Source organism: Lotus japonicus, chromosome 1 (genome assembly GCF_012489685.1).
Source record: "Lotus japonicus ecotype B-129 chromosome 1, LjGifu_v1.2".
Lineage (NCBI taxonomy): Eukaryota > Viridiplantae > Streptophyta > Magnoliopsida > Fabales > Fabaceae > Lotus > Lotus japonicus.
The window spans coordinates 37,171,343-37,315,521 of NC_080041.1; the positions used below are offsets into that span (position 1 = coordinate 37,171,343).

General features: G+C 38.3%; 7 protein-coding genes, 1 long non-coding RNA gene and 1 pseudogene across 17 annotated transcripts; 3 read left to right on the top strand and 6 right to left on the bottom strand.

Moving 5' to 3' along the window:
• Positions 1–5,424: 5,424 nt before the first annotated feature.
• Positions 5,425–7,249, bottom strand: LOC130731828 (serpin-ZX-like). Its single transcript, XM_057584038.1, has 2 exons — positions 6,851–7,249; positions 5,425–6,742 (listed from the first exon to the last, which is right to left on the bottom strand). Exons 1-2 carry the CDS (start codon positions 7,211–7,213, stop codon positions 6,422–6,424), a joined length of 684 nt encoding a protein of 227 aa, XP_057440021.1. The 5' UTR covers positions 7,214–7,249; the 3' UTR covers positions 5,425–6,421.
• On the bottom strand, positions 5,948–6,409 carry LOC130734478 (serpin-ZXA-like). Its single transcript, XM_057586923.1, has one exon. The coding sequence runs from the start codon at positions 6,407–6,409 to the stop codon at positions 5,948–5,950; it is 462 nt and encodes a 153-aa protein (XP_057442906.1).
• A 17,342-nt stretch (positions 7,250–24,591) lies between the features above and the next one.
• Positions 24,592–25,147, bottom strand: LOC130734486 (uncharacterized protein At4g04775-like). Its single transcript, XM_057586935.1, has 2 exons — positions 24,992–25,147; positions 24,592–24,900 (listed from the first exon to the last, which is right to left on the bottom strand). The coding sequence occupies exons 1-2, from the start codon at positions 25,145–25,147 to the stop codon at positions 24,592–24,594; spliced, it is 465 nt and encodes a 154-aa protein (XP_057442918.1).
• Positions 25,148–26,404: 1,257 nt separating this feature from the next.
• Positions 26,405–31,599, top strand: LOC130734604 (pentatricopeptide repeat-containing protein At4g18975, chloroplastic). 3 transcript variants are annotated; one of them, XM_057587092.1, is made up of 8 exons: positions 26,405–26,856; positions 29,220–29,399; positions 29,484–29,558; positions 29,641–29,717; positions 29,815–29,911; positions 30,138–30,281; positions 30,948–31,160; positions 31,277–31,599. In XM_057587092.1, the coding sequence occupies exons 2-8, from the start codon at positions 29,340–29,342 to the stop codon at positions 31,481–31,483; spliced, it is 873 nt and encodes a 290-aa protein (XP_057443075.1). In that variant the 5' UTR covers positions 26,405–26,856; positions 29,220–29,339; the 3' UTR covers positions 31,484–31,599. The 3 variants fall into 3 exon arrangements, with proteins under 3 accessions (XP_057443075.1, XP_057443074.1, XP_057443076.1); XM_057587091.1 differs by lacking the exon at positions 26,405–26,856 and adding an exon at positions 28,266–28,398; XM_057587093.1 differs by lacking the exon at positions 26,405–26,856 and adding an exon at positions 28,266–28,398 and having other exon boundaries at positions 29,644–29,717.
• A 6,998-nt stretch (positions 31,600–38,597) lies between these two features.
• On the bottom strand, positions 38,598–41,909 carry LOC130734605 (putative pentatricopeptide repeat-containing protein At1g12700, mitochondrial; annotated as a pseudogene).
• A 2,125-nt stretch (positions 41,910–44,034) lies between these two features.
• Positions 44,035–51,259, bottom strand: LOC130734606 (protein LEO1 homolog). Of its 2 annotated transcripts, none has more exons than XM_057587095.1 (12): positions 50,971–51,259; positions 50,491–50,861; positions 49,114–49,255; positions 48,848–49,033; positions 48,263–48,439; positions 46,108–46,239; positions 45,854–46,033; positions 45,632–45,763; positions 45,400–45,504; positions 45,068–45,307; positions 44,495–44,644; positions 44,035–44,302 (listed from the first exon to the last, which is right to left on the bottom strand). In XM_057587095.1, the coding sequence occupies exons 1-11, from the start codon at positions 51,070–51,072 to the stop codon at positions 44,519–44,521; spliced, it is 1,893 nt and encodes a 630-aa protein (XP_057443078.1). In that variant the 5' UTR covers positions 51,073–51,259; the 3' UTR covers positions 44,035–44,302; positions 44,495–44,518. The 2 variants fall into 2 exon arrangements, with proteins under 2 accessions (XP_057443078.1, XP_057443077.1); XM_057587094.1 differs by having other exon boundaries at positions 45,068–45,313; positions 50,971–51,258.
• Positions 51,260–72,787: 21,528 nt separating this feature from the next.
• Positions 72,788–84,673, top strand: LOC130734607 (uncharacterized). 2 transcript variants are annotated; one of them, XM_057587096.1, is made up of 9 exons: positions 72,791–73,041; positions 75,346–75,718; positions 75,900–78,511; positions 78,636–78,757; positions 79,139–80,896; positions 81,133–81,181; positions 81,263–81,510; positions 81,621–81,722; positions 83,986–84,673. In XM_057587096.1, the coding sequence occupies exons 2-9, from the start codon at positions 75,529–75,531 to the stop codon at positions 84,215–84,217; spliced, it is 5,313 nt and encodes a 1,770-aa protein (XP_057443079.1). In that variant the 5' UTR covers positions 72,791–73,041; positions 75,346–75,528; the 3' UTR covers positions 84,218–84,673. The 2 variants fall into 2 exon arrangements, with proteins under 2 accessions (XP_057443080.1, XP_057443079.1); XM_057587097.1 differs by lacking the exons at positions 81,621–81,722; positions 83,986–84,673 and having other exon boundaries at positions 72,788–73,041; positions 79,139–80,948; positions 81,263–81,326.
• Positions 84,674–104,828: 20,155 nt separating this feature from the next.
• On the top strand, positions 104,829–106,193 carry LOC130734502 (probable FBD-associated F-box protein At1g32375). The gene is made up of 3 exons (XM_057586953.1): positions 104,829–105,557; positions 105,648–105,815; positions 105,897–106,193. Exons 1-3 carry the CDS (start codon positions 104,829–104,831, stop codon positions 106,191–106,193), a joined length of 1,194 nt encoding a protein of 397 aa, XP_057442936.1.
• Positions 106,194–136,124: 29,931 nt separating this feature from the next.
• Positions 136,125–140,115, bottom strand: LOC130734608 (uncharacterized). Of its 6 annotated transcripts, none has more exons than XR_009018014.1 (8): positions 139,844–140,115; positions 138,482–138,599; positions 138,287–138,338; positions 138,003–138,171; positions 137,538–137,711; positions 137,249–137,295; positions 136,924–136,986; positions 136,125–136,350 (listed from the first exon to the last, which is right to left on the bottom strand). It is a non-coding gene; the product is annotated as an uncharacterized LOC130734608 (long non-coding RNA). The 6 variants fall into 6 exon arrangements; XR_009018013.1 differs by having other exon boundaries at positions 138,482–138,912; XR_009018011.1 differs by having other exon boundaries at positions 138,482–139,507.
• Between the last annotated feature and the right edge of the window lie 4,064 nt (positions 140,116–144,179).

A 144,179-nucleotide genomic window follows, 5' to 3' on the forward strand; every position in this document is an offset into this window, starting at 1 on the left:
CTTTTCCTTACCTCTGATCGTAAATTCTATCGCTTTTCTCTATGTCTTTCTGTGCTCAAAGTTTTGAGCTTTTTGTAAAACTGTCCGAATAACTTGATTTCTCTGTCTAAACTTATTCCCTGCATGACCAAGAGCATGTTTAGCGGAATACATTTCGCCGAATCTCGCCGAATCGCCGCAGAACTTCAATTCTGCTAAAATACCCATTTTATGCTGAGGTTCCGCTTTTTGAATCAAAAACTCTCGACTGAGCTTAGCGTCAGTATGATTAGTTGTCATAAACGTCGTGGGTATCGACCTCATCCAATTTATTTTTCGAAATTCCGACTTTGAGTTTCTGAGCTAAAAATCTTGACCAAAATACCCCTAGTCGCATTTCGAATTCTAAAATTTTTCTGAAAGTTTCCCTGGCCTAGATATCGCCTAAGAATACCTAGGAATTAATTTAGATCGAAGAAAAAGTTCGGAAAACCCTATTTTGAGAAGTGGCCGAAACTTAGTGTTATGGTACCTTGTCCAAAAATAATTTTTGGGTCTGTATGGCCTGAGCTATAGCATAGCTCTTTCGATTGTCGAAATTTTGGCTTTGGTTTCGTGTCATTCCGAGTTCTGTAGCTCAAGTTATGTGCGTTTTAGCAAACGAAGTTCTGTTGTCAATTCGTGCCTAAATAGGAACTCTGAATCTTTAAAAGCTTTCTTTCCGGTTTCGATTAGTGTTATTAGATAGTGTTGTTTCTAGTGGGGCTTGTGTTGACGATTGTGTTTTCTTATTCTAGGTTCGCAATTTCCATGTACAACTTCTACTCACGAAGGTAAGGGTAACTCAGTTTTAGAGCGTCCTTGAGTCTTGCTTGCTTTTATCGCACTGCATGTGTTTGAGATGAAGATGTTTGAATTTGATTGGCATTTGATTTTGATTATTGTGCTGAACTTAGAAAATGTTTTCTGGAGGCTTCGACGGAGTGAACTTATTGAGACGGGTATCTCTGTTTTCTGAGAGGCTTCGGCTGTTTCTGGTTTCTGTCATTACTGCTTTCTAGTGGATTGGACATGGTTATGTTTTACAGCACTGAATTATTGTTACATCGCTCAGTAGAGCTTGATGTGTTTGTGCGAATGTTGTGATTATGAATAACATGTGGTTACTCTGAATTGACTATTGGATTGGGAGTTGTTGTCTGACTTGGCATATAAGGCTTAAGGTGAAAGTGGCGATGAAGAGGTGTGGTCCTATCATTGTCCCGCCTTGTGTGGCGATATAAGAGGCGATGAGGAGGTGTGGTCCTATCATTGTCTCGTCCATTGTGACGCTAAGTGGCGATCAGGAGGTGTGGTCCTATGATTGTCCCGTCTTGTGAGACGCTATAAGTGGCGATCAGGAGGTGTGGTCCTATGATTGTCCCGTCTTGTGAGACGCTATAAGAGGCGATGAGGAGGTGTGGTCCTATCATTGTCCCGTCTTGAGAGACGATATTGATCGATCCATTTTGATAGCAGCATATAGTTGCATTCTAGAGCACTAACATTTAATCTTGTCGATATTGATCTGACTTGTTGAGGTTATTGTTATCTGTTTTAAATCTATGTTATTACGCTGTTGATATCTGATTAAGTTTAAGTTGTTGGTATTTGATTTGATGTTATATAGTTGAGGTTCTTGATATCTGATTTGATTTCATGTTGTTGGATATATGTCGTCACCTATCTTGAAATAAGTTGCTAGTTTAGGTGCCATGATATGCACTTAAATTTGAATAGCATGTTTTTCCCTTTTATACGTGGTAATGACATGGAGTTAACCCTTTCTGCTTGCTACTTGTTGTTTGGGCGCTTAACGCTATTAGGCGATGGAGATCCTTCCGCCGAAGCTTAGCTGCTCGAGTGGAGATCGGGTTGTAGGCGGTGGAGTAGAGGTGTAAGAAGCAGCTTTGCTTCTCTTCTTGTGGACTATGTTTGAGTCTCATTTTCTATATGAGAACTCTGTTATTAAGGCCTTGTTTCTGCCACTGTTAAAGTGCGCATGCTTATTCTGAACCTTACTTATGGTATTGTAAACTATTATTACAGTATATCGGGAAACAAGTTATTTAAATAAAGTCATGATATGTTTCCAACCCTTTAGCTGAAGTGTTTAGTTGTTTTCAAAAAAAAGATATATCATGTTTTCTTTAGGATTGCAAAATAGTCCTTATACTTTGTTAGGTTACTAATGTGATTCCTCAGTTGAAAAATTGGGGCGTTACAAATAACTTTGCAATTTCAATGACCAAAACGTTATTTAAGCCAATATTAGATATTATTTCGACTAATGAGACTAATTCCGCAAAGATAAAGCATGTTAGTTAGTCACATTTATATTAGACATAAAAGAAATCTATAAATATTATGTGGTTTTTACACAGGGTAAGTAATTTTTATATACCATGAATTTCATATTATCTTGCACATGTTAAATATTTGTAAAGTAGATGATAGCGAAATTTAATGATCCCATTCCATGTGTAAATATTGAATGCACTGGTAGAATCAGCGAAAGAAAGAACAAGGAGGGTCAAGAAAGTCGGCAAGAAACATGTGGCCAACGGAGACATTGGACTAATAGACGGTAGACACGTATGTTCAGATTTGAAGAGGTTTGGTTGCAGGATAGCAACGAATGTGCAGAGATTGTGGCCGAAATATGGTCAGGAGAGCAAAGTGATCTTACCAACAAGATGGCAAGTGTGGGCACAGCTCTACACTCTTGGGGAAGAGAGAAATATGGCGCAATCTCGAAGAAGGTGTCAGATATGAAGGTTCATCTACAGAATCTCCAACAGAGCGTTCAGACTGAAGAAGTGGTGACTGAGACGCGCACTACAGAATTAGAGCTGGAAAGATTGTTAAAGCAAGAGGAGATCCTATGGAGTCAGCGCTCTAGAGCCTCTTGGTTGAAGCATGGGGATCGGAACACAAAATTTTTTCATCAAAAGGCGACCCAACGGAAAAAGAGGAATTCTATAGATGAGCTTTTTGATGATGATGGCAGGAAATGGTCTGATAGAGTTAATATTGGCAGGGTGTTGACAGGCTACGTCTCTCATTTTTTTAGCACGTCAAACCCTTCCGGCATTGAGGCAGCCACGAGTCTAGTGGCCAATCGCCTCTCTAAGGGCCATTTAGCCATTTTGAATACTCCCTTTGGAAGGGAAGAGGTCGAGGATGCTATTTTTCATATGCACCCGACAAAAGCCCCAGGCCTTGATGGCCTTCCGACGCTATTTTTCCAAAAGTTTTGGCACATAATTGGAGAAGAAGTCTCTAACTTTTGCCTTGAAGTGTTGCAGGGCAGAATATCCCCAGGTATGATTAATCGCACTCTTATTGTCTTAATTCCCAAAATTAAGAAATCGGTACATGCAACCCATTTTAGACCTATTAGCTTGTGTAACGTTCTTTTTAAAATTATTACAAAAACAATTGCTAATAGACTCAAGATTATTTTATCTGATATCATTACTGGCCCACAAAGTGCTTTCGTCCCGGGTCGTTTGATAACTGACAATGCACTGGTGGCATATGAATGTTTTCATCTGATGAAGAAAAAGATGTCGGGTCGTAATGGCATGATGGCTCTAAAGCTTGATATGTCCAAGGCTTATGATAGGGTCGAATGGCCGTTTCTAGAGAGTGTCCTTGTGCACATGGGGTTTCCTCCTACTTGGATATCTCTCATTATGGATTGTGTTACCTCAGTCCAATTTCAGGTGATGCTGAATGGCAATCCCCAGGTCCCCTTTGATCCGGGTCGAGGCTTGAGACAAGGAGATCCTTTGTCTCCTTATTTGTTTATTCTTTGTGGAGAGGTTTTCTCTGCATTGATCCAAAAAGAGATTGAAGCATCATCTCTTCATGGCATTAAAATTGCTCGTTCCTCATATGCACCTGTCATCTCACATCTTCTTTTTGCAGATGATAGTGTGGTCTTTGCAAGAGCCACGGTGGAAGAAGCTCAAGCGGTCCTGAGGGTCCTTGCTTCCTATGCAAGAGTTTCTGGTCAGGTCATTAATTTTGACAAATCAATGCTATCTTGTAGCCGAAATGTGCCTAGTCCCCGTTTCAATGAGCTAAAGATGCTTTTGGGTGTTAAGGCAGTAGATAGCTATGACAAATATTTGGGGATTTCTACCATTATTGGTAAGTCCAAGACCCAAATATTCCAATTTTTCAAAGAACGAGTTTGGAAGAAACTCAAAGGTTGGAAGGAAAAAACTCTCTCCCGGGCGGGTACAGAGGTCCTCATTAAAGCTGTTGCTCAAGCTATTCCTGCTTACATTATGTCATGTTTTCTCTTACCTGATGGTTTATATGCAGATATTGAGCGCATGATTAGCAAGTTCTATTGGAGTGGTGATGCCTCTCTTCGAGGGATTCATTGGCTAAAATGGGACTCGTTGTGTCGATCGAAATTCGATGGTGGCGTGGGCTTTAGAGATTTCAAAGCGTTCAATATGGCTCTTGTTGCGAAAACTTGGTGGCGTATTCAAAAGCAACCTGAGTCCCTGTTGGGTCGTGTGTTTAAGGCAGTGTATTACCCTCATGTTCCTCTAGGTGATGCGAAGAAGCATGCACGTCCACAATGCCCTTACACACAAAAAAAGTTATGTCAGAACTCAGAACACAAGATGCATACACACTGCACACAAAACCCTTACACCTACATAGTTTAACAGGGGCTTCTATAATCAACTCATAGAAGAAAAAAAGTGAGCAAACTATAGAAATATAGGGTTTAGTGTTTAGTGTTTCAGATGTAAGAGATTTGAAATGTATGACAAAGTTTGTTGTTGTGAAATTTTACTAAGGGTAATTTTGTCAACAAAAATTTAGGAAACAACTTCCCGAAAAGCTGACAAAATAAGCTCGCTGACCCGGCTTTTCTAAAAGCTCTCTAAAAAAAGCTTTTTAATAAGTTAAAATTAATTACCCAAACATAATGTTTAAATAAGCTGTGGCTTTTTCTAGTAAAAAAAGCTATAATAAGTGCTCATTTGAGGTATCCTGACATAACTTTGCAATGCTAGGTATAATTAAAAACTCTGTAATATTCATACTTGAAAATAAGAATATACATTGTAAATCAGCTTAGGATGTGCTTCCTTTGATACAACTAAACTACAAGCACTTCCTTTGATGTGTTAACACTTGATTGTAGGCATATCCATCTCTACCATTACTGATTATAGTTGCTTTCATTATAGTTGTAGCTTAGATGATCCTCTGCTTAATAATAATAACACACAATGCAGGGTTGATGCACATGCTTTATGAGAACCATGAAATTTGAGACCCTGATAAAAATTTCTAACTGAATTGAATGATAATAAAAAACAATAATAAGTTAATAACACATGCATGGAAGCAAAAACAAAACTAAATCTTGGAACAAACAAACTGCAATATATCATGACAGCCACCTAAGTTGTGACATTTACACCAAAATCTCACATGTCCGCACAAAATCCATTTCTGATTCATCACAAACACTTGTCAGCACTCTGATACACCAAGAATCATAGTCAAGCATGTCTCTTTCTCTAATGAAATCTTTTCTATTAATGCATTCTTTAAAGTTTGAACAACATGTGTATTTTTTCTTAAGCTGAGAGTGTAGTATTCATGTGCAAGGTAGAGATGACATTATTTTGCTGAACAGAGAACAACCCACACTGGCTTCTGGAAGCAAAACACTTGAACAATATAGCAGCTAAGATTTATCTACAAGCCTTGTAATTTTTATCAACTGGGTGGAAGGGTTACCCTAGCACAAAGTTCAATCAGATATTGATCTGGAAAATACCTAATCTTTTCTTGTGTTTCTTACTTCCTAGTTTCTGAGACTTCCTAGTTCCTATTAAATGGCAGTTTTGTGTTGATATTGCTAGCATTGTCCAGTGTGGCTGCTCCATTAAGTAGCATCAAGAGGATGGAGCAGCTGCCCAATAAACAGAATTGTTCCTGTCAAATCTTCTCTGATCAAAAAGAGAAAATGGTGATCAGCTACAAAGTCGATACCAGTCGGACTTGTATCACCCCGCATAGCAAAACTCACAGTGGCCGCTGCTGCGGCTTCAGTGCCTTCATCGTTAACCTCGATGAAAGCTTTCTGAAACATGCTTTCAATGTATAGTCGATTGAAAGGAGAGTCCACCATTTTTCCAAAATCAGCATCACCTTGAGAGAACGGTGAAACCACTCCCAGCACCTTAGAAGCTTCAAGCGTAAAAGAAATCCTGAATTTTGGAATCCTGAAGTCATTCACTTTCACTTTCCGCCGAGGAAGCTTGCCTTCCAAGAACCCAGATTCTGAAGCCGCCCTTTCAATTAAAGCTGGCAGTCCATCTTTCGCATCAGGAAGAAAAATGTACATGGAGAACTAACGCTATTTATCACGACTCCCTTGTTTATAAGAAAGACGAACGACTTTGAAACCATCGAAAACGCTAATAAACCTTTCCTTCTCATGATGCTTTCTTCTCATCATGAAGGGAACCTTGACTTTGGTTCCATCAAGGAGATGAAAATTATAGTTGTATGTTATATCAGCATCAAACTTGTGTTTCCACTCACCCATGAAGTACAATGCATTTGCCAAGATAAGCCTGGTTAAGCTGGATACTGACTGGGGAGGAAGAAGCTCTGTAACAAGCCCATTTGTCACCTTTTCAACCCATGAATTCACTTCATCGCGCACTTCACCACCCTTCAAAACCACACCAAAATCAACATTTTCTTCATCATAAAATTTTCAATAGAATGGTTTCTTGAATGAATTTATCAATTTAAGAAAATCAAGATAGTGAAAGTATACCTTGGTTTGAAAATCAAGTGAACCCAGAGTGGCCTTGAAATGAGTACTCACAAGGTGTTTGAAGGAATGCGTGAGAGAAGGGGAATTATCAGCCAACACTCCATTGACGAAAGACAAGCGAGGTGAAGCAGCGGTGGCGTTGGAGAGTACGGCGAAGATGAGGTGGTCGGTGGAGGAGTTGAGGTGGTCGACGGAGTTTGATCGGAGGAAGGAGTGGAGCCGTGTGAACCGGCGGCGATGATGGTGAGTGCAGCGTGGAGGGAAAATGGAGAAAAGATGAGGTTCTTGTTGTTTTGAGAATAAGTGGTTTGTGATGAAGAGTGCAATGTCGGTTTGGATTCTCACTGATTCTTGGAGCTCCATTGTTGTTCTGTCAAGTTTTGATTTCCGTTTTTCTGCTGAGAGAGGGAGAACAAATGGTTTTAGCAATACTTATAGGACGCACCCTATCATTTGAAGTGTAACTCAAGAACTATAAAATTAAAATTAATCAAAATTTGAAATTGTTGAGCTGCACTTTTGATGACATTTAGGGCATGTTTGGTTTGAGAAAACATTTTCTATTTTCATTTCCAGCTTTCATTTTCTGAAAATAGTTTTCATTTTCAATTTTTTAACATTTAGAAAATGTGTTTGGTTTAATTTCATATTTTCCATTTTCTGAAAATGAAAATAATGAAAGTGTGTTTGATTCAACTATTTTCAATGAAATTATTTTGAGTAAAATACACTCACTAAGGTGTGTCATAATTTATAATATATTTTATATCTACAATACTTATTATATTTTCAAATATAATAATTGGTATATTTTGTTATATAACTATCATTAAAAAATAAATATTATTCAAGTGTTAAATACAACTGTCACACCAATAAGTATCCTTGGTCTTAAAAATAAAATTTATACAATTCTCCCTAAGGTCTATGACAATTTTCACACATTTGATCTGCAATAGTTTTTCGAACAGCGGCTTGATTAACATCTATATCGACACCTTGTTGGTCTACCTCTAAACCTTGTACATCCATAATTAACTCTTTCTATTTTGTATTTTGACGAAATGAAAATATTGGAAATGCGTTTAATTTGACAACCCTAATTATTTTTGTAATATCTTTGTAGATATAATAATTTAAAAATTATTTTCCACCAATTAATTAATGATACATTCATATTTTGATCAATGAAGTTATAAAACAAATATTGAAAAAAGACATGCATAAAAAAATTGATGATCAAACATAAGCATCAGTTTTAAAATTCATATAGATTATATGTAATGTATATTTATATTTTCTTTTATTTTCAAATTATTTTTTTTTTAATTATTTTAAAATTAGTTGAATGATAGATTTAGCTTCATGTATACCATCACTCTAATTTATATGAATTTCAAATTTTTAATTGATTATTCAGAAATTAGTTTTAACATTTTTTATTAATATATATATTTAACATTTTTCATCTCTGATATTTACTAGATGATATATAGTTTTTTTATAAGAGTATATCTATTTAGTCCAAATTATAATCTATGATATATATTTATATATTTTATAAGCATCTATTTATTATACTTTTGTTCATATTTTTTGCACAAAAAGAAAAATATGATGATGTTTGTGATAAGATACTTTTCCTAATACTTTATTTTATATATGCCACCAATCGGAGTAGAACCTGTGACCTGTGTTTTTTTTTTTGAAAAGGCTAAATTTCATTGATGCTGCACCAGAGGTGCCAAATGCTGTACAGGGAACATCATAGAGGAAATAAATGAAAAACCAGCAAGGGATTAAAATACAAAGATCCCCCCAACAGTTCCTACATAAAAGGACCCAGCAGTTCAAGGCTTATAATTTCCTGAGACATTCTCCTGGGTCATTAACCCATTCGAAGAAAGAATTGCAAAACTCTTTCACAAGTACAGATAACCAACTAAAGGAACGACGCTGTATCATGACAACAACGGACTCCACATCAGCTTGATCCCCGCGGAAGGTTGATTCGTTCCGATGAAGCCAAATTGACCAAATAATAGCACACCAAACAGCCCAAGCCCCTGCCCTCTGTTTAGAATTCGAACATCCATTTGTGTGCTGCAGAAAATGAGACCTGCTATCTACAGTCAAATCAAGTGTCAAGCCCAACCAAGTGTAACAGACATTCCAAACTGATGAAGAAAATGGACAAGAGAAGAATAAATGAGATAAATTCTCCTCTTCCAAAGCACAGAAGGAACACAAAACAGCATTGCCCTCAAGTGGTATACCCCTTCTCCTAAGATTGCCTTTAGTTTGTAATCTATCCTAGAAAAATCTCCAAGTGAATGCTTTGATATTTGAAGGAATAGGGAGCTTCCAAATTATGTTAAAGACCATATCAGGTTCTGAGAAATCCCACCTGCGACATGTGTGTGAAAAAAGAATGTATTTTCAAGTATTTACAAAACTGCCATCGTGTACTAGTAGTTGTTTTCATTTTCCAGAATTTCAGCATGAAACAGTGGAAACAGTGAAAACGAGATTTTCACGTTTTCAGATTTAGGCTCATTTTGGAAAATATTTTCTGAGAGAAAACATTTTCAAAAACTCAAGCAAACATATTTTCTTTATTATTTTCCGTTTTCAATGAAAATGAAAACAGAAAATGGGCAAAACCAAACAGGCGCTTAACATTTACTACACTGAATTAGAAGTGCTGGGAAATTTAACACACCAAAATAAGTATTTGAGTTGTTACTAATAAGGTATTGAATTAGTAGTAGGTAAGTTAAATCATCATAACAATGAGAATACGAAGTGACAAGAATGAAAAATAAATATTGTCCGCCGATACTTTATTTGACACTATATTTGTTATATTTTTATAAAAAAAATAGGGCTAAAGCCAAGAGGACACAACTCAAGGAACCAATCTGAGAATTGAAATCTCATTACTTAGTCTCGCAGGAAAGGAAAAAGAGAAGCAGGAACTATATTTGTTACGATCTTTCTTTAATTGGTTGAAATTCATATAGAGACCTTGACTCCTGGAGTAAGTTAAAAAAGTAACTCCACATCCTGACCCTAGATTTTATTAGAAATTAAAGGGTGGGATTAAAATTTAGGGTTAAACCTGAAAACCGTCCTTGAACTTTAGGTGAGATTTGATTTCCGTCCCTCGCCGGAAAATCTTCCTAGCGCCACCCTCAGACTACCTTTTTTTTTTGGAATCCATCCTTGCCGGGCTTTTCCTCCGGCCGCCATGCTCAACCGTCTTATGTGTCCATGCCACGTCATTTTCATTAAATGACGTGTCATTTAAATTTAAAAAAATTAAATAAAAAGTTAAATAATTTTTTTTAATTTATAATCAAGCCCAGAATTAAAATGAATTAATCAACCCTAAAATCTAAGTATCTAACTGAGCCTTACCCTTGTTCATTCACCCCTCCTGAAACCCACCCTCGATACCTATCTTCTATGCGAAGAGGCTAGAACGAGAAAGGCGACGACGAGAACGAGAAAGGCGACTGCAATCGACGACGAGGTTAGTGTATTTTGGGTTGGGTTTGGGTTCCTCCTCTGTCTATGTCACTCTTTGGGTCTACATTATTTTGTGGGTTGTTTTGTTTCCAAAAAATAGGGTTGTTTTCCAAGTTGTTTATGGCCATGGTTATGAATTTGGAATGTGTTAGGATAGAACCCTAACTCTATTTTGTGAAAATTGCTTGATTGATTTTAACCTTTCTATTTCTAGGTTTTCGTCATTTTAGTAACATGCATTCTTGGTAGGTTTTGGTTCATATTACATGTAATTAATCTCTATGTTGTTGCTTAATGTAGGATGACTTTCAAACTCGTTGTTCACCACTTGGGGTTGTTTGTTGAGGAGCCAAGACTGCACTACTTAGATGTCAAAGTTACTACACTGGAACTTGACATTGAGAGGTGGGGTTTTTTTGAGTGCATTGATGAGGTTGCTGATTTGGGGCATACCAAGGGGAAGTTCAAGCTATTTTGGATGACGGATGAGGATTTTGAAACTCACAATTTTAGGCCTTTGTTGACTGATAATGAGGCAATGGTGATGGCTACTTATGTTATTAACAACAAGGGGGAAGTGCATGTGTTTGTCAAGCATGATGTTGAAGAGCTGCCAGCTACTCCTCTTGATTTTCTCAGGGTCCTTGATAAAGGTCAACCAAAAGATCCAAAACAAGGAAAGAGCAAGGTGAAGCAAGTTGAGGAACAGCTACAAATAACAAAGGCAAGGAAGTACAAGCGCAACTAAAAGAACCAAAGAACATGGGGAAAAAAGTTGTGGTGGAGGCTCCAAATAACAAAGGCAAGGAAGTGCAAGTGCAACCAAAAGAACCTCCAAAGAAGCAAGTGGTGGTGGAGGCTCCAAAGAAGAAAAACAAGTCATTTAAACCTCCAAAGAAGCAAGTAGTTGAACCAAAAGATCCTGCTCTGGTTAATTTCCAGTTGGAGAAGTTTTCTCCAACAAAGAGGCTTGCATCCTCCAAGCTGCCAGTAAGGAGGTCTTATAGGGTGAGAAGCTTTGTTGCCCCATCAAAGAACAACAATCACAGGCCTGTATTATTGCTTCTAGATAGTGATGAAGAACATGAAACTGGAACTGAGCATGTGGATGTTGATGCTTCTGTGAATGTGGATGGTTCTGTGCATGTGAATGGTAATGTTGATGCTACTGTGAATATGGAGCATGTGGATGGTTCTGTGCATGTGAATGCTAATGTTGATGCCACTGTGAATATGGAGCATGTGAATGTTGATAACACTACCAAGCAAGCCACTGCCAAGAAAGCCACTGCCAAGCAAGCCGCTGAAGGTGTGAAAAACGACTAGAAGGGGGGGTTGAATAGCGTTTTGAATATAAAAACTTTCCCCTTAAGATTTAAAGTAAATCTTTTCGGTTTCTCTACGATAGATGGTGCAGCGGATAAAGATAGAGAGAAGAGAGAAGCACACAAGTATTTTATCCTGGTTCACTTGATAAATCCCTCAAGCTAATCCAGTCCACCCGTTAAGGTGATTTCTTCCTTCTTAGAATGAAGGCAATCCACTAATCAGATAATTGTTACAACTGCACTTGAAACCTACAAGTGACTAACAATACACTGACTTAGCTCTCACTAAGATTCACTCTCTTAGTCTTCTCTAGGATCCGATCAACCTTGATCTCCTAAAGGAATCACCACTAAGATTCACTCTCTTAGTCTTCTTAAGGATACTGACCTACCCGGTCCCTTAAGGAAAATCAAACAACTGTTTGAGGTTGGTGTTTACAAAGGTTTGCTTCTAAATAAGCTGAGTGTAAACTAAATAAGAACAGATGAAGAAAGTAGAGGCTTGAATCTTTTCTTGTATTGCAGCTCTTGGTTTTTCTCTCTTAGTTTTCTTCTTTTTCTTCAGCCTTTTATAGTCCAAGGTGCAAAGGATATTTCTGTTGAGAGAATATGACCGTTGGAGGGCATTTCTGGAACTTCCAGAACCTGCTGTGGCTGAACCTTGGTAGGTAGGTTTTTCAGAATAGTACACTGCTCTTGTACTTCTTGATAGAGACATTTGCCTTTAACCAATGACTTCTGATCAGAGTTATGCTTCGTGTTGGAACTTGTGAAGCTTGGTGATCAGAGTCAGAGGGAAGCTTGGATCCTCTGACCTTCGTAACTTCTGCTTCTGGACCTTCAGAGCTTCTGAACCTTCAGAGCCTCTGGTCCCTCAGAGCTTCTGGTCTTCAGATCTTCTGATCCTCAGATCTTCTGATCCTCTGATCTTCAGATCCTCTGATCTTCTGATCCTCTGATCTTCAGATCCTCTGATCCTTCTGATCCTCTGATCCTCAGATCTTCTGACGAATATATCTTCTGGTGTCAGAATCAGAACCTGTTTGTCAAAACACTCAAGACAAACATTAGAGTATCATAGTTGTTCATCCACAAATAAATACTTGTTATCATCAAAACATAGAGTTGTACCACATGACCAGATCTTGATCTTACAATCTCCCCCTTTTTGATGATGACAAAACTATGTATTTTGATGAACAACTCTAAACAATTAAACTGAATACACTCAGAGTATAAGGTATCAGAGTTAAAACTTATCCTGATGTGTATAGTTTATCTTGCTCCTTCTGAATCCAAGACTCGTGCTTGATTCTGAGCTAAGCTCCCCCTGAATCTAGTACTTAATATCAACGTTAGTAATATCTAGATTCTGAGCTAAATAATATAGGAGTTGTCAAGATACTATAAGTTCTCCCCCTTTTTGTCATAAGCAAAAAGAATGAAGGTGGAAAAAAAATAGTAAGAGCATAAGACGAAATACTCCCCCTCAGAAGGAATACCAAGGGATACTTGGCTTCTGATTAGCATATCTTCTGATGAGAGCAGAAGTGTGGTTCTGGTGACATCTCCGTTCTGGACAGAATTTCATCTTTAGATACTTCAGAATGAGAAGCTAGGAACCTACTCTTCTTCTGATGACGCAAGTCAGAAGTTGTAGTAGCATCTTCTGATGTTGTTGCTTCTGGTTCGACAAGTTCTGAGTCTTTGTTTCTTTCTGAAACGGTCATGCTCATCTCTGCAAGCTTTTTCAGCTAGCTTTGACTTGTCAGAGTCAAGCTTATCATTAATTCTAACATGAATAGCGTTCAGAATATCAACAGAGGGGTTCATATCAAAAACCAATGATTCCTTGACCAAATCTTGCTCTACTGATGCCTCCAAGATCAACTTCACCTTCAGGTTCAAGTTTTGGATCTTGGGACATATGCCTTTCTCCCGTCATGTGTTGCTTGCATCCACTGTCCAGGTTCCACGGTTGGAGTTTCGATGGACCTATTGAAGATATCTGCAACATATATAATCTTATCCCTAGGTACCCACTTTCTGGGTCCTTTCTTGTTAGTTAGCCCAGAAGTTCTGACAACTTTGGGTCTTTCAACAGGATAATATAAAGGAATTTTAGCATGATATTTTGACATAGAGAAAGTTCCTTTTATAAGAGGAGGTTTAGCAGCTTCAGCAGGTACAGGGTCAGGCAATATGGTACTAGAGGGAACAAAGCATTCATACAAAGATTTAGCTTTAGGCACAGAGTTAGAATTGATCAAAGCATGATTATCATTTTTCAAATCATAAATAATTTTCTCATGTTCAACAGAAGTTTCAGAGGCAGTAGAGAAATTCTTTTTCAACCTTTTATGCTTAGTCAAGAGAGAGTTATATTTATCCATAATTTCAGACAAAGCATCTTTAAGTTCAGAAGTTGAGAAAGAATCAAATACCTCATTTTCATCGTCAGAGTCTGGATCTCCTTCTGATTCTGAGTCAGAGTCAACAGCTTCCTTTGACTCTGCTCCTTTGTCTTTGACAATGGCCATGAGTCCTTGGACTTCACCATCAGAGTTAACATCCTCTGACTCTGATTCATCAAAAGTCACCATCAGACTCTTCTTGGTCTTGAAGTGCTTCTTTGACTTTTTGTCCTTTGATGAGCCTTTGAATTTGCTCTGCCTGTGCTTCCAGATGCAGTTGAGCTTTCTGGATATCAGAGTCAGCTCATCTTCATCAGAATCTTCAGAGGCTTCTTCGGATTCTTCTGCTTCTGCTTGGAGAGCCTTAGCCTTTTCAGATTTGGATTTCAAGGCTATAGACTTCTTCTTCTGATCCTGATGTTCAGCACGCTTTAGTTCATGACACTTCAGTATGCTTATGAGTTCTTCCAAACTCATCTGCTCAACATCTCTAGTTAGCTCCAAGGAAGTTATCAAAGGCATCCAGCTTTCAGGAAGACCTCTAAGGATCCTCATGACATGATCCGCAGTGGTGTAGCTATTGTTGAGGGGTCTTATTCCAGCAATAATCAACTGGAATCTGGAAAACATATCCTCAATGGATTCGTCAGGTTCCATTTGGAAGGATTCATATTTCTGGATCAAAGACAGTGTCTTTGATTCTTTCACTTTCTTGTTTCCTTCATGAGACATCTTCAAGGATTCAAAGATGCCCTTGGCGGAATCACGATCAGTAATTTTCTCATATTCTTCATATGAAATGGCACTTTGCAGAATAGCTCTTGATCGGTGATGATCTCTGAACTCCTTCTTTTGATCTTCACTCATCTTCTTCCTTGGGATCTTTACACCATGTACATCAACAGGAGGGGTGTAGCCATCAACAACAAAATCCCAAAGATCAGGATCAAAGCCAAGAAAGAAGCTTTTGATTCTGTCTTTCCAGAAATCAAATCTCTGACCATCAAAGATAGGTGGTCTTGCACTGTATTGATATTTGCTTGTAGTAGTGGTGGAATCCATGAGTTTTTCACACTGGCCCGGATCTACTGAACACTGTTAAGTGTGGTAATCAGAACTTGCGCTCTGATACCAATTGAAGGTGTGAAAAACGACTAGAAGGGGGGGTTGAATAGCGTTTTGAATATAAAAACTTTCCCCTTAAGATTTAAAGTAAATCTTTTCGGTTTCTCTACGATAGATGGTGCAGCGGATAAAGATAGAGAGAAGAGAGAAGCACACAAGTATTTTATCCTGGTTCACTTGATAAATCCCTCAAGCTAATCCAGTCCACCCGTTAAGGTGATTTCTTCCTTCTTAGAATGAAGGCAATCCACTAATCAGATAATTGTTACAACTGCACTTGAAACCTACAAGTGACTAACAATACACTGACTTAGCTCTCACTAAGATTCACTCTCTTAGTCTTCTCTAGGATCCGATCAACCTTGATCTCCTAAAGGAATCACCACTAAGATTCACTCTCTTAGTCTTCTTAAGGATACTGACCTACCCGGTCCCTTAAGGAAAATCAAACAACTGTTTGAGGTTGGTGTTTACAAAGGTTTGCTTCTAAATAAGCTGAGTGTAAACTAAATAAGAACAGATGAAGAAAGTAGAGGCTTGAATCTTTTCTTGTATTGCAGCTCTTGGTTTTTCTCTCTTAGTTTTCTTCTTTTTCTTCAGCCTTTTATAGTCCAAGGTGCAAAGGATATTTCTGTTGAGAGAATATGACCGTTGGAGGGCATTTCTGGAACTTCCAGAACCTGCTGTGGCTGAACCTTGGTAGGTAGGTTTTTCAGAATAGTACACTGCTCTTGTACTTCTTGATAGAGACATTTGCCTTTAACCAATGACTTCTGATCAGAGTTATGCTTCGTGTTGGAACTTGTGAAGCTTGGTGATCAGAGTCAGAGGGAAGCTTGGATCCTCTGACCTTCGTAACTTCTGCTTCTGGACCTTCAGAGCTTCTGAACCTTCAGAGCCTCTGGTCCCTCAGAGCTTCTGGTCTTCAGATCTTCTGATCCTCAGATCTTCTGATCCTCTGATCTTCAGATCCTCTGATCTTCTGATCCTCTGATCTTCAGATCCTCTGATCCTTCTGATCCTCTGATCCTCAGATCTTCTGACGAATATATCTTCTGGTGTCAGAATCAGAACTTGTTTGTCAAAACACTCAAGACAAACATTAGAGTATCATAGTTGTTCATCCACAAATAAATACTTGTTATCATCAAAACATAGAGTTGTACCACATGACCAGATCTTGATCTTACAGCCGCTTCTAATGCTAATGTGATTGCTACTGTGAATATGAAGCATGTTATTGTTGATAACACTGCCAATCAAACCACTGCCAAGAAAGCCACTGCCAAGAAAGTCACTGCCAAGCAAGCCGCTTCTAATGCTAATGTGGATGCTACTGTGAATATGGAGCATGTGAATGTTGATAACACTGCCAATCATGCCAAGCAAGCCACTAGCAAGCAAGCCACTTCCAAGAGTGCCACTGCCAATCAACCCACTGCTAATGCTAATGTGGCCATTGGAAAACAACTCAGATTCAATGATGTCTATGATGAAGATGAATCCTACATTCCATCAAGTGACAGTGATGAAGATTCCATTGGTTCAGTTCATTTCAGTGACAGTGAAGAGGAAAGAGCTGCAAGGGTTAATGAAGATGGTTTTGAATTCAACACAATTGTTGTGGCTGAAGCATTGTTAAATGAACATATGAGGAAAATGGTGGAAGGTACCTATGAAGTAGATGGTGAGGACACTGTCAAACTTCAAGATGATGATGCATTTAATGGTGACCATGAAATGGAAGGTAGTTGGGAAAGTGAAGAATTAGATAGCATGTCTGAAGATGATGTCATTGTGAGAAACAAGAGTATGTGGTTCCATCCTGAGGATATGAGGGCAGAATTTAACTTCAAAGTGGGTATCAAGTTTACTTCATTGCAACAGTTTAAGGATGCTGCTAAGGACCACTCAGTTCTGACTGGAAGGGAGATTTATTTCCCCAAAAATGATACAACAAGGGTTAGGACTGAGTGCAAAAGGGAATGTCCTTGGGTTATGTTGTGCAGCAAGGTTGGAGGGACAAGAACATTTGCTATTAAAACTTTGAGGGACCCTCATACTTGTGCTAGAGTGTTTAACAACAAGAATGCTACTTCCAAATTTGTTGCTAAGAAGCTGGTAGGAAAACTGAGGGGTTCAAGGAGAATGAGGCTCAATGATGTTGTTGATGAGATGAGGTTGGGTTTTTCCACTGGCATCACAAGGTACAGAGCCTGGAGTGGAAGACAGATAGCTATGCAAGAGGTTGAGGGAGATGCAAGCAAACTGTTGTAAATAAGGAATTAATATAAGAATTATTATTAGAAGACTATATTCAGTATTAGGAGATTTATTCTCTTATTAGGAGATTGTGTACATAATTAGTTATTTCCTTATTTAGGATTAGTCTTCTTCTATATAATGTAATTACCCTTTGTATTCTGATTAAGAAGTAATAATACAATTTCTCCTACTTTCAAGTTGGTATCAGAGCTCCCGATCTTGGGAGTTCTGCTTCTGCGGAAAAAACCCTAGCCGTCTTATTACGGCCCAATTATCTGGTAACGTTTCCTGTTTTGCCACTATTGGCTTATACCATTTGGAGGCCTGTGCTCTTCATCACCGGCCTGCCAACCTCTGTTCATTACTCCGATTGCACAGAGAAGGTTCCCCGTGCCTTTTGGTCTTGTTCTGAGGGTCGTTTCCTCACTTTGTTGGTGTTTTTTCTTGAGAAGCCTTTGGTTCCTCCATTCAAGGAGAGTGCAATCTTCTCTGTTTCTGTTATTTTTCCTCTTGTTTTCCTTCTACAGTAACATCTCTCAGTATGTCTGGAGATGAGATTCCCATACCTAAGGAGAAACTCACTTCTGGAGTGAAAGTGGTCTCTCTTCCACCTTTGACCCACAAAGATCTCCTGGTATTACAAGGTTCCTTTCGCTTGGATGGGCGCAACTACCTCCAATGGTCTGAGCTCATCCGTCACACTCTCATAAGTCGCAAGAAAATCAGTTATATTGAAGAAAAAGCCCCTGTTGAAACTGATCCACAATATGACACATGGCGTGAAGAGAATTCTCTTATTATGACATGGTTTTGGTACTCCATGATTCCGGAAATTAGCCAGAATTATATGTTTTTCCCTATTGCTAAGGAGATTTGGAATAATCCGGCACAAGCATATTCTAAGAAACAAGATCTCTCAGCTTGTTATGAATTGGAAAATAAATTTTTCAATTCCAAGCAAGGAACTCTCTCCGTGACAGATTACTATGGGACCTTGAATGGTCTATGGATTGAATTAGATCAGTATCAAAATCTGAAGATGAAGTGTGATGCTGACTCCACAACATTGAATAAATTTATTGAAAAAGCGCGAATCTTTAAGTTTCTCTCTGGGCTTAACTCTGAATTTGATCCGATTCGGGTCCAAATTTTGGGTAAAGAGCAACTCCCTTCTCTCTCAGAGGTGTTCTTTATAGTTCGTGGTGAAGAAACTAGGAGGACAGTGATGGTGGAAGACAAATCAGTTGATGGTTCAGCCTTAGCCTCTGGAAAGGGTCCCATAAAAGGATCCACCTCTTCCGGACACCCTAACCATGATATTCGCCCCAACCGTGATGATCGCTTCAACCGTGATGATCTCTTCAACCGTGATGATTGTTGCACTTACTGTAAGAGGTCTGGTCACACCAAAGAGTACTGTTTCAAACTTTATGGAAGGGAAAACGTCCTTAGACGTATGAGGGGGTCCAAAGGTGCTCCGCAGAGGCGCGCAAATCACACAACTTCTGACATGGAAAATAATGGTGAAGTCCCACCTGTACCACCAGCAGAATATGTCCCTAGCCTTAGCAAAGCATAATTGGAGCATCTGAGAGCTTTTATGGACTCATTGAGTAAGCCCTCTGGTTCTTGTTCTCTCACAATGATTGGTAAGAGTTCTACCTTCTTATCTCTTAATGCTTTGAGTACTGAAAATGACTGGATTATTGACTCTGGTGCTACAGATCATATGACACCCACCCCTCACATTTATCTTCTTATTCCACTTACCCTGAAAAACACTATATCACTAAAGCATGTGCTTCATGTCCCAAAGCTTTCTAACAATCTTTTGTCCATCCATAAACTCACTCGAGACTTGAACTGTGTTGTAACCTTTTTCCACTCACATGGTGTTTTTCAGGATCTTGCCACGGGACAGATAATTGGGATTGCTAAGGAACAGGACGGGTTATACTGTCTGCGGCACGAGGAAAGCAAGTGTCATTAGACTTGGGCATCCTCCTTTTAGTATTCTTAGGACCATGTTTCCCCATTTATTTTCAAAAGTGTCAGTCGAATCTTTTCATTGTGATGTTTGTCAGTTTTCTAAGCATCATCGTTCAACTTTTCTTCCTAGTAATAATAAATGTGCTCAACCTTTTGATCTTGTTCACTCTGATGTGTGGGGACCTTCGTCCATTTCTAATGTTTCTGGTGCAAAATGGTTTGTTACTTTTATTGATGATTGTACTCGGATTACATGGGTTTTTCTTATGAAAGATAAGTATGAGGTGTTTCAATTATTTGTTAACTTTTTCCACATGATTAGAACACAGTTTGGGAAACCTATTAAGAGGTTAAGGTCAGACAATGCGAAAGAGTATGTTAACAAGAATTTTTCTGAATTTCTTACAAAAAATGGTGTGGTTCGTGAGTTGACTTGTGTTGACACCCCACAAAAAAATGGGGTTGCTGAAAGGAAAAATCGTCATCTTCTTGAAATCACTCGAGCTTTACTCTTTCAAATGAATGTTCCTAAGTTTTATTGGGGGGAAGCTGTCTTGACTGCTGCTTATTTAATCAATAGGTTACCTTCTAGGGTTTTATCTAGTGTTAGTCATGTGCAGGTTATGACTAGCTTCTTTCCGTCTGTGCCCATTAAGTCAGGTCTTCAAAGTCGTGTATTTGGTTGTTCCGCCTTTGTCCATGTTCACGGTCATCATCGGGGTAAGTTAGATCCTCGGGCTATTAAGTGCATCTTTATAGGATATGCCTCAGATAAAAAGGGCTACAAGTGTTATCATCCTCCTAGTTCTATATATCCATGTATGTTACTTTTCAAGAATCAGAGTCTTTTTATCCCAATCCTCAGCTTCAGGGGGGGAATACTCAGGAAGCTGAGTCTCAAGAATTGTCTGTTATTCCTCTTCTACAGGATCCCTTGATGCCTTCCTCCATTCCTATCACTGAGGACAGTGATGATGATGACAATGGTCCTAAACTAGTACCAAATCAGAATGATGACAATGGTCCTGAACTAGTACCAAATGAGAATGATGACAATGGTCCTGAAGTAGTACCAGATCAGAATAATGTTGACATGTTCAGGATAAAGTACCAGCGGAAAGTAAAACCTGTCCTGATCCAACAACAAGTCCAATCGTCTGATCCTGAGGTAAGTGTTCCGAACCTTGAGCCTAGTAATTCCTATGAGCATAACCTTGATGACTTACCTATTGCCTTACGAAAAGGAAAACGTTCTTGTGCCAAGTACCTTATATCCCAGTTTGTGTCTACTCAAAATCTTTCTGTGCAGCATCAGAGTTTTATTTCAGCTATTGACTCTATTAGAGTCCCTACATCAGTACAAGAAGCATTAAAAGATAAGAACTGGATTCAAGCCATGAATGAAGAGATGCATGCACTGGACAAAAATGGAACTTGGGAGATTGTTGAGAAGCCAAATAACAAGAGGACAGTAGGTTGCAGGTGGATATATACCGTGAAGTACCGATCTGATGGCACACTTGAAAGGTATAAGGCGAGGCTAGTTGCAGAGGGATACACCCAGACCTACGGAATTGATTATGAAGAGACATTTGCTCCGGTAGCAAAAATGAACACTATAAGAATCATTCTTTCCTTAGCAGCTCATTTTGATTGGGAGTTGCAACAGTTTGATGTTAAAAATTCTTTCTTGCATGGAGATTTGGAGGAAGAGGTGTATATGGAGATTCCACCGGGGTATGACCCTACTTCAGGAAGAAATAAGGTGTGCAAACTGAAGAAGGCCCTATATGGGCTCAAACAGTCACCCCGAGCTTGGTTTGGGAGATTCACTAATGCTATGGTGTCTCTGGGTTATAAAAAAAACCAAGGTGATCATACCCTCTTTATCAAACATACTCAAAATGGTAAACTCACTCTTCTGTTAGTCTATGTAGACGATATGATCATTGCAGGTAATGATGAACTTGAGAAGCAGAATCTGAGGAAACAGTTGGCAGCCCAATTTGAAATGAAGGATCTTGGAAAACTGAAATATTTCTTAGGTATGGAGGTGGCATACTCGAAGCAAGGAATTTTCATATCTCAAAGAAAGTATGTCCTTGATCTTCTCAAAGAGTCTGGCAAATTGGGTTGTAAGCCCATTGGAGTGCCTATAGAGCAAAACCAGAATGTAGTTGCCAGATCAAGCGCAGAGGCAGAGTTTAGAGCCATGGCTCAAGGAGTTTGTGAACTGTTGTGGATGAAGATCATACTGGATGATTTGAAAATAAAGTATGAAGCTCCCATGAGACTCTTCTGTGATAATAAATCTGCCATTAGTATTGCTCATAATCCAGTCCAACACGACAGAACAAAGCACATAGAGATAGACCCGCACTTCATCAAAGAGAAATTGGATAGTGGTCTAATATCTACACAGTATGTCCCCTCAGGACTTTAGTTGCCTGATGTGCTCACCAAAGGACTTCCCTTGGAGCGGTTTCGAGAGCTTACTTGCAAGCTGGGAATGATAGATATTCATTCACCAGCTTGAGATGGGGTGTTGTAAATAACGAATTAATATAAGAATTATTATTAGAAGATTATATTCAGTATTAGGAGATTTATTCTCTTATTAGGAGATTGTGTACATAATTAGTTATTTCCTTATTTAGGATTAGTCTTCTTTTATATAATGTAATTACCCTTTGTATTCTGATTAAGAAGTAATAATACAATTTCTCCTACTTTCATGTCAAACAATACACCTTTCTCTACAAATTCAGTGCTGAACTCAGGAGGACTTCTCCAGGCAATACATGTAAAATGCATTTGGAGAACCTTGCTGGATCTATACAACCTAGGTTTGGTAGGTTCTATATGTGTCTTGAAGGTTGTAAGAGGGGATTTCTTCAGGGTTGTAGACCTTTTATTGGATTAGATGGCTGTCATCTGAAGACAATGTATGGAGGTATTCTCTTATGTGCTGTAGCAAGGGATCCTAATGACCAAAACTTCTCATTGGCTTTTGCTGTAGTGGAGTCAGAGTGCAAGGACAGCTGGCATTGGTTCCTTGATCTGCTACTCCTTGATATTGGTCCAGATAGAAGATGGATCTTCATATCTGACCAACAGAAGGTAAACTAATTTTTTTTTATCATCTTCATACATATTATACCATCATTTTAGGTATACTGATTGTATGCATGCTAATAAGGTCTGCTGAGCTGTTTGGAGGGATTTGAACACAGGTTCTGCTTGAGGCATCTTTATGCCAACTTCAAGAAGAAGTTTGGAGGTGGTGTTGTGATTAGAAATCTTATGATGGCAGCAGCAAAGGCAACTTATCGCCAACTGTGGGAAGAGAGAATGTTGGAGCTGAGGGGAGAAAATCAAGCAGCATGGGAGTGGTTGATGGCAATACCTACCAGGTATTGGTGTAAGCATGACTTCACCTTCTACCCAATGTGTGATGTCCTCATGAACAATTTGTCAGAATCATTCAATTCAACAATTCTATTGGCAAGGGACAAGCCAATTCTGACCATGATGGACTAGATCAGGACATATTTAATGGGTAGGTTTGCAACCTTGAGAGAGAAGTTTCACAAATTTAGAGGGGATGTAATGCCTAAGCCTTTGAAGCGGCTGGCATGGGAGACTGAGAAGGCTTCTCACTGGTTTCCAACAATGTCCTCAGAGTGGAGGTTTGAAGTGAAACACATAGTTTCAGGTATGAATTAAAACAAAACTATAAACACACCTTTTATTTTGATGCTTTATGGTGACCTAATGCTGCCATGTGATTCAAACAGGTGAGGGATTTGTTGTGGAATTGACCAAACATGAGTGCTCATGCAATCTGTTCCAGTTGGTTGGCATACCATGCAGACATGATGTGGCTTCCATAGCATGTAAACGTCTCAGGCCACAGGATTTTGTGCATCAATACTACAAGAGAGCTGCATATGAAGCCACATATGGGCATGAGATCACTCCAATTAATGGGCCAAAACTGTGGCGGCCTACAAATGACCCTGAGATCCTTCCTCCCATAAAGAAGAGAGGGCTTGGAAGGCCTAAGAAGCTAAGAAGAAGGGATCCCCTTGAAGAAACAGGCACCACAATACTGAGCAGGACAGTGGCTAGACACAGATGCAACAGGTGTGGTCAGCATGGCCATAACACAAGGAGATGCCCCAATCCAGTAGAGAGTCAGGTTCCAAAAGCAGGTCAAGGGTCTGAGGCAGGTCAAGAGCCAGGTCAAACAGTAGGAGAAGAGGCATCTCAAGTCATCAATGCAACACAAAATGTAAGTAAGCAAGCTTATTGTGGCTACAAATTTATGTAAATTTTTCATAAAAAATACTTAATATTCACCCTATTCATATTGAACAATATCAGATCCAGATCGAACATGATGACATACCAGCCATGTTAAGGGAGCAATGACAATGGGATGCCATGGCAAGATACAACACTGTTGAAGCAGGGCCATCCAATGTTGCTGGTGGAAGTGCAGGACCTGATGTAGTAAATGGAAATGGAACTGGAGTTGTTCAAGAAAGTTGATGGTTGTTGTGGTTGTGGAGCAATAATGGAGGGCAGAAAGATATTTAATGTGAACAGACCAAGTGGGACAATTTTGTGGTTTGTTTACATTACTTTGACAGCACATGCGCGCACATTTTGATATAGTTTAGGCTGCACATGGGTTGCAGTGCTTTATGTTGTTTTTTGATGTAATTTGGACCACTAAAGCATGATGCTTTGTTTGCTTAGGACCTTTTTTTAATCTGAATGTGTGGATGTGTGGACCACTTTGACATTGAATTATGAAGGTTTGATGTTGTTGGAATTACATTAGTCAAAGATTCTCTCTTTCACTTTACTTTATGTGTCTTGTAGTTCTTTTTACCTTTCAATTACCAGTGCTTACAAATGCTTCATTATATAGATCAAAACATGCATACAAAAAGAAACAATTCCATTGCCATTTCTTCTGAATTCAGAAACTTGTTACAACAAACAACTCCAATTCAGGAACTTGTTACAACCAACAACTCTAAAAATTAAACCTTACAATAACTTTCATTCCCTTCTCATATTACATTTTTCCATAAATGAAGCAAAAGCTAACAACCCAAGCTAACACAACAATCAATATGGCTACAAAGGCCATATTCTTATTCAGCATCTCACAGTCAAGCTTCCAAATCTTGTTCTTGCTTTCCTCAAGTTTCCCCTTTGTATCCTCCAATTTCATTTTTGTATCCTCCAATTTCATCTTCAATTCATCCAGTTTCTTCTTCGATTCTTCCAACTCTGTCCTCAACATATCAACAACACCTTCTCTTCCTGAACTTTGGACTACAACTTCATCATCCCATAAGAAGAATCCACAATCCTTAGGTGTCTACAACAAGAGTGAAAATGGGAACGGATTTATAAATGGAAATTTACCTTCAAATCACAATAAAAATGGCAGAATGTGGGAGAGAAATTACCTTGAAATTCCTGCATCTCCAGAAATGTCTTCCTGGGTTTTCAGAAGTGTGGGATGTCAGGTAAACAATTAGTTCCCCACAAGCACATATTCCACCAGCAGGCATGGAATAAGTGGCTGAAGATGCACACGAGCCAGATGAACAAGGCCTTCTCATGGTTGAGTTGTGAAGAAATCGAACCAGGAAATCCGTGAAGTACAAAGGACGGGAAATCGAGAGAAAGAAGAGAGAAATCGATGGAAGGGAACGAATAAGGGGAAGAAATCGAAAGGGAGGAGGAGGCGGTTCGATGGAGGAGGTGATTCGATGGAGGAGAAGAGAAGAAGGGAAGAAGGAGATGTCGAAGAACCCTAATTTTGATTTGGGAATTGAGGTTTTTAAGGAGAAAGGTGAGAGTTAAGAGGGTTCAGAGGGTTGATTAATTCATTTTAGGATTTAGGTTAATTGGTTTTAAATATGGGGCTTCATTATAAATTTAAAAAATTTATTTAACTTTTTTTTAATTTTTTTTTTAAATTTAAATGACACGTCATTTAATGAAAATGACGTGGCATGGACACATTGGACGGTTGAGCACGGCGGCCGGAGGAAAAGCCCGTCAAGGATGGATTCCAAAAAAAAAAGGTAGTCTGAGGGTGGCGCTAGGAAAATTTTTCAGCGAGGGACGGAAATCAAATCTCGCCTAAAGTTCAAGGACGGTTTTCTGGTTTAACCCTAAAATTTAAAAACTGTCACGTGATCCTCTCCCTGATTCTTACATTCTTCTTCACAAAGCCTTTTTTTTTGGAAGAACACACAAAGCCAATTTGAAAACACAGGAAATTGCACAAAACACCATGTCCTCCAAAACGACATGTCACGGTGTGGGGCTGCAAAGATTATGATTTCTTCGATTGATGTAAATTTCTTGATAGATATAGGGGATCCATATCTTGTTATTGGGTTAGAACTGCAAACAGATGGAAGCATGTTAGACAGACAGGGGAAATGGACCATTGGCTTGGAAAGATTATATCAGAACAAGAGAGAAAAGGAATTAATGGTATTTCTTTTGTCATGAAAAACCTTTCTGCAGTAGCAAAAAATAGTTTTTGTTTAGAGTAAATTACACTCAACTACCCTGAAGTTTCTCAGTAAAACACTAAACTCCAAAGTTGCTAAAATATTACACTCCACCCCATCTATTACAGAATATTCTCTTTAACCTTAGTTAACTAATTGGTTAACACTAAATAATAAAAATATATCATAAACTGATCAAATTTTAATCTCATTTTACAATTTAACATTTTTTTTCTTATTCTTTTGCCTTTTAACGTTATCCATCTCACTGCAAAAAAAAAACGTTATCCTTCCATATTTTTTTTCTCCTTGTTGATTCCTCATTCACATAAGCTGAGACACGTTAAAAATTCCCCCGTCCACATGTATACGGATTGCTTGATCCATCAAGCTGAGACACATTAAAATTGATTCTCCAATTTATATAGCCAAACAACAATTTCCCAAAACTTGTGAATTTGAATAAGGAACGCAAGACCCAGTAGTAGAAACAGGTACCCATCACTTGAAACTTGAAAGAGAGCCTAGAAGTAGAAGTATGATAATCGATTCAGATTCTACATCTCCATGAACTAATAAGCCACCCCACTAAAACCCTAGCTGATGCCCCTAAACCCCAAATTTCAGTTAGCAAAGGGAGAAGAAAAACCAAAAATCTCAAAATGAAGGGTAGGAGATAAAGGATGCAGCTCCAGGAAGGGAGGAACAACAGTCATGGCGGTGAGCGAACGACAAACAAGACGAGAGAACAAGGAACAGGATGAACTGGCCGCAACCACGACGAGGTCTTGTGGCGTCACATGGTGAGATGTTGCTCGGCCTCTTTGTCTCTCTAACCTTCCAAGATTTTTCTTAACTTTCTACCATGGTCTGTTTTTTTTACTTTTAACTTGGGTTAAGTAACTTTATTCTGTTTAATTAAAAAAAATTGAAATAGTATACTAAACAAACGACGTCAAAAAGAACAGTAGTGGCAACTTAAAAAAAGGGGTAGGGTGTAATTTTTATTCAACTTGGGAGTTTAGTGTTATATTAATAAACCTCTAGTTGGGTGTAATTTACTCTTTTGTTTAAATACTTTTCAAAATGTTCAAATATTTGGGCATATTGCCAAGTGGGTTGATCACGTATATGTAAGCAACAAGAATAGATGTGTTGTTTTACTAGGTTGGGTGAGGGGATAATCAGGTGCGGCGACTCCAAGTTGAGGAGCAATTAAGAATCCGATGAAAATAAATTGAGGGTTTTTGAGTTTTCACTTTCCAGGTTTCCTCTCAAATTTTCATGAAAAGAAAAACAAGGGAAAGAGGGGTCACGTGACAATTTTGAAGTTTCAATCTTAGCCTTGAATTTCTAATAAAATTAGGGTCAGAACTTACTCCTGGAGTCAAGATATTCCTCCTCTTAAATTATATGGATCTTATTTGTTATAAGAATATCCTTGAAGGATAGCTCAAGTGGTAAGAGCTAAGTACATAAGGGTTGGATGGGATGAAGGGTGAAGGGTCCCGGGTTCGAACCCGGAGGAGGAATTAATTTACTAATAAATCTAACAACTAACATTGGCCTATAAAAAAAATTGTTATAAGAATTTTAAGGGTGAAGGGTCCCGGGTTCGAACCCGGAGGAGGAATTAATTTACTAATAAATCTAACAACTAACATTGGCCTATAAAAAAAATTGTTATAAGAATTTTAACTAAAGGTGTTGGATAGTGCTCCTCATTAAGTTATTTTAAAACAATCATTGTACACTTTGTTTGGTAGAGGGAGGTTTGGATAGAGAGAGATGGAGAAGAGAGAGTTAGGGGGAAGTATGTGTGTTTGGTAGGTGAGAGGAGGGAGATAGAGGGGAGAAAAAGTGGTGGGTCCCACCACTTTTTTGGTCTCTCCAAATTGAAGAGAGATTGAAGAGAGATGAGTGAAGCTTGATTTACACTATGTTTGGGGTCTCTCTCTTCTCTATCTCTCTTCTCTTTAAATCTACTCTATTTCTCACCTATTTCTCTCTACTCAACTTCTCTCTTCTCTACTCTCTCTTTTCTATCTCTCTCTTCTCTACCAAACAATTCAACGGGTGTAAGTCACAATGGAGAACTCGATTTTCTTAGAAAAACATTAGACCTTCACCGCATCCGGTTTGAATTGTGAGAAAAATTTTAAATCATTACATTTTTTTTTTGACACCAGCTGTTATTATTATTAAACTCCAGGATTGGATATAAAAAAAGAAAAGAAAACAGTCCTGGAGTAGATTAATCCGAAATTGAAAATCGTTCTTCTGCCTTGGGTTCGGTATTGCGGATTTCTCCCTCATCTCATCTCGTCCGTTCTTCACTCCCTACTGTGAGCGCTCTCCCTGTTCTCTCTCGTGCTTTCTGAAAATGTAGCCTGTGCTGTTTTACTTATATGCCATTTCTACTCGCATCGCATGCTTAAATTATTTTTATTCAATTCAATTCCTTTCCTTTGAATGTTCAAGTTAAACAAGGGATTTCCATAACCTTTGAGGAAGGAGGGTATTGAATATTGATAGGCATATATATACATAAACCTGCTATTAGAAATGTGTATTATGTTCGTTCGGCACAATAATAAGAATTAAGAAGGAAGTAGCATAACGTAACTGACTTTTAGTGAACTGAATGTAACTAACTTTTAGTTGGGTACTTACTTGCCAGTTATAAATAGAGGAGTCATAGCCTCTCTGCTAGGGAACTTTTGGAAATTAGGAATTGGTGTGGGCTAGTTTATTCGGTACAAGAATTCTGTACTGTCATTCTTGAGAAATAAAACATTTCTATCTCTCATTCCTGAATTATATCTATCGTTCCACTCAATTAGGCTTTTGACATGGCCTGATGCTTATCAACATTTTATACATGTATTGAATGATGCCAATACATGTGTTCTTAGTTCTTATACTTCTTATTTTACTCCAGTATATAATCATGACCTACTGATGGAATAAGAATCATGGATACCTTGTAATAATTGTCATATCAACATGTCAAATTGCATATAGAATGTCATTACTGAATAATTTTAACTTGCACTTCAAACTTATTTTCAAATTGTTTACATATTGATTTATTATTAAATTTAATTTATTCATCTAAGTACAATTTCAACATATTTTTATGCTAACATGTGTTGGACAATGACAGTGAAAGGTTCAAAGCTTGTGAAAATGGAGGAGGACAGGGCCCAATAGTCACTGAGTTTCACCATCGTCCTCACTCCGTCCAACACAAACGGCAACAGCATCTCCAAGTTTGATTTGCACGATGCTCATAACATTTGAAAGATCAATCCTGTTCCCACTTCTCCCATCACGGACATGCCAGGTAATGTTTATTTCATCAGCAAAAATATATGAAGCCATTAAAGTACAATTCATATCATCATTATCTTCTTTTGTTTTGATTTAGGCTAACACGGATACAAAAACAGCTCTCCTGTGGGGTACTAAATTCTCGACAGCCACAATAACCATCTCACCCAAGGTAACAACAGCTTTGAAAAATAAAAAATAATTACATTTCTTCTATTTACGTTTGAAGAATTCAAACATTTTTCTTTTCATAGCAGACACGTTGTATCTATTGCATGTTTGTCCAATCGAAATTGAGCCAAAATGTTGGTGATCCTGTGGAGAAGGAGAAGTAGGTTATTGATTCCATTTTCTCTGTCATTTGCTATGTGCTTCATCGTTTAATGGGAGCTTGGATTTGTGAATGATTACTCTTACCTGGGGTGCAGAAAAGGGATGAAGAAAGCGGGAAAGGTAGAGCACCACTTGTGGAAGAAACGAGATTCAGCTCAGTCTGGCCAAAAGGCACTCGCTCTTGTCAGAACTGTATGTTGTCCTACCCCTTGATTTTATGATTTTCTCTTGGTTCAGTATATTCGTTTTGTCCAGGCCACCCCATGGATGAAATGAACCATTTATTAAGTGCTAACAAAGTAATTTAATACAACAGCAGAATTTTGTGTTGTTTTGTTTATTTTTATTTTATTTAATTTTTTGAACTTGTTGTATTGTGTTGACTTATGGTTGTGGATTGTTAATCTTGTAATGGCAGGTGTCTGAACTCCCTAATGAGAAAGAGGCTGTTTATGGGGCATTAGATAAATGGACGGCTTGGGAAACAGAGTTCCCATTAATTGCAGTAGTTAAGGCTTTGAAAATCTTAAGGAGAAAGCGTCAGTGGGTTCGTGTAATTCAAGTACGGAGACTGCTACTTTAGAGAATTATTGTTGCACTTGTTGCCAAGCGCTTTGTCAGCCTTTATGAATTTCAAGAGAATATATTGCAACTAATGATGTTCAGTTTGTTTGATGACTGATAAATTTTGTTTCCATAACATGTGCTAGAGCTTAAATGTCTTTATTTATATCTCTCTGGACATTAAAATTGCTTACTGGTGAAAGGAGTGAGTTTTTAGTTTTAAGGAATACTGACATTGCTCAATCATGCTTTAAGTTTAGCATATAGTTTGAGGTAATGGTTAAATGTTGTATGGTCTTTTAGCTCATCCAAATTTTCCCTCGCTTTTGAAGGTTGTATTTGTATTCAAGTTGCTTAAAGATATGAATCTTAGATATATGCACATATATTTCATATCAGTACGTTTTCATTCATTTCTGTTTTCTTCATAATAATGTTTAGTCCCTCAATATTGACATTGTTTAATCCTTCTTGAGAATGCCAGAGAATTTTTCTTTAGGTCCACATAAATATGCAAGAACTCTGTCTGCATTTATGAGTGGCATCTCAAGATTGGCAAATTAAGCTCATGCATCTTCGAATTACATGAATTTATGGTGTGCCCTGGTCACTTTTAAGGAGTGGAGAAGAATCTAACTGGTTATCAATCCTTGGTACTTCTCAGGTAGCAAAGTGGATGTTAAGCAAAGGTCAAGGAGCAACAATGGGAACATATGACACCCTTCTTCTCGCATTTGATATGGACCAGAGGGTGGATGAGGCAGAATCATTGTGGAATATGATTATACATGCACACATGCGCTCTGTCTCGAAGAGATTGTTTTCTAGGATGATTTCAGTGTATGATCATCATAATATGCCTGATAAGATTGTAGAGGTATCTTTTGCAGTACCATTAATCTCACTACACTACACCTCATCTTAAATTTATCTTGCAATTCTGAATCTACTCTATTATGCCTTAACGTATTGATTTTTCGTCTGTATGTTCAGGTATTTGCCGACATGGAAGAGTTGCAGGTAAAACCTGATGAAGATACAGTTAGGAAAGTGGCAAGTGCCTTTAGAAATCTAGGCCAGGAAGAGAAACGGAAATTGGTTATAAAACGATATGGACTTAAATGGAAGTACATTCACTTCAATGGTGAACGGGTGAGAGTTAGAAGAGAAACATGGGAAGATGATGAATCAACAAATTGAAATATGTAAATGTGAATGAGGACCACACCTGTTGCTGAGTATAATGCATGACAGGATAACAATTTTTTTTTTCTAAAGCAGAACTTTATGTGATGAAAATAATAATTATGGAGCAACCCTCTCATATGAGTAAACTGTACAGCAAAATAGGCACACCTAAACCATACCAAAATAAACCAAAAGAGGCAACCGACAAAACCTATACCCATTTCAATCGAAGGAAAAACAACAACGAAACGAAAAATGAAAAAAATACAACATAAACCACAAATAAATCACATACACCTCAAGGAGCCCCATACCTGTCAAATTGAGTACGTTTGAAATGATTCACGCATCCTTCAATGACCTCCTTGTCAATTCCATCCCAACGAAGACTCGACATCTTAGGAGTTCGCACAAACACAATCCTGAGGCTGCGAGCTCGTGAAATGTGGGTGGTTGATAAAGAATTGGGTCTTCGTTGGGATGGAACTGATGAAGAGACCATTGAAGGCTATGTGAATCATCTCAAGCGTACTCATCCCGATAGGTATAAGGCTCCTTGAGGTGCACTTCTTTTGTGGTTTAAGTTATGTTTTTTTTTCGTGTTTCGTTTTGTTGTTGTTTTCCTTCGATAGGAGTGGGTATAAGTTCTTTTGGTATGGTTTAGGTGTTGCCTATTTTGCTGCACAGTTTATCCATTTGAGAGGGTTGGTCTCATAATTATTATTTTCATGATAAAAAGTTCTGCTTTGGAAAAAAAATGAAAAAGTTTCATCTTGTCATGCATGACACTTAGCATGAGGATTGTGTGAGCTTGTGAGATGTGAGTGGTTTGTAAAGAGTTGGGGCTTCGTTGGGATGGAACTGACGAGGAGGTCATTGAGGGGTGTGTGAATCACCTCAAACGTACTCATCTCGATAGGTATTGTGCTCCTTGAGGTGTAGTTCAAGGAGTGAGCAATAATAAAAATTAATCAAATTTTTACAAATTTATTAAAAGATATTATTCTTTCAAAATAATTTATATTTACATTATCAATTATAATTATATAAGTAGAGAAATAATTTTAAATAATACCATATGATAATATAAATTATTCTATATTTACTATTACAAATTAATATTTATATATATGTGAGTAGCTTATTTTATTGTTAGTGAAGAATTATTGTGTATTTTTATTATAACATCAATAACGAAAAATATTGTTAACTAAGTAGTAGTAAGTGATAATGAAAATGTATTTATTTTATATGAGTAAATCCAATTTTATCACCATTTATAAAGCAATTTAATTTTAAATTAAATTTATTAGTAACTAAATAATTTTAACTTAACAATAACAATTAGTAATTGATAAGTAATAAAATTAATATTATTATAAATTATATAAAATATAAATATTGAAATTAATTTTGGGTTATGGTAATAAATAAATAAATAAAATGGATATTCTATCTTATCAGGATAAATTCTATCCTAGCTCCCCCCTCAGGATAACTTTTGCACATGATAGACAGATATGATAAGGGACAGAATAGTGTTATACTATCTTGCTGACGCAACAAACAACATATTACAATAGGATAGGATTACTGCTATCCTATCCTGTCAGCTTATCTTATCCACCAGACGAGTATTTAGTGAAAATCTTGGTGAAAGTCAAGGCCTGAACGTAGCCTGCTGATATTGGGTGAACCAGGATAAAAATCTCATGTATTATTTTTGCTTACTATTTTTATTCTTCGGTTAAAATTGCTCAAAACAATCCGTTGCACAAAACTCTTTCAAAATGTTTTAAGAACCTACATTTTTGTAAGCTAATATTTTAAAAAGTTTGGTTTCTTTAAGATACAATTCAACCAGCCCCCTTCTTGTGTCACTCGTATTTGTATCACTTTCAATAATAAATTAAGTATTCTTAACATGATACTTCATTTTCTTTGTAAATTCAAAAACATAAAATTGTAAAGTAAATTAATTTAAAGATTAAAAATATCACCTTCCTTCCCATGAAGAAAAAAAAAGATTAAAAATATAATTTTAAAATAAAAAATATAAGAGAAAAGAAAACTGATAAAAATGTGATTAACATGGAAATCTTTCATTTGGAAAGCATTAGCAAGTAGCAACAACTATAAGATCTAGAGGAGATATTCTTTTAACGGTTTGCTTCAATTTAAATTGGAGTTTTACTCATAGTTTTCAATTTATTCATATAATAAAAGAGAAGTTTCTACAACTTTGAGGGTACGATGGTAACTTAATAAATCTATGCATGAGAGAATATTGTATCATGAGCATATATGTAAATTTATGAAGTATTCATTATGAAATCAATCTTGACCGTTCATTGCTAATAATCCTAATTGTGCATCATTTTCTTACGAACCCTTAGTATGGCCTTTTCACATTCTTGACTGTTTTCTTTGTTGCTTTTGTAACTTTTGATTGTGCTTACAAGAATCAGCAAGAGAGTCCTTTCCCCCATATACAAACATTCTTTCCATTCCCCTTTTAAATTATTTTCATTTCTTCCATCTTGATCTCTCGCACCTCCACTTCTGTGTAAGAAATCTCTCCCGTATGGATTCTCCAACAGTATCATTCCTGCACAAGAAGATCTTCCATCAAGTTAGAAAAAATTATTCACCATTGTCACTTCTTCTTCATCACTTTTTATTCTCAGGCGTCGACGTTCTTCTCCATCATCATCTTCCATCTGGTAAGGGCCCTTCTTTTATCTCCTTCTTTCTCCCTTTTGATTTATCTATTCTAATTTCACCATCATTTCTTCTTTGCATTTTTTCTCTTGGCTACGTTGTTCTCAATCAGTCTTCTTTCCCCATTCATTCTTCTCGCTTCCTCATCTTCCTTTCCAGTAAGATTCAGTCTTTATTCGTAATATGCATTTTGTTATCGTTGATTCAATCGTGAAAGTTACCCATTTTATTTTACTTTCTTCATTGATGCTCGTTTTGTTCTTCACTGTTGATCATTAACATCATTATGATCTTTTCGTAACTTCTATTCCGTTTTAAAATACTTTTTATTCACTTCCAATTGTAACTTTAAACGATTAAAACTATCTCCTTTATCATTTCTCTAGCTGTGTTTCATTGTTTTTCTTGCACAATTTTATGATGTGATCAATGTAAGTTTCTTGTTTGTTTTTCATTTTCATTGTTTTATCATCAACTAACCTACCAAATTATAGTCTTTTCTTCTAATTCAGTACAATGAAGCCTTTGTTCTCCTTTTAACTTTCACTAATTTCGTTTGAATTTTTTCTTCTTTCAGATTTTTTCCACTGTTGTTTTGCATTCTTCAAATGTACTATCTTGAAAACATGTAAGTTTCTTTCATTTTTCACAATTTCTTTTTGTTTCATTATGAACTTAGTCCACTAAATGAGAGTCATCTTTATTCTATTTCACAACTTGGTGTGGTGTTGTCATCTTCATCGTTGTTCTTCTCTTCTAATATGTTAAGTTTATTTCAATTTATATCATTTTTAGGTTCCCTTTACATTATGAATGTGGTCACTGATTTTACTTTTTTTTTTTCAATTTTTGGTTTTGTAATGTCTTCTTATTCCTTTTATCTATCAACTATATTTGGTGAATTTATTCACTTTATTTTACTTTCCTATTGAAATCGAATCATTAATTTTTTTCTGAAATAATTTAAAGGATTAATGACATTCAAGTTAAATTTTTTCAATCTAATTTTTTTATTCAATAACTCAATCATAAGACAAATAATTAAATGTTATTTAAATACTTACTTTCAATTTCAATTCAAATTCATTTATCCACCATTACAGTTTTAATAGCTTTAAAAATCAAACCTCATTATTTCTTATAGTGATTATTGTATTTTGAAGTTTCAGTTTCAATTTAAACATTTTTCTTTCGTTTCTTTTTGAATGAATTTAAACATAAATTTTAGGGTTAATCGTTTACTTGGCCCCTGTCTTTGTCTCATCGTCTGAAATTAGTCCCTCCCCGGAAAATTTGCAAATCTGGGTCCTCTCGTTTGCAATTTGTATGAAGCAAGTCCTCGCCGGAGTCTGGAGCTCCGGCGAGAGGTGATTTGGCTTGCTGACTAGTTTAAAAATGCTTACGTGGATTTAAAAAATAAAAATAAATTACACATCATAAAATTTAATTTACTTAACAAAATTAAAAACAATTAAAAAATTAATTCTCCCAAAAAACAATCATAGTAAAGTTAAACCCAGAAAATCAAAACATTTTCATCTCCTTCATAATCATCTTCATCAACTCACAAAGATCTTCATCTTCTCCATCCCATCATCTTCATCCCATTTTTCAAAGCTCAAATTAAAACAAATTAACCCAACAAATTAATACCCCAAATCAAAATAAACCCCAAAATAAACCTTCAAATCCCTAAATCAGAACTGTTCCAGCTTCTTCTTCCTCATCACCTCTTCGACTTCAACTTCTTCTTCCTGTTCCAGCTCCTTCACCCAGCAAGCAAGACCAAACCCAGCAACACCACCCATACCCAGCAACCAAAACCAAACATGTTTCTCAATCCAAGTCTCACCACACTAACGGCGAAGCTGCTCAATTGCAGGAGAGGAAGAAACACGTGAACCAGAGCAATAAAGAGAAAGGGATACAACTTTAGGGAGAATCAGAACCAAACTGGGAGAAGAACTCCACTGTTTTGCAGTAATTTCAGAGAGAGAAACCCTAATCCCAAACTCTGACACATGAATTGGGTTGAAGGTGAAAGAACGAACCCAGAAGCGTGAATCTGCATCGAAACCTAACGAACCCAGAAGCGCCCGGTGGCACGCCTCGCCGGCGAAGCTCGTCCTCTGATCCAGCGTCTTCTCCGCGGTGGCCTTGATCTTCGTTTTCTGGTCGATTTGGGTTTGTTGCTTTTCACGTTCTTGGTTTTCTGGTCGATTTGAGTTTGTTGCTTTTCACGTCCTCTGATTTGGGTTTTTTGCTTTTCACGTTCTTGCTTTTCACAGATCTTGGTTTTTGACGTTCTTTTCTTCTGTGTTTCTGGGTGTTTTTCTTCTCATCTTTTTCAAGTTCACCGTTTTCTTCACTTTCATACCACCAACCACACTAGCATCAAGGGGGAAAGGTGAACAAGTGGCGATGGTGGGGTGAAGAAGTGGTGGGGTGGAGAAGAAAGGAGAAGCAGCGGCGGTGGTGGGCTGAAGAAGTGGTGGGCGGCTTGTTAGGATGGAGAAGATTGGGAAAATTTGTTTCCCTTATTTTAGGGTTTAGGATTAGTTTGTTTTTTTTTTTAAACTGAGTTAGTTTGTTAATTGTTTTTATTAATTACATTAGAATCAGTTTTTTATTTATTTGAAAGTTAGGATTAGTTTTGTTAATTTAATCAAAACTGATTTGTATTTTTATTTTATTTTTTATTTTTCTTTTCCTTGACACGTCAGCCTCATTTATCCAGTCAGCATGCTTATTCATCACTCGCCGGAGCTTCGGGCTCCGACGAGGACCTGCTCGAGACTTATTGCAAACGAGAGGACCCAAATTTGTAAATTTTCCGGGGAGAGACTAATTTCAGACGGCAAGACAAAGACAGGGGTCAAGTAGACGATTAACCCTAAATTTTATTATTCTTTGAATGGTAATATGCAGTTATTATAAGACAATAAGTAAGCATGAACTATTTTATGTCTAAAAAAATAAAAGAAAATTTAAAGATGTTTTTAAGCACATTATGATCTAAGCTATTTGTATAAAAGTTTCACTTAATTTTTTTATTTACTTGAGTAATTAAAGTATAAATTCAAGTTTTAAATTTTTATTTTAGAAACATTGAAAGATTAATGACATTCAAGTAAAATTATTTCAAGCTTATTTTGTTATTTGTTTCATTAATTATAAGATAAACAGAATAAATGGTATTGAAACATTTTCAGTTTGAATGAAATTCATTTTTCCACTGTTACAATTTTAGTAGCTTTAAACATCAAGCTTGAGCCCTTTTATTATTCTTTGCTTTCAGTTATTTTCGTATAAAATAAAATCCTTAATTTTTTTAAAGATTGAAGGACTTATTAGGAACATTCTACAACTGTTAGGAGTATTTACTTAATTTCAGATTTTTGTGATTTAAGCTGGAGTACTAGAATGCCAAAGGATTGTGTTTTGAAGGGTGAGTGGCTTAATTTGTTATAGTAAATGAATTAGGATATGTGAGCAAACTCAGGTGAGGAGAAAGAAGACAGATCCAACTGTGGGTTTCAACAAGAGAAGGATCAAAAGTCACATGCATAAAAAGCATCCCTGACCAACCGGTAAACATCGAGGCCCACAATACGCTAATAGGTTTCGAAGAAAAAATCCCGAAAACCATCGGGACTACAAACTTTGAGAGGCTACATGGAATCCAAGGCACCATGAGAGGGTGGGCGGCAAGCATAAGACTGAAGAAGCCGAGGATTAACCTATCCCCTAATAAAAATTACCTCCTTAAAAATACATTATTTCCCTCTTAAGAAAATCATTTCATCGCACCAAAACCACCCGAACACTTGAGGAAGACAATGTTATTCTTCTTACGGCGAACAACAGTCTGCATATAGAAATACTTCAAGTTGCAGACTTGCAGTACTCGCTTGCAATTGCAAAGATAAAAATATATCACAAAAGTTCTCATATACTCCCAAGCAATCCGTTGGTTCTATACCTTTTTAGAATGGTCAAAATCATTTAGTATAGGCAAGTATCATCACTCTTAAAAGAATAGCCAGTCAGCCAGTGAGATATGGTCAAGGATTGACAGCCTATTTCCATTAAAATTTCTAGCAGTATAGTTCAGTTATCAGTTTGCATTTCAAAGAAAACAACAGTGATCATGAATATCAAAAAAAATGAAAAAATTCCAAACAAAGAATGTCACAGCTATGCAATCAACCATCTGTGTTATACATTATACATGCAGGTAAAGGTAAATTAGGGACTGATATGAAGCTGTATTCATCCCTCGAATCTTAATAAAACAAAGGCTGGTTGCATATCGAACATCAAAGTCATACTTAGTTAAAATCGAAGGACATAGGCACAATGGCAGATCATATGTCATGGTTTACATCTCAATCATCTTGGTCACTTATTGCACACAAATTTAATCTCTCTCAAGACCATATTTATCTTTAAAAAACACAATAGACTATTACATGTATGTTTGGGAAAATATTAAAACGAAGTTAATACAGGTTCCAAAAAAGGTTTAACGGAAGAATAACAGTTCTCAAGAGAAAAAGTGAATGGAGCAAATGTAATGCTTAAATTAAAAGGACTTTCACATTTTGGAAAACAGCAATACAGAACTCCCTACAGCAATCACCTGTAAAACATCTCAATTGTTTATAACAAGGGCCACAGGACGAACATTAACCCTCTGATTCTCATGAAGAACTTGCTGAAGTACTGTCATGAAGTCACCATCAGTGTGCTTTGTACTTTGTAGTGCCCATAGTTAATTCGGGGTCAGGGCATGGTGGATAGTATTACCCATAATAGAAAACTGACTCAGCGCAGTCCGCTTCTTTATGATCAAAAGGATCAAGGCCAAAAGCTTCTGACAATAGCTCAAAGATTGTAACACCCAACACCATTAGTTTCATTGAATATTCCCTCAAAATGTCCCTAAAAATATACAAATAACCATTTCTTCAATTAGAAAAGAAAGGTCTAAATATATACAATAACCATTTTATCAATTAAAAATATTCCACACAAGTGACTAGTTGAGGAATCCTGCTGTCATCTGCCTTGTTTGATTGCAGTGATCATGAATGGCTTGTAAAAAAGAAAGTAAACAAAGATGTCCCTTAATAGGCAACAAAGATAATATAAATTTCTTCAGTTGATGAGTTTCAAATGTGTACATCAAAATCAAATATCCATTTTGTCTAAATTTCTTTTTGTGCTTCTAATATTGCTTCCTAGCAAAAACATAGCTTTAGATTACTGTTAGAACCAGTAATATCAAATATCAACAGAAGAAAGTAGAGGAAGAAGAACAAGTACCCAAACCCAGAATTGTAGAGGTAGTACTAGTAATATTTTATTTCTCAGGTATACAAATGTATAAGACTCTAGTTCTCAATATATCACCCCAACCAATTCCTAATCTTCAAAAGATTCCTAACTTAGGCTATGACTTCGATCTCTATTTATAGTGAATAACTAACTGCATTAAAGTTAGTTTAGTTACATTCATTTACTTCCTTTCTATTAAAGTCAGTTACATTCAGTTAATTCTCTCCTATGATTATGCTTAACATACACTTGTCTAATGCACACATATCAAATGAGGAAAATTGTCACGAATGTCTAGTGCTAGTTCCCACCTTAGACACTTGAAGCACTTTCTTGGAATAGAAATGGCAAGGAGTAAGAAAGGTATTTTCATTTCAAAGGAAATATACCTTGATACACTAAAAGAGTCAAGAAAATTTGAGTGTAAGGATGCAGAAAGAACCACTGCTCTAAGGAAGAACAAACCACTGTTAAGAATAGGATTACAATATTAAATGAACCTAGTACCATATGACTTTTTATACATGTAAAGTGATAGAGAGTCCATTGTGTAGTCCATATTCCTTTTTGTGCATAGCCATAAAAATAAATCATTATAAAAATTACAAATAACATAATGTGTAACTACTAACTAGAAAGCATCTTACCTAGCTTTACTTTTCCAGTAGACCTCTTGCCATCATTTCACGTAGAAGTTTCTCTGCCTTAAAATTCTCACCTTTCTCTAAGAGAGCACCAATGATTGTTGAAAAAGTTATAACATTAGGAATGCAACCCTTGTCTTCCATTTTAGACAGTAATGACAATGCTTCATCAAATAAACCCTCTCTACAAAGCCCACTGATCATAGTATTATATGTTGCGATCGTTACAAGATAGCCTTTAGTTAAAAGATCTTGGAAAACCTCTTGTGCATTTTTAAGTCTTCCTTCTTTGCACAGTCCAAGCATAAGTATATTGTATGTGCGCACATCAGGCTGAATGCCCTGGTCTCTAATTTTCTTGATTAAAGCAATTGCCTTGTCAACATGATGACTTTTGCATAAAGCATCCAACAAAGAATTGTAGGTGATTATATCAGCTGGTTGGCCTTTAACGTGCATCTCATTAACAAGCTCCCAAGCATGAGAGATTCTCCCTGATTTGCATAATCCATCAATAAGAGAACTGTATGTTACTGTATTAGGAACAATGTTTTTGCAGTCCATTTCTGCAAGGAGAGGAGAGTCAAAGCTTCATCCACCATTTTTATCTTGCATAATCCATTAATGATGACAGTGTAGCACTGGACATCAGGAGTCACTCCACTTTGGGCCATGGAGTTCAATATGTCTTTGGCCTTGTTTACTTCACCAACTAGGCAATACCCATCCATCAAGGAATTATAAGTAACAACATTCGGTTTCACACCTTGTTTCATCATCACAGCTAACACCTTTCCTTCCTTACACAAACCATCGAGCAGTATATTAAAAGTATAAGCATTAGGGTCAATGTTTTTCATTATCATTTCATCCAACAAACTAATTGCTTCTTTCAACAGACCCACAATGCAAAAGCCATATATTAAAGAATTGAAAGTGAAAACATTAGGTAAAATTCTCTTTGCAAGCATTTCAGAATATAAATCGAACGCATCACTAACAAGTTTATCTTTGCAGAAGCTACCAATGATGGTGGAGTACATTACCACATTAGGCATAACCAATTTCCCTTCAATCTTTCTCAGTAACTGCAGTGAAGCTCTTGTCTGTCCCATCTGACATAGTCCCTTGATCAATGTCCCATAACTAACTTGATTCAAGTGAAATCCCCGTGCCACCACATGATCATGAAATTCCAGTGCTCTCTGAATCTGACCATTAAGACACAGACCTTTGATAAGTGTAGTGAAGGTGAAGGTATCTTGAGAATTTTACCGAGTACAGAAAAAGCGGAAGTGATTCGAGCTAGGTGACTGTAACAATTGATCAAGATGTTGAAAGTGACAATGTCAAGAGTAATTCCCTTAGATTCCATTTGGTGTGAAAGGGATAGGACGGTGGAGTAATGCTTTGTCTTCACAAGAGAAGCTAAAAATCTTGTTAAATTCGATGATGGGTGGGGAAACACGCACTAGGAGCAAGCGATTGAAGAAGGAGATGGCATCATCAGCATTATTGTGAGAGTGAGAATGGAGGCAAGAGGTTGATGGAAGAAAATGAAGAGGCACAACTTGCGGCGGAAAGTTCCTCAATCTTAAAAATGACATTTTAAGCGGCGGCGACAGAGGAGGACTTGCAACCTAAATAAGTTACTCTCATTGTGGATATGATCTAAAGTCACTTTATTTACCCTAAGCACAAGAAATTGTAATGCTAAAAAAGAGTTTAAGATTTAGTTTCTCGCCTGCCTGTTGAGCTTTTAGCCCCTTATGACATACCAAAAAGGAGATTATAATGCAAATGTACATTTTTTTACATTCCTTGTCTCCTTTCTAAGAAGTTGATATTACCGGCCAACAACTCAATTTTAACTTCCTTTCAAAGTAGTATTTCATGGGAATCTCATATGCTTCATTAAAGAGAAACTAATAGATGTGATGATTGATATGATTTAAAGAGAAGAGATAAATAAAAAGTGATGTGTTTCCATGATTTCAAGATATGCTACACATTGTTTAGGAGAAGATGCTTTACATCTCTTTCTGTTAACCTTAACGTAGAACATTCAGTTGACAGAGTACATGATTAGCTATATTCTGAGTTATGTTTACATTTTTTATGAGTAGAAGTGGATAATTCAATCCATGCTTTGATTGTTATCATTTTTTGCCCCATTGGACATGATAGTTCTGAGACTATTCTTAGAACTCTTCATCTCGGTGTTAATGTAAAGACGATTACTTGTGCAAAGACGCTTAAAGTAAATACAAACCGTGTAAAGTTCCATATGAATGAGATCTAATTGAGTCCATACTATGTGAACTTCAAGCAAATATGAGGGAAACTAGGATTGGTTTACATGATGATAAAAGAAAATGTAAGTCTTTATTGCTAATATTTCAAATTGCTCACAAGAAGAGCCCCACATATTTGAAGATGATTACAAAATGAAAGAAGTTTTTTCAGGTTATAGGGAAGGTTAAACTTGCTACAGTTTTTCAAGAAGTTTTTTGTGGTGTATGCATTTTAGGTGAGGTGAGAAAGTGGAAGGAGTTTTAGTGGACTATCATTGTCAAGAACTTGCTACAGTTCTAGTGGACTATCATTGTTTTGGTGAGTTTTCACTTTTGATTTTAGCAGATGTACTATGGATTTTCTTGAAAGGTTGTCCTCAAGATTTTTATCTATTAATATATATTAGTTTTACTTTTGAAAAAAAATGAATCATAGGAAGGCAATCATTCTTTTTATGAACTCAAGCCTTCAAGGTGTAGTTAGTGAGGAGGATGAAGTGAGGAGAATGAGAGAGATAAAGGGGAAGGAGATGATGAATGGGTTGAACGATGGTGGAGATGAGAAAATGGATGATTAAAGTATGAGAGGCGTAATTTTGTAAAAAATGAAAAGTTGGGATGATACAAAAATGCAAGGAAATGGCATTAAAATCAATGCCCCAATATGGTGGTACATGCTATAAGCCGCCGATAAATGAAGGAATGTTTTACTTGTGTCATGCTATTTTAGAGCCTGTACTTATACAAAATTTAACATGCACCTTTCTATTTAAAACATTATTCTGTAACTACAGAATTTCCAGAAAGAAACTTTGGTCATTGCTTTTGAAAATAAGCATATGAGAACATGGTAGTCAGTATCGCACGATACGTATCCCGATGCGATACGAAAATCAACCAAACGATACGTATCCCATGTATGTATCTTTTTGTGTTCGTATCGTGACCTGTATCGCACATATCGCATGAGTATCGCACGATACGTATCCCGATACGATACAAAAACAGTTTTTCAAATGCCGTTTCATCTTACTCCCCTAGAAAAATTAGGGAGTGGGCATTTAATTTCATTAAAAATTAGTAAATTGCTCTAAAAAGTGATGTTTTCTTTGATTCTTTCACCCTTTCACGTTCAACTTCACTTCAGCAGCCCTTTCATGTTTCACGTTCAACTTCAGCAGCCCTTTAATGACTTGGAATTAGGGAGTGGGCATTTAATTTCATCTCTTTGATGTTTAGTACTTTAGTTTGGCTTATGGCTTGGAATTAGGTTGAACTTGAACTTTGTGAGACTATTTTTCTACTTATGACTTGGATCTTTGATTATTTTGAACTATATTTAGATGATATATTAGTATATTATTTAATTTATGACTTAATTTTTTTTGTGTCTGTATCTTACGATACACATTACGATACGATACGCGACACGGAATTAGGGTCTAGCGATACACGATACGTATCTCGATTTGACTACCTTGTATGAGAACTTTTGCTTTTCGTTCTCTTTTAAGGAAATGGATTTTTAATGTTGGTCAATTTATTTTTTGTAGCCCAAAACAAATAGTAAATGTTCCGAATTGAAAATACAGAAATCAAACTTATGTACACTGATCTTCTGATCACAATTAGCAAGACAGTTAAGTTAACAACAGAGATTCTGACCTCAGAATAAAACTACATCCGTGTGCCTGGCTCATAGTTAAGAATAAGGATGAACCAATTTATGTTTTATCTTATATAAGAAAAACCAAGGGGAAAAAGACAAAAAGATCCATCTCAGCTTATGATGTATCCAAATGTTGGGCATATCCAATTCCAGTTGCAACATCCTGAATTTTAAAAACAAAAACAAAAGAGCAATCAAAACTCGAATCAATTCCCCCGAACAACACAGTAAATTTTATACTGAAATCCTACTCTTCAGAGGTCAAGTAAACCTTACAACAGTAAAATACGATGCTGAGAGGAGGACATAAAAAAAAACATACTCATGTATTAAATTCAAGGTTACTGCTACTCACTATGAAAATCTGGCCTAAGGAAATTCATTCATCATCACTGTCATATACAACTGCCATACGCCGATGGGCTGTTGTTTTCCTTGGAGGAGAGTCCTCATCAGATTCAAATCCCTTCCTTTTGACACTGCCTTTACTCTTTTGCTTTGGCTCCTGCAAGAAAATACCAAATAAGCCACAGAAATTGATCATATTATCATCCTTATTTTCAACCTTTATATTCTACAATCACCGCAGGTCTATAGGTTGCAACCCAACAGACATCTACAACTACTCAGTGCAGAAATCACCACAAGAAAACCCAAAATAGAAAAAAGAAAAAACACAATACTCAACACATTGATGCAACATCAATGATTAACTAATCCAAACTAGTATTTTCCTTCAAAGTTCCTATAAAAATTAAGAGTCAAAGACGCACAAAGTATCCAAATCTCTGTTGAAGAATCTCAAGCTTGCAAACAAAGGCCAATAACACGTAAATAAGCATTCAGAAATTTATTAGAAATAATCTATTGATCTATGGCCAAAGTTAGAGACAGGTATTTTTTCATAGCATAATCAGTAGTTCAGTACCTCTTCTTCCTCCTCATCTGATGCATCATTAACTTGTGCCCTTTCTTCATAGGGTTCTTCGTCCTCATCCTCATACTCTGGCTCAGTATCCTCGTCCCTCTTATGGGGAAGAGGCCTCTCGTCTTCCTCGTCATCAGTTTCGTACTCAGACTCCTCTCTCTCGTCATCTGGATAACTCATTGGGTGCCTGGAGGATTTAGCTGGTGGGAAGGATGACTTACGAGGGATATCTTTGGATACCTGAGACTTAATTCCAGAAAATAGCCCTCATTGATGATGCATGCAAACATAATCAACAAATGTCCAAATTTCTATAGACTGAATAATAATACCTTTTTAGCATTCATAATTCGTTTCTCTGCTCGGGCTTCCTCTTCCAAATCTTCCTCAAAGCGGCGTTGTGAAGGACGAGAATCATAATAATCTGCTTCATCATCCTGAAGAAAGGGAACATTATTGAAGAAGGGATCAGTTTAAGTATGCATATTGCTTACATAAGGTTGCAACACTTAAGCAATTAGGGACAACAATGTCATGAAGAGGAAACAAATCCTAAAATCATACCTCATCCAAAGCATCCTCCAAAAATCCAGGAGAAAGTTGACGTCTCCTCTCAACTGCTGGAGTATATTTCCGGCTCAACTTTTCACGCTTACGGTTAAGAATTACGTTAGCCCTGATTGTTTGACTTTCAGCCTGTAAAAACAATTCAGAAATTGGATAATGCATAATGGTATTCAAGAGACGCAATACAAGCACATGACTACTTTCCATGATTGATTATACCTTCTCTTTTTCCTCTTTTTCCCTCTCAGGATCAATGTCAGTAATGCAGTTTTTGACCTTGTAAACCTTCTTATGCCTTGAGTCAACAAGAGCAGTCAACAGCCGATGAGAATTTGATGTCAAGGAAGATGGCATAAACCTCATTTTCCTCAATAGTCTTCCTTGTGATTGGAGGACTCCCTGTAAAGATGTACACACAGTCCATTGAGGAAACAATAATTCATTGAGGTAGCTATGAGAGCAACAAAATTCACCTTTCCGTGTCTAAGGAAAAGATGAGCTTGATCATGCTGTGCATCTTGCACTGATATGTCAAGAACTTCATTCCCAATTAATAACTGCACACTTCCATCAGACCACCTCACAAAGCGAGCATTGCTTTCAACCTAATCATGAATAATATTTTTTTACTTAACAATTAGTGATGTAGCTCAATGAAATTATTTTGGCTGTAAAAGGTTAAAGTACAGTTACAATGCATAAGAACATATGCAGCCATGCTGTCCACACTCTTTCAGTAATGTAAAAAGATTCCATATAACACTTTCAAAAGACAATCTTTCTGTACCATTTTAGCAGCAATACATGCTAGATTCAATTTCATGCTTAAGCTACTTGTAAGTTCACCTTCATTAAGAAAAATATTATTCGACTCTGCAAATGCACAAGAAAATAGAGAACAAGCATATTTTGTCACCATAATATTAAATCAAATCAATATTATTTTTTATCAAATCAATATATGATTTAGGGCCCGAAAACATTTGAAACCAATATAGTGAAAGGATTCATATAGCCAACCCACCTAGTGGAAATCGATTTGGTTGTTGTGTATGCTATAGAGTGAAAGGATGTATGTAAAAAGAGGACCATTTTATTCCTAGTTATTGCAAACAACTTCATTGGTTTGTCCTATTCAGTTTGGACTTTGTTACAGTATTTTCACATACTCAAATCTCACTGGATTATACAACACCTAGTCCCATAGGTATGGTTTAAAAATCAGTGATCTCATAGAATTGTATGTGCCTAAAATGATGGAGCGACCCCAAGGCAAGCCCCGCAACAACCTCATTTTGCTGGACTGTGATGGAACCACATTTCAGTCTGTAGAATCAGTAGGATCATGCAGTTAAGGATTCTACCTGATCTACCAGATAGCACCCCAGTAAAACCCAGAAGTAACCCACCCAAAACTTACAAAAAAAAAAATCTGTTTACTCTACTGTGAAAATTTATAAAACTGCCCAGGAAAAATATAATCCTTTGACTGCTGTGACTGAACCTAACTCAGTAAAATCTCTTGAAGTGCCTTCTTCTTGGGCTGCTTTTGTCATTCATCCAGGTCCGTGGTAAAAGAAAAATCATTCAGTTCCAAAACTCAAGGCTTAGTATTGGATAGAAGCTCTAACAAAGAGGACAGCAGGTTAAACTGCAACTTGCAAACACCCATTCTACTGAACTTTGCCTCCAGGCTACCCCCATGGGCTGAAGGGTGAGAGATAAAAAAAACTGAGTGATAAGATGATAGAACTCAACCAAGAGCTTACATTATTTCTATGAAAGAACCCGAATTCCCAATTTGACAGAAAATAAAAAAACTAAGTCTCAATCATCTCATGAGAAAGGTAAAAATACAAATAACACAAACATATTATGTATTTTAAAATAGAATTTAATTGAATTTTACTCGCTACTTCAAAGGTATTGTTATTGCTGGTGTTATTATATACATATAAATTTTGAAATATAAATGTATACGTGGAGGAAGGATCTTCTGTCCTGTGTTACAATCATACATTTTACTTTTCTACCTTTCATGTCCTATTCTAGTAATGATTTATGTGGTTCATAACCTTGTCCACAGAAGACTTGCCAGTTGTCACTAAACAATCAAACATCAATCATTTTAACTTCACCTATTCATTTGGTAAAGTATAATATCTCAATTAGTCATAATCGAAACCACCAACATCACTGGGAGAATCTCAGCAAATAAGGAAAGAACTATGAAGGCCAAATTTCACCAAATCCTTAAAATATCATAAACTTCATTAAGAAAATTTCAACCAAATACAATGCATAAAAACCTTGTCCATCCATATGCATCAAAACTAAATCAAATGGCGTGAAGCATGTACAAAATTTAAGCCATACATACAAAAGAAACTGTAAACTCCAAACTCTTCAGATACATTTGGCCTAATTATCTTGAATTCATCTGAGCATGAAGCTTGATATTCAAAATAATTTTTTTTATAACATAACTAAAATTGTACAGGTAATAGAAAAGGATACCATGGATGAGAAGAAGGTAAAATGAAGGCATGCATAAGAATATAATGTCCTTCACCCCAATCGGTGATCATGGTAGCATGCCAAAGAAATTACAATAACACAATTACTTACTGATTTTGTGCCGTCAGGATTTCTAACATCCCTCCAGCGCACAATATTGTTCTCCAAGCGAATACGTTTCTTGGCTCCAGATTCATCAGTAACAAAGGTATCCTCTTCCACATATGTCTTGGGATCAAATGGTTTTGGGTCAACGCCCATAATATTGGAAACTTTTATCATGTTCATCTGCCACAAAAAGAGAGATAGCAAGTGTAATTGAATATTGAAATTCAACATATCTTACCAGAATGGACATCATACAGTAAAAGGTGTTTCATTTGTAGATAAGATCCTCTGAAGCAATACCACATATTAAAATGTATTTATTGTAACCTTGTTATCATAATCCAAGATTGTTAAATTCCTATCACATTAGCAACATCTCACAAACCAAGACATCAGGAAATTAATCAAGAAGTTGCCCTAAAAGATATGCTCCTTTAAACATTTCAAAATCCAGAAATTCATTCTGCACCCACCAACTTCTTGATTGTAAAGATGTAAACTATACAAGCAGAAGAATAGTAACTAAATGTATTTGACAGCAACTGTGTTCAACAAAATTTGAAGATATAATACAAAACGCAGGCAGACCTTTTCTGGAAGAGCTGGAGGGGGTTGTAGTGGAATCTCTAATTCCAATGGGGGGCCAAGTGGCCTCTCTTTGGTTTTCATCTCAGTGTTTTCTTCCTCTGATTCATATCGATGATCTTCATCAGCAAGTATATCCTCTGGTCTTAGGCTCTTTCCATAACTTCCTTCTTCCTCCACAGGATATCTCTAAGGAGGGAATCACTTACATAAAATTTGGGCAATTTAAAGATAAATGAAATATGTCACTGCTGATGCATGACACTCACATTTGAATCTTGTTCAATGTCTTTCTGAGCTGCATACCCCATATCCTCCTCTTCATCATCATCAAAATCACCAAATACATCACGAATTTCAGGGGCAGAATGCAAATCATGTGTCTGATCTTTGTCATCCCTGGGAGACGCACTACATTTTTTCAAAGAAAAAAAGGGATAATATCTCGGTCTCAATGTCATGGAACAGTTACAAAAATTATGCACACTAAAGCTTAGGTCATCAGTAATTCTCTGTTCAAGTTGATCCTCTATTTTAAGGTACAACAATGTAAAACATGACATGCACTGATAAGCTAATGAAAACAATCATGACATGCTCATTTAAATTCATTGGTAAAATAATGAAATTTTAAATGTACAAACAGAACCTTAGCCTTTCCGTTTAGTCTGTTTGCTTCTCAAATACTCAGACAGTGTAGCATCATTAATCAAGAGTATTAACATAGATTGGCAGATGAAGCAGAAGAAAGGTGAATATCATGAATTCTAAAGGTGGGAAAGCAAAGAGGACCCATTTCCTTTACAAACAAAAACAACCAACCCCCCCCCCACCCCCCCCAAAAAAAACCCATGCCATATCCAAATAGAACTTCCCTATAGTGGCACTTGTAATTCAATGTTATAAAATAGTTATGAAATCAAGCGCAGATGCAATTAATTTGAAGGCACTTTTGAATGCACTCTCTGCACAAGGCAAATATGCATAGACAGCAACGCACCCTGCCTTACAAGCATACAGAGGGCTTCTTTGACTTCTAAAATGAAATTATGAATATTTCATGGACTGAGATGAGAGTAAAGCACATTAACCCAGAAACCAGTATTCCAATAAGCCAGGGTAACTTGATCATAAAAAGATAGAGCAACTAGAGATCTCAAGCTCCCACTAAGGCGAAGTCCAATGAGAGTAGGACTCATTGCGGGTCTATTTACCTTGCATTTTCAAGAGGCTGATTTCACAACTTGTATACAACAACAACAACAAAAGCTGTATCCCACTAAGTGAGGTCGGCTATCTGGATCACATCACACTACGCCATTGAGCTCAATCAAAAACTAAATTATGAGGGATACTATTGATAATGGGATCACAACTTGTACAATCAAATCAAACAATTTCACATCCCAGCTTAAAGTTGCAACAGCCCTGTCCCCGACTGATAGCTCAAGTGGTAAGAGCTAGGGGATATGTGGGTAGGGATCAATCCCTGAAGGGTGCAATTTATCTTTCGGATGTACCAGAAAAAAGTTGCAACAGCCCTAAGATACCAAAATAGTTACCCTAGACCAAAGAAATTAAGCACTACACTAGCAAAAAGCATCAAAATTGAGAAACACAATGGTGGGCATATATAATAAATATACCTGTGGCTTCTAGCGACTACGTCGACTTCCTCATCATCATTCTCAGGGTAATGATTCTCCTCCGATCCACTTTCAACCACATCCCTACGCTTGCTCGTAACAACTCGCTGACTATAGTCATCATCTTTGGCATCACTATCTGTATCCCTTCCCTCACTCTCTTGTTCCCTCTGATTCCCAACCTCCTCCTCTTCCTCCTCCTCCTCCACCTCCACCTCTTGCGAACTCTGCTCCCTCTCACCTTCACTCTCTCCAGGGTCACCGCCATCACGAACATCCTCCCCTTCGCTCTCCATTACATCCACCTCTCCCTGACCCTCCACCTCACCTTCTCCTTCACCTTCCTGCCCCACCCCTCCCTCCCCCTCATCCTGAAAATCCAAAAACAACGAAAAATTAAGCATGAAAAACTCGAAAAATCGAGCAACAATTGAAAATTCGCTAGGGCAGGAAAAATTGGGATCGAGAAATCGATCGTACGAGTTGGGGGTTCGATTCGTGTTCGGAATCGAGTTCTTCCTCTTCCTCTGATTGGTCGCCGAAGAGATTCTGCATCATCTGGTGCCGCTTCTCTTCCCCCATCGTTTTGATCTCTCTGTGTGTGCGTGTGCGTGTGCGTGTGAATTGAAGAATGAAACGTAGCACGGTGGAGAGTATGAAAAGCTTGTTCACCGGCACCGGTTAAACAGAAAACCTGAGTTTGATTTTGATATTTTATTTTGTCTAGTTGATATTTTTTTGTGTAGAAAACTTGCGTTTGTTTCCCACTGGGAGCCAGCCACGGAGTGATATTATTTTGGCTTAAATAGGTTTTTTTCCCTAAAATATACCTTATTTATACTCCTTGTCCTTGCAAAAAAATATTTGTGTTTCCGACGGGAAAATCTAATATGCACAAAAATAACTTTGTGCAACTTCTTCACCCACTATTAGAGGTTTCTAGGTTATTTTCATTTTATGATTAATTAAATTAATTTTTTTTTTACTTTTTCCATTTTGACAAAAAAAAAAAACTTATCCATCTTTCAGAAACCACCTGAGCTCTCTCCTCTACCCAATCCAGCACCGTTGCCGCCACCGCCACATCCTCTCCTCTTCCCTCACCACTCTCCACAAAGTTGGAAGCTCCTCAAATTTGGTTTCCATGTTGCCTTGGTTGACCTCTCTGAAGTAGTTTCCATCAAAGATGCACCCACCCGTAGTAATTTTGTCACTTCAAATCCCATGAACCCCAATAACACAGACGCGGCTCTTCCAATAATTGTTGTGTAGGCCTCAAGAACCTTGATTCATTCATGCTTGTACGAGTAAAGGGAACGAGTCAGAGCAAGAAGAAGAAAGTTTCTCGTTCCCAAAATTGAAAGACATAAAGAAAGGAATGAATCATAACAAAATGAAGTTTCGATCTTAAAGATGTTAGGAATAATGCAAATATGGTAGGGTTTGTTAGTTAGTAAATGTTAGGGATTAGTAGCTATAAATAGCTATTAGTGTATTCAATGTAATCAGTTGACAATTAATAAGAAATTCATTCCCTCACTTTCTCTCTCTTGAGTTAATGTTTTCTCACTTTCTGTGTTCATGCTCTAACAAACTGGTATCAAGAGGAAAAAAAAAATTCCTTCGCCTGTGAACGTGTTCTTGTGCTAGTCGCCCACTTCGATCACTCCATCACCATCTCCGCTGTGGTGGCCTCTGAAGATCGACGGTGATTGTTGTTCCTGCGGTGGCCGGTGGTTGTTGTTCCAGCGGTGGCTTCTGAAGATCTGCGCTGTTCGTTGCCCCTGATTTCCCACTCCGGCCTGGTTCTTTCCTCTTTCTGACCTAGATCGATTCTTTTCCTTTCCTTTTCTGCCATGGGTTCTACTGGAACGAGTGTGAATGCCACAGTCCCAACAAATCTCCATGTTCTCAATGGCAAAAATTGGAATCGGTGGAGTGTCCAGATCAAAGCAATCATGGGGTTTCAAGAAGTCCTTGACATTGTGGAAGCGGATTTCCTAGCCATTGATGCAGGTTCAACTGAAGCAGCTAGAACCACCCACAAAGAAAACAAGAAGAAGGATTTCAAGGCACTCTACATCTTGCATCAATGTGTTGATGATGCCTATTTTGAGAAGATTTCATCTACAAAATCGGCACATCAAGCATGGCAAATTCTTGAGACTTGCAATGAAGGTGCAGAACAGGTCAAGAAGGTACGGTTGAACACTCTGAAACGACAATTTGAGCTGTTGCAAATGGAGACCAATGAGAGGATTGCTACATATTTCAATCGCATTGTGGTACTCACAAACTCCATGAAGGCTAATGGAGAAACCTTGACAGATCAGTCAATCTATGAGAAGGTATTACGCACTCTTACTCCTAGTTTTGATTATGTTGTGGCTGCCATTGAGGAAGCCAGGAATCTGGACACCTTGAAAGTGGAGGACCTACAAGGTTCCCTCGAAGCACATGAACAAAGAATCATGGAGAGGTCCACACAAAGACCTATAGATCAGGCCTTGAAAGCTGAAACCTTCAAGAGAGGAGGTTCATCATCAAGAGGTGGATACAAGGGTTCTGACAAGAATAAGGAGTACAAGGGTGGTAATTCAAAAGGTTCTCAGGAAAATGCATAAGATAAATCAGATCATGAACAATCAGAGGGTTCCTGGAAGAGAGGAGGAAACAAGAATTGGCGTGGTGGGAAGAGAAAGTTTGACAGAAAGAAGCTTAAGTGCTTCAATTGTGGAAAGATTGGTCATTTCTCTGTTGAGTGCAAGGCTCCACCAAACCATAATGATGGTCGAGGGAAACAACAGGATGAAGTCAATCTGCCTAATGCAGACAAATAGGTATATTCTGAAATTCCACTCTCTCTAATGATGCTCACTAATCTAGACTCACATGCTAAGGATAAATGGTATATGGATTCTGGTTGCTCCAATCATATGACTGGACACAGAAATTGGTTAGTCAATTTTGATCCCAACAAAAAGAGTAGTGTCAAATTTGCTGATGATGGAATTCTGAAAGTTGAAGGAACTGGTGATGTGATGATTAGGGGTAAACAAGGTCAGCAGAGTAGAACAATCTGAGGTTCTTTATGTTCCTAGCTTGACCACTAATCTGATTAGCTTAGGTCAATTGATAGAAAAGAAATTTTCAATTGTCATGGAACATGGTTATATGGATGTCTTTGATCCATTAAAAGGAAAGCTGCTCAGAACTCCTCTTACAAATAATAGAACCTTTCGAGTTGATCTTCAAGCTGTAAAATCCCAGTGTTTTAGTGCTAAAACTCTAACTGATGATTCATGGCTTTGGCATTGGAGATTAGGCCATCTGAATTTTAGAGATTTAAGCATGTTAAGAACTCAAGGACTTGTCACTGGTTTACCTCTAATTCAAGTTCCACTTAAACTTTGTGATAGTTGCTTGATCAGTAAGCAACCGAGGAACTCATTTAGCATATTCACACCATCAAAAGCTAAGGATCAACTGCATGTGGTCTACTTTGATGTATGTGGTCCATTTGAGGTTCCATCCTTGGGAGGCAACAAGTACTTTGTTACATTTGTTGATGACTTCACAAGGAAGATTTGGCTGTACTTGATCAAACTCAAGAGTGAAGTCTTTGGTGTCTTCAAGGAGTGCAAAAGTCTGGTGCAAAAGCAATCAGGCAAGCACATTAGAGTGTTAAGGACTGATGGGGGAGGAGAACTTACCTCTAGAGAGTTTGATAACTTCTGCAAAGATCAAGGTATACTGCATGAAGTTACTGCTCCAGACACCCCTCAGCATAATGGAATCGCTGAGAGGAGGAATATAACTCTCTTGAACATGATTAGAAGTATGTTGAGAAGCAATGAACTTCCACATAGCTTTTAGGGAGAGGCAGCAGCTACTGCAACCTACTTGTTAAATAGATGTCCTACAAAAAGTCAACAAGGTCAAGTTCCAGAAGAAGCTTGGTCTAGAATTAAACCTTCTGTGAAGCATTTCAGGATCTTTCTTTGTGTTTTAGACACATTCCTGATCAATGAAGATGTAACGCCCCAATTTCTCAACTGAGGAATCACATTAAGTAACCTAACAAAGTCTAAGGATTATTCTGCAATCCCTAAAAAACCAAGGGTATATTTTTTTGAAAATGACTAAATACCATAGGGTTGGAAACATTACATAACTTTATTTAAATAACCTGTTTCCCGACATAATAATGTACATAACATAGAGTAGTTCACAACACCATAAACGGGGTTCCAAAATAAGTACACTCACTTAGACAAGTGGCGAAGATAAGGTTTAAACAACAGAGTTTTCAGATGGAGAAAGAAACTCAGACATAGTCCACCAAAAAGGGAGAAGCAGCTGCTTCATCCACCTTTACTCGACCGCCCACAGTCACGGTCTCCAGCTCGAACAGCTAAGCTTCAGCGGAAGGCTCTCCATCGCCTAATAGCGTTAAGCGCCCAAACAACAAGTAGCAAATAGAAAGGGTTAACTCCATGCAATTACCACATAATAAAGAGAAAAGCATGTTATTCAAATCTAATACATGCCATGGTAAGTAAGCTACCAATTTAATTCAGGATAGATGACAACTCATCCTATCGATCATGAAATCGAATCATATATTTAACAGAATTAAACATATCAGCAAAATCAACGATATGGTTTTAAAACAGATACCAACAAAACTTAACAACATAAACTAACTCAGGAATCAATGACTTAACAGCATAGGTTAATTCAGATAATAATAACTTCAACAATATCACATCAAATCAGATATCAACAATCCTCAACAATATAACGACAAATCAAATATCAATAATCCTCAACAATATAACAACAAATCAGATATCAATAATCCTCAACAATATAACATCAAATCAGATATCAATAATTCTCAACAATATAACATCAAATCAGGTATCAATAATCCTAAAAAATATAACAACAAATCAGATATCAATAATCCTCAACAATATAACATCAAATCAGGTATCGACAATCCTCAACAATATCAATAAAACAATAACGTCTCGCAAGACGGGACAGTCCTGTGAAAATATCCACTCCACTGTCACTAAGTAACGCCTCGAAGGACGGGATAGTCATGTGAAAATATCCACTCCACTACCACTTGATAACGCCTCGAAGGACGGGACAGTCATGTGAAAACATCTACTCCACTGCCACTTGATAACGTCTCGCAAGACGGGACAGTCATGTGAAAACATCCACTCCACTGCCACTTGATAACGTCTCGCAAGACGGGACAGTCCTGTGAAAATATCCACTCCACTGCCACTTCAAGCAAATCAAAACATCTCATCCAACTCAGTAGTCACTCAAACAACAATCTCAAATTCAATAATCAAAACAGGATAACCACATGTTATTCATATTATCAACCAACATAAATCAATTCAATTACATACCAACTCAGTTCAATGACAGAAACCAGTAAACGGCCGAAGCCTCTCAGAAATCGGAGACACACGTCTCAATAAGTTCACTCGGCCGAAGCCTCCAGAAAACATTTGGCACAAGCCTCAGAAAAAGTCAACATAATCAAGCATACAACATTGCAAGCATACCAACATTTTAATCAATTGTCAATCAAGTTTAAACAACTTCATCTCAAACGCATGCAGTGCGATAAAAGCATGCAAGACTCAAAGACGCGCTAAAACTGAGTTACCCTTACCTTCGTGAGTAGAAGTTGTGCATGGAAGTTGCGAACCTAGAACAAGGAAACACAATCATCAACACAAGACCTACTAGAAGTAATCAATCTAATAACACTAATCAAAACCGGAAAGAAAGCTTTTAAAGCTTCAGAGTTCCTATTTAGGCACGAATTGACAACAGAACTTCATTTGCTAAAACGCGCATAACTTGAGCTACAGAACTCGGAATGACACGAAACCAAAGCCAAAATTTCGACAATCGAAAGAGCTACGCTATAGCTCAGGCCATACATTCCCAAAAATTATTTTTGGACACGTTACCCTAACAAACAGGTTTCGGCCACTTTAGAAAATAGGGTTTCTGAACTTTTCTTCGATCTAAATCAATTCCTAGGTATTCTTAGGCGATATATAGGCCAGAGAAACTCTCAGAAAAATTATCGGATCGAAAACTAGAACAGGGGTATTTTGGTCAAGATTTTTAGCTCGGAAACTCAAAGTCGGAATTTCGAAAAATAAATTGGATGAGGTCGATACCCACGACGTTTATGACAACTAATCCTACTGACGCTAAGCTCAGTCGAGAGTTTTTGATTCAAAAAGCAGAACCTCAGCATAAAATGGGTATTTTGAGCAGAATTGAAGTTCTGCGGCGATTCGACGAGATTCAGCGAAATGTAATCCGCTAAACATGCTCTTGGGCATGCAGGGAATAAGTTTAGACAGAGAAATCAGGTTATTTGGACAGTTTTACAAAAAGCTCGAAACTTTGAGCACAAAAAGACATAGAGAAAAGCGACAAAATTTACGATCAGAGGTAAGGAAAAGCATCAGTACCTCGAGGCCTACGCGTAGCAACGAACAGAGCGACGATCAGACAAGAATCGGCGAAAATCACTTCTCCCCCTCTCTTCCTCCTTGCTCTCGGCCGTGTGTGTGTGTTGGTGGTGATGATATTTTTTTTATTTTTCAAGCTATTTATAGAAAATGGAAAACGCGGGAAAATGAATATTTCGCGATTCCGATTTTTCCTGCACATTCCTCTGTGAATTATAAGATAGAATCCGACGACAGAATTTCAGAACTCGAAACAGGTTTCTTGGAATTTAAGCAAACGACTCGCTAACGGTGTTAATCGATTTAACCCGAAAAGTTACTTTTTGTAGTTGATGTCGGATGACAAAACTTCCTTCTGAAGAAAGATTGGAAACATCGAAAGAAATGGGTGATGCGTGTGGAATCTTCATTTGAAGCTTCGAATAGAAAAAGTCTTCATCGATTGTTTACTTAAAGGTTCTTGAGCTATCAGGGATTCAGTTTCGGCAAACTTCCGAGAATTGAAATCGGTCGTTCGTACAGTCCAGGGTTTCGTGTTGAAACACTTGTCAAGGAAAGGAATAAGAGAAATTCTTATATTCCTCTGAATATTTTTGAATATCGTTTCTACAGTGCTTTAAGAGCAGATTAGCCATTTACTAACGTTTTTGCCCTAAGGCGGAAGTGAATAAGACTCGTGTTATAACCTATAGCGACTATAGAACTATTCTTAGTCATTCCCTGAACTTTCTTTCTTATTATACTAATCCGAACATCAAACATAAGTCGAGTTCCTCTCACGCTTAAACAGAATCCTATGCGTGAGGTGGAAATTAATTAATTTATTTTAATTCTAAAATACTGGGTCTTACAGAAGACATAAGCTAGATGGCGAAGGTGAAGCCATAATCTTTGTTGGGTATGACTCCACCGGATCATATAAATTGTATAATCCTTTGACCAAACAGATGATGTTTAGTAGGGATGTATATTTTGATGAATCAAGCTCCTAGAAAGAGTACAAAGCTATTGTTCCTTCCTCATTAACTCAAGTCTTGCTTGACTGAGAAACTAGTGAGTTTCCAACTGTTGTAACTGATGCTGCATCTCAACAATATCCTGCACCTCTAGATAACATGCCTAGGACACCTCCATGTCTGAACAACAGACCTTCCAGATTGAAGAACTTACCTGCTCATCTCAGAGATTTTCAGATATTCTCTAATGATGCAATTGATGAAGCTGGAGACATTGTTCAACATATGGTCCTACTGGCAGAATCTGAACCAGTTAGTTTAGAAGAGGCTATTTCTAGTAAGATTTGGAGAGATGCAATGACTGAAGAATTGCATTCTATTGAGAAGAATGACATTTGGCAATTAGTGTCCTTACTTGTGAATAAAGCTCAAATTATTGTCAAATGGGTCTTTAAGACTAAGCTTAAACTTGATGGTACTATCTCTAAGTACAAAGCCAGATTAGTGGCTAAGGGGTTCATGCAGAGAGAGGGTCTTGATTACTCTGAAGTTTTTGCCCCAGTGGCCAGGTTGGAGACAGTTAGACTTCTTATTGCTTTAGCCAGCTGTAATCATTGGACATTGAGTCAACTTGATGTCAAATCAACTTTCCTCAATGCTCCATTGGAAGAAGAGGTATTTGTTGAACAACCTCCTGGTTTTGTCCTCAAGGGTAGTGAGGAGAAGGTATACAAACTAAGAAAAGCTCTCTATGGCTTGAAACAAGCTCCTCGAGCTTGGAACAAGAGGATTGATTCCTTTCTCACTCACTCATGTTTCCAGAAGTGTTCAGTGGAACATGATCTTTATGTGAAGCGTTTAAGTACCACAGAAGTTCTATACATTTGCCTCTATGTTGATGTTCTTCTAATTACTGGAAGTAGTTTGCAAGGCATTGAAGATCTGAAGAAACTACTCAAGAGTGAGTTTGAGATGTCTGATTTGGGTTTGCTGGCCTATTCCCTTGGTTTGGAGTTTCAACAAACTAAGAAAAGTGTCTTTATGAATCAAAGGAAATATGTTTCTGAGGTATTGAAGAAGTTCAATATGTGGAACTGCAATGAGTCAGAAAATCCAGCTGAAGCTGATCTGAATTTAGATAAATGTGAGCAAGAGTCTTCAATAAATGGCACTGAATTTAGACAGCTGGTAGGAAGTCTGAGATTCATTTGTCACTCTAGGCCTGAAATCTCATGGATAGTTGGATTAATTAGCAGATTCATGAATGCACCTAAGCATTCACATCTTATTTCTGCCAAAAGAGTGCTAAGGTATCTCAAGGGTACACTTGATTTTGGTATTATATTTCCACATCATGAAGAGAGATCCAAACTCCAGCTTGTGGCTTATTCAGATTCTGATTGGTGTGGTGACTTAGTAGACAGGAAGAGCACCATGGGATATGTGTTCCCTTTTACAGGAGCACCAATATCATGGTCCTCTAAGAAGCAATCAGTAGTTGCTCTATCCACTTGTGAAGCCGAATATATTTCAGCTTGTGTTGCTGCTTGTCAAGCACTTTGGTTCCATTCTCTGCTTGCATGTTGATGTTGGAAATGCAATTGAGTTGTTTGTGGATAATAGATCAGCTATTGATCTTTCTAAGAATTCAATAGCACACGGGCACAGTAAACACATAGAAACTAAGTTTCACTTCCTAAGAGATCAAGTTTCAAAGGGGAAAATCCTGATAAAGCATTGCAGTACTGAGCTGCAGCTTGCGGATATTTTGACTAAACCACTGAGAGTTGTGAGGTTTAAGGAGTTAAGGAAGTTGATTGGAGTGTTATCTGCTGCTGAAATAGTTTGAAGTCATTGGAGAAAGAATGTAAGGAAGACACAAAGGAACTGCGACAGCTGTAGACAATTTTTTTGCTGCACTATATGATGTTGTTTAGGCTAAGTATAGTGCTGATTTTTCTTGTTTGAATCTGTGAACAGTGTTTGGATTATGGGGGAATGTTAGGAATAATGCAAATTTGTTAGGGTTTGTTAGTTAGTGAATGTTAGGGATTAGTAGCTATAAATAGCTATTAGTGTGTTCAATGTAATCAGTTGACAATTAATAAGAAATTCATTCCCTCACTTTCTCTCTCTTGAGTTAATGTTCTCTCAGTTTCTGTGTTCATGCTCAAACAAAAGAACCTCTTTTTACAGCCCATATCTTCAGTCGTTGCACCACCACGAACAAACCTCTGATCCTCTTCGATTCTCCCTTTCTTTCCCTTCTTTCTCTCTTGCTTCGTCTCTCTTCTCACCTTATCGTAAAACGACGAATGGACGGACACCTTCACGGTGTCACAATTGCAAATCACAGAACGGGGAGGTGTTGCGAAGACGGTGAAGATTGAAGAGGAAAAAAAAACCGCAAGAGGAGGAGAGGAGATGGGCTGAGGAGAAGAGTTTGTTGCCGGTGACCGTTCCTTTGCCAACAACCCAACTTTCCAAGGTTCATGTTTTCTTTCCAACAACCCCACCCCAGATCGAGAAAGCAAAATCCAGATCCAGCACGATTGGAAGGAAGGGAAAGGGATGGCGATGCAACAGCTCTAGATCTCCAGATCTGGAGGTGGTGGTGGCAGTTATGGCGGAAGAGAGAGCAGGTGGAGGAAGAGAAGTGGTGGAAATATCATTTTTTATTTTCAGAAAATGAAAATAAAATATTATTCTATTTTTTAAAAATAGGAAAATACCTGCTACCTGTTTAGCCCACTCTTGGGCAAGGTTACACAATTTTTTCTTTTCCCATATTAGATGCCTCCGTTTTCAACCTCTAAAATTAACAGTTTTGTTTTCAATCCTTAACGTTCAACTTCAATGGAAGTCCACATGGACCTGTAATGTGACATTTCTTTTAGGCTTAAATACATTTTTGGTTCTTGTAAAATTTTCTATGTTTTTCGTCCCTCCAAAATTAACAAGTTTATTTATAGTTCTTGACGTTAAATTTGCATGATAATGAGATAGAAGTACAACTAAAACTAAGTAAGACATGTGGCTTAATTTTTTAAAAAAATTATTCCACCTAAGCACGACATATCATATTATCCATTTTTCCCACGCATCCCACCCACTTCCCACCCCATCTCCCCCAATCCCCCCACCCTGCCCTTTTCTATTTTCCCAAAAACCAACTAGTATTTTAGCACCATCCTAACAACTTCAATTGGAGCATTGATCTTTAAATTGGGCAAAATCAATGGCGAACCTTTTTTTGCCTGAGGGCGTTGTTGTACCATGAATCCAACCTCAACCACCATACTGAGATTCGTCACATTGTCAACTAGATCGAGACTCATCATCAAAATTTCAGGAATGAGAGCCTAGTGACCCCCAGCAACCATGAATTTAACCTCAACCACCACAAACATCATTCGAACAACCACTCAAAGAAAGTATGAAAACAGAAAAATGATGACACCTTCCACCCCACTTTATCTCGACCATCCATCATCGATCACTACTCTCCAACCACCATGTGAACCACCAAAGTACATAAAATTTCACCCGACAACCAATCGGTGACAAAAATGGCAGAAAACTCAACTTGGGATTTTCACCCCCATTGAAAATCCAACTCTAGCAAGAGTGTTGGAGTAGGGGAACCTCAAACTCGCCGAAGCTCAGTCTCCCTCCACTCTCTCCCTCTTCTCTTTCTCGAAGGAAAAGTGGTTCTACACCACGCGAAGGAGAACAATTAACGTTTCTAGTCATCCTTGCCATTTTATTTCAATTACAACTTCTCTTTTCAGTTCTTAGGAACCTTAGATCATCGTTTTCCTAAAGAATAAAATGAAATGAAATTGAACCGTGCATGCTACAAACCTCACAATAAACATGCTTTGGTTTTCAAATATTAATGTTAGAGCTTTAAACAAATGCAAGTTTAGTTTTTTATCGTTTAAGTTGGTTTTCTGGTTGTCTTTTTATGTTTTCTTTCTTCCTCTTGTCCTCTCTTGTCTTTCTGCACGATTAACCCCTGTTGTGTGGTGCCTTTCAGATGTCGTATCAAGTGATAAAGGGCATCCAAATGGATTGTAGTGTGCCTAGACATGAATTTACTTAATTTTTTTGACAACATAAGCGATGTATGGCCTGATAATAGTTAAGAATAACAAATTCCCAATCAGCCTCCTATGTTGACCAGTATCAGAAATCCCTAAGAAGTATTTGAGTTTCCCCGAATCTTTAAATCTAAAAACTATTTTAATCAAAGCCTTGGCATATTCAATCAATTCCATAGAAGGGCCAACTATGATTATATCATTTGCATAGATAAGAGGGAATACAAAGTCGAACTTGAACCCTTTGTGAAAAGAGAGTTGTCATGATAAGAAGTCTTGAATCCATGACTAAGAAATATTGTAAAAAAACTTGGAAAACCATTGCCTAGAAGCTTGTTTTAATCATTGTTGAGCTTACATGCAAGATTCTCCCCCTCTACATGGTAACCATTAGGGATTTCCATATACGCATCTGCAAAGAGATCTCCATTCAAGAAGACATTATTGATGTCTAATTGATAAAATTCGCAATTTTACATGGAAGCCAAAGATATCAACAATCTCATTGTTGTAATATTTGCAACAGGAGAACGTATCCAAGTAGTCTATCACATTTCTGTGTGTAAAGTCCTTGACCACAAAGTCTAGCCATGTGTTTGTCCACTGTCCCATTAGGCTAAAATCTCAACTTGTATACCCATTTACAACCAATTGAATGTTTGTCACACGATAACTTAGCCATATCTCATGTGTGGTTTGAATCCATATCACTACCATTCCGGATATTTAACATCTTGGTGATAAAAAGTTGGCTGACTTGGCTCGACAACCCGAGTGGCAGCAAGCTATGAAGGTGTCAATTTGGCATAAGAAATGTTGGACATGGGATAAGGAGTTGAGTTGAGCACACTAGTATTTTGCCAAATGTCTAGTGGATCTAGTTACTCTTGTAAATCTCCTTAGGCTCTTGTGATCTAAAGTTGTGTTTTCCACCACTAGTGATTCTGGTAGTTCTGGGGTCTAGATTGCGCACAAGCATCTCTTTTACAACTAGAGAAGACTGCTCCTACATAGTGGGAATGATTGTTGGGTGGTAGTGAGGATTAGGAGGCGGTTCTAAAATGGTTGTGGGTAAAAATTACTGTGATAAAAGTATCAAGAGGGGAAAGAGCAACATCTGATTGCTTAAAAGGGAAAATCGCTTAATGAAATACCACATCCGAGAGACAAAAACAGATTTTGTAGCCAAATTGTAAAGCTTGTAGCATTTGTACCCTTGTTTATATCCAATAAACACATAAGGTATGACCTTGGAAGAGAGTTTATGTCTTGAGGAAGGCAAAGTAGAGGAGAAACATAAGCATCCAAAGACCATCAAATGATCAAAAACAGGTTCCCTGTTGTGTAGAAGATAATATGGTGTTTTTTCCTTGGGATTAGGGGTCGGAGTGGGATTAATAATATGTGTCGCAAGGGATACATAATCACCTTAGAAAGCCAAAGGAACCTTGGATTGGAATTATATAGCCCTTGCCACATTAAGCAAATTTTGGTGCCGCCTTTCAACAACAAAATTTTGTTGGGGCTCTCCACACAAGAAAATTTATGCAACACTCCATGTGGAGCCACAGACATTTGAAGTTCTTTTGCATTATCAGTTATGTTTGCCTTGATCAATACTTCAAATTGAGTTTTAATGAGAGAGAAGAATGCTATAATTGCAGGATTAGCTTTTGACTTAGCCTTAAGCAAACATGTCCAAGTATATTGAGAATCGTCATCCACGCAATGGTTATAAAATACCTATGACCAAAGATTGTAGAGACATGAAAGGGACCCCATATGTCAAAATGTATTAAATTAAAATAATTTTCAACAAACTTATTAGAAGACACAAAGGATACACGTTTTTGTTTAGTAAGAGCACATATAGAACAAAATTCTGCTTTATTATATTCAGGAAAAGTACAATGTATTGTAGATTGCAACAAAACAAGTCTCTTATTTGATAAGTGGCCAAGGCTAGCATGCCACAAACTATGAGACTTAATAGAAAAGGTAAACAAAAACACAAAACGAGAGGGTACAATTGAATCAATATAATGGAAAGTAGTACAATGCATGTTATTCAAATGTAAAACAGAAAAAATTAAAGTAGATTCAACAAATTTTGAAGCAGATCTTGAGGGGCTTTTCAAGTAATGAAGACCATCAATATATTCACCCCTCCCAATCTTCTTCAAGTTGTTTTCCTGTATGACAAAATGTTTTGGGTAGTAACTAACTATGAAGTCAGTATTGTGAATCAAGGCACTAACAGAAATAAGTATCACTTTGAAATGTGGAACATAGAAAATATTTGGCAAGGTAAAACTAGGAGATATAACCACACTCCCAACATATTGTATAGGGACTCTAGTATGATTAGACAGATCAATAGAAACTGAATGCACAGTTTATAAGACTCAAACAATGAAGGATCATGACAAACATGACAATAATCTCCTGAGTCTAATATCCAATAAAAAGAATTGACTAAAAAGGAAGATGAGGCAGAAAGAACACAACCTTGCTAATCAACAACATCTAGAGTACAAGAGGATGCTGCTAGAGAGGTTTGATTCACTTCACTGATGACTTGATTGGTCAAAAGTGCTAGCAGTTGCTGATATTGACTCTTTGTTATTGGTGGATTAGTGTCATCAGATTTTGTTACATAATGCAAAGATTAAGGCTAAGACTATTGTTAGGAGAAAGGATGTGCAAACTTTTTCTTGTTGTACATGCTGATTTGATACACATTTTTCTTGAAGCACTTATCAACCGTATGACCAAGGAGACCACAGAAAATGCACATTGGCCCCATTTTCTCGTAATTTCCACTTTTTTGCTTGTTGTGTTAGCCTTGAGCAACAAAGACAAGATTGAAGGTATCAGGAATCACTATGCCAGAATAGGGATTTTAAAGCGTATATTTTAAAGCGCCTCTTATCTAAAGCGCTTTAGAAAGTGCGGCGGAGTCATGTTAAAACACTTTTACATATAAGTGCTTTAGACTGAAATTTCATTTACAACACTTTTACAGATATCTCGTTAGATAGCGAAGAAATATTTTTGTCACAAATATTTGTCGCTAGATCCCTTATTTTTAGTTAGAAACTGAAACATTTTGTGACGGAAGTTTTCCCTTTCTAATTTTTCGTCGCTAAATAACGAACGTAAAAATAAAATTGCTCTCGTCTAGGTTCTAACTAGGGACCTCTATTACATAATTGGCTAGATACAACAACTAAGAGCTACCTTAAATGTTTACATTTTTACTGATTTGTTTTATATATGAACAATTTTTATGATTATAATTTGTCACACCCAAAACGTTCTCTCACTCTCAGTTCACTTAAACTATCTTATTGATCACTCTCGAACCTTCACTCTCTCACTCATGACGCTTCACTCTCTCACTCTCTTCACTCTAAACCCTCCCATCGTGAAGGACAATGGCATTCTCACTGTTTCACTCAGCGGAACCCTAATCTCACGCTTCATCTCACTTTAAGTTTCAAGCTTAATCTCACTTACTCACTCATTCTATCGTCGTTCGCGTGAAGTTTCAGAGGAGGTGGTGCTCTCTCACTTCTTTTCTCATCGTTCGTGTGAAGTTTCAAAGCAGATGGTGCTCTTTCGTTTCCTTTCCAGCTTCTCCTTAATCACCTTCGTCGAGGAACCTTTTCCATTTACCACGGTGATTCGCTTTTCCTCTTCTCTAGTTCAATGTATTTGTTCAAATTAGGGATTTTGGTTGCTGCTTCCATTTGAGGAGAGCTATTTAGCAATGTAGCATATTGTTCTTTATTACGAAATACCTATGATTTAGTTCTGGCCATGAAATTTGTTAAGTTCAAAAGCTTACTCATATCATTTATCACGTTTTGTACGATAATAATTTTAAGGGCATAAGTGGAACACTAAAAATTTCATATTTCAGGAACACTTTGACTTATCGTCTATGCCTACCTTGTTCTGTCCAAGCTAATTATCTTACTCAAAAAGACAGTTCAATCCCAAATGAGAAGTTGCCTTCTAGTGGTCAAACTGTCAAAGCCTATCGTCTCACTCAAAATCACCAATGGAAGGAAGAAGAACGTCTGAGGAGCAAAGATCGTCTAAAGAATGAGTATCATATCTCAGATAAACTTGGAGAAGAAGTCTTGTTGGAAGAGCACATGATCTGACAAAGCACAATGGCCAAAGCTGAAGTACAACGTTGTCACCATCAAGTTGCCATATTTGCTCATCAACAGATGGAAGCAAAGCCAATGCTACCTACCGACTGACAAAATACATCTTTTGGACAAAAGGTCTTCATCAAACAGCGTCATGCATTTAATGCAACTGACATCAAGTACACAAAATCATCGTTTGATCCAACGGCTAGAATCTTTCTGAAGAACAAGCTTCAACGGTTATAATTACTCTCATAGAAGATCAAGGAGTATATAAGCAAGACTTGAAAATTAATGCATTCAACGATCCAACCTTTATTGAATCATTTCCCACGATCAAAGTCTAACAGAAAGCTAGAAATCAAGACAAGCCTAAGAGTCAATTTTTTTTTACGTTGTCTGCTTCAAGAAGGAGAGAACCATACTTAAGAGTCAAAACTTCTTACTCAACTCTCTCTAGATCTAGAACTCAAAGTACACAACAGAGTCAAATCTTATCAAATAGTTTGTAGTTTTTGTTCTTAGCATTTTGTACTATCCCTCTAGTGAGAAGAGAACCTAGAAGGGCCAAACGATCTTGAAAAAAAGATCTTAGAAGTCCTGGACAATACTTGGTGAAGGATAGGTCATTAGAATACTTGGTTAGGAGAAGTCTTGTATAATATCTGGTTGGGAAAAGTCTTGTCTAATGCCTGTAAGGAGAAGTCCTGGATAATACTTGTTGGGTGAAGTTCTGATGAATATTTGTAGGAGAAGTCTTTGGTGCATGGATAGTGAAATCTTGGTTTAATCAAGGAATGGACGTAGCCCCATCGTTTGTGGGTGAACCAAGATATATTGTTGTGTTTCTATCGTTTATTAATTTACTCAAATATCCGCTGCACTGAGTGTTTGTAAAAAGTCTTCTTAAACTAATAATAATTGAAAAACCAAAGTTTTAGACCAACACAATTCAAACCCCTTTCTTGTGTTCTATTTGTACATTTCAAAATTTTCTTATGTTTGTTTGCTGATTATTGTTTCGTAACCTTCTATAAAGTCCATGCACTTTATGCTTTTCTTTCTCTCTTTACCTTTCCTCAGATTTTTTCTCTTCATTTCCCCTCTTCATATGAAAATATATGGCTGAAGAAATTAGTTTAGTGATTACTTGATGATGCTATTGATGACTTGTGTTATTGGTCTCCTTACATTCGTGAAATTTTAGAACATTTAGAATATATGTTTGGCCTTGTTTGGCTTTTGGGCTATACACTGTCCTTTCTTGAATCATGTCATAGATGTTTAGAACATCCATGACATGATTAAAGAACTTATTAAAGATGCCTAACCTAGTGTTATCATAACATTCTAGTAAGAGTATTGAGAGCTTTCTCTTTCCATTAGCTTATTCTTTTTGTTATTTGTCATGTGATAGATTGGGTAAGCATGGATCGGAAATGGATGTTTGACAATCGTTTGACAGAGGAATATGAGAACGGAGTGAAAGAGTTTGTTAGGTTTGCTGTTGAGCATCAGAAGAACCTAATAGAATTGTATGCCCTTGCTTAAAATGTTGTTATGGAAGGAGAATTAGTGCAACTATGTTGGAAGAACATTTAGTTGATTTTTGTAAAGTTTGCTATTCTGTTTGCTGGGACTATATATGAATTTGATACTTTAATGTATCCTTGAATTCTATTTGAATATATTTTATCATCAATTTTCTTAATATTGAAGTTGATTAATTATTTTCGAATATTTTTCATCCTAAATAATGATTAGTACCCCTTTCCAACACTTTTTATTTTAAATTTTAAACGTTGTAGTATCTAATCATTTTTAAAGGCTTTTCAAATACAAAAGCGTTTTAAAACGTCTCATGTTAAAACACCTTTTATAAGCCTCAAAAGCGTTGTAAGGAAGTTATAGCGGCTAGAGTTAAAGCGCTTGCTCAGCAAAAAAGCGTTTTTTTCGGGCATAGTGAATAGAAGGGAGATTCAGTTGGCATTTTATTTCCTCTTGAGTCATCATAAAATAAACACGTACAAGGGAAGGAAGATGTGTCTAAAGAAAGATCTAGATGCTCACTTGGTTGTGATATGCTTTTGTTGTAGAAAATCTAGAATAATCTAGAAAGACACGATTTCCAGCACAAGTACAATTCTGATGTGGCAGATGATCTTGCAATTCATCCCAAATTGACTTGAGCTTGGTGCAGGATTGACTCACAAGGGTGTTCTTTTGATGAAGCATCATCATTTCTTTCTTCACTTGGAAGATGCTGCATTGTTAGGTTCGTGAAAATGTTCACGCGGATCCAGCTAAATCTCTCAAGCAGAGGAACAATAAATGATATTCTAACCAATCTCCTTTGAAACATAGTTCATGATCAAAGACGAGACGATGTGATCATTGTGAATCCAGGATTGCAAAGCTGGATCGACGTCTTCTGAGTGTGGAAATTCGCCATTGATGAACCCTATATTAGTTTTTAGACTTAATGCGATGATAATACCATGATCTTAGGAATTGTAATTTTCCTCGGTAAGGGGTTGCGAAAGCAGAACAAGGCCAAGGTTATTAGAGTGATGAAGGTAAAAGAGATGAGCATGATCCTCCATCAATGATGCAAAGAAAGTCGAAAAATCAACAGAAATTGAAGTCGAAATCCGCAGAAAACGATGAAACCACAAATGAAATCGACAAAGATCGATGCAATTGACAGATAAAAAATCTCTGTAAAAGGTCCTCAAGAGAATTGATGATACTTGAGCAGAGGAACATGATTGAAGCAGAAAATGATGCGGGAAAGCTATCAAGAAAATGAGAGAAAAACCAGCTCATAGGGAAGAAAATTTTCTACTATTGGTATGTTTAGTCGGGCGGCAGCCGTTAGCTCACCTATTTTTAGTTATATACACAAAAGACAAGGCCAAAACATCTGTGGCAGGCGTGCGACCCATCAACCGACTAGCAATGGGGGAGAAAAAATAGCATGTCGCAACACTTGATTCAAGGCGTTAGTAAAACATTGTCGTATGTTCCAAAAACAAAAGCCCCTTAGCGCCCTGAGACAGGAGTGGGGGACACCCTACGCGCAGGCAACAGTAGCGCCGGCTCTACGAAGTCATAATCGAATCTTTGTGTTGACTTTCCCAATTCATGAATACATATATATATATATATATATATATCTATATATGAGTGTGTATCAAGTGAGAGTAATGTTTATTATGAGAGATGAAAGCATCAAATCGTGACCATACAATTATAAATGTATGGTCGAGATTTAATGTCATTTAATGATCATGTGACTTTTTTAAAACATCATATGACTTTATGTTTTAATCCTGATCATTCATGTTAGATTTACTGGTCACGATTTGATACTCTCAACTCCCACAATAAACATTCCTCTCACTTGATACACCTGATATATATATATATATATATATATATATATATGGTTAATCGCTCACCAACCTCTAACTATCTCTTATCTAACTTACGTAACTTAAAATCAAACTCTAACTAAATCTGTTAGATAAACTAGCTACTCCTATTTTCTTTTACAAGACAAGGGACATTTTTATCAAAAGGAAATATTTTTAATGCTAACTTACTCCTTCATAAAATATGGTGAGAGTAAGTTAGCAAACATATATATATATATAGAAAACATGTGATATATATATATATATATATATATATATATATTTGTTTACAACTAGTTAATCATATATCACATGTTTTCATCGGTGATTCAGTTAAACCGTGGTTCACTTTCTATTAAATGAATGTGAGCCTTTGGATATAATACTTTTAAAATAAAGGGTCCAGATTGATTGATGTTAAACATTCCCATTTACCAAAACCCCCTTTCTTTTATCCCCTACTCCACCACCACAAGTCCCCTCCATCACCGCCTCCACCCTTAGGCACAACCGGCATGTCGTCACCACGTTCACCCGCAGTGCCACTGCCACCACCAACACCTTCAAGGCGCAACCACCACCACCATATTAGTCATCACATCCTGAACTTCGGCACCGTCAAATCCACCATGTTGGAGATGGAGTTAGCCACGGTCATCACGAAACCTTCCCCTCCACTCACACTAAAGCCACCCCCAACAACCAAATCCTCCACCCAAAGCCACCCATCCAAAAAACCATATTCAAAATCACATGAATTCAATAGCAAAACCTAGATCCAGAATCGCATGGCTTCAACAGCAAAACCTAGATCCAAAAAAAATCTCTAGTACAAAACAAAAATATTTAAATATGTAAAGGTTGAAGCTTTTTTGTGCTTTGAGCCTCATCCTCTCATGTTGACCGTCAATGAAGCTCAAATAGAACGTGGCTGGAGAAGATGCTCGAGAAATATGGCTCTCATGGTGGCACCTAGAAAGAAAATTTGGAAGAAAAATAAGAGGGGAAGAAAGAAGCTAGAAGGAATGGGAACAAACCAGTGATGCACTATTGACGCCGACAGAATTGTGGATCTGTGAGAAGAATTTTTTCAGCGCTGTTTTTCCGGCGGTGGCTAGGTGGTCAGCACCGCAGCGGACAGCAGTTGCAGGAGAAAGAGAAAAAAAAGATGAAAGCAGAGAGGCAGAGATGATGGAAGGAGAAAGTTGGAAATTTTTGTCTTATCAATATGCAGGTTGAACTGAACCACCATGGTTTACTTTTGAACTATCCCACCGAAGATGCAATCGTTTTAATCCGAGACAGGTGTACCTTAGGGGTGGGTAGGGGCACTTGCCCCACAACAATTTAACTTTTCTCACATACAATAGTATTGTTATTAAATATAATATATTTATTTTTTATCATTCATCCCAAAGAGCTTCAGCTCATTACATAATTTACATTACTCGTTTAAGTTTTACACTCTAACACATTTACAGATTTACTTCGACCTTGTAGCCATCATTCTCCCTCACGCTGAACTCTAAAGCAGCCTTTTGTTCTTGGCTTATATGGAGTTTCTATATATATATATATATATTTATAATTTTTCACTTTTTAGAATAAATTTCATGCATATTTCAAAATAATATTTTTTTATTTTGAATCCAATTGAGATAGAGTTGGTTTCGTTCGGGTCCAGAAGCAAAAATCAGAAAATTCGAACGAATCCATACCGAATATATTTGATTGTTTTAAGTAGTGAGTAATGTTAGTAAATTAGTTATTTCACCACCAGAGTTTGAACTCTGACCCTTTCACCCTTCAATCCCTTCCAACCCTTATGTCTCTAGATCTTATCACTTGAGCTAACCCTCAGTGACCCGAACATATTTGGTGTGAGGTAAACAATGTTATTTATAATATGAAAAGTACTAAATATGCTAAGGAATATTTTGAGACACATTACAAGATATAATAATAATAAAAAAATATCTTGTAAGATATTATGCTTATTTATCTCTAACAGATTAATTCGAGCATTTAAGCACCTTAAATCTGAATCAACCCCGGTCTGATTACACCCTTAATTGCTAGCAACATGGAGTAACTCATATGTACTGTTAAAAACTCATGCAAATTTAAGGCTTTTTTTAATTTCACTTTTTAGAATAAATTTCATGCATATTTCAAAATATTTTTTCATTTCAAATCCAACCACCCGAACCAAATTAATCCAATTGAGATCGGGTTGGTGTGGATCGGGTCCAAAAGAAAAAATCAGAAAATTTGAACCAACTCAGACCGAACATATGTTAGTAAATTAGTTTCTTCACCAAGGTTTGAACCATGACTCCTTCACCCTTCAATTCCTCCAAACTCGGTGGGGCGTTTGGTACAAGGTTGGAAAATTCATTCCCTGGGAATGTGGAGGTAGAGAATCATATTCTCGTATTTGTTATAAAGTTGAAAATTGGATGCCCGGGCATAAAACATTCCCGGGAATAGCATAACTTCCATAACTTTCGTTATTTGATTCCCATGAAATGGGTTGAGAATCTTGCATTCCCATGGGAAAGTGAATGTAACTTCCCACCACTCACAAATTCTATCATATTTTTTTTATCATTTTGAATTTTTAAATTAAATAAAATTTAGAAATTTTCCTGGAAATTCTAAATTCTAACCAAACACACCTTAAGTCTTACCCAGGAATGATATTTCCAACAATCAAACTCTCAGAAATATTATTCCTGGGAATGTATTTCCCAACCTTCTACCGAAGGCTTAGCTCTTACCTCTTGAGCTAATCATCGGAAATTCTAACATATTTAATTGATTCGAATAATTAAGCACCGTAAATCTAAATAAACCAGATCTGATTACATCCCTATTTCTAATTTCTGGCAACTTGTAGTTACTCAAATTTATGTTTAAAAAAAATAAAACTCAAATTTACCGTTAAAAACTCACGCAAAATTAAGGCATATTTATTTAACGATAATGAGTTAAAAAAAAAAACGGTAATGAAATGAAGAAGAAGAACAACGCCACTAAAGGTGGTCCCACCAGTCTTGAAGCCACATGTCACAACCCAATTGGCTATCGACCTGATTTTTGCAGTTACCGACTTTACCCCCCAACAACTCTTCTCACACCGTCTTCCCCTTTGAAACGCTTCCGAAATTGCGAAGACGGTTCAGCCTCGGATCCGAAGCACCAGCTTCCGCCACCGAACCTGGGTCGCTTCTGTTCGTTCAAACTTCAAAGTTTCACACTCCAATTCGATCACTTCATCTCTCTCATTCCCAGCGAACTCGAACGAACGAACGAACGAACTCACCTCTGCAAACCCTAACGCGCTTCTGAGGAAGGATCAGCTTCAATGGAGCATTCTCAATGCCACTGTGAGTTCGAAAACCCTACCATCTTCTATCTTTCTATCTCTGGAAATGCCTCGTTTTAGAAACGCGTGTGTGCAATTGTGGTAGCTTGTGGTATTGTCGATTTCAATGCTGCTATTTGCGAGATGGAATTTCGCACGCGCTCTCGATCTCGTGTGTTTTGGCAGGAGAATTGTGCTTGAGTGATTGTGTTTTGTTGAGAAGAATTGAGAAAGAAAAGTTTGGGGTGAATCGTGTGTGTTTGGTTAGATTTTGACGAGGATTTGTTTGGATAGGGAATTCAGTTTGGAATACTCTGTGATTGTGATCAATTCTGTTTTTTCGATTTCTTTTGTGTTGAAATGAAATCGAAAAATGGATAAGGGGGCGAAAATTTAACACATTAAGCAAAATTAAAAATCACTAGTTGAAAGAAACAATGCATGTAGAAAGTATAGTATTGAGTATTTAGGGGGGGAGGTAACATCTGAATACTGTTATATTAAGAAATTAATTTCACTTGGTGCGACTGCGACTGCCCCCTTAATTACCAAAGTGGGTGTCCCTGAGGATATATTCATCGGGTATGGTTCCGCACTTCCGCCTCAAAATTATGAATTTGAAATAGTACAATTAGAGGTGGAGATTTTGGAATCCCTGCTTGCGCCTCTCTCTCTCTGTCATTTGGGCAAATTGTGTTGTTCCCTGTTTTCAAATATACTGAGAATGGCCCAGTCAATACCTCAAATGGTACAAAGTGACTGCTGCATGAACCTAATGAAATATCATATAATATTTTCAACTTGTACTCGGTTATAAGTTTTCCTTAGCTTCATTGAAGTCTGGACTCAGGAGACCTGGACAAGTTTTGCTGAATTCTGACTTCAGTGCACTCTGTAATCATTAACATCTTGAGTAAAATGAATAAACTATAATTCTATTCTATACACACATGCATATACAAGGAGTCAGAAATATGTTGTAATTTTTAACGTATCTTTCATTTTCTTGTAGTTGTACTGACAAACTGAGTCATGTAAGTAATTCAATTAATTATAGGCTAGTTAATACAAATATGTTTTTTACTTAAAAAAAAAACTTCTTTTGGTTGCCATATGATGGGTTCTTGTGAAGAATGTCTTCTTTTATCTGTAGTAAAGGTATAAGTGTACATGCAGTACCAAGGTGAAAATTTTGGGACTACAGATGATTTGAGGTTTTATTAACTGGTTATGAGTTTGCAACAAAGTGTACATTTGATTTTTCTATTTCAAGAATAACTGCCACTTACCACAATTGTGGTGTATTTACCGACTTTCTCAAGGATAGTAAATTGCATTGGGGTTTTAGGATGACACAGATAATAGGATTGAATACCTACTATAATAACACCGGTTTCCAACTAGAGGAGCAAAAGCTGCATGTATTCTTTCAGTGCCCCAAACATACCAATATTAGTGGCGATGGAACGTAAATGTAACACCTCTTTTAAGCAACTATTTCAGTGTTCCCAGAGCTCCCTGTAAGGCTTGTTGTAAGACTTGCTCTTTGACCTGAATAATCACTCTTTGTTATCCAAAATGAATGGTTTCATGTAGTGCAGGCAAAATAGAAACATTGCAGTTGGATTCTCCTCCCATGTCTGAATAACCATTGTTTTTCCATGACATAAACATGCAGGAAATATCTTTATGATTTTGTATTTCTTATTACTTTGTGTGTTTCATACTTCAGATTTCTGTATGTTTGATTTGGAATTTGTTTCAGCGTGCTTCATATTTTTACCATTTTGATCCTTCACTTGAACCACTCCTTACCCTTAGCATAAACTTTAAAAGGACGAGGCCAAATATGTTTTAGTTATTTCCATATTTGTGACTGAGTTGGCACTGTATTTATCAACTATGTTTGGGGATATTGAAATTAGGCTTGCTATGAAAAAAAAAATTAAAGGTTGCTATTGATTAGGGTATGTCAGTTGGCAACATCACATGACATGATATGATTATCAATTATCCTACAATGTTCCTTTTTCGAAAGCTAATTTTGCTTCTTATATAGCTGGCTTGTGAGTCATGTTTGGATATCACTGTAGTGCAAAATTCTCAATACTCTTTTTCTGCATTAAGGTCATTGTGGTTTAGTGGTATAAACCTTTTCTTTTGTTAGTCAGAACAAAACTATGCTGCAAATGACATGATGAATTTGATTAATAGAGCTCTGATATGACATTTGTGTGATATGTCTGTTAATGTTATTGTGTTCCTGTCATATCTTTTCAGTGTCATTCTGGTAGTTAATTTATACCCAATGGATTTATACTTGCAGGATATTTTAATAATTTCCAGGGTTCAATGGTAGTTGCTCAGAGGTGTGGTTTTGGACAACATCATATTTGGAGAAACTTTTATTGATCTTCCTGGTATGTAGGTTGTCAAAATCTTTGTTCCTTGATCAACTAGACCTTCTTTCAGATCGTTGTCTGCTGAAAATTTGTGGGCTGGTTAATCTATGCCGGGAAACGAAGTAGGAGACAGGGTTCATAATTTTTTTGGTCAAGGGAACTTGTCCCAGGGACAGGATCATTCATTGGCTGTTGATGGGAACTGGCAAGGACTAAGCAATAATTTGTGGGTTGGTAGCCAGAGACCGCCTAGTGTGCCGTTTATTTCCAATTTGAACTTTAATCAACAACAATCAGGTAGAAATTCTATGTACTTTGTTTTAATTTTTTTGTAATTCTTATCAATGATAGTTTTTACAATTGTAATTATCCACTTTTTATTTCAGTTTTAAATAAGTAAAACTTTGATTTTGAAGGCTAACTTTGTTTTAGGTTGTCTTTATTAATTACTAATTAGACTACCTTTCCTGTCACAAAGATACTGAGCAGGGATACACAAGCTCTCCACATTTCATACATGGTTTGAACATAACACAATCAAATTTGAGGCCTGAGTCTGGCAATCAGCTGCAAAACCAACAAAGAGTCGTGAATGGCTATCTGCAGGGACAACAGGTTTTCCAGACTAGGCAAAATGGAGCTAACATTTTTGGAGTGGATACAGAATCTGATAGGAACTCTCTATCAAGAGGAATACCACTGCTAGAGTCACAAGGGAGTGGTGTTGAACTCTATAAGAAAAGCTTGGCTAGGAACGATGCGGCTGAATCTCCTGTCAATTTTGATTTTTTTGGAGGTCAACAAATAAGTGGTCGCTATAATGGAATGCTTCAACCTTTACCTAGACAGCAGTCAGGAATAAATGAAATGCATCTATTACAGCAGCATGTGGTACTTAACCAGATGCAAGAACTTAAGAGGCAGCAACAATATCATCAGCTAGAACCAAAGCAGCAGAATTCTATTACTCCAGCTTCCTCCATTTCAAATCAGACCATTGCAAGCCATTCTGCATCGCTGATTAATGGCATTCCCATTAATGAGGCATCTAACTTTATTTGGCAGCCTGAAGTTATACCGTCTAATTCAAATTGGCTCCAGGGTGGTGCATCACCAATTATGCATGGGTCCTCTAATGGACTTATGTTGTCTCCTGAACAAGGACAGACAATGCGCTTGATGGGTTTGGTTCCTAATCAGGGAGATCAATCTCTTTATGGGGTTCCAATTTCTGGTTCAAGAGGTACTCCTAGCATGTATTCTCATGTCCAAGCAGACAGGCCGGCAGTGCCTCAGGTTTCTATTCCACGCCAATATTCTCATGTTCATGGGGACAAATCTGTGCTGCAACACATATCAGCCAATAGTAATTCATTTCCTGCTCATCAATATACTGCATTTTCAGACCAAATTAACACAAATGATGGAACTTCAGTTTCAAAACAGAGTATTCTAGGAAAGAGCATGTTTGGTTCTACTGCTCATGGTATAAATAGTAGGCTGAATATGGAGAACTTGCAGCAAGTAAGTTCTGAGCAAAACATTGTACCAGTGCAAGAATTCAATGGGAGGCAAGAACTAGCTGGATCTTCAGAGACATTGCAGAACATGATGGTAGCGCAGACACCTCCTTCACAGCATCTGGCTACCCTAGATCCAGCTGAAGAGAAGATATTGTTTGGTTCAGAAGACAGCATGTGGGATGGATTTGGTAGGAACTCAGGAGGTTTCAGTATGATGGATGGTACAGATAATTTTAGTGAATTTCCATCTATTCAGAGTGGGAGTTGGAGTGCGCTTATGCAATCTGCTGTAGCAGAAACTTCTAGTAGTGGCATTGGCGGACAGGAGGAGTGGAGTGGTCTAAGTTTCCAGAATATTGGACCATCATCTGGAAATGAGCATCCTTCAACTACTGATAGCCGCAAACAGCAATCAGCTTGGGCTGACAATTATTTGCAATCAGCTTCCAATATGAATTCAAGATCTTTTCTTCGGTCTAGTGATGTTAGTAGGCCAAATACCACTGAACACAATTTTGGTGTTTCTGGATTTCGTCAGTCAGGTCCCGATACTTCACGGGAACAGCATGACAGGTTACAGACTGATTCTAAGCGACCAATTCCACAGTTTTTAGAAAGAGGAGAATGGTTAGAATGCAGTCCTCAGCAAAAACAACTTGCTGAAGGGAGTCATATATATAGAAATGATGCTAACCGTTCAGTTTTAGAAAAAAATGAAAAGGTTATATCAGGTTCTTGGACCCATCAACAGACTGTATCATCTTGTAATAGTAGTGGTGATCCATTCAATAAATCTAATGGCTGGGATGTTATGAAATCAGCCCCATTTGATACTACTTCTACTTTTGAAATCCATGAAAATGAAAACTCACCACAGGCCCACCATGAGAAATCCATGCACGACGAAATGGGCCAGGTTCATGCTATGTGGGAGCCTGATTCTGATACTAACTCATCTGTTGGGTTGGAACATGTTAACTCTGCTGGTAACATGCAAGTTTGTGGTGAAGATTCTGGTATGAGTGGTTCATTACCAAATTCAGGCACTGAATGGTTCAGCCGGCAAAGCAGCAAGAAACTTCCTAATGTTGATGTATGGAGAGATTCAGATTCTGTAGGTAGCTATAGAAGAAATGAAGGTCCAGTAAAATATGACCATCATATCGAGAACCCTCTTATATTGGAATCATCAAAGAATGGAAAAGTAGAAGGTGCACATGGTATGGAAAACTTCAACCAAAAAGCTAAATCAGCAGATGGTGTAAGCTCGAATCCTTCCCACCCTAGAGCTGGTGGTGTGAGAGAAAATACCAATTTTGATAGCAATGAGTTGCGTATTACAAATTTATCTGATGAGGGAAATCGAAGACCTCCCCTAACTCGTAAGTTTCAGTATCATCCAATGGGAGATCTGGGTACTGAAGTGGAACCTTATGGAAACCAACATGTCATAAATTCACAGCATATGCCCCTTACACACTTTGGGGGAGATAATGGTCAGGACCAAAGTTATCTGGGACAGTCAAAGTATGGCCATTATGACAGGAGTTATAGTGAAATGGAGAAGGTAATTTGTAACTTACCTGTTTTATACTTTTATGTGTTAATTGCTCAAGATTTACGCTGTCTTGGAGAGTCGAAATTGGTTTATATCCTTTAAAATGTGAGCGAAGTGTACACCTGATTTTCAGGGTGAAAAAAGCTTGGATAATAATGCTTCAAAAATCATAGTCCCTGGTTATCTGCCCAAAACAATGAACTCATTGGATAAAAGTTTTGGTAATTATGCCTTACAGAGGTTGGCTTCACCCAGGTAGTTGAATTTCAAAATTTTCTTCTTGCTTCAGTTTTTACTTTTTAATGTATGAATTTAGTGCCATTGCTGGACACTTCTTATTGTCGAAATATTCTGCTTTCTGTAATCATAAGTAACCATAACATGCATTTTTACTTCTTCATTTGCTTAACTTCTGGTCCAATTGGCACTTATACTTGTATTCATTTTTCTCGTTCTTTCCTTCTCGTACTGTATACTCTTGCATGACTTACTTAATGACCCTAGCTCAATTGTTTGCTTCAATCTGTTAAATATATTGTATTCAAAATATTCTTGTACGTCTTCATAAAGTGGATCAGTCAAGGAGGCATGACATTGAAACAAACACCAGTCCTTCTGACACCATTTTTCTTCCAGGGCGCCTGAAACTGAATCCTCTGATGGATCTGCTGTACATAATCAGTGGAATCAAAGTTCTTCATCTCAGGGATTTGGCTTACAATTAGCTCCTCCTACTCAACGGCTTCCTGTGGTATCTTCTCGTGGCTTATCAGAGACAGTTCTTCCTACACCAAATGTGTCTGATACAGCAGATAAGGGCCATGCAGGGTTGGCTACTAATCAGACTTTTCCTTCGCAGGAGCCTTCTCATTGGGAGCTTAAGAATAGTATTTCTAGTACCACAGGACAAATTTTTGACAAGGCCTCCCAGTACAGTGCGCTAGGAAAAATTCCACAGGATTTTACATCTGGCTTTCCTTTCTCCAGGACCCATACTCAGAATCAGAATGTTACACATCTTGGTGGACAAGTAGCAAATACTCAGTCTGCTAATACAACTCTTATTGATAGCTGTGTTTCTGGGAATCAGATAGATGAATTTTGTGAAAGAGCTCAAACTAGTCAATCTGAAACGGCATCTGCTCAGGACATGTCCCAGCTGAGTGGTATCAACCTAATTCGTCGTAGAGATCTTACCATCCGACATTTGGCAACTGAGGCAGGCAGTCAGCCTTCGGTTACATTTAGTGCATCTTTGCATGATGCCCCTTCAAAAGCCACACACAATGTATGGACCAGCATTTCTACCAAGCAGCATCCAAATGCTTCAAAGATTCCATTGCAGTCTCAACAAATTAATGATTGTGAAATGGCAACGGGCTCAAATAAGCCAGGTGATAAAGGTTCAGAGAAAGATGGTAATGACCTTTCAGGCATTGGTTCTAGTTATGCTTACTCCAATAGTTCTGTGGGAAATTTGCTCAAAGAAAGCTCCTGGCAACAGAGATTTTCTGATAGTGTTGTTACTGCTGAAGATGCTGCTGGTGCGGCTTCACACCTGAAGGAATCTGCAATGGTATGTATGTCTGATTCATCTCAACCTACCTCAGCTGCTGCCTCCAGGGACATTCAAGCTTTTGGTCAGTCTTTAAGACCAAACAATGTTTTGAATCATAATTCTCCCTTGTTGGGTCAAGTTCAATCCATGAGAAATGTGGGGATTGATCCTAGTAATCGGGATGCCAAGAGAATGAAAGTTTCAGATAATTTGGTGGACAAACAGCAGGTAGATTCCAACCATGGATATGATAATGCGGTCAAAGATGTGTCTGAAAATAAATCTTCTATCCTGTCATCAGATCCTAGTATGACAAGCTTTTTGTCAAAGCTACATGATGGACATAACACAAATGTGACTTCTCAAGAGGTGGTTGGATATGGTCAGAATAATGCACCTAGTGCTTCTAATAGTAATAAAACAATTTCTGTCAGAAGAAATCATTCTCTGGTAAATCCTCAAATGGCACCATCATGGTTTGAGCAATATGGAACTTTTAAAAATGGTAAGATATTGCCGATGTATGATGTACGGAAGATGACTGCTGCTAAGATTTTGGACCATCCTTTTACTGTACCAAACCAGTCAGATAGTTTGCATTTGCAAAATTCAGTAGAGCAAGTTAAGAGTTTGAGTGATGCTCAACTTCTTAGCGCTAGTCAAAGTACAATACCTGCTTCAGTTGCAAGTGAGAATGAACATTATGAGCTATCGACTCCTCCAGTTGAACATGATTTGCTTATTATGAGACCAAGGAAGCGTAAAAGTGCCACTTCTGAACTACTGCCATGGCATAAGGAACTGACACAGGGTACTAAGAGGCTTCGAGATCTCAGGTGGTTGAGAAAACTAAGTGACTTTATGTACTTATTTTCTGTTGCTGCTAATGTGAGTTTAGGAAAAGATCATGTGTCTTTCGCTGATTGATACTATGTTTTTTCAATTGTTTGGAAAGAAAATGCCTAGTATTTTTCCCGTGTCAGGGTGATTCAATTTTAATCTATGATTTTATGTTCATCAATATATTAAATATATATTTTTCTCCTAATATAAATTCTGTATTGTTTGGCAGTGAGGCGGAATTAGTGTGGGCCCAAACTGCAAATAGATTGATTGAGAAGGTTTGTTTCTAATAAATCAGTTTACACTCATGAATCTATAAATTCTTTAATTAATGAGTTCGCTTAACTCTATATTTTTAGGTTGAATGCACTACTGAGGTAATTCAAGATCTGCCAGCAATGGTGAAGTCAAGAAGAAGACTTGTGTTGACTACACAGCTTATGCAGCAACTACTAAGCCCTCCTCCAGCCGCAGTTCTGATGGCAGATGTGAAGTTGCATCATAAAAGTGTGGTTTACTCTGTTTCCAGATTAACATTAGGAGAAGCATGTAGTTCAATCTCATGGTCTGGATGCGATAAACTGTTGCCTCCTGGCAGCAAAAACCTGTAAGAATTTTCTTTTGAATGCCTCATAATGATTTTCACACACACACACACACACACACACACACACTGATTCATATAACAACGGGATTTTTTTGGTGATATGTCTGTAGACTGCCAGAGAAAAATAAATCATCTGACAAAGTTGATCGTTGCATTTTGAAAGTTATGGACCTTGTTGATAGAACAAGTAAGGTGGAAGATGATATCTTAAGGTACATAATATTTAATTTTATACTTTGTATATTATTTTACTTTTTTATTTTCTTCTTGGATTTAGAAATTAGTTTCTAGGCTATACAAGTTACGAATTTCATACACAGGCTTATTTGTCTGTATGAATGCATGTGAACAAGTGCTTTGGAAATGAAATCTCAGGTCGACATAGATTTGTGAATATTTTTTTGTGTGGTATTTGGTAAACTGAAGTTGTTGAAATATGGCTTTTGACTTGGTTGGTTACCTTCTTGCTTCTCTAACTTTTTAGCTAATTGCCAATGGAACATACTACATTGATATACAGGCATTGCTTGTATAAGTGGTTTCACAGCAAATTTAGGTTGGATTTGGGGATTTTTTTTATGGATAGATCAAAAGTGTTCTTATTGTGGGTTAGAAGTTCTTGTTTTTTTATGTTGCTATTTAAGCTGTTTTGAAATGCTGAACTTAAATGGGTGATTATATAAATTATAGGGTTGCGGAAGTGGTTCCTTGATAGACATATTTGTATAACCCTCTGCATTGAGCAATTATAGATGCAACAAAGATATCAAACTGGGCTTATGAGATGGGATAGATCATAGATCCCCTTCTCTAATTCTCCCTTTTCCTAATGAAATTAAGACTAGGTGTCCATTAACAATAACAGTAATAGTAGCAGTTGTGAGACATCCAGCAATGTAATGTCTTTATCTAATGTCATTCTTGGAAGAACCTGATCACAGAAGCCTTAAATTGATCATAATCTCTCAGTCAAAGTTGAAAGCTAAACTGCTTTTGTTTTTGTAACACCTCATCATGTTCTAAATTTTGTTTTCTGCATCCAAGTCTCTGATTCGTGAAATGCTATCAGGATAAATATCCACTTCCAGCCTGAAAAAAAATATCTTTCTGATGAATCAATACAAGTTACTAACAAGACTAGTTGGTTGGTGTTCTTTATGATTATGTCCTTTTGATGTCGAAGTAATGAAATCATAGTCGTGCTAACACCATTTTTCTCGTTATTGCAAAATTTCTTAGACCCTTTGAAATGTCTTATTTATGAAATGCTGATGTGGGAAGAAAGCTACCGAGTTGGGCCTTGGAGTTCTTTCCATATACTCCTAACGGCACTTCAGCTCTCTATTTAGGGTGGTCTTACCAAGCAGCAAGTTTTGGCCTTAGAGATAGGTAATCAATCCTAGCCTCCAGTATAAGACCTACAGAAGTCTTCTCTGGTATAAGGAGAAGTAAGGAACTGTTATTTTTTCTACTATTGTTCCATTATCTATGAATCTCTTAAGAGCTCACCATTCTCTAGCTCCTCCTCCTTGGTAAGGTCTTTTCATCCCAGTGGCTATTCTGAAATAGCTTAGAGTTAGCATCTTCTTCCTTAACCCTTAAACTTCAAAGACTTTTGTCTCCAGCTGATCTTTTTCCTAGAGAAAATCCTCTTCAACATCATTTCAATTTTTGATTTTATTCCTTTGTGCTTCTGACTGTCCCTTCCAGTTCTAACTTGTCCCGGAATCAGCCGTGAAATATTTCCAATTTATGATCAAGGCCCCTGAAACACTCAGATTTATTATTAGTAGTTTGCAGTAGGTGGTACCATACTAAATATCATGTTTTTCTTTTTCTTTCGTATCTAACGTTTGTTTACCTTGTTACAATAATGAATTTGCTCAATTATTATGAAATAGTAGTATTCCCCTCTGCCTTTTTCTTTTGATTTTCTTATTAAGAACTTGATCTGACATGGTAATTGTAAAGGAACCAATTATCCCAAAAACTTAAGCTGTTACGTAAAAGTCACATGAATAGCTTTATATTATCATTTCTAACACGCCCCCTCACGCAAGAGTCCACTTGGGCTTGAAGTGTGGATAATGCACAGGCCCACCTACCATGTGCTGAAATTCCACATTTTATTAGAAAATGGGGGCGGCAAGGATCGAACTCTAGACCTTTTGGCCATAGAGGCTCTGATACTATGTCAAGGAACCAATTATCCCAAAAGCTTAAGCTGTTAGGTAAAGGTCACATGAATAGTTTTATATTATCATTTCTAACAGTAATGATAATATTTGTAATGCCCCGCATTCAGAGCATGTGGAAAATTTGGCCTTCTTCAAGTTTCCCTCTTATATGATTGCCTTCTACAGCTACTATCGTTATGTTATATTTCATTTCCCCGCTTCCATTTATCTTTGCATGTTAGCAACAACTTTGTTTTACTCAACTTATGTTAGGTCGTTTTTCATCTTGGTGATACAGATTGGATAGCAGAGCCTCAATTTTGGACTTGAGAGTGGAGTGTCAGGATTTAGAAAGATTTTCTGTCATCAATCGAATTGCAAAGTTCCATGGACGGGGACAAAATGATGGGGCGGAGACCTCATCATCCTCTGATGCAAGTGCTAATACTCAGAAACTACCCATGAAATATGTAACTGCAGTTCCATTGCCTAGGAATCTCCCTGACAGGGTACAATGTCTTTCACTTTGATAATTAATTAATTCATTTTTCCATCTTGAATAATTGTCTCCACGATCTCCCCGTTTCTAGTCCACTTCTTTCAACTTAGAGTAATGCACTTCATCTTCATAGAGTCATACACTGGAAATGTCGGAGAAGAATGGTAGATAGTCTCCACAACCACCGGAGGCTGTTAGATATTTGCCTTCTATACATGTATTTGTAGATCTTAATCTAGTTCTTTTGGCCTTTCCAGGTTCTAAGCTTTTTGTATATATCACAATTATATATGCAGTCAGTTAGGGTTTAACCATACCAAGTTTCTTCTGATTAATAGCATAGGTTTCTTTAGTCGGTCTTTTTTTTTTCATTATCAAATCAGTTTCTGGATGTTGTCATGTATAGTCCTTCCCATCGGGAAACCCATTTGGCAGGGATGTTATGAATCAAACAGTCAAGTGTAGGGCCTCTAAAAGGCTTGGTTTTCTTTTGGCATCTAAATAGTATTGTTGACACTATTTATATCTACAGTCAATACTGATATTTTTCAATAATCTCGGGTATAAATTGGTACTAGTAAATATCTAAGCTTTAGTTAAGGTCGCCATACAGAAAATTGCATTGGCTGTGGGTGTTTATTTAGTCATCGGTTGTTAATTTAACTGTTACTCAAAAGGGCAAGTTTTGGGGCTTCTCAAACAAGTCGAGGACTTTGATAGATTTGTTAGACTTTTCAAGGTATTCATATGATTTTAAATTATATGATTTTCACATATACAAAAAGGAGTAGATGGCTCACATAGATCCATTCTTCTGGTTGTTGAAAATTGATGGATATGAAGACACAGTGAAGCGTACGTGTATTTTCCTTTCTATGCTTGACTATTTTACCAAAGAGGTTTTTAAACCTTAAGTAGTTACCCACTTTTAAAAGGAAGAGGTGAAAGAATCTTAAAGGGACAAAACCTATGTGGTTCCATATATTTAGTATTTACTGTTGCCCTAAATGATTACAAATGAGTAAAAAAATGAAAAAATATTACAGTAATAAATTAAAAAAGTGGGTGGTCGAGTTTTTGATTGGGCAGCAGTATGAAAGTACCTGTTTTATCCAATTTTAAGCCCCGGAACTTTGTATCAATTAAATGCTAATGACCATCACACCAAGTGTAACATCCCGATCTGACGACTGGCCTCACGGTAACAACACGAGTCTTTTCAGCGCACTTTGTCCTCACTCGCGCGCTTCCCGGGAAAACTTCCCAGGAGGTAACCCATCATAATATTGCTCCAAGGCTAGCACACTTAACCATGGAGTTCTTACGAGTTGGGCTCCCGAAAATAAGTTGCAACTTGTTGTTATGGGTAGTACAATCAAATCATATATGCCTTCCTCAACTGTATAGTCCATCCCTACACAGTCTCGGAATACCTCTTGTTCGGGTGAGGACAAAGTGCGCTGAAAAGACTCGTGTTGTTACCGTGAGGCCAATCGTCAGATCGGGATGTTACATTGTGGTATCAGAGCTCCGGTTGAGAAAACCAGAGCACCAGGGTTTTGGGCACATGAGTTGGTACTCGTTACTTCTTGTTTTAAGGTGTTTTGAAAGTTTTCCGCAGTGAGGATGGGTAGAATTTTGTGTGCTAAGATGTTTGAAGTGTGATCTTATTTGGAGTGGAGTATCATTGCCATGATGCTTTGGTTGAAAGTTTTTACTGTTAGATGATCTCTCTGACTGAGGAACTGACGTTTGGTTGTGGTTTTATCAACAAGCAGGTTTGACATCATGCCTCCTAGACAGGACCCAACCAACGCTCAGCTCGCTCAGGCCATGCCTCAATTGGCCCAAGTGGTGGCTCAGCAGGCCAATGCTAGTGTTACGATGGCTGCTGCACAAGCTCAGAGAGAGGCTGAAGAACATGCCAGGAGGGCGCGGAGGTTGGAACGGGAGCTGAACCAGGATCAGGTCAGGATGAGAACTGATTTCAATCGGCTGAACCCGAGAAAGCAGATCTTTGGATCCAAGAGCTGGAAAAGATTTTTGAGGCTTTGCACACAACTGATGGAGAGAAGGTGAATCTTGCTACCTTCATGCTGAAAGGGGATGCAGAGTACTGGTGGAGGAGCACCAGGCTGTTGATGACGACTAACCAGGTGGCTATTACCTGGGATTCATTCAAAACAGCTTTTCTGAACAAGTACTTTCCAGAGACTGCAAGAGATGATATGGAGAACCGTTTCCTCAGACTGAAACAAGGAAGCATGACTGTTGGGGAATATGCAGCCAAGCTGGAGAGTCTGTCGAAGTACTTTCGCTTCTTCCGAGTACAAGTTGATGAAGGGTATCTCTGCAACCGTTTCATGATTGGTTTGAGGGATGAAATTGAGGAGTCCGTCAGACCTTTGGGAGTCAGAGTCTTTCAACAGCTGGTTGAGAAGTCTCGCGAGGTTAAGGTCATGAAGAATCGTCGGGGAAACCGACAGGAAAGTGGAGGGCCGATCAGGTCCGGTCAGAAACAAGCTGGGAAGACTGAAAAGGGTAGGGCTGGTCAGAAGAAGCCTTATCAGAATGCAACTGGCAGGACATCATCTACCAAAGTCGGAGCAAAAACTCCGAGAGAAGATGTTACTTGTTTCAAGTGTAATGAGAAAGGGCACTATGCCAATGAATGTGGGAAAGAGGTTACTTGCTGGAAGTGCCAGAAGACGGGGCACATCTCGACAAACTGTTCTGATGCGCCAAAAGCTGAACCTGTGTTGAATGCGGCAAAGGGGAGACGTCCAGTTGCTAAAGGACGTGTCTTTGGTGTTACTGGCAAGCAAGCTGAGGGTGCTGAAGATCTTATTCAGGGTACGTGTACTATTGCTGGTATCTCCTTGATGGTTTTGTTTGATTCGGGTGCTACGCACTCGTTTATATCTGATGAGTGTGCGAAGAGAATAGGGTTGCTAACCTCAGAGTTACTTTTCGATATGGTGGTGACAACCCCTGCTGCCGATCGCTTAGTTACTCGCACGGCATGCTTGAAATGTCCGTTGGTTTACGAGGATCGGAAGTTCCTTGCAAACCTTATATGTTTAGGGCTTAAAGAGCTCGATGTGATTCTGGGGATGGACTGGTTGGCGCAATATCATGTTCTTTTGGATTGTGCTAACAAGGCCGTGGTATTTCCGGATTCAGGCGTTACGGATTATTTGAATTCGTACCATTTGAAGAAGGGTTCACCGGCGTTCGTGAACTCTATCGTGGCGGAAGCAAGGAACGATAGTGATGTACGGAACATCTCGATAGTGCAAGACTATGTGGATGTTTTTCCGGAGGATGTGTCTGGATTGCCACCAGTAAGGGAGACGGAGTTCTCCATTGACATCATGCCCGGCAAGGGACCGATATCGATGGCGCCGTATCGGATGGCACCAGCGGAATTGGTGGAATTGGCAAAACAGTTGGATGATCTCTCTTCAAAGGGATTTATTCGACCGAGTGTGTCTCCTTGGGGAGCGCCAGTGTTGTTGGTAAAGAAGAAGGACAAGAGGTCCAGGTTGTGTGTAGATTACCGACAACTAAACAAGGTGACAATGAAGAATCGTTATCCGATGCCTCGGATAGACGACTTGATGGACCAACTTCGGGGATTAGTTGTTTTCTCGAAGATTGATCTGAAATCAGGGTATCACCAGATTCGGGTGAAGGAGGCTGACATTCAGAATACGGCATTCAGAACTCGATATGGACATTATGAATATCTCGTGATGCCATTTGGAGTTACTAATGCACCCGCAGTGTTTATGGACTACATGAACCGTGTGTTCAGGCCATTCTTGGACAAGTTCGTGGTGGTGTTCATAGACGATATTCTAATTTACTCGAAGAGTAAAGAGGAACATGAGGAGCATTTACGTCAAGTGCTAGAGGTGTTGCGGAAGAAGGAACTCTATGCTAATGGAGGAAAGTGTGAGTTCTGGATGGAGGAAGTGAAGTTCCTTGGTCATGTCATATCTAGCAAAGGTGTGGCAGTGGACCCCAACAAAATTGAATCAGTTTTGGCATGGGAACAACCGAAGACAGCAAGTGATATCAGAAGTTTTGTTGGGCTTGCTGGCTACTATCGGCGTTTCGTGAAGGATTACGCCAAGTTGACTTCACCGTTGACTCAGTTGACAAAGAAGGATCAACCGTTTGCGTGGACGGAGAAGTGTGAGGCTAGCTTCCAAGAAATGAAGAAGCGGTTGACCACCGCACCCATACTAGCTTTGCCAAAGGAGGGAGAACCATACGACGTGTACTGTGATGCGTCGCATAATGGTTTGGGGTGTGTGATGATGCAAGAGAAGAGGGTGATTGCTTATGCTTCGCGATAGTTGAAGGTCCATGAGAAGAATTACCCTACGCATGATTTGGAGCTGGCTGCTATAGTGTATGCTCTCAAGATCTGGAGACATTACTTGTATGGCAGTACGTTCACGATCTATAGTGATCACAAGAGTTTGAAGTACTTGTTTGATCAGAAGGATCTGAACATGAGGCAGAGACGGTGGATGAAGTTTCTGCAAGACTATGAGTTCTCATTGCAGTATCATCCGGGGAAGACCAATGTTGTAGCTGATGCTCTGAGTCGAAAGGCTATACATGTATCTTCGTTGATGTTCAAGGAGTTAGAATTGTTGGAGGCTTTCCGTGATCTGAGTTTGAATGTTGAACTCGCACCGGGGAAGCTGAGCTTTGGAATGGTGACGGTGTCTAGTGGACTCTTGGATGAGATAAAGTCGAAACAAGAGACCGATGAAGGGTTGATTGAATGGCGCAAGCTTGTGGCACAAGGAAAAGCGTCTGAGTTCGCTATTGGGAACGGCAATATTCTGCGTTGTAAGGGACGAGTTTGTGTACCCAATGATGCAGTAATGAGGAAATTGATCTTGGATGAAGGTCACAAAAGCAGGTTGAGTATTCATCCGGGGATGAATAAGATGTATCAGGACTTGAAACTTCATTTCTGGTGTCCTGGGATGAAGAAACAAGTAGCTGAGTATGTGTCGACATGTTTGACGTGTCAGAAGGCGAATGTGGAACATCAGAAACCAGCAGGGAAGCTGCAATCATTGGATGTTCCGGAGTGGAAATGGGATAGCATTTCCATGGACTTCATGACGGCATTGCCGCTTACACAGAGGAAGTTCGATGCAATTTGGGTTGTAGTTGATCGATTGACGAAGACTGCTCACTTCGTGCCAATCAATCTGAACTACAAGGTAGAGAGGTTGGCGGAGATCTACATTGCTGAGATTGTACGCTTGCACGGTGTGCCATCTAGCATTGTGTCGGACAGAGACCCGAGGTTTACCTCGCGTTTCTGGGAAGCTTTGCAGCAGGCTTTGGGAGCCAAGCTGAAATTGAGTTCCGCTTATCATCCACAGACGGATGGGCAAACCGAGAGGACTATCCAATCCTTGGAGGATTTGCTAAGATCTTGTGTACTGGATAACAAAGGCAGCTAGGATGAGATGTTGCCATTGATTGAGTTCACTTACAACAACAGCTTTCATGCAAGCATAGGGATGGCGCCTTATGAAGCGTTGTATGGTCGGAGGTGCCGTACACCCTTGTGCTGGCATCAAGATGGGGAGAACTTGATTGTTGGACCTGAATTAGTTCAGCAAACCACAGAAGAGGTGAAGCGAATCCAAGAGAAGATGAGGGTTTCACAGAGTCGTCAGAAAAGTTATGCTGACAATCGCAGGAAGGAGTTGGAGTTTCAAACTGGAGATCATGTCTTCTTGCGGGTTACCCCGATGACAGGTGTCGGAAGGGCGATCAAGTCAAAGAAGCTTACTCCAAAGTTTATCGGACCGTACCAGATTACGGAGCGTGTTGGACCCGTGGCGTATAGGATTGTCTTACCGCCGTTTCTATCCAACATACATGATGTGCTGCATGTGTCGCAACTTCGGAAGTATATGGCTGATGATTCTCATGTGATTGAACCTGATGATATTCAGCTGAAGGATGATCTAACGATGGAGATGCCGCCCATCAAGATCGTCGACAAAAGCACCAAACGCTTGAGGAACAAGGAGGTGTCCTTGGTGAAGGTGATTTGGAATCAAGCGACGGGTGATGCTACTTGGGAGATAGAAGATAAAATGCGGGAATCACATCTCGAGTTGTTTGTAGACCCTTAAGTTTCGAGGTCGAAACTATTTTAAGGGGGGAGTATTGTAAGACCCGGTGATTTATTTATGTTTTGTATTATTGGAGAATAATATAAAGTACGATGTTTTATTCAGTAAGGAGAAATTACTGATCAATTGTTACTATATCGGTTGTATAGTAATTTATTACGTAATTAATTATTACGTAAGGCGCGAGTAGTCGATATGCATGCATGCACATGCATGAAATTCGAGTAGTGCATAGAATATGCATAAAAGGGAATTTTCGAGACTTATATCTATTATATTGGAGGAGGAGATTTATTTATTTATTTGTTAAATAAATATAAAGTGTTTTGGAATTTTATTTAAATAAAATTTTAATTGGATTTAATGTTATTTGGGAAATATGATTTAAAAAAATTGAAGATATATTTTTCTTCTATGGGTTGGCCGAAATTTGGGTTGAAAGAGGGAAATATTTGAGTTGATTTTCCCAACAAATTTAATGTATTTGGACATTTGTTATTTTAAAAATTAAATAAGTTTTTTTTTATTATTTATGTATGAGAAGTTTTTTTTTAATTTGAAAGTTGGTTGAGGGAAAGGGAGTGGCCGAACCTTCTTGTTAGGGTGATGGTTTTGTTTTTTTTTTTCAATTTTGAAATTATTTCCATTTGTTTTAGTGTTTTAATTAAAAGAAAAAAAAAAATAAATATCCTAACAAACTAGAGGGGGAGGCGGCCAAGGCTTGTTAGAGGGAATCTTGGGAAGTTGGTTACTTGCTTAGTGGAAAAGAAATTAATTTGAATCAAAATTAATTAAAATTATATTTTTGCCCTTGGGCTTGGGCTAAAATTAAGGGTTTTATCGTATTTTTACCTCCACATCCTCCACTATAAATAGGAGTCTCAGGTGACGGGAAATCACAACTCAGAGCTCTCCAAATTTTCGTGAGTCTCTCTCCCTCCCTCTCCAGAGTTCTTCTTGACCTCTATAGGAAATAATTCCTATAGTAACTAAGCTCTGCTTCCTTCGGGAAGTAGTGAACTCAAGTATTCTTCTTCTTGTTTACAAGAAGAAGATGTAATATTGGTTGATTTTAGGGGATGGGGTTCGAATATGTGAAGGGGGGAAATGATGCTCTTTTTTCCTTCAAATTCTAACCCTAGTTTGTTGGTTCGCGCAGGTTCGCGCACGGAAAGGTTAGATCGAACGTACTCGATCTCGCGTGGAAAGCATAGCAAAGGTGAGGGCACTTCCGTCTAGAGAAGTCTTACTCTTTCCTGCATGTGAAAAGTTGTATGCAGGTGTGGTTGATAACATGCTTAGTATTAGTATTCAATATTATGCTAAGTGATGATATGATGTATGATTTATTATTAAGTTAGTATGATAAATTCATAGTATGCTATAGAACTAGTTAGTTGATGTATGCTAGTTCAAGTATGCCTTATTTGCTAAATGAAATTATGCATGATGTTATTTAATTTCAATAGCATGAGATAAAATGCCTGTCTATTTACTTGAAGTAGTAACATGAGACTAGGATTTTATGATGTTTACTCGCATGCAAGTAGAGATTATGATTAGTGGAACATAGGTCTGGTTAGGACTATGGACCATGAGAACAGTGGTTCCGTTAGAGACAAAACGGATAACTTGCACGCGATGGTGAATGCGGTTTGAACCGTGATGTTATGACTTGTGGGTGTCTGACCCATGGTGTGCTGTGGTCGTTCCAAGGAACGTCATGATGTTGTGAGCTTTGCTCATGGTGTTGTTCGTCCGCTGGACGAATGGTGTTGGATCCAAGGTGAAGGGTGGTTGTGTGAAAAGTGAGGACGCATAGACTGACTGAAACTTAGGCTATGTGATTAACCCTATCGATATAATTCCGTTGAATATATTTTTGGGATATCTAGTTGTTCAAACATGCTTAGACAGGAACTACTTGAGAGTCAGAAGTTGACCCTCGCTATTTTGTTATTTGTTGTTTGGGCGCTTAACGCCAACAGATAGTGATTCTGGACGAGCTGGTGGATTAGGACTGGGAGATTTATCTCCCTAGTTTTGATGATGACTCAGCCTGGGGCACCGACTACCGCCAGGTGAGGAACATATATGTCGGCGGCGCTATCATCTTCAAGCGTGACCCGAGTGGACAGGTTGTGGTGACTCAGCCCCTTAGAGGAAGGATTCGGTTTCCTCATGCACCTTCCCGATTTGGACTTCCTGTGGAGATCGCTAGCAGTACGGAGTCCGATCCAGAGGAGATTCCGATTTATGAACCATACGAGGGAAGCGAGCCTTCAGTGAACTCGGAGTATCGTAACCCTGCGGAGGGACTTCTGATACCAAAAGAGGAACCTATGAGCCCAGTGGCACCACCCGAGTATGGACTCGATGAGGGACTCAAGGATCTTGCACCCGAGGTACCAGATGTGCCGCCAGGTTTCAAATGGACCATAGAGGAGTTAAAGCAATGGAATCTGGAAATGCAAGCGAAGATTCAACAGGGAGCAGAAACGCCAGATCCTTCGAATATTTGGGCTGGACACTCTTTAGAATGTAATCAGGACCATGGGTGGAAATGAGAGCGTTGATTTATCTTTAAAGTTTAGTTTGCAAGTACTCCCAGGTGTGTAAATAAACCACATTGTAATACTCGTCGATTTGATTACATCAAGAATTTGATTACATCAACACTATTCTTTATTTGAATTCTTGATGTAATCAAATCGACGAGTATTACAATGTGGTTTATTTACACACCTGGGAGTACTTGCAAACTAAACTTTAAAGATAAATCAACGCTCTCATTTCCACCCATGGTCCTGATTACAGTCTGCATAGTGTCCAGCCCAAATATTCGAAGGATCTGGCGTTTCTGCTCCCTGTTGAATCTTCGCTTGCATTTCCAGATTCCACTGCTTTAACTCCTCTATGGTCCATTTGAAACCTGGCGGCACATCTGGTACCTCGGGTGCAAGATCCTTGAGTCCCTCATCGAGTCCATACTCGGGTGGTGCCACTGGGCTCATAGGCTCCTCTTTTGGTATCAGAAGTCCCTCCGCAGGGTTACGATACTCCGAGTTCACTGAAGGCTCGCTTCCCTCGCCTGGTTCATAAATCGGAATCTCCTCTGGATCGGACTCCGTACTGCTAGCGATCTCCACAGGAAGTCCAAATCGGGAAGGTGCATGAGGAAACCGAATCCTTCCTCTAAGGGGCTGAGTCACCACAACCTGTCCACTCGGGTCACGCTTGAAGTTGATAGCGCCGCCGACATATATGTTCCTCCCCTGGCGGTAGTCGGTGCCCCAGGCTGAGTCATCATCAAAACTAGGGAGATAAATCTCCCACTCCTAATCCACCAGCTCGTTCAGAATCACCATCTGTTGGCGTTAAGCGCCCAAACAACAAATAACAAAATAGCGAGGGTCAACTTCTGACTCTCAAGTAGTTCCTGTCTAAGCATGTTTGAACAACTAGATATCCCAAAAATATATTCAACGGAATTATATCGATAGGGTTAATCACATAGCCTAAGTTTCAGTCAGTCTATGCGTCCTCACTTTTCACACAACCACCCTTCACCTTGGATCCAACACCATTCGTCCAACGAACGAACAACACCATGAGCAAAGCTCACAACATCATGGCGTTCCTTGGAACGACCACAGCACACCATGGGTCAGACACCCACAAGTCATAACATCACGGTTCAAACCGCATTCACCATCGCGTGCAAGTTATCCGTTTTGTCTCTAACGGAACCACTGTTCTCATGGTCCATAGTCCTAACCAGACCTATGTTCCACTAATCATAATCTCTACTTGCATGCGAGTAAACATCATAAAATCCTAGTCTCATGTTACTACTTCAAGTAAATAGACAGGCATTTTATCTCATGCTATTGAAATTAAATAACATCATGCATAATTTCATTTAGCAAATAAGGTATACTTGAACTAGCATACATCAACTAACTAGTTCTATAGCATACTATGAATTTATCATACTAACTTAATAATAAATCATACATCATATCATCACTTAGCATAATATTGAATACTAATACTAAGCATGTTATCAACCACACCTGTATACAACTTTTCACATGCAGGAAAGCAGTAAGACTTCTCTAGACGGAAGTGCCCTCACCTTTGCTATGCTTTCCACACGAGATCGAGTACGTTCGATCTAACCTTTCCGTGCGCAAACCAGCACGGACCAACAAACTAGGGTTAGAATTTGAAGGAAAAAGGAGCATCATTTCCCCCCTTCACATATTCGAACCCCATCCCCTAAAATCAACCAATATTACATCTTCTTCTTGTAAACAAGAAAAAGAATACTTGAGTTCACTACTTCTCGAAGGAAGCAGAGCTTAGTTACTATAGGAATTATTTCCTATAGAGGTCAAGAAGAACTCTGGAGAGGGAGGGAGAGAGACTCACGAAAATTTGGAGAGCTCTGAGTTGTGATTTCCCTTCACCTGAGACTCCTATTTATAGTGGAGGATGTGGAGGTAAAAATACGATAAAACCCTTAATTTTAGCCCAAGCCCAAGGGCAAAAATATAATTTTAATTAATTTTGATTCAAATTAATTTCTTTTCCACTAAGAAAGTAACCAACTTCCCAAGATTCCCTCTAACAAGCCTTGGCCGCCTCCCCCCTAGTTTGTTAGGATATTTATTTATTTATTTTTCTTTTAATTAAAACACTAAAAGAAATGGAAATAATTTCAAAATTGAAAAAAAAACAAAACCATCACCCTAACAAGAAGGTTCGGCCACTCCCTTTCCCTCAACCAACTTTCAAATTAAAAAAAAACTTCTCGTACATAAATAATAAAAAAACTGATTTAATTTTTAAAATAACAAATGTCCAAATACATTAAATTTGTTGGGAAAATCAACTCAAATATTTCCCTCTTTCAACCCAAATTTCGGCCAACCCATAGAAGAAAAATATATCTTCAATTTTTTTAAATCTTATTTCCCAAATAACATTAAATCCAATTAAAATTTTATTTAAATAAAATTCCAAAACACTTTATATTTATTTAACAAATAAATAAATAAATCTCCTCCTCCAATATAATAGATCGAAAATTCCCTTTTATGCATATTCTATGCACTACTCGAATTTCATGCATGTGCATGCATGCATATCGACTACTCGCGCCTTACGTAATAAATTACTATAAAACCGAGATAGTAACAATTGATCAGTAATTTCTCCTTACTGAATAAAACATCGTACTTTATATTATTCTCCAATAATACAAAACATAAATAAATCACCGGGTCTTACAATAAGCATACATTAACAATCTCCCACTTGGTCTGTGATGATTTGATGATTCAATAAATGATAAGTGCGCATCGTATATTGAAATTATCAAGACATCATCCTTTATTAAAATGAGATCATCGAATCACGGTGATTATTTGCTCAAAAAAAAATCATGGTATTACAAAATACAAATCATTTAATTTAACGACAAGATCATTTAACTCAAAATAAAATAACCTTAGGTCCTTAATCGACACTTAGTGTAATGTTCAACTTTAATTTCAAAACATAACATGTTAACACATCACAACTATCCCTGTATACACCATAATACGAATAACAAATAATGCCCCTATATGTAACATGGTCAAAAAATAATTTGGGTGATAAATCCCTTAGTTAGTAAATCTGCCACCATTAAATCAATACCAATATGCTTAAAAGGCACTTTATGTTTATGCACTTCTTCTTTTAACAGGTAAATATTTCAAGTCCATTGGTTTAACACCCTTAGAATACTTATCATTCTTAGAGAAGAAGAGAGTTGCAAAATTATCACAATAAATTTTTAGCGACCTAAATATACTATCGACAATATCAAACAAAAGTTTTGCAACCAAAATGCATGAGTAGTGGCCTTGAAGCATGACAAATTTGGCCTCTGTTGTGGAAGCACCAATAATTGATTGCTTAACACTCTTTTACAAAATTGCGCTTCTATACAACGGAAAAACATAATCAAATGTATATTTTCTCGAATCTACATATGCGACCTAGTTTGAATCCGAGTAGTCAACTAATTCAATATGATCTGACCTTCTATACATGAGCATGTAGCCCTTGGTGCATTGTAAATGCCTAAACCTTCTAGTTGGTCCATATAAACTTATTCTAAGTCGTCATTCAGGTAAAAAAAAAACAGTCTTTATGTCCATCTGGTGAAGTTCCATATCATAATGAGTCGTCAAAGCCATAGCAATTCTCAAAAAGTACTTCTTTAAAATTGTAGAGAATGTCTCTTTTAGTCATTAATATCCTTTTGAGTATAACATTTGGCAGAAATCATATCAGTATATCTTGTAATGCTGTCTTTCCAGTTTCGTTTAGTCTTAAATACGCACACTTAGATCTGGCTCATTTTGAACATCTATGAAACTTGAATAGATCACATACTTTATTTTTGTTCATTGGTTTCAACTCTTCTTGTTAGGTGCATTAAAAGCATTGTGTCCTTTTGCTTAGACAGAATGCTACTAAGTGTATATTGATAGTAGGTTGGTAGCATCAGCAACAATGTTTCAGTCCTTTAGTGAGAGAAAGAGGAAACTCTGTTGTTCCTTTGTTATGATTGTCTACATTTTAGCTAATGTATGCTGTGTGCCAACATGTCGGACACGATGTTGTAACATCTTGACTATGACATGTGTCCCTGCGGATCTGATATGAGTTGGCTAAGTTATCTGTGAAGCTTTGTTTTGATTACATGGTAATCAAGTTAGGGTTTTGTTGGAAGCTTTTGTGCTCCGTTCAAGGAATATATCAAGTGTGATCAAATCAGTTTTAAGGGATTTGATCTGAGATATTTATGGAAGTTTTTATCTGCAACTGAAACGCATCTTTGAAGATTTTCTGCAGATTTGTTTCATTAATAACTTCCTGTTTTGTGTGGACTCTTTGCTGGCCCAAGCCCATCGAAGACAAGGCCTGGACAACTGCTACTTAAGAAGACCTAGACCTAGTTGCTAGGTGGTGCTTCTTGTTGAGTAAGTTAGGGTTTACTCTTGTTTTGTTCACACTTGGTGTTCTCTCAGCAGCTCTATGTTCTTATTGTAAGCTGAGAGTTGTTGTGTTAGTTGTTTGATCTTGAGATCATCTTTATCTTGTTCTGTAATGTTTCAATCACTATGGTAGTGATTGTGTGTGAGAAAGTGAGAAGGGGTTCTCATACTTAGGGGGAGACCTAAGTAATAAACCACAGGTAGGAATAGGTAGAAAGGCAGTGAACTGAGGCAGTTCAATTAAGACCTTTTTGTACTTGATTCTCTATAATAGTGGATTATCTTTCTCAAGCTGAAGCCCTCCAGATGTAGGTGATGTTGCACCGAACTGGGTTAACAATTCTCTGTGTTCTTTATTATTATTTTTTTGCTGATTTAATATTGTGCTGCACTTCTGCTGTTATCTGTTGTACGTTGTGACAGATGTCTTAGACAATTGGTAAGACATATGTCCTGTGCGTGAACCAGAATTTCAAACTCTGATGGTGACAATGTTGTACTTGTTTCCTTGTTAAAAGTGGTTTGTGAGATATCACGTGATTCTTTGCACTTGACTTTCTCTTTCAACAATGTCAGAGAACTTTCATTTTGAATATGTCGCTATTTCTCTAGACATTACTTCATCCTTTGAGATAGACGATGTAGATCTTATTTACTCATGGTCTTCTCAGACGATCTGTCAGTTTGGATATATCTTGCACAGTTCTGGTCCTGAAGCTTTGACTCTTCTTCTTTCTTTTATCATTCTTCTCTTCTTCTTCATCAGACAATCTATGCAAATTTGACTTTACATTGCTTGAGTCGTCTGTACTATAGCTTTGTCCTTTCTTGTCTTGTTTGGACTGTCTTCTATCTTGATATGCCTTCTCTTGTTCAGATGATCTAGCTGATTTGACTTTCTTTGGTTGTGGAGTCTGCTTTGAACGTCTTCATGCTTTGTCTTGTATTTGATCATCAAACGATGGAGATGTGAAGCGTAGAGGTTATTTCCTGAAATGCAGTTTACATGAAATATTTAACCAATTCATTCATGCTCTTGAAAGTTATTATCATTCAAAATATGATAGACGATATTATTAGCTTTTGAACTTAACAAAACAACTTGGCTTGAACTCATCATCTCATTTTTTTCATGGATTAACAACTCGATTATACCCACCCGGTGAAACTGGTGAAACCGTTACTCGACAAAACCGAACCCAATGAACGTGTTGGCACTGAATGAACAATGGCGGGCTTGCTGCTTTGTTTTTCAACTGACCCAACCGATGTTTTTAACCCGAAATCGACCTCGATAATCCTAGTGTTTTCAATTGGAAAGCAAGGAATTGGTGCCCCACTCCCAAAAAAAAAAAATTAAAAACAGAAAAAAAGAGCGGCAATCAGGTTTTTTTTCCGATGGTCGTTGCATCTTCTTCAGTCATGTAAGCGCTCGGTGCAGCCACAATCACAAATGGCGTCAGGTGGCGACACCAACGACGGCGGAACCCTAACACCGCCACCTTCACTCCCTTCCTCTTCCAATCCTCCCGGAAACTCAGCTCTTATCCAGTCGGATATGCCTTTGATTCCTACGCAGCCACGCGGTTAGAGTACCCTCCCAACTATACTGTCCACTCTTCTGTTATCTTTAGCTCTTGTGATGGCATTCTCTGTTCGTACTGCTTCGGAAGCCGTATCGTTCAGGCATGGAACCCTTGGACTAGGACCTTTGTGAAATCGCCGCCATTGGAAAATATTAAGCCAGGGTATTCTGTAATTGAGACGTCGTTAGGGTTCGGTTACGATCGTCTCACTGAAAGTTATAAGGCGGTTAAGATGATTTTTGACGCTGATCATGGTCTCAAAACTCGAGTGATGATTCATACGTTTGGTACCAGTTTTTGGAGAAGGATGGAGGTGGATTTTTGCCCCGTTGATAAAACAGGAACATTTGCTTATGGAACAATTTACTGGATAGCTTCTGTGGTTTGGGATTCGAAGAAGCGGTTTATTGTTTGTCTTGATGTGGGGAAGGAGTCCTTTCAGGAACTTCGGCTGCCTAAATTAGATGACCTAAACCTCACATTGGGAGTGTTGCGAGATTGCTTGTGCGTTGTTTCTCATGAGCAGTTGTTTTGGGATATTTGGGTCATTAAGGAGCATGGAAAGTGTTGGACTAAATTATTCAGTATTCCTGAGGATTGTAGCTGTTTTCCGCTTAACCAGCCTCATTATATTTCTGAGGATAAGGAAGAATTACTACCACTGTCTTCCTTTCGGGGTTTAGTTGTTTATAGGCGTGCAACTCCTACGGACAAAGTTACTCGGATTTTTTATATTGAAAACATCAAAGCTTGGATTCTCCCAGAGATGTCCTACTCCTATGAGCCAGTTGTCTACACAGAGAGTTTGATATCACCCTGTCCTCAATATTAGGAGGTAGATTTTCTGATATTCCTTTGGATGGATCTCTATTAATTAATATTAGATGTAATATCCATCTTCTAGTTTAAAGTACTAAGGTTTCATAGTAGTTTTATGTAAGGCTTCTTTGGAGGTTAGGCCAGGAACTCTTTAAAAGCTTATCTACTAGAACTACTTTTTAATTAAAAGTAATGTTTGTATAAATGTAATTGAAGAACTTTTAACTTTTGAAACCAACTTATTAGAAAGCTAATCCAAACCGCTTCTCATCTTTGGTTTTTTTGGGAAACTGTTACTGAATTATCAGGTTGACAAAACTACCACTGTAAACCCTAGCAGTTTCGATCCATTGTTTTCTGTGTTACCATTTTCTGTTTGCATCACTGTTGTCCAATTCATTGGTTGTGTCTTCGTTGCTGGAGGTTATGTATAGTTGTCGTCAGAATCCCCTTAAATGTCTTCACCATTTGTGTGCATTCTTCTGATCTTATCCTTCCACTTCTGTTGCTACTCTGCATCATCTATGGTCAACATATTCAAGAATTTGTGATTCCTTTTTCAGATTTATTTTTTCTTGTTTGAGAAGCTTAAATTGAAGGTATAGATTTGTTCCTTTCTTGTATTCAAATCTACTTTTTCCGCTATTTTTTTGTTTTGTTTATAATTCTGATTCTGATTGGCGGTGATGGTTCATTTGGGTATGTGATTAGCTTCGTTTTCTATTTATTCTGTTTGTACATTTTCACTTTCATCATAATAATGTGATTATTTAAATTATTGGTGCTTTTGGGCCAAATGTGGCACCAATGTTTCTGAATTCCAATCAATTTGATTTGCATGTGTTTCTTGCATTGTACTACTTAAGGCATCATATGGAGTTTTTGAAAATAATCAAGTTATTATGCTAGAATGTGCTGGGGGAGCTTGTTTTGTGAGTTCATCTGAGGCATTCATGCTCTAGTTTTTGTTATCGGTATAAAGTATTATTCGACTTTTTTAATTGAGTATTGTATTGTGTAAGAACTTGCTAAAACCAAGGGATGTGGGAAGTCTCGTGTTCTTATATCCTTGCCATTTCCAGTCTTGGAGCTCTCCTAAGGGTGTGCAAGCTTGCTTAACTTGTGGCTTTTGAGGGCCTCACAAAGTCGAGCTGAGGCTAAAACTAATCAATGACTACAATAAGTAATTCAGGGAGCTGAATTCTAGTTTAGATTCAGTACAAAGTTTAACGGATCTGGTTTAGGTGGCTGTTTATCCAGTATTCTCTTGCTTAGCTCACCCAACATATATCACATGCCTTGTTCCTGGTGTCAAGATTTCATAAGAATGTATTTTTGTTCTGAAATTTAAGAATGTTACACTTCCCAGTTCCCACTCACACAAACACATTCACAGGACCTCCAAGCCTTATGTTTATTTTATTTTATAGTATCTACTCTTTATAATATCACAATTTGGTTATCCTTTTCCTTGAAGTCTCTATTTTGATTGTTCAAATTAGTGTCTATATGGATGGGGGAAGCCTAGAAGGAACTGGTCAGGAATGGATCTGTGCTTGAGTTTGCTTTGGATTTACAAATGAATGTTATTGAACAGTATTTCTCTCGCATGATCGAGTTCCAGATTGGTGTTTTTATGTTGAGGTGAAAATTTAATTTGGTCTATTTATTAATGTGGGCCTCTCTTCTCTAGTTATGATAATCTTTGAAGATGAGGTTTGCAAGTTAATTTTTTTTTGTCTTGCTTCCAACTTGCTAGATAGAGACACTTCTTCCCTTTGTCCTTTTGGTAGAGTTTCTTTTTATTTTTTTGTTTTCAAATTTTAGAGTGCATTGTCCATATTACAAGAGATTCCTAAAATGTTGAAAGACTCACCATCTTTAAAATTCTTGGTTTTCCAAACCCAGAAACTAGAGGGTCTATGATTATATCATTCGGATTTCCTTTCTTAATTCTTATGCCTAGATCAAAAGTATTCTCCACAAGAGGCAATCTTGCTTGAGGCAGGTATGGCTATTATTGGTTGCAAAACTCTGCTTCTGATTATTTAACACACTGCATACCCAGGTTTGAACAAGGGACATCTGGTTAAGCTGGTTGGTTCAACTCCTCACCAACTGATCAACATATTCAGTTGTATTTGGACTTTGGATTACCTTGATGAAATGCTATTATTTATCTAACCATTGTGTTATTCCCATCTATATTGATATAAAAGCTAAAAAAATATGCTTTTAAGTTTTAATATAACTTAAAAAAAAAGTTTTAATATAGAATAGCATTGGAATATGAAGTATTGGCCCTAAACAATCATCTTTATCCTTTTACCTACCATTGTTTAGCTAGACCTATACAATTGTGTTTATGAGGAAAAACAAGACATAAAGGATCACTGGCTTTCAGGTTGTTTATTTAAGCTACTCTGTTTTTTTTGTTTGTAGGGTTTCCTTTCTCTGCCACACTATGTGATATAGTAATTATTAATCTTATATGATTATATAAAATTGCTACACAGCTGGAAATTATTGTTGAGCAATCAGGAGCAAGAACAATTGGCAAAAGAACAAACTTGCCTTGCATCACTGATGATGTCTGGAAAGCAAGACTTGGAAGAGAAACGTTGCATCTGGATGACCATGTGAGAAAACTATTGAGGTTCTTATTGGGAGTGGAAAACTGATTCTATGCCATGCCTTTTTTGATACTTTTACTCTTAAGTTTAGTGTCCTATGTTTAAAATATTTTATGGGTTACTCCACAAATGCATTTAAAAGCTGACAGTGTACCTTTCTAAAATAATTTTGCTTGACATTGTAGGAGACCAAGTGGAAGAGAAACGTTGCACACATATTAAGAATGCAATAAATTTTGTTAACTTTTTAAAACATTATATGTATTTTCCTATTTTACCCTTTAAAATGCATTATTATCTCTCATGGTTTATTTTACTTATAGGGGCATTACATAGAAAAATACCAATTAATGCTTCATGAGAATTATAAGTGGACAGTTATTATGAAATAAAAATTTCTCTCTAAGTGGACAGTTATTTAAAAACGGGGGAGGAAGTATGATATAACTTTGTCTAAGTGAATCAATTAGTTTTTTTTCTTTCTTTTAGGTTGCGTTTGGATGAGGGATTGTAGAAATTCAAGGGATTTTAAATTCTAGAGAATTCAATTGATTCAACAAGACTGATTTTGCATCATGGATGTTCACCCTCAATAATTCAAATGTGTTAAAGGGTGCAATGCTTTCAATACTAAGATATTGGACTTCATGATGTTTAACTACACTAATTACTCCCTCCGTTTTTTTTAAGTGTCATTCTGACAAAAAACTCTCTAACCAAGATAGTGGGTTATTGAAGTTTTTTTTTCTCATTCCACCCTCTCACATCCTAATCATGAAGTTATAAAGTTTTTTCAACTAAAATAAGTGGAGAAGTAATTTTTTTTTATCTTCCCTCATATATAATAATAGATTTTTTTTTGATAAGTTAGTACATATTTTTTAAAAATTATGATATTTTAGAAAGATTAAACAAACATCTTAAATTTTAGAAAAATGGTTTTTAAATTAAAAGTTGATTTTTCTAAAATTAAGTTCAAATAAATGCACTCTAAAGTATCGATCTAAGGTTCCGAGTTTGCTTTTACCTCCCAAAGTTCGAGGGTTCAAATCCCCCTGGGGTCAGTAACATCCTAGTTGGTGGGCAACCCTCCTCGAGGTGATCCCCGACGCTCCTTCTAGGAGTGGCCTCTGTTGGCCTCCCCAGCATGCCACTGGCGCCCTGCCCGGTAGTCTGGAAGTGCTTTCTCTCCGTTCTACCATTCTTGTAACAAAAAAAAATATGTTCACCTTTTTTTTTTTCTAAAAAATTGAATTTTGGAAAAACTATAACAAACATCTTAAAATTTTAGAAAAATAATTTTTTAATTTAAAAAGTGATTTTTTCAATAAGAAAGTGAAACAAGCGAACTATAATTGGCTTGTTCGTCATTGCTTTAAAAAGTAATTTTACTTTAAAAATAATAATTAATTTTTTAAAAAGCAAAATCTCATTTATGTTTTCCTGCAAATATAATAATGACGGTAGCGATGACGAAGGGTGGTGATGGCGGTGGGTGGTAGTAATGAAGGCAGTGGAGGTGGTGGTGATAACAATGGCAGCAACGACTGTGGTGCCAATAGCGAGACAAAAACTTAATTAAATATTGTAAATTCAAACAAACGCTAATTAGGGATAAGGGCATGTAACACCTATATGCCCAAGAACTGTCAACAAAACACACTACCCAAACCCTCATAAACAAATAAATAGAAGTAATGAAAAAGAAAATTCTGTAGGGTATTATGTTCTGCATGCGAGACCTCAATCTTCATCTTCCTCCAAAATGTATGTAGACTAGGGCGAGTTTTCTTTCAGCAAATACACAAGCCACACCTCTTGATGCACTAACTGCCAAGGGAGAAATTACACTTACAGTGAGGGAGGGTGCGAGCTTTCTCATCCCCAAGGTGCAGGTAAGCCACAGTATCCTTCAGTTATTGTAACCTCCAGCCATCTGCATAATTAAGAAGATCTTGATATAGATACATATGGTAGGTCAATTGCTTGCAGAATCATCATACAACCATCTCCGGCACTTTCTGATGTAGAGTCGGTAGCTTTGTCCTCCCAATTAAACTGAACTACTTGATCTCTAACTCTTTCCATGGTCTCTAAATCAATTTCAACATCATAATTAATCTGTTTCTGTTGATTTTACGCTCAATTAATTTGTCTGTAAAGTCTAAACAGTACTGTGAGAAATAATGGGAGTTATTACATTTACGTGTTTCTTTATTGGGTTTGCAGACGTCACTTTCCATATCAACCTGGTATATAATATAATAAACTTGTCATGTTGTATAGACAAACCCTAATCTCCGCTCTCATCTTCATCATCTATTCTTCTCCTCTCTCTGAGTCCAAATCTCTGCTAGCTGAGTCAAAATGCCGAAGAAAATGCCGCCGATGGACGATCGGCTCAGCGACTTACCGGACGAAATCCTCCTCAACATCCTCTCATTTCTGCCAACTGAGGTCGCATTCACCACCACCGTCCTCTCCAAGAGGTGGACACCACTCTTCTACTCGCTTACCGCCCTCGACTTCGACGATGAAGCCGAAGAAGACGAAGAGAACTACATCCACTTCCGCCGCTTCGTCGACAATGTTCTCCTCTCCCCGCGCGTCCAGCACCACCCAATTGAGACGCTCTCCCTCGCCTCTCACTTCAAGCTCGGCAATGACAGAAGCTGGTTCAAGACGGACGAGTGGATCGAAGCCGCGAAACGGCGTCACGTCAAGAATCTCCAGCTGTCTACAACATATTTTCTCTTGCACTTGCTGCCCGGATCAGTTTTCACCTCCTCCAAAACCCTCGTAGTTTTGAAGCTGCGCAATATAATCATGGATCATTGTGTTGGTTCTGTTGATCTTCCCTCACTCACAACCCTTCATTTGATTTACGTTATTTTTCGTGGACAAAGGGAAGATTTGAAGAAAATTCTTAATGGGAGTCCCAATGTTGAGGATTTGATTGTATTAGGTCCCTGTTTTGGGGATCCCATTCTTATTGGAGGGTTTAAAACCTTGCCCAAGGTTGTGAAAGCACATATCAACGCATTAAATATTCCTTTCAGTGCAATTCCGAATGTAGAGTTTCTACACATTGAGGATGTAAGAAAATTATGATCAAGATGAGAAGTTCTTACTTAATTACTACTTATATTCATTCAATTTCATTGAGATCTTGCTAAAATTTTGCAGATGGAGCGTAGGCACAATGACAAATACATCAATTCCTACTACAGAGAAATGCCTGTGTTTCGTAACTTAATGAGCCTTAAGCTAACCTTTCTTCACTTCCCTAGCTGGGTTCGTGTAATGGAAGTGCTCCCTTATTGTCCCAAGCTTCAATCTCTTGCCATTAAAAAGGTTTCTGGTGGTTAATTTATGGATCATTTTTGTTTATGCTGATCTTTTCATAAATCTTGATTTTGTCTCTATGTTTAACAGCTTCTGTACACACAGCAGAATTACGAAGAGCAATGGGCACATACGACAGAACTTGTTCCAGAATGTGTTTCATTACATCTAACAACATGCTCTATTGAAAGCTATAAAATTAAAGACATGTATGATGATTTTGATTTTGCAGCATATATCCTAAAAAATGCAAGGGTTCTACAAGTGCTGACCCTTCACATTAGCGACTCGAAGGAATCTGAGAAGATCGACCAACTTTTCAAACATTTATCTGGGTGCTCGAGGATCTCTCCAGCATGTAAAATTGAATGCGCAATTAGTTCCTAAATTCTCTGTTGTCTCCAATAATATCTTCTAACTATGAATGCAACTGCTGGATTTGATGGTTTGAAGGATATGGTATATTTGCTCCTATTTGAAGTTTCAGTCTTTTACCTTACAAACCTTATGAATATGTGTTACTATTTTCCTATGAACTTCTATTTAGTCATTTTATGTATGATTTTAACTTGTTCTTATATGTTAGTCAATGTATGATTTGAATATTTAAGTATATGTTAAATTTTATTGATGCTTCATTGTTGAGGTTTTTAAAATGTTAATTTTGCATGAGGTAAACTCTTTTAATCTTAGAGTCGTGTTTACTAGTTGACTTTACAGACACTCCACTAGTTTATGTAAACTTTTGAGTTTTACAACTTTAGTTAGTATAATACCTCTATCTTATCGTTAATGATTTGCTAAACTCAAATATGATACCGTAACTAAAATCTACATTAGCATCCAATTAGAGTTTATGTTGGGTTGTTAGTCGTGACCCTGGCTGTTAAGTGGGGGGGCTTTTGTTCGGTTGATGTTGATGCTGGTGTAATCCTTTTTGATTGCTATTTGTTCTCCTTTACTGTTTACTTTTTCCTGGTAACAAAAGGTTTCCTTCTTTTGTTTTGGTGTTGTATCTATGTGCCGCCCTTGCTTTTAGGGTGATTTGTACCTTGTCTTGAGAAGTTTTTTTCTGGCCTCCCTATATTTTAACAAACTTTTCTCCTTAAAAAAACAAATGTTTTTATGAACTAGCTTCTATGGATTGAGAATATTCTAGCCAAGGTACGTACATATTGCAATACTCTCTACAACTCCAATGGTAACTACTTGATAGAGATAGAAATAGGGAAGCATGGTAACTACTAGATAGAAATAGAATAGAGAAGCTAAAGCTAGAGATAAGTGATAGATGTAGCCCCAGTTTGGAAGAGCTTATTTGAGCTTATCTGACAGTATAAGCTCTTAAGCCAGTGTTTGGGAAGGCTTATGCAAACAACTTATGATCTGTCATAAGCTATTTTCAGCTTATTTTCATAAGCTACTCATGATAACTTATGCTTATATACAGCTTATTTTTAATTTATTTCAATAAATTTTTAAAAATAGCTTATGAATAAGCGCTTACGTCATAAGCGCTTATGACCATAAGTGCTTAATTAAGCTGTTTTTCCAAACGGGGCCGTAATCGATATGTGGTGTGATGAGATCATAAGAGATAAAAATATTTTTTCTTTGTATTCCTACTGGTAATGTCATGCTTTTCCTTGGTGTCATTACTTTTTTATTCGGTTTCTAGCACCCCTTATGTTAGTTTTGAAATGCAATTGGCTTATAAAATATCAAAATATATATATATATATATATATATATATATATAATTGTTGTACACATTTAATCATTGTTCAACATGTCTGCTATATCCATCTCGCCTCAAATCTTGTTTACAACAAATTCACTATTATTTTACCCGCAAGCACTATCTTTCAGTTTCCACATCAAGCTTGTGCATGTTGATTTGGTTAATATTACATAAGCTATTAAAGTTGTTAATAGATACAATTAGTTAGCTAATTATAAAATATCAGATAGATTCCCTATACATAATATTTATTGATACGTTAATGAAAGCAAATTCATCTTACGAATATGACTATCTTATAATGTGCTAGCAAAAAATCTTTTCTCTTTATCGAAAATCTAGAAGACTAACATTTAAATTGTATTTATTTATAGAGAAATTTAAATTGTCTTTATGGATCAAGAAGTATACATATCACATGTTATATTTCTCATTTTTCTCTTCTTTTATTTTTATGCCTCTCTGGGTGTAATTTGATTTAGAATGTGAATAAAATATTAATCAATCACGACATGTAAGAATGTTTATGGATAGGTAGGTTTAAGTTTAGGGTAAAATAAGTATTGAACCCATCATATTTAATGAGTTTGATTCCATTGAAAAAAAAATGAGTTTGATTTGGTCTGAATTTTATTTAAACTTTTAAACAAATCACTACAATAAAATTGCTAACTAGCTAGCATCGGCTTAATGTTGAAGTCGAAGCTTATATTAAATGAATTGAAGCTAATGTTAAAGATCAGTAAGTCTTCTTGGCCGAAGCTACAGTAAAAGCCAACACGAAGCAGATGATGTTACTCACTTGCATGAAAGATCGAGCTGATGGTTAAAATTAATGTGCCTATTTCATGTTTAGTAGACAAAAATTCTCACATGCTAATTTTGATAATCTTAGTTAGGGTCTTTATTCGCTTATATATTGAGCATACTTGAGTTGATAGATATTGTACTTGCTTGTCAGAAGTACCCCGCACATTTGATTTCTCTGCATGCATTTGGGAGCATGTCCAATCTAGCTTCAGTTGTGAGGGAGATGTTATAGAGGCGTCTCAAGGGTATGATCAGCTGGCAGCAGGCTTTATCATATCGGAGGCTTGGTAAGGGGGAGAGAATCAAATTCTGGCAGGATCCTTGGTCTGATGTGGGTTGTTTGCAGCAATGCTTCCCATTTGTGTTCGCCCTTGCCGAGAAAAAGGAGTGTCATGTCTTGTAGAGGTGGGATCTTGGTGTGATGGAATGTGGTTCTGTTTACGGTGATTTTTGGTAAACAAATATCCTCTTAGTTCGACTAAAGGAAGTTTAGAATCAGGGTCCTTTTGGGAAAACGTCTTGCCAAAGTGTTGTGTGTGATTTGATAGTTTTCGACAACAACGACTGATTCAAAAGAAACTGGATTTCATTAAATAAGGATCAATTACATGAAGAGCAAAGTGTAACAAAGTGACAAAGAAACTGCAAGGAATGTGAATTTCGACCAGAAATTAAACAACAGAACTGGTGAATCCCAGGAAATTAACAAATAACACGACAAGCTTAAACGTAGTAGAGATAAACACTTGGTTCTGCAACATACTCCTTCGTCATCACGTCTTGCTCCTCGAGTCTCATTGATGCGGACATTAGAGCTTTTAGTGAATTTTTCAGAGTTGAGTTGGGAACCTTTTTTCTAACTTGAATTCTCCTATTTATAGAGCATATCCTTGGCGGTTTTCTTCTTCTCCTTGGATGGGTTAGTGGGTCTGATCCCCTCTTCCCACGATCTGGAGTTGGTTTTGGAAGTCCTTTGTGCAGTAGGGGAGATCGTGTGCTCTAACTGCTTCAACCGTTTCTTGGCCACGTATTCGACCAACGTGGTGAGAATCTTACTTGGTCAATGCTGCACGTGTTAAATGTGCCCATGTTTGGCAATAGTTCCTATTGTCGAACTCGGCTGCCTCTACAACTTGGCGTATTTTCCCTTTCCTTTCTTTAGTCCGAATTCGACTACTTTGGGTGCTTTGGGCCGGATGTGTTTTTTTTTTTTTTTTTTTCCTTTTTGGGCCAAAATATTGGGCCAACAGGTTCCATCTCTAAATAAAGAAGATGAGTTTTTTCTTTTTTATAAGCTAAAGAAATGCATTAAAGGGAGTACAAGAGGTACTCCATATGTCTTATTACAATTAGATGCTGCAGAAAACTGGCTTGGAAATTCTTCTGGAGCACAATAGTTATTCCAATCCATTTGTCTATTCCCATCCAAACCTTCGAAGACTGAGGGCATGAGAAGAACATATGAGATGAGTTTTCCACACCACAATTACAAAGAGGACAAGTTATATATTCCAGCATCATTTTGGAATACATGACGCTGTGTTAACACCAAAATTTTATTATGTAAAAAACTAAACATTGAGATATGGTGTACATAAATGCTTGACATGTTTTAGTATAATTTATATTTTGCTACCAAATTATTTACAGGGTCGAAGTATGTGTTAGCATTGAGTCGAAAATTATATGTTAATGAATGATCGAATGGTTGTTGTAAGACCCAAGTTTTTTAAGCTTATGCTAAGTGAATAAACTTCTTATTCACGATTAGGGTTGATGTATCGTGAAGGGAAACCTGAACTAGAGTTTACCAAATGAAATAAATTTATGAAGGAGAAAGTTCAGGAAAAGTCTGAGGATCGTATGGATGTCGATAAAAGTTATAGCACGATCGTTATACGCTTAAACCTAGGGCGAAACCCGAATAAATAGCTAGTTTTTCACTTTTAGGCACGATAGCAGTTAATTCCAAAAATCTTCAGAGAAATGTTAGAACTTCTCTTTTTCCATATATCAAAATCGTTTCGAGGCGAAACTCTAGGATCTACGAACGTCCGATTCCAATCATCGGAAGTTTGCCGAAACCGAAACCCTGGTATTTCAAAATCCTAGAATTTCTCGACAATGAAGACTTTATCTATTCAGAGCTTCAAATGAATATTCTACACGCGTACACCCATTTCTCTTGATGATTTCAATCTTTCTTCAGAAGGAAGTTTTCCATTCCGACATTCGATGCAAAAAGCAACTTATCGGGTAAAATAGTTTTACACCGACTTTGCACCGACTTTGCATTAGTTGCCAAAAATACAAGGAGACATCTTCTTAGCTTAGGAATTCCTTTGCCAAAACCTATCTTAGAATTCATGGAGAATGATGCCGGAAAAATCAGATTCGCGAAACTTTCATTTTCCCGCGAATTACCATTTTCTATATATAGCAAGCAAGTGAGAAGAAATCACAAAACTCCACCATTTCTTCCCAAGGAGGCCGCGAGTTTGCATAGGAGAGGAGGAGGAGAGATTTTCTTCATTTCTTGCTTGATCGTTGATTAATCAGTTGCTGCTTCAAGGTTTCGAGGTATAGTCGCTAATCCTTACCTCTGATCGCTTTTTCCATAGCTTTTCTGTAGAGTTTTCTGAGTGGATAGTTTATGGGTTTTTGCAAAACTATCCTGAATCTTTCATTTCTGATTCTAAACCTCTTCTATATGTGCCCAAGATCACTTCTGCCGGATTAGATTTTCCGTTATGTCGCCGGAATTCCGCCGGAATCGATTTTAGCCTAAAATACCCATTTTGGAGTTTTTGGAGTAAAGCTTCAACCTTTAGGCTGAAAACTATCGCCTTAGCTTAGTGCTAGTAGGATTAGTTGTCATAAACGTCGTTGGTGACGTCCCTGCAAAATTTTATTTTTGGGATTTCAGTTTTGAAAATCCTAAGTTAAAAATCATGACCAAAATACCCCTGCGACAGTTTTCGATCCGATAATTTTTCCGAGTTCAGAATACCCTTAGTTACGGCTTATGAAAGCATAGGAACCAAGTTTGATCGAAGAAAAATCGAGCCCCATAATTAGCCAAAGTGGCCGAGCCCTATTAAGGGGGAGGAAGAAATTTCCTTTTTTCCGAAAACTTGTCTTTCGCGCTAGATTATCGTACCTTAGAGTATAGATTACTTCGAGTAACCTTAGTAAGTATCGATAGCTTAGTTTCCGATAGATTCTGATAGTATTTCTGTGATTTTGTTTTAAAGGAACTTTTGAGGAATTTCCTGAGGAACAACACTTTGAGTGCGAGGAAGCACTAGTTGATTATTCTGGAGAACCTACAGGTGAGGGCTTCTCACTGAATCTCTAGTTAATGCTTAGGGTCGATATTTCGACATTGTTTACTGTTTATGCACTGAGATTGTGTGTGATTGAAAATGTTTTCTGAGGCTTCGGCTGACAATGTAGATGATTCATCTACTGAATGTTTTTGAAGATTGACTTACATGCTATGTGCTATGTGGGTAATCTAGGATGTGTGGTGCATGCTTTATATGCTAAGTGCTAAGTGTTAATGTTGAGATTTCTTGATATATGACATGTTGTTGATTGTGATGATTTAAATATGCTTTACACTGGAAATCTGAGATTCTGAACGGTGAGAATAGCGGGCAGGTCATGCCGATTTTATTTTGAGAGTTTTGAGAAAGTTTGATAGGACGAACGAGGTTCGGGCCTTGTATAGGGTTTATGGATCGAGACATTCTCTGGAGTCATTTGGGGATTCGAAGATCCCGAGAACTTATAGGAATTGCGATAAGACTAAAAAGGATATTATTTTGAAAAGAAAATTCATAAGACATTAAACAACCTCTAAATCTTTAAGTAAGGGTAATAATCTCGAAAGGAGGCTTTGGATGAAAACCATAGTTTTGGAAAACGAGAAGTGTCGTCAGATCCAAGTGTTGAGTATGTTGTTGTTGTGCTGTTGGAGCAGCGTTTGATGTCGGGCTGTTGGAGCAGCGTTTGTTGTTGTGCTGTGGGAGCAGCTATGTTGTTGGGCTATCCTGGGGATAAGTCCGGGGAATTGATAGCTCCCGAGTATTTGATACTCTTGTGCTGTTGGAGCAGCTATGTGTTGTTATGAAGTGCCAAGCAGAGTACTTCGGTATAGCAGGAAGTAACGATCAGCCATGCAGAGTTGGATCGGTCCTGACTATACCTGGCACAACAGGAGGTAACGATCATCCATGTAGAGTTGTATCGTGCCTGTTGATGTTCGGCATAGCAAGCAGAAATGGTCAGACCATGTAGAGTTTGTACCGTCTTGACTATAGCCAAAGGTGATAAGTGACGCCCGAGCAGAAATGGTTAAACACGAGGCTAGTGTTACGACCGTCTCGAGGTGCCCAGCCTATAAGTGGCAATACCTTTGGTTTGTCCCGTCGCCAAGCAGAGTGACGTTGTGGTTTTGTCCCGTCGCCAAGCAGAGTGACGTTGTGGTTTTGTTCCGTCGCCAAGCAGAGTGACGTTGTCGGTTTGTTCCGTCGCCAAGCAGAGTGACGTTATTCGGGTTTTATGCTGATCTGACTACATGATGAGTGTGTTTGATACTTGTAGTTCTACTTGATGCATGTTAACTGTGATTTACAGTCGTTATATTCTTTGTGGAAGTATGCAACCCTAGGATGTTATCCCTAGTTATAAGCCTAAGTGGCTATTATCTCATTTATATTTATTGGTGCTATTATTTACATAATTCTTTGGAGTTGACCCTCGCGTCTTCTGTGTGTGCTTTGGCGAACAAACGCCCTTTGTCAGATGTCTTTGGCGGGCTGATCCATGATGGTTCATCCTTCGGGAGGAACTAGGGTTGAGATGCAGAAACTGGAGCGTATCGCGGTAGTGAGAGGAGGACGGATGGTGTACTTAGACTAGGTCGTTCTGAATTCAGATTTGGGCGACGACCACGCTAGCATGTAGGTCTTAGTGCTGGTGTGAGCTCCTCGAGATGGGATTAGTGTAGGAGTAGAGTCTTAGCTCTGAACATCATTTGTTTCTTTTGGGACAGGGTAGTTTCCCACCTATAGCTTTCGTGTGGTTCTTTACGAGAATCACAGAGAGTTGGTTGGACTTAGGAGGTCTTGTTTCAGGCCGATGGGCCAGCTTATTCTCAGTTTTGAGGGATAGTGTTGCGGACACTTAACCTTTTCTTTTGGTTTGTACTTTTGCCTACGGGCGCTACTCTTCTATTACCCGTCACTGGAGGTTCACTCGTGACGAGGTTGCTACTTACAGCGGGGGGGCTGTTATATATTTTGTATATTAGTTTTATTGCTTTTCGCGTTTGGGTTTTATCTATTTCAGTCTTGTCTTAGTTATTATCGAAAAAAAAATATTCACGTTTTTCCGCATTAAGTTTACTTTTGGTTACTAAAGTGACGCCACCGAAATCGGGGTGTTACATTGTGGTATCAGAGCACGGTCGAGTCTTTCGGGAGTTGTTGGGGAATAGGTCTTCTGTGCTAGGTTGTGTGACTCTACAAAGAGTGAAAATTGATTGTCTGCAAGCGATTTTTCGCTTAAAAATTGATTGAAGTTATTGCTTAATCATATTGTATAGTTATGGAAATGCTATCTTATGATGAGTACTAACTGTTTGTCTAACTTAACAGAACGATGGTAACTTTCTAACCATTCTTTCTCATTTCAGTATAATATATTCCATTACTCTCGTAGCGTGTGCAAACACACCTAACTTATTTATACTGTCTAAGCTTTGACCTTATAGTTATTACGCCTACTAATACCTTATTTGAACGTAGCTCGTATTTTAGCTATAGAAGTACCCGAGGTTTAAGATAACACGTTAAGCCTAGAAAGTAGTCTTGTACCGATGCGTTTGACCAGAAGCTTGAAGCTAAAGAATGAATCACAGAGAGATTTCGTATGGATAGTATACGTATGATGTCGAGAGTGTGTAGTTCCGTAGCGACATTATTGAGGATTTAATATCAAGATATTTGTGACTATTGGATGATAGGAACTCATTGACTGATCCAGTAGGTTTTTCTAGATTTCCACCTTCGATGTATTAGGTCTGATCAACTTAATATTGAGGGGGTGATATTCGGAATCACAGCTGGCTATGGACTTTGATAGAAGGATTGGTAAGATTAACTTGATCTGATCGAAGATTAGTTGAATTTGGGAGGAAAGTTCGTGTTAAGCACTTGATTGTACAAGATTAAGAATTGAACCTTTGGAAGTTGATGATTGTCGTTTAGACATTAATTGGTTGGTTCGTGTGATTACTCCAAGTAGAAGTAGACTCAGTCAAAAGATTTAATATTGGAAACATATTAGGTATTTTCTCGGAAGTTATGAAGTCATAGGTTATGTGATTACAGAGTGGAATTGTTAGAGACCAAATAGGTTGGATTTAATCAGGTTATAGATGATAGCTTGATAAGTAGCAAGATGGAGAAGAATTAACTTTGAACTAGATTGTTGTAGTCGAGTTCGAGGAATAAGTTTTGCTAAGTACATGATTAATTTGTGGAGACATTATAGTCTTAAGAAATGAATTTTCACTTGAAAAGTGTTAAAGGGTCAAAGGACATTACCGATGCAAACTAGATAAAAGTTTAGATTTTAAGCCCAGGAAGTTTAACTTGAATGTGTAAGACTTAGAGAATCGTCAGGAGTTTTCGGGAGTGACTAAGTGTTGAATCAATGATTAAGTAGAAAAAGAAAGTTTTAGCATAAGTTGAATCCTTGAGGTTGTTGATATGGATTTCAAAGAAAATATGCTCAGATTACTAAGTGAGATTTACTAAGTTGGATTGGAATCTTAGGGTTAAGATTGACCTTGAGAGTTGAGAATCACGTACGAGTAGGAGATTGGAGATCTGAAGATGAGTTGCGGATTAAGACCTTGAGGTATAGTATAAGAGAGATCTTGAAGTAAAGAAATTCTGAGTTGTGTAGAGTGTTAAAGGTGGTTATAAGTTGGTAATCGATTGATGTTGATTATGAGACTGCGGACATAATGAACCATGTGATAAGATTTGAATGATGTTAGCATAACAAGTTATGACTATGGATATCAAGATCCAGTTATGAGTGTGAGAACGTGACGACACTTATCAGGTTGTTTGGGTAAGCGGAGGAGTTATAGTTTTAAGAAATGGATATTCACTTAAGGAGTATTGAGGGATTAAGAAGTTTATCGACGAGATGGTAATCAAGTTACAAGAAGGAAAGTGTTAGTATTAAGATGAATACTTGAAGTTATCATATTTGGACAGGCTACTCAGAGTCTAATAGTGAATGGAACTTTGTCATGGACTTCGGTGATGCATGCTAGAGTTAGCAAGTGAATTTTGCTCAGTTGAATAAGAATCCTATGATTAAGATTGACTTAGGGAGTTGAAAATCATGTATGAATAAGGGATGTAGTGGTGATAGCAGTTACGATAGTAGTTAAACCTCAGAAGGTTGGAGGATCGGATGATAAAATGACTAGTTAAGACCTTTGAGGTACAGTTATGAACTGATCTTCTAGAGGATAAGTCTCGATTTATGCGAAGCGTTAGGAATTTCAGTAAGTCTAAATTGGTTTGAGTAAGGAAGGTCTTGAGGACGGAGACAACAATAATGGATTGTTAGATAATAAGAGGATGATTAGCTTGTGAGTGGTCGATGAATTGATGATAAAGGGGATGAGTCTTGTCATATACAAGGTATTAAGACTCATGGTCGAGTTTTAATTTGAATGATGACTAAGTAGAAGATTGATTTCATGGTGCGAGCGACGATATTTACGGAGTTGGAAGTGACATTAATGGATTATTAGATTCCAACGTAATGTATCGTCTAGGAGTGATCAAGCGATTGAGTTGAGTTTTGGATCATGAGTGCACGTCACGAGGACAAGTTGAGCATTCACTCCGGAGCGTAGAGATGTACCGAGTTTCTAAACAACATTTTGGACGAACAAAAGCGAAGGAACGAGTGGTTAATGTTGTGCAATTGCACGAGTGCCAACAAGTATTACTTCAAACGGAGACCCAACGCAAGTGGTCGAACCGGACAACATAGAGTTGGAAGATGATATGTCTTTTGAGACGCCGTCGAACCAGCATTGGGGCTAAAAGAGTGAAACAATCGAAGGGAAAGCAGAGTGTTTTAGTGAAAAGTTATTTGGAACAAAGACACGGACGGTGCTATATGGGTATTAGAAGAAAAGATCAAGGAATAATATCCAGAACTTTTACGGACCCTTAAGTTTCGAGGACGAAACTTTCTTTTTGGAGGGTAGTAATGTAAGACCCAAGTTTTTTAAGCTTATGCTAAGTGAATAAACTTCTTATTCACGATTAGGGTTGATGTATCGTGAAGGGAAACCTGAACTAGAGTTTACCAAATGAAATAAATTTATGAAGGAGAAAGTTCAGGAAAAGTCTGAGGATCGTATGGATGTCGATAAAAGTTATAGCACGATCGTTATACGCTTAAACCTAGGGCGAAACCCGAATAAATAGCTAGTTTTTCACTTTTAGGCACGATAGCAGTTAATTCCAAAAATCTTCAGAGAAATGTTAGAACTTCTCTTTTTCCATATATCAAAATCGTTTCGAGGCGAAACTCTAGGATCTACGAACGTCCGATTCCAATCATCGGAAGTTTGCCGAAACCGAAACCCTGGTATTTCAAAACCCTAGAATTTCTCGACAATGAAGACTTTATCTATTCAGAGCTTCAAATGAATATTCTACACGCGTACACCCATTTCTCTTGATGATTTCAATCTTTCTTCAGAAGGAAGTTTTCCATTCCGACATTCGATGCAAAAAGCAACTTATCGGGTAAAATAGTTTTACACCGACTTTGCACCGACTTTGCATTAGTTGCCAAAAATACAAGGAGACATCTTCTTAGCTTAGGAATTCCTTTGCCAAAACCTATCTTAGAATTCATGGAGAATGATGCCGGAAAAATCAGATTCGCGAAACTTTCATTTTCCCGCGAATTACCATTTTCTATATATAGCAAGCAAGTGAGAAGAAATCACAAAACTCCACCATTTCTTCCCAAGGAGGCCGCGAGTTTGCATAGGAGAGGAGGAGGAGAGATTTTCTTCATTTCTTGCTTGATCGTTGATTAATCAGTTGCTGCTTCAAGGTTTCGAGGTATAGTCGCTAATCCTTACCTCTGATCGCTTTTTCCATAGCTTTTCTGTAGAGTTTTCTGAGTGGATAGTTTATGGGTTTTTGCAAAACTATCCTGAATCTTTCATTTCTGATTCTAAACCTCTTCTATATGTGCCCAAGATCACTTCTGCCGGATTAGATTTTCCGTTATGTCGCCGGAATTCCGCCGGAATCGATTTTAGCCTAAAATACCCATTTTGGAGTTTTTGGAGTAAAGCTTCAACCTTTAGGCTGAAAACTATCGCCTTAGCTTAGTGCTAGTAGGATTAGTTGTCATAAACGTCGTTGGTGACGTCCCTGCAAAATTTTATTTTTGGGATTTCAGTTTTGAAAATCCTAAGTTAAAAATCATGACCAAAATACCCCTGCGACAGTTTTCGATCCGATAATTTTTCCGAGTTCAGAATACCCTTAGTTACGGCTTATGAAAGCATAGGAACCAAGTTTGATCGAAGAAAAATCGAGCCCCATAATTAGCCAAAGTGGCCGAGCCCTATTAAGGGGGAGGAAGAAATTTCCTTTTTTCCGAAAACTTGTCTTTCGCGCTAGATTATCGTACCTTAGAGTATAGATTACTTCGAGTAACCTTAGTAAGTATCGATAGCTTAGTTTCCGATAGATTCTGATAGTATTTCTGTGATTTTGTTTTAAAGGAACTTTTGAGGAATTTCCTGAGGAACAACACTTTGAGTGCGAGGAAGCACTAGTTGATTATTCTGGAGAACCTACAGGTGAGGGCTTCTCACTGAATCTCTAGTTAATGCTTAGGGTCGATATTTCGACATTGTTTACTGTTTATGCACTGAGATTGTGTGTGATTGAAAATGTTTTCTGAGGCTTCGGCTGACAATGTAGATGATTCATCTACTGAATGTTTTTGAAGATTGACTTACATGCTATGTGCTATGTGGGTAATCTAGGATGTGTGGTGCATGCTTTATATGCTAAGTGCTAAGTGTTAATGTTGAGATTTCTTGATATATGACATGTTGTTGATTGTGATGATTTAAATATGCTTTACACTGGAAATCTGAGATTCTGAACGGTGAGAATAGCGGGCAGGTCATGCCGATTTTATTTTGAGAGTTTTGAGAAAGTTTGATAGGACGAACGAGGTTCGGGCCTTGTATAGGGTTTATGGATCGAGACATTCTCTGGAGTCATTTGGGGATTCGAAGATCCCGAGAACTTATAGGAATTGCGATAAGACTAAAAAGGATATTATTTTGAAAAGAAAATTCATAAGACATTAAACAACCTCTAAATCTTTAAGTAAGGGTAATAATCTCGAAAGGAGGCTTTGGATGAAAACCATAGTTTTGGAAAACGAGAAGTGTCGTCAGATCCAAGTGTTGAGTATGTTGTTGTTGTGCTGTTGGAGCAGCGTTTGATGTCGGGCTGTTGGAGCAGCGTTTGTTGTTGTGCTGTGGGAGCAGCTATGTTGTTGGGCTATCCTGGGGATAAGTCCGGGGAATTGATAGCTCCCGAGTATTTGATACTCTTGTGCTGTTGGAGCAGCTATGTGTTGTTATGAAGTGCCAAGCAGAGTACTTCGGTATAGCAGGAAGTAACGATCAGCCATGCAGAGTTGGATCGGTCCTGACTATACCTGGCACAACAGGAGGTAACGATCATCCATGTAGAGTTGTATCGTGCCTGTTGATGTTCGGCATAGCAAGCAGAAATGGTCAGACCATGTAGAGTTTGTACCGTCTTGACTATAGCCAAAGGTGATAAGTGACGCCCGAGCAGAAATGGTTAAACACGAGGCTAGTGTTACGACCGTCTCGAGGTGCCCAGCCTATAAGTGGCAATACCTTTGGTTTGTCCCGTCGCCAAGCAGAGTGACGTTGTGGTTTTGTCCCGTCGCCAAGCAGAGTGACGTTGTGGTTTTGTTCCGTCGCCAAGCAGAGTGACGTTGTCGGTTTGTTCCGTCGCCAAGCAGAGTGACGTTATTCGGGTTTTATGCTGATCTGACTACATGATGAGTGTGTTTGATACTTGTAGTTCTACTTGATGCATGTTAACTGTGATTTACAGTCGTTATATTCTTTGTGGAAGTATGCAACCCTAGGATGTTATCCCTAGTTATAAGCCTAAGTGGCTATTATCTCATTTATATTTATTGGTGCTATTATTTACATAATTCTTTGGAGTTGACCCTCGCGTCTTCTGTGTGTGCTTTGGCGAACAAACGCCCTTTGTCAGATGTCTTTGGCGGGCTGATCCATGATGGTTCATCCTTCGGGAGGAACTAGGGTTGAGATGCAGAAACTGGAGCGTATCGCGGTAGTGAGAGGAGGACGGATGGTGTACTTAGACTAGGTCGTTCTGAATTCAGATTTGGGCGACGACCACGCTAGCATGTAGGTCTTAGTGCTGGTGTGAGCTCCTCGAGATGGGATTAGTGTAGGAGTAGAGTCTTAGCTCTGAACATCATTTGTTTCTTTTGGGACAGGGTAGTTTCCCACCTATAGCTTTCGTGTGGTTCTTTACGAGAATCACAGAGAGTTGGTTGGACTTAGGAGGTCTTGTTTCAGGCCGATGGGCCAGCTTATTCTCAGTTTTGAGGGATAGTGTTGCGGACACTTAACCTTTTCTTTTGGTTTGTACTTTTGCCTACGGGCGCTACTCTTCTATTACCCGTCACTGGAGGTTCACTCGTGACGAGGTTGCTACTTACAGCGGGGGGGCTGTTATATATTTTGTATATTAGTTTTATTGCTTTTCGCGTTTGGGTTTTATCTATTTCAGTCTTGTCTTAGTTATTATCGAAAAAAAAATATTCACGTTTTTCCGCATTAAGTTTACTTTTGGTTACTAAAGTGACGCCACCGAAATCGGGGTGTTACAGTTGTACTGGAAAAAGAATTTCGACTAGGTAAGAAAAGCATTTCATTGATCCAAGTGACAAAGTGACTATTTGTTGGCCCAATATTTTGGCCCAAGACAGAAAAAAACGCATCCGGCCCAAAACACCCAAGGTAGTCGAATTTGGACTAATGAAAGGAAAAGGAAAATGCACCAAGTTAAGGAGGCAGCCGAATTCGACAATAGTAATTACTGCTAAACACAGGCACATGTAACACGTGCCGCATTGACCAAGTCAGATTCTCACCACGATTGGTCGAAAACGTGGCCAAGAAACGGTTGAGGCAGTTGAAGAACACGACTCCCACCACTACGCATGGAACTTCCGGAGCAAGCATCAGATCGTGGGGAATCAGACCCACTAACCCGTCTAACAAGGAAGAAAACCGCCAAGGACACGCGAGACATGGAGCTCTATAAATAGGAAAATCTGATTCAGGAAAGGGGTTCCCAACTCAAACTCTGAAAAATTCACCAAAAAAGCTCTAAATGTCCGCATCAATGAGACTCAAGGAGCAAGACGTGATTATGGAGGAGTACGTTGCAGAACCAGCACTTTAGTTTTCTTGTATTAAGCTTGTCAATTTCCAGTTCCTTTGCAGTTTCCTATCGAAATTTACATTTCTTGTAGCTTTCGTGTTATTTTGATTTATGTGACTTCTTTGCAATTGACCCGTGCTTAATGAAATCCAGTTCTATTTGAATCGTTCGTTGTTGTCGAAAAACACTCACGCACACACAACACTTTGGCAAAGCGTTTTCTCAAAAGGACCCTGAATCTAAACTTCCTTTAGTCGAACTAAGAGGATATTTGTTTACCAAAAATCCGTGTAAACAAATTGGCACACCTGGTGGGACCGTTTTTGTGAAAACTAAGTTTTACAGAAGCGTTTTGTGTGTTTATTGTATTGCATGTTACCTGGTATTTGTTACTTGCTTTACTTGTGATTTACGTTTTATATGCACCTAAGAAGTGGTAAGACTGTGAGTATGGCAAGTAATCGAGGAAGAACTTCCCCCCAAGGGTCTAACGTGGGCAATCAGGGCAGTCCCGGGGGAAGTAGCGGTAATGAAGAAGTGTCTACTGGGATGGGGCCTGGCACCACCATGCCAACCCAGAACGTGGCAATTTCTGCAGTTGCAGAAATGCCTGTATCTACATCAGTGTAGGCACAACTTGTTCCAACGGTTACAAGAGGAGACATGCCTTATGGTATGCCTATATCTGTGATGGAAGGCATACAAGGCACATATTCGACGTTCCCTGAGAATGTCCCCCTATTCAGCATACCCCCCTTTGGGGCAAATGGAACAATGTTGAACTTAGGGAGTAGTCGAGTTAGTCCTCCTGACCCTATTCCTGGGTCTAGTTCACAAATTTATTTGTCTACAGGTATGAACACTGGTTCACTTCAAGCCATTAGGCAGCAAGTCGATGATAGTAACCATGAAATGGTTAACATGCTATCTCGTCAGATAGGCGAAATAATTAACCCTGTGCTCCAAAACAATAATGCCAATAATCAGCATTTGGCACGTCAGATGGATCGCTTGGCTACGGCCCTGGGGGCACCGGTCGAGATTCAACCGGCACCAGGGGTTAACCAAATCCCATTGCCTAACCATGTCCCTGCTCCTGTGCGCTATCAAGCGCCACAACACCAAGATATGGGAGCAAACCCTTTGTTTAGGGGGAATGAGGCAGCGCAACCACCATTGCAAAATGTGTATATGGTGAACAGGGAAGAACATGCTGATGGTGTGCTAGAAAGAATTCGACACCAAAACGCTGGGGGGCAACAAAATGTTCCTGCTGTAGTGGAACAATTGTTGAACCAACATGGCTTCAACGTGGGTTTCGCGAATAGACCCCATTTTGTGTCGGCCTTCACAGAAGAGGTTCTCGAATCCGAACTTCCTCGAGGCTGGAAGGTCCCCAAATTCACTAAGTTCTCTGGGGATTCAGGAGAGTCCACTGTAGAACACATAGCTAGGTACCAAATCGAAGCAGGGGATTTAGCCATCAACGAAAACTTAAAAGTGAAGTACTTCCCGAGTTTACCTGGTTCACCACCCTCGCCCCGAGGTCAGTTCATACATGGGCCTAATTGGAAAGAATTTTCCAAGAGCAATTCTTTAGGGGAGAGTGCAAAGTGAGTTTGAAAGATTTGGCTAGTGTTAAAAGAAAGCCAGCAGAGTCCATTGATGACTATCTAAACAGGTTCAGGATGCTTAAATCTCGATGTTTCACTCATGTCCCTGAACACGAGCTAGTTGTCTTAGCCGCTGGTGGTCTAGAGTATTCTATTAGAAAGAAAATCGATACTCAATATATTCGAGATATGTCTTTGCTCGCAGATAGAGTAAGGCACATCGAATTACTAAAGGCTAAAAAGTCTGAAGAAAGGGCCAAAACTAATAAGTGGCCAAAGAAAGAAAAAGTAGCGTACATAGACACTGACCCAGTGTGTCAAAGTCCATGTGTCTATCGAGAAGTCCCTACAGACGTTGACATAAATGATGTCAATCTGGCTGAACTCCAGCCAGGCGATCCTTATGTGTGTAAAGCATTGAAACCATATGAAAACAAACTTGGGGAAGAAAGCCCCAAGAACACCATTCCTGCAGTAAAAACTTATACTTTTGATGTGACCAAATGTGATGCAATTTACGATATACTTGTGTCTGATGGTTTGCTTGTGGTCCCTAAAGACCAAAAACTTCCTTCTCCCGAACAAAGGAAAGGGAAGAAATATTGCAAATATCACAACTTTTTTGGTCATTGGACCTCAAAGTGTGTTCGTTTCAGGGATCTTGTGGAGGGGGCATTGGATTCAGGAAGACTCAAGTATGATGAAAAAGCCAAAAGCCAAATGAAGATTGACTCTGATCCGTTGCAGGTAGCTGAAGCCAACTATGTGGAACCTTTCTACATTGGCATGGTCGACATTTCTGAGAAGCTAGATCTGGGCCTGACACTTGGGGAGGCAAAGGAGGAAAACATTGCTGTCGAAGAACCAGAGGTCGAGAAAGAGGTGAGCCTAGAGGAGGTTTACCCCAAGGCCGGAGAAACTCTTGTTGAGTTTTTGTCCCGGAGCAAGGATGGCGAGAAAGAAGTCATGCTGTGCCCTCGATGCAGCGCCGTCTTCGACAAGTCTGCAGCCAAAGCCTACCAAGATTCTGAAATGAAAAGACATTATCAGAACAAAGTGCCTGTGTCTAGAAGGCTGAAGTATCCCCACGAGGAGTGGGTTGAGAGAGGCTAGGAACTCGATGGCCATAAAGACCAGAAGCCGAGAAGTAAAGATAAGACTTACGTCCCCGATGCTGGGTTACCAAAAAACCAATGGTTCAGGCCAGCGCCTCCAAGGCCAAAACAATACCAAAAGTGGCAGAAAATCGACTTGGGCCAAGGATCCTCTTACATCAACAATTCCCGCGTGTCACGAAGCTACTCCTATGGCTCTGGGAACTACTATGCTCCTGAGCAAATGACCAGGACTCAGTTCAGACGTTTTCTGAGGAAAAGGAAAGCCGAAAGGGAAAGAGGTGGCAAGTTCCGGTCACTATGGGACATAAAACCAGAAGACAACCCTCGCAATGAACCTAGTGTTGCGTCGATTATCAATCAGCTCGACCACGCCATTAAACAAGGAACAACTGTGCCACCAAACCCGGCCAAGGAAAAGGGGAAAGAGGCTGTTGAAGATGAGGATGAAGACATGCTCGAAGATTTCGACGACAGTGATGGAGAAGACCTCAACATCATCTGCATAGTGTCTATCTTACCTGCTGAATTCGATAGAATCTCAGAAGTTACAGAAAGCGAAGAAGATTACTATGTCGAGGAGGAACCAGATGACAACCCTTTGTGTTATTATGTGATGCAGAGAGGGTCTGTCGAGGATGAGAGAGCTATTTTCCAGAGGCCAACTGAGCAAATGAAGAGCCATTTGAAACCATTGTTTGTTTGGGCCAAAGTCGAGGAGAAAGGAGTTAATAAAGTCCTTGTCGACGGGGGAGCTGCAATCAACCTGATGCCTGGGTTTATGCTCAAAAAGTTGGGTAAAACCGAAGCAGATCTAATCCCACATGATATGGTACTTTCTGATTATGAAGGAAAGACAGGTTCTTCCCTGGGGGCAATCATGCTGAACATAACAGTAGGAACAGTGGCCCGCTCCACATTGTTCATTGTGGTCCCTTCAAAGGCTAACTACAATTTGCTGTTGGGAAGAGAATGGATTCATGGCGTGGGGGCAGTACCCTCGACTCTGCACCAACGTATATCCATTTGGAAGTCTGATGGGGTCGTCGAGAATGTACAAGCAGATCAAAGCTACTACTTAGCAGAGACAGGTTACGTTGGTAAGAAGAATTTCGAGAAGAGCCTAGCCACCATAGCTCCCTTGGACACAGTTGCTAATCAATACTTCAACCCATACTCAGAGTACTCAGTGAACTTGGATCCCATCCGGGGGCTAAACCTCAATGAAGCATGCAAACCTGATGCCATGAGTGGATGGCACAGCGATGAAGAAAAAGATGCCACTACTGAGTGGCAAACCAGTGGTAAAGATGATTAATTCGAGCATAGCTCGAATATCGGCTTACGCAGCCGAAAACAAAATAAGAACGGCCTTAGAGGCCGAAAGAATGGCCAAAGAAATGGCTATTGATGAAGTTGACGATGTCTCAATTCTACCCGTCTAAACGACACTTCAGAATGAGGCAACAACGAATAAGGATAACATGCGTTTGGTAGAAGACGAGCAAAGTGTCGAAGAATTTGAAGATCTCCGTAATTTAAGGCTGGATTGCATCTATGATGATAGCCCATTGGGTTTCGAGAAGCCAGCGATCGACATTTCCAAGAAAATGGAAGCACAGGACCCTTTGGAAGAAGTGGACTTGGGTGATGGCCCAGAAAAGAAGCCAACATACATCAGTGCTCTTATTGACCCAGAGTTAAAGGATAGGATGGTGAAATTACTCAAAGAATTCAAAGACTGTTTCGCTTGGGATTATGATGAGATGCCAGGACTGAGTCGAGAATTGGTAGAATTGCAGTTACCCATCAAAGAAGATAAGAAACCAGTCAAGCAATTACCTAGGAGGTTCCATCCAGATGTGTTGGTAAAAATCAAAGAAGAAATCGAAAGACTCCTCAGGTGCAAGTTTATCAGGACAGCTCGATATGTGGATTGGTTAGCCAACGTGGTCCCAGTAATCAAGAAGAATGGAAAGATGAGGGTTTGCATTGACTTTCGAGATCTTAATGCTGCCACTCCAAAAGACGAGTATCACATGCCTATTGCTGAGATGATGGTGGATTCCGCTGCTGGTCATGAATACTTAAGCTTGTTGGATGGTTATTCAGGCTACAACCAAATCTTCATAGCAGAAGAAGATGTGTCGAAGACAGCTTTTCGATGTCCTGGTGCCTTGGGGACATACGAGTGGGTGGTCATGCCATTTGGGTTGAAAAACGCTGGTGCGACCTACCAAACGGTGATTTTTTGGGTTTTGTGGTGCATAAAAAAGGCATCGAGATCAACAAAAACAAAGCTAAAGCCATCTCGACACAAGTCCGCCAACCAGTAAGAAGCAACTACAATCGTTACTGGGGAAGATTAACTTCCTAAGGAGATTCATTACCAACCTTAGTGAGAAGACCAAATCATTTTCCTCGCTTCTTCGACTAAAGAAGGAAGATGTGTTCCGCTGGGAAGCAGAGCACCAAAAGGCATTCGATGAACTCAAAAAGTACCTGTCCAATCCACCTGTAATGGTGCCACCCATCAGAGGGAAGCCAATGAAGCTGTATATCTCCGCCACAGATGAAACCATTGGAAGCATGCTGGCTCAAGAGGATGGAAATGGCAACGAAAGGGCCATATTTTACTTAAGTAGGGTGTTAAATGGCGCAGAAACTCGATACACCATGATCGAGATATTGTGTTTATGCTTGTACTTCTCTTGTGTAAAGCTGAAATATTATATAAAGCCAATCGATGTAATGGTTTTTTCTCATTATGATATAATAAAACACATGTTATCCAAACCAATCTTGCATAGTGAAATTGGTAAATGGGCTTTGGCTTTAAACGAATATTCACTAACTTATGCCCCATTAAAAGCAATTAAGGGGCAAGCAGTTGCTGATTTCTTAGCGGATCATACTATGCCTAAGGAAATCGTAACTTACGTGGGCACACAGCCTTGGAAGTTATATTTCGACGGTTCCAGCCATAAAAACGGAACCGGGATCGGGATGTTCATCATATCCCCGCAAGGCATCCCCACTAAGTTCAAATTTAGGATCAAGGATAGTTGCTCGAACAATGAAGTTGAGTATGAGGCATTGATATCAGGCCTCGAGATTTTGCTAGCTCTGGGGGCAAAGAACGTTGTCATAAAAGGAGATTCTGAGTTGGTGATAAAGCAGCTCACCAAAGAATACAAGTGCGTTAGCGAGCATCTAGCCAAATATTATGTAAAAGCAAACAATTTGTTGACTAAATTCAACGAGGTCGGAATAGGTCATGTTCCTAGAATAAAGAACCAAGAAGCCAATGAATTGGCGCAGATTGCTTCTGGGTATATGGTAGATAAACTAAAGTTGACAGAGCTAATTAAGATCAAAGAAAAGCTGAGCCCTTCGGATCTCGACGTTATGTTTATTGATAATCTAACCCCCAACGATTGGAGAAAGCCAATTGTCGAGTACCTGCAAAACCCAGTAGGATCAACTGATAGAAAAGTCAAGTACAGGGCTCTAAGTTACACCATTTTAGGCAACGAGTTGTTTAAAAAGAACGTCGACGACACATTGTTGAAATGTTTAAGCGAGGGCGACGCATTTATAGCTGTATCAGCTGCTCACGATGGCCTGTGTGGTGCTCACCAAGCAGGGGCCAAAATGAAATGGATTCTATTTAGGCAAGGTTTGTATTGGCCAACCATCATGAAAGATTGCATTGAATATGCAAAAGGCTGTCAAGATTGTCAAAAACATTCAGGAATCCAGCACGTGCCAGCTATCGAATTGCACTCTATTATCAAACCATCGCCGTTTAGGGGATGGGCAATAGACTTAATTGGCGAAATTCATCCAGCTTCATCAAGGCAGCACAAATATATCATTGTGGCAGTCGATTATTTCACTAAATGGGTCGAAGCCATTCCACTACAAAACGTAACACGAGAAACGGTAATCGAGTTTATACAAAATCATATTGTGTATCGATTTGGATTACCAGAGTCCATCACGACGGACCAAGGCACAGTGTTTGTGGGACGCAAAGTGGCAGCCTTTGCAGAATCCTGGGGCATCAAGCTTTTAACCTCAACCCCTTACTATGCTCAGGCTAATGGCCAAGTAGAAGCAGCCAATAAAATTCTAATAAGCCTAATCAAAAAGCATGTGGGTCGAAAACCAAAAAGCTGGCATGAGACTTTAAGCCAAGTCCTGTGGGCTTACAGGAATTCACCAAGGGAAGCGACGGGAACAACGCCTTTTCGACTGGCCTATGGCCAAGAAGCCGTGCTACCCGCAGAAGTATATTTGCAGTCGTGTCGAATTCAAAGACAAGAGGAAATCCCAAGTGAAGTTTACTGGAATATGATGCTAGATGAATTAGTTGACCTCGATGAAGAAAGGATCTCGGCACTAGACATTTTAACAAGGCAAAAGGATCGCATAGCTAAAGCATACAATAAAAAGGTAAAAAATCGTTCTTTTGTCACAGGTGATTACGTGTGGAAAGTTATCCTCCCAATGGATAAAAAGGACAGAGCCTACGGGAAATGGACCCCCATATGGGAAGGACCATTCAAAGTCGAAAACACGTTACCTAATAATGCCTACGTGATTAAGGAATTGAGCAGTCAGCGTCAATGTGTTACAGTAAATGGCAAGTATTTAAAAGCATATAAGCCAATGTTACATGAAATCAAAATTGAATAAAGGACAAAATGTCGCGATTGCCAAATCGAGTTCATTAACCAAAACAGGCCAAAATAGGCATTACAGGTATGGCAAAACACAAACAAACTAGAAGCCTAAAAAGGAAAAATGGCTCTGTATCCATCGTATCTAGCCTGCATGGGTGCTAATCGCTCCACCAGCGCCACCATCCGACCCTCAAGCCAAGCCTTCTTTTGGCGAGCAACCAAGTCTTCAAGGGAGGCTGCAGATATCTCGACGACTGATCGAACAAGACCTTCCGGGTCTTGCTGATCCAAAGAGGCCTGGAGAAAATCGAATTTCTCCCTCCACTCATCTATTTAGTGTTCCTGAAAGAACACCATTACTGAAAGTTCCCGGAACTCTTCAAACAGAGGCTTGGCCTCCAAGAGAAGCCCCTAGAATTCCTGAAGAGGAATTCTAACGCGCGCGATGATTGGCCTATGAAGCAGTTGATCAATGAGCCCTAGAAGCTCATCAAGGCCAGCAGAGGAGTCATACGGGTTCTGGAAAAGGTTCTCTTGGAAAGCCAAGTCCCTGATACGACAAAGAATAAGTCTGCTATCCATGGTGAAGGGTGAAAGGTTCTTAGATTGCAGGAAGAAGATGAGAATGGAAGGAAGAAGAGTTGCTGGTGAAAGACGAGTAAAAAACGGCTCCATTTATAATAGGGAGGTAACAAACAGCCGCATTAATGCAAGCATGCAGTTACCAAAGCGTCAGCCAAACACGGCAAGCCACGTCAGCCACCACCACAAGTGAAGGAAGTTCTTAAGTCGTTAAACAAGAACGTGATAAAAAGCGTTATAAATTATCGTGGTTTTCAAGGAAACTTGGGAGGTGAAAGGTTAGATTAAGCGCCAAGTTAAATGGTGTGAAACTCAGCAATACAATGCAAGAAGTAATATAACAAAGTCTGAATCGACAATAAAATGCAAATCGAGAAATAAAGCATATCAAGCATTGCCAATACAAATCCATTCATTAATCAGAAGTTGAACAGAGGTACAGGAATGATTGTTACAAAGTTGGCAACAAGGGCCATAATAGATCCATGGCCATTACAATAAAACAACAATTATGAAACCTAAATCCTCGAGTTGAAAGCTTCAAGCTGAACCCCGGCAGCAGCAATCCTAGAATCCAAGCTTTGCTTCACACGCTGCTCTGCTGCAACCTCCTTAGAAAGTTGGGATGTCGATAGCATCACATTCGTGCACTCAGCAGCTAGCGTATTCAGTCGGGAATTCACAGCCGGGCCTTCATCAATCAACATAACCTTTTGCTTCTCGAGCCTGGCTACCTCCCTGTGAAGCTCATCCAGTCGAGCATCAACACTCGACAACTCAGCTACAATAAGAGTTTTCCTAGCAATCAGCTTGAGAACTTCTTCTTTCGCAGGCAATAGGCCATTGGTGTTGGAAGTCACTTGTGCCTTTTTAGTCTCAATGGATTGCTCCACCGCAATGGCCTTGTCAAGCGTGGCCACGATATCGACCACGAGAGTCTGCAACTCGACGAGAGCGTCTGCCTGAGTCTGATCAAGTTGTCGGCTTAAGAGGAAGGCAAGCAGTTCTTTCACTTCCTGGCCTAATTGAGGGGTGGCTCGGACACTGTCGATGAAGCCAGCATCGAAAACCAGCCCTTTTAACTTAACAAGAGCCTCCTCAATCCGGCTATCATCGGGCACTCCACCAGACTGAGCAGTCTCAGTAGTTTCAGCTTGGCGCGGCGGAGACTCAAGATCCAAAGTACCATCAAAGAAGCTCTGGAAGATGGAAAGAGGATCCTCGACTAAAAGAGCACTGAGCCTCTCACTAGAAGTATGAGAAGAGGCAGCCGTCTTAGAAGAAGCTGAGCCTCCCTTAGCATGAGGAGAAAGCAAAGCGACTTTGGCACCTGGTTGAAGTGGCTGAGGAGAAGGTTGAGGCTGTTGGGGAGAAGTTTGAAGCTGTCGAGGAGAAGGTTCAGAATGAGTGGAGGCCAGAACATCAGCCTTGGGTGGGGGCATCACGCCAATCACTTGGTCAGGCTGAATGATTGGACCCTCACTACCCTGCACCTCATCATGTGGTACATTTTCTTCACGAGCAGGGGAAGGCATGTTCTGCATATCCTGCGGAGGAAAATTAGAAAGGTTATCTCGACATTGTTTGGTATAATAGAGTTCACAACCAGGATGTTGCCAAGCAATTGGTTTCGAGTTAAAATAGAATGTCAGTTTGTCCCACACAGGGTCTGACTCAGTAGAGTCTAAACTCGAACTAGAGGACTCTAAGCTGCTCGAAGAGCTAGATAGGACAACTGGTGAGGGTTTAGAAGAAAACCACGTGGCTCGAGGTACAGCCATTTTAGACATGCCAACCCTCTGAAGAATAAAAGTAAAAATGATTGAGAAAGAGGAAAAGAAAGCGAATTGAGACGAGATGTGAATTAATGATTCACCTTAGGGCCAGATTCTCTGAGGGGACTGGAACTGGTTGAACTCTTGGAATGGTGGGAAGAGGAGCTGCCAGATTTACGACTAGACCTTTTCCCGGAGGTCTTCTTGGCCTGAGCCATCTTGACAGGAATTGGTGCAGTACCTTGAAGCAAAGGGCTAGAAGCCTGCTCATCAACACCTTGATCATCACCCTGCTGCACTTCCTCACGATGACTGGCTGATTTAGCCGGGGAGGGATTTCCCGCAGGAGGTTCACCAGCACCTTTAGCCCTTTTTTGGCTTACAGAAGTAGTAGGGGTGGCCCCTCGTTTTCGACTCTGAAACAAAAGCAAATGAGCATAAAGATATACACGTCGAGTAAAGGTCAAAGTTTCACAAGGTTCAGTATTACCTTAGGCATCTTGAGCTTATCAGCCAGAGTAACATCATCCTCATCATCCTCAGCTTCGACAATAGCAGAAGTCACTCGAGGAGAGGCTTGAGGGGTCGGTCGCGGAATCGGCTCAGCTACAAAAGGAAAACAAAGGAAAATTAAGTCGGAAGTATCGCAAAGATGCCAGGTCGAAATGATTACCTTGACCAATAAGCGTTCTTATCGATATGTGGTTGAAGATTTCAACCGGCACATAGAGAGGGTAATTCCATAGATAACGCTTGGTCCAGGTCACCCGCTTCCGGGGGGGCAGTGCACTATGGTAAAAGTTTTTGATACTCACGTGATCAACCCACTTAGGAAGCACCCCTGGAAAAGCCAAAGCATACTTACAAGTAGGCAGTGGTGGGAACCTAAAGCTTGTTTTTCGAATAATGAAAGAAAGACCATCCTCATTAGAAGGAATGCTCAATCGGGTTTTCTTGGCTTTAGCTTCCCACATTTGCCTTAGAACTTGGGCTGCTTTGGCAACCGTTTCCTGGAGTCGAGGACCCGGAAAGTATACTACATCGAAGAATTGTTGAAAAGCGTTGATCTCAGATGTATGCATACCTTTGGTTTTCTTTGGGGCCTGCTTCTGCAAAAGAAAAATATTCGTTATGCGTTGGAAGCAATCTTCAATTGGCGCCGAAATATCATGCCAATAAGCTGACCACCACGCCTTAAACGCCTGGGTGACGTAAAAGGATGGAGTAAAACTGAAAGGACTAAGACCAAGCAGCTCCTCCTCGTTGTAGTAGCTAATGGTAGTGTCGAAGGCACTACGTTTGGTGATGGTACCAGGATAGAGGATGAGGGATTTGTCGAACAAGGTATTGGGCAGATCCTGGCTCAGCCCAAATTGTCGAGACACGAGCTGAGGATTGTAACCACAAAGAGTGAAATCATTACTGGCAAAATTGATGGTCAGCACCCTGGGAGATAATATAGTCTGCCAAAGTTCGACTTGATGCTGAGAGAGGTTCTCTGAGCCAGGAAGATTGGGGTAAGAATTCCTTAGCCACCGAGGGCCATAAGAAGGTTTGTGATACGGCGCAAAGCTCGAGCGGAAACGTTTCAGCTCGAAGAACATGGTGAAGTACTTCTTAAAGACAGCTTCGAACGTGGAGGCGTCATAAGGGGGAGTAAGGGCTTCAAACCTGAAAGCATCAACCCTTGTGTTAGACACCACAGGAGGGGGGTTCTTGGCTGGAAGAAACGATTCGAAAACCGCATTCATCCAAAGTCGAAGGAGCCAGAAAGGACCAGCTGCATTCAAAGACGCAACCTTGGGATCTCGAATGTCGGCTATCGCCTCATTGATCATTTGGTAAAGATTTCCAAGCACAAGCCTAGCCATGGCGACAATTCGACCCTCATGTAACAGGTTGGCCAAAGGAAGAAGTTTAGCCGGAATCCTCAAGGATTTGGTGCAGAACACATAGGCAGAAAGCCAATACAACAGAAACGCGACATGTTCAGCATCAGAGACTTCACCATTCTCGACATAGTGATCTTTAATGAATTTACTGAAAGCGATGTTATCCGTCGGAATGGCGATGGGGTTGGTGGGGGCAGCAGAAGAATGATAATCATCACCCACCACCCAAAGGCCAGTGATGGCAGCAACATCAAGAAGAGTGGGAGAAAGCATCCCAAATGGGACATGGAAGCTATTGGTAGACCGCTCCCAAAAGAAAAGAGAACTCAGAAGCATAGCAGGGTTGAAAGTAATCGGCGACCTCGACAACTGAATGAGGTCGAAAATCCCAGTGACTTTCCAATGCCCAGCCTTACTAGCCTCCACCCTGTCAAGCCATTTCAAATAGGCTCCCTCACCAGCAGTTGGGTTAGGCGGTGCAGATCTAAAAGTCCTCTTGGGATCTTTCAGAAAGGGCAAGCGGTAAGAGGGTCGAAACGCAAGGATAAGCTCATCCCCACGAACGCTGGGGTGAAACTGCTCGTAACCCTCAGGAAGACTGTTAGGCCTACCCTTCTTCGCCTTCTTCAAAGGACCTAAAATGGCACGTAGATTGCCATTTACAGAGATAGGGATAAATACCTGGGATTTCCAGATAGCCCGTTTCTCCCCTTCATATGGCGGGTCTGGAAGGGGAGTACGTTTGGCCTCGTTCATCTCGCACGCAGCGGCCAAGGGAATGACGTCGTTAGAACTGGAAGCCATGAGAATATGCAGAAAACGCACCAGGAAAGTAAAAACCAGACGATTGAAGGTGATCACAAGTGAAATCAGACAAAGCTTGAATGTTTGAAAAAGCGTAGAGCTTGCAAAGGGCCAACAATGGCGTATTTATAGGCAAACGATTATAGGCAAACAAATAGTCGGACGTGAAGCTGCATTATAGGATGATGCATAAAATTTTTGAAATCCAACGGTTATTTTATTATATAACTGCAAACCCTAACATAAAGGCTAGAAAAGGGTCATGATTACCCTAGAATAGAGACGGCAGACGGCAGACGAAGTCAGACGTCAAGGCTTCTGATTGGAGCAAAAGTCAAACGATAGGATCTCTGATGGGACTTGAAATCAGAAAGTGAAAAGTCGCGAATAGTCGTCAAGCTCCGTCGAAATGCACGAGCAAAAAATGCCTGATCCCTCCAAGGTCTGGTAGTCGAGAATCAACATTTTTGGGGGGCATCTGTTGGCCCAAGACAGAAAAAAACGCATCCGGCCCAAAACACCCAAGGTAGTCGAATTTGGACTAAAGAAAGGAAAAGGAAAATGCACCAAGTTAAGGAGGCAGCCGAATTCGACAATAGTAATTACTGCTAAACACAGGCACATGTAACACGTGCCGCATTGACCAAGTCAGATTCTCACCACGATTGGTCGAAAACGTGGCCAAGAAACGGTTGAGGCAGTTGAAGAACACGACTCCCACCACTACGCATGGAACTTCCGGAGCAAGCATCAGATCGTGGGGAATCAGACCCACTAACCCGTCTAACAAGGAAGAAAACCGCCAAGGACACGCGAGACATGGAGCTCTATAAATAGGAAAATCTGATTCAGGAAAGGGGTTCCCAACTCAAACTCTGAAAAATTCACCAAAAAAGCTCTAAATGTCCGCATCAATGAGACTCAAGGAGCAAGACGTGATTATGGAGGAGTACGTTGCAGAACCAGCACTTTAGTTTTCTTGTATTAAGCTTGTCAATTTCCAGTTCCTTTGCAGTTTCCTGTCGAAATTTACATTTCTTGTAGCTTTCGTGTTATTTTGATTTATGTGACTTCTTTGTAATTGACCCGTGCTTAATGAAATCCAGTTCTATTTGAATCGTTCGTTGTTGTCGAAAAACACTCACGCACACACAACACTTTGGCAAAGCGTTTTCTCAAAAGGACCCTGAATCTAAACTTCCTTTAGTCGAACTAAGAGGATATTTGTTTACCAAAAATCCGTGTAAACACTATTAAAGTGGGAAAGCATGGCAGCATGTTAATGCCAAGGTGCTTAGTATTAGGAGTCAAAGGAATAATTCAATGGATGTTGCAGTTGAATGTTAGTAGAATTCGACTGAATGTTTTCTATATATTTGGATTAGCATTTCTTGGAAGCAGGTCGAGAATTCAAGTTAATGATTAATGCATGGGTTGAAAAAGTTAGCAGTATATATAATTGGGAGATGACAAGACACAATGGACATGGCATTAGTATTTATTTTGACCAAACATAAAGGACTTCGACAGCAAAGGAGAAAATGCAACCGTGGAAGTCATTCAGAAGCAGAATGAAGGTGGCGGTTACCGGAAGTTACAAGAAATCAAAGGCTCTGATTAGAAAATTATTTTCTATGTTTGAATCTTAACCGTAGGACTATGTTAGCAGTTTTATTTTAGACATTATAAATAGTAGGTTGTAACTAAGAATAATCAGATTTCATACATTTAGGTTCTAAAACTCTGAAAGCCAACAAGTCAATCACACAGACAATTTACTTTGCATTTCAATTCATCTTGTTTCATCTTTTCTTCTTTTTTCTCTTTTATTTTTCCTTTATTTGTCTCAATTTCTTTACTTTATCTTATTCTTCATGAAAAAATCTGGAATTGACACTCAAACGTTTTCACTAAAGAACCCAAGAGGATTCAAATTCAGTCCCTAGATTCATCCTTGGATTCTCTATTTGTTTTACCAAAATTTGGTGTAAACAAGTTGGCACGCCCGGTGGACGAGTTTGTGAAAATTAAGTTTTCAAAGTGTCATTCTAAATCTGGTTCGAACTCCAGTTGTTAATTTACGTGCTTAGTTTCACGTTGGTTTAAGATAATAGTCGAAGTTGATTTCAAGAATCTATATGTTGATTTTTGGAATTTAAAATTCTGTACCAAGACCATCGTGACTAGATTTCCAGCACTACTACAGAAAAGGCCTATCGCCACGGTTAAACCCGCCCTTTTGCCACGGTTCAACCGTGGCAATAGCTTCCGTGGCAATTGAGCAATTGCCACGGTTGAACGTCAAACCGTGGCAATTGATTCGCTATTGCCACAGTTGGAAAAGGGAAACCGTGGCAATATGTGGCATCTGTTGCCACGGTCCAAGGAGGAACCGTGGCAATAGATGACCTCTATTGCCACGGGCCAGGGAGGAACCGTGGCAATAGATGACCTCTATTGCCACGGGCCAGGGAGGAACCGTGGCAATATGTGCCTCTATTTTGGCAATATTTTGTAATACAAAATATGCCCTTTTTCGGATTTTTTTATTTTATTTGATCTGGTCTTAAATTGCAGTGCATTTTAAATAGGAGGGGAGGGGTGTTTGAACCCATAAGCAAGAAAAAATACAAGAAAAATAAACTTGCACAAAATCACATGTTGAGAACAACAACATTCACATATTCCAGCCAAGAGAACCTACATTCAAATATTCCAGCCAAAAGAATAACAATACTGAACCCAAGTAATTTGTCCAAAAAAATACTAATAATATTGATAACTAATTGTTCTTGAGAACATACTCTCTCAAGTGAGCTATAAAAACTACTCTAGGGTCAATATCATGGAAAGTCCTGGCCAAAAAGCTACTTCTATATGCATCTAGTAGAGTACCAAGTAAGGGCTTCCCTGAAACATATACAAAACAAGTAGAGTGAAGGTGAAATGTCAGGTTGGAGATTATGACAAAGAAGTTTCTATTCTAAACTATTTTGAACTATTTACTTATGCATGACAGCCTGAGATAAGATGTTAAAAGATTTGAAATCCTTCCCTTAAATTTTGCAAGCTACTTCTATATGCATCTTATCTCAGGCTGTCATAGTGCAAGAATATAAAATGAAGCTATATTCTTTTTAACAAACATATGTGAAACAGGTCTATATCTCTATTCCTATTTCTAATGAGACATGAAATTAAAAATTAAAAGAGAAGGAAAGCAGTTATCACATGAAAACAAAAACCAATTTTGTGATCATAAGATTTGTATTTTGCTGTCACCAAAAACCAATTTTGCTTACCCAAAAAAAAGCTTCAACCGCAGTCACTGCATTCATAACTCAGATGATTGAAAATGACATCACATTTTCAAAATCAATTGACAGCAACATAGTAAATATACTAATCTTTACTCAATTTCCATAACATATATCGCAATCCTGTTATTCTTATGATAAATATCAAATGGAAAATAGAACACACCTTTACAACAGATACATATGAATAAGTTAAACCAACATATTTTCCCACCATTGCAATCCTCACCTGTAAATTTCAAAATGATCTCATTCTCATGTACAATATTTCATGAAAAATTTAAAAAGAGCAATGCAAACTACACATATAGACATAGTACTAACGGATACATTAAGATTATCATAGGACTCTGCCATCGTTGTCCATTGCTGTAAATCAGGAGGTGTGGCGCGGATGAAAAAATTATAAAAAGTGAAGTAGAATGATGTTTCCCATATATTATCACTATTTTTCAAGAGGAAAACAAGTAAAAGACAAATTAAGAACTCACTTGAGTAAGTTACGCTGCTGTAGAATTGCATGGTGATCATTTTCACTCTGAAAATAGCAGTCAATCATGAAGAGAATTAAACAAAATATAAACCAAAGCAAGTAATCTTAATGGAACCAAACTTTATTACAGACTCACTCTAAGTAAAAGGGGAATGTGCCAAATGTTTGGTACATCATGGATATTCAGAATATTATCAACCCGTGAAAAAATATACAGAAAATATCAATCAATAATAAAACAATGCTTGCTTGGAAAATAGCCAAGCTCAGTTCACCTACTAACTTACTGGAACATGGCAAACTGTGAGAGCTTTTCCTTGGTACTCTGCAGCAGAGGCTGCCACATTCAAGAACAAATGAATGAGACTGTATTGTCTCTATAAATGAACAATTGTCCTTACTTCAAATTTGGTGGGTTCAAAGAAGAGATTTGCATGCCAAGATGCCACTGAGTTTGAACCCTGCAGCAAGAAACAACATTGCTTGTCAAATTTCACCAATATATAACTCAAAGGTACAACTCACATATTATGATCCTCTCATGTCACATGATAGAATCATCTGCAATGTTGTGTCTATCCCTTGCTTCATACATTTTCAGAGAGCCGCACAATTAGACACGTGATTTTATAAGATAATGACATGTGAAATTTTTAACATGAGAGGATCCTCATTCGATAAAAAAGAGTGACTAAGGAATTAGCTGAATAAGAAAATATCAGGTGTAATTGCTGAAATCATCACAGACAAACCATTCACAAGGTGAGGAATGAAGTGATTGTAGGTCCTTTGCTGTTTCATGTCTTTCCCTCTCACCTGCTGCAACCACAGAAGTCATTGTTGAGGCGGCCATGTAAGCTGCAACCTCTGATTTATAACCCCGTGAGGTTGCTTCTGCCTCCTATTGTGGTGACTCTACTCCTGCAGACACAAGGTTTTTTATAAGGCTAAGGCTGCAAAGCAGCCAATCCAGAGAAATAATGCACTCGCCACTCGCAATAGCAAAACACAATGAAGGAAGGGTGGAGAAACATACCGTTCCTTTGCATTCCAAAAAGATTTAGGTATTCTCCGAAAAGCAGCAACTACTACATTATGCAAAACAAAGTCCTTATAATGGGCCCAAAAGCTCCGCACTAACATTTGTATATCACTAAAGATAAAACCTTATTGAAGGAAGACCCAAAATTGAATAAAACTCAACACTCTGCAAGTAGTTAGCATATAAAACCTGGTCATATTGAAACCTTGCCGCGATGCTTCCACTGGAATGAAGAAAAAATTTGACCATAATCTTTGGTCATTCTTTTCCGTATTCATCCGCACTAACATTTGTTCATCTGCTTCCACTGGAATGAAGAAAAAATTTGACCATACAAGAAGAGAAAATAAAAGAAAGGTCCAAATGAACCAGAACAGATACAAAAGCAACAGAATGCAGCAAAATAAACACCTATTTCTGAATCTGCTAGCCTTAACTATCCAAGATACTACTACAAAACAAAGCTTCTGGTTAGAACAAATCCCTTATAGTACTCTGAGGCAAATCAGTAGTGATCAAGAGCCATCCAAGGAGAAAAACAGTAACTTAAATTGCTCAAAGACATCCCAAATAAAAGCTAAATCCCAAGACCGCATATTGATCCAACCTGCTGCTACTTCCTATTTGAAGAAGAACAATGAGTATTGAGTGAGTGAGGAACTGAAATAAAAAAAACCTACACACTATCTTGCAAGGAGTTTTGATATCTTGCAAGGAGTTTTGATAGTTGTCAAAATCTTTGGAAACATGCTCTTCCAAAGTGAGCTAAAAATTTGGTACAACAAAGTGGAAATAAACAGAATGGAAATAAACAAAAAAGACAGAAAGAAACAAAGCACACTAGTACAAGAGCTAAAAGTATTGATAGAAAGACCCCAATGACAATCACATAGACTGTAAAGTATCAGAGGTACCAATTGAAGCAAGCAGCACACAAACACACTATAGGCTCCATTAATTCCTATGACACTATCTTAAATATCATAATCCAAAACCATGAGATATTTAGATCAAACCAGTAGATTTAGACCCAGCACAGTACAAGCATTCTCCAATTAAGCACTGCAAATTCCTTTGTCATCTGTTTGATTATCAGTACTAAAAAGACCATATAGGAGTGCTTCTATTAACTCCTGACTTTGCAATCTGAACCAGTTCTTGTAGGAGCTTCCTTAGTTATTGCTTCTAATTACTTAATATGCTAGTATACCTTGGCTGTACCTTCCACAAAGATGTGATTAGTTGATAAATTTCATGAAATTTATTTATATCTTGCAAGGAACAGGCTTAAGACTGTTTCAGGAGTCAAAATGAAGAGAGAATACAGAGAATTCACTGAATTAAATAAATAACAAAGTACATAAAAACATTGGAGGGTGAAACCCCAATTACGTGATTCAATTTTGTTTTCCTTATTGCAATTTTGACAACTATTATTTTAACTGATTGCAACTTCATAGATTGTACATGTAGAGATACCAATCACTGCTATAATTTTGATTGTTCTAGAATCTTGCAAGGAACATAACAAGAGGGAGATGAGAAAGGTACCTGTGGATGGTCTTGCAGTGAGAACGGCGATGGAGAACGAAGACGGCGTGACAGCGTGACGGCGAGCAGCTAGCGTGAACGGCGATGGAGAACGGAGACGGCATGACGGCGTGATGGCGAGCAGCTAGCGTGAACGGCGATGGAGAACGGAGACGGCGTGAGGAGGAGAAGATGACTTCGCCACTCTCATCGAGGGTTAGGGTTCTGCTTTGGAAAAAATTGGAGAGTGAGTGTGGGAGGGAAAAAAAATGGAGAGTGGAGCTAGATTGTTAATTTACTGGTGGGGTTTCTAAAAAAACAATGCCTATTGCCACGGTTCCTAAAAATAATAATAAAATATTTCCCCTTTTGCCACGGTTCCGTGTATAACCGTGGCAACTAACCTTTTGCCACGGTTCCGCCTATAACCGTGACAATTGGGGCGTGGCGAAAAGCCTTTTCTGTAGTAGTGTAGTCTTGGTTCAATTTTTTCCATCTGACACGGTTTGTTGGATAAAAAGGCTATATATATATATTGTGAATTTTAATCGGAAGAAGAAAGCCTTTCGATTCCAAATTGTGAAGGAGATTTTTATGAAAATGTCTCAAAACAAATTGGTGACTCTGCTGGGGATCTCCAAGTTTAATGTAAGCCATGTGTGTTGGAAAATTTTGTTTTTTATAGATAATAATGCTTCAAGTTTTGGAATTTCAAGTTTAAGAATTTCATACATGATACATCCAATATTACCTCCACGAAAAGGAATTGGCTGAATTACAAGTACCTTAATACACAAATTTCGGCATACATAGCCAAAAAAGAAAAAGAAAAAAAACGGTCTTCATGGCCGAAATCAACTCTTCAATGTTCTCTTAATACAAAAAGATTAATCTTTTTTTTTTTTTTTTTTACATAAAGATTAAAGTTCAAACTGGTTATGTTGGGAGTAAAATATTTCTTTCAAGATTTGCTTCTTGGTGTATTCAGTTAGTCTCATATTGTGTCGAATTAAATTTAGCCAAAAAACTAATTTGAATTATCAATAGTGTATATTTTGAATTGTAGTGCAGAAAAATCAATTATGTGGAAGGCCAATCCTAAGTTCTTATTCAGAGGTCGAAGATTATTGCTAGATGCAATATACATTTTGATGCAATAAGTACTTGGCCTATGTGATTTCCGTGGAAATACTAGTGTTTTTTTACCCGCGCTTTGCACGGGGAATATGTATGTCGTATTTGATACGTCTATTAATATCTTGATTATTAAAAATATATTAAACAACATATGAAATAAAAGAGTCTGAATTGCTAATAAAAGTGGACCAAAATATATTAATTATTATTTAAATTTACAAAAAAAAGAGACATTCTTCTTTTTTGGTTCAAAAGAAGAGATATTCTAAGCAACAGAGAATAGAAATATTCTTGCCCAGACCCCAAGTTGTGAACATTAATTTCGCTACTGCAGTAGTTATCTTTTCATGGTAAAAAAAATGAAATCTGAGATAAATTGGAGAAGCAAATGCAATTATGCTGGATAGTATTGGCAAACAATTTAAGTTTTCAGCATCACCACAGCAAATTTTGTTCTATTTTTTTTTTAGGAGCGGCTAAAAATCAGATAGCCATCCTTGTGTATCGTACAAACAAAAGATGAGAATCAGATAGTATTCAATGTTTAAAGGTCGAGAGCTTAAGAAACAAAACATCAAAACAGAGAATCAAATTGGATTAGTAGATATGTTTGTTTATTAGTTTACTCCAATGTGTCCCAAAAAAATAAATTTTAAATGCCATAAATCAATACATTCTGCAGCAATGAGTCCCAAGTCAGATCGAGTATTATTTATTTGGACGATAAATTCCTCAAACTACATCAAATGCGTGTGTCTCCACTTCATGATTATGAATTCCCGAAACATATGCTATCAATATAAACAAATTAACAACTCTTTGTACAAAAATTAAATATATGAATTCTAAAGTGAAAAGCACAAACTAAACACAAGTAGTCACTCTCTCCATTTATCAACCACTCAAATGGGCCCCTCATTTTATATTAGCAAAAGATTACACCGAGTAAAATAGTGTTACCTTTGTATATAGCACATCAGTGAGGTAAATTTATCCATAAATTCTCGCAATTTCAATAAACTCAATTATCGATATATAGAATTAGAAGCTGTAGAATATCAATTAACAGCTAAGACTGTAATGTGTGAATGTATGGTGAATATTAAAATCAAAAATATGAAATTGTGTGTTTATTTTTAATTGGTAATATATTTTTTGCAAAAAAACAGCTGAGACTGTAAAATACCAGTTAATAGCTGAGGGAACCTGATTAAAATTACTCTAGAAGATCAAGAAAATAACTTCAGACAAATTACAAATCAATTTCACTCACAAAAACACAAAAATGATTTACCGCAGTTAAAAAAAAAGGGAATATGGAAACTTAAAATGAACCTCTTCTCTATTATCCTTATGTGTGGGCTTTCCTTTCTCTTTAGACCTTTTCTCCTCCCCTTGTAGCTTGAGATCACAGAGAGAAGCTCAGCCAGACAATATATATTACTTTAGCACTCTCTCCAAAACCTTTGTCCAATCCAATATATCTTCACAACCACCTTTTGAGTCTTGCAATCAGGGCATCATCTTCAACCCCTGAAGAACCAAAGACAAATTATCACAAAACATCCAAAATTTATCAACAATGGAAATTTATCCCACCGTTTTATCACCAAATATACAACGGTAGTCAAACATGCAACAGAGTAGGGGAAAAAATATACACCCGCAGTCGAACATGCAACAGATGAAAAAGGAATGTCCGATTTTATGTTCTCAATCATTTACATCCTAACAAATAAAAGAAAAGCAATTATAAGAAATTCAGGATGATTTGATGAAGATGCCAAAAAAAAATTACAAAAATAAAGAGAAACTTATAGTGTTATGCCAATTTTCTCTACTTAAAGGAGTCTTGAAACTATTGCTCATCTTCAAAGCTAGAAATTGACAAAGACATAGGCGTGATCTCAAAATTAAAGCCAAATGCATATATAAAGATATCTGATATGATGCTCTTACAAAAGAACTATCATACAAAGCTATTATTAAAATAAAAAATAATAAGAAGTGACATATAAAAGGCAACCTTTGAAAATGTATGATTCATGAATCAGCCTGCAAAAAGAACAAAATTCAAGGAGAAATTAAAATAGAATCTTTAAAGCCTCGTGGACTTAAAATGGAAAAACAATCAAACCTTGTAACTTAACTATCCCCTAAAGCATGACAACGATATAGACCTAAAAAGAGGTCATACAACAGATTTTGAGAGACATGCCTAATAACTACACTCATGGCTTTGACTAAAAAACAACTAATCTTTTGAACCAAAAAACAAATATGCAAAGGCCCAAAATATGAAAATCCTGTGAAAAGGAGCAACACAGTATAATGCTATCATCATTGTGCATTGAACTTGAATTAAATTCACAAAAAAAATAGTTAAGTGTTTTTTTTATAAGCCATTCATTGCATTTAAAGTAGCATATAAGGGGTGCTAAGCCAAATTTTGCAGGGTTCAGAACTGAATATAAAGGTAATAATGCAGCAGGAATTATATATCATGTCATAGATAGAAACAAAGAAAGGGAAATTTGAGTGGGTTATCAAGCACCAAAGAAAGGATTAGTACCCAACCTTTAGAAGACCCAAAACGAATTAAACTGACCCATTCAGGCCACACGAAGACCCTCACAGTTAAAAAGATCCATTGCCCCAATCCCAACTCACCAATTAAGGAGATTTCAGACATTGAATAGGATTTCAAAACCCACTCAAAAAATGATGAATGAAATCCCTGCACTCTAGTTGTTATCCAATTCCAAGATCTGATTTGTACCAATTCTAGCACGCTTTCCACCTCCAATTCTGACCCCCCCCTAAAGATCAAATTATAGCAAAATCTTTGAAAATTACTTTAATTACCTCAAAATTATTAACGCACGACACAAATCAAAAGTTGCATCTTTCAAAGAATGGAACCACTTTAATGTCATGGAATCTCCTTTCTCACAACATTCATTGTTCTATTTCAATTTTAGAAGAAACAAACTATGTGTGGGAAACTATTTGCTTATCAATGGTATGAGTGAAATTGGAAACTAAAACCAATGGTGAAAAAAAAGGATAGACAGTAATATGTTGAAAAGAGAAAAACCACCCCTTAAGCAATTAAAAGGACATGACACAACATCTGATATAAAAAAGAAACTCAATATATATCATATTAATTAATTCAGAAATATGAGAATCCATACATAAGTTTTTCATCATAGATCAT

Bases quoted from the DNA above. Each gene is read 5' to 3' on its own strand.
- LOC130734486 (XM_057586935.1), bottom strand. From the start codon at position 25,147: ATGAGAAGGCCTTGTTCATCTGGCTCGTGTGCATCTTCAGCCACTTAT. The intron at 24,901-24,991 runs GTAATTTCTCTC...CTCTTGTTGTAG, and splicing joins GGAGATGCAGGAATTTCAAG to ACACCTAAGGATTGTGGATT.
- LOC130734604 (XM_057587092.1), top strand. From the start codon at position 29,340: ATGCTCATAACATTTGAAAGATCAATCCTGTTCCCACTTCTCCCATCA. The intron at 30,282-30,947 runs GTACGGAGACTG...GGTACTTCTCAG, and splicing joins AGTGGGTTCGTGTAATTCAA to GTAGCAAAGTGGATGTTAAG. The intron at 31,161-31,276 runs GTATCTTTTGCA...CTGTATGTTCAG, and splicing joins TGCCTGATAAGATTGTAGAG to GTATTTGCCGACATGGAAGA.
- LOC130731828 (XM_057584038.1), bottom strand. From the start codon at position 7,213: ATGGAGCTCCAAGAATCAGTGAGAATCCAAACCGACATTGCACTCTTC. The intron at 6,743-6,850 runs GTATACTTTCAC...GTGGTTTTGAAG, and splicing joins CACTTGATTTTCAAACCAAG to GGTGGTGAAGTGCGCGATGA.
- LOC130734606 (XM_057587094.1), bottom strand. From the start codon at position 51,072: ATGGGGGAAGAGAAGCGGCACCAGATGATGCAGAATCTCTTCGGCGAC. The intron at 50,862-50,970 runs GTACGATCGATT...TTGGATTTTCAG, and splicing joins ACGAATCGAACCCCCAACTC to GATGAGGGGGAGGGAGGGGT. The intron at 49,256-50,490 runs GTATATTTATTA...GAAAAAATGTAG, and splicing joins GTAGTCGCTAGAAGCCACAG to TGCGTCTCCCAGGGATGACA.
- LOC130734502 (XM_057586953.1), top strand. From the start codon at position 104,829: ATGCCGAAGAAAATGCCGCCGATGGACGATCGGCTCAGCGACTTACCG. The intron at 105,558-105,647 runs GTAAGAAAATTA...AAAATTTTGCAG, and splicing joins AGTTTCTACACATTGAGGAT to ATGGAGCGTAGGCACAATGA. The intron at 105,816-105,896 runs GTTTCTGGTGGT...TATGTTTAACAG, and splicing joins AATCTCTTGCCATTAAAAAG to CTTCTGTACACACAGCAGAA.
- LOC130734607 (XM_057587096.1), top strand. From the start codon at position 75,529: ATGCCGGGAAACGAAGTAGGAGACAGGGTTCATAATTTTTTTGGTCAA. The intron at 75,719-75,899 runs GTAGAAATTCTA...CCTGTCACAAAG, and splicing joins CTTTAATCAACAACAATCAG to ATACTGAGCAGGGATACACA. The intron at 80,897-81,132 runs GTGGTTGAGAAA...ATTGTTTGGCAG, and splicing joins AAGAGGCTTCGAGATCTCAG to TGAGGCGGAATTAGTGTGGG.
- LOC130734478 (XM_057586923.1), bottom strand. From the start codon at position 6,409: ATGTACATTTTTCTTCCTGATGCGAAAGATGGACTGCCAGCTTTAATT.